General features: G+C 36.4%; 1 long non-coding RNA gene across 1 annotated transcript; it reads left to right on the top strand.

Moving 5' to 3' along the window:
- Positions 1–36,692: 36,692 nt before the first annotated feature.
- Positions 36,693–121,766, top strand: LOC307187983. Its single transcript, XR_013828775.1, has 3 exons — positions 36,693–36,924; positions 81,666–81,800; positions 120,161–121,766. It is a non-coding gene; the product is annotated as an uncharacterized lncRNA (long non-coding RNA).
- Positions 121,767–144,179: the final 22,413 nt, after the last annotated feature.

Below are 144,179 nucleotides of genomic sequence, written 5' to 3'. Positions count from 1 at the left end.
TTTCTTGATCCATCCTCACAAACCCTTATTTTATTCCAATTTGGTAAACTCAGTACTAGGCAACTAAAAACAAACAAAAGCTCAGGTTCTTTCCCTCTGCCTAAAAAATAATCCCTTACCCTATGTCTCTGCCATGGCTGTCCCAATTTGCTGAATGACAGTGTAGCTGAGGCATCAGGGATGGGTGCCTCCTGCTAGAATCTCAGGTAGAAGAGGAAACACTGATTTTTGGCTTTCCTCTTTAACCTCTTTAATAGATCTATCCATTCTAAGACATTATCCTATAGTAGAGAGGCCAGCGTATATGTCTCACCACTTTTCTATACCTTTCCCTGCAAGCTGTTCACTTTCTCTTCCCGTCTCATGGCTGAGATGTTATGTCTTATCCTCCTCTTTCCCAAGGAAGTTTCACTCACCTCCTTTTCCTTGCAACTATAATTGCAGAGAAACAAGCCTGAGAACATGATTTCATAGGGACAACATAAAAAGCACCCAAACAATACTTTAAAAATACTTTTTACCATTGCTCTCTCTCAGTAAGAAAACACTGTGTCCCAACAAAGGGGGGATATGCTCATTTGAGCTCCTTCCAGCTGTCTAAGATGACTGGATCTAGCATTCTAACAGAACCCGGTTTTTTTAATCAACCCCTCCAGAGGTGTGTGTAGGCACATTTTTTAGCTCCTGGGTGAAGTTCTTTCCTCTTCAAACTGAGAAGGACCCTGTGGGACCTTCCTGGAGAGAGACCTCCGTGTCCCTCACCTTTTGTTTGTAGAAAAGCTTTTAGGTTCCTAGGCTTTCCCCAAGGTCCAAAGAGCATATTTAATCAGAGAAGTGAGAAAATGCAGAAACAAAGGGAAACAGTCAAGCAAGACAAAATAATAATAGTTTAGCCATAAAACAAAGCCAAGGGCCTTTAGTTCCTCCTCAAGGGCTATAGACAATACCCTGAGCCACATCCTTGAGTTATTTTGCAGATACTAAAACCCCCACCAAGTGGAAGAAGTGAACTGCCTGCTGACCACCAGCAGGCAAACCCCAGATCTGTTGGAACTAGAAGGTTGACGATTGAGATCCCAAAACATCACCCTGTTATGTCACCATCAGCCAATCAGAGAATTGTGCATGGGCTGATGACACACCCTGTGACCCTCTCCCTTACACTGCCTTTAAAAACCCTTTGCTGGGCTTCCCTGGTGGCGCAGTGGTTGAGGGTCCACCTGCCGATGCAGGGGACACAGGTTCGTGCCCCAGTCCGGGGAGATCCCACATGCCGCTGAGCGACTGGGCCCGTGAGCCATGGCTGCTGAGCCTGGTACATAATAGGTGCTCACAAATATTAGCTTCACTGTTGTTATTGAATTGTTACCGAACATCTCTGTGAATACCTTTAATGATGTGGATGAACACATTATTTCAAAAAGCGGCCTTATTTAATTCTGGACCCCTCTATTTTCTATAACATTCTTATAACTATGTAATGTCCTTCTATCTATAATGTCTAGGCCTGGCCGCTGGAAGCTCATAGAATAACTTAGACTGCCTCCTTTCTACATGCCTACATTTTATATTGTTGAAGAGAACTACATAACCCCACGGAGTCCCCTTTTTTCCAAAGTCAATGTGCTTAGGTCCATCGGTCAGTCCACACGTGGTCCATCTGTCTTCTCTCTATTTTGTGTGCTCTACTTATTGGATTTTGTTGTTGTTATAGCTATTATTTATCTTGGATGTTTTCTTTAATGTTTTTATTTTGTGTTCAACTGTTCCTCTCCATCCCTGGCTAACAGAACAGAATCCAATATTTACAACATACGCTAATAAGCATAGGTCAGACTATCAGTAGGCATCATTTCTCATCTTGTTCTATTTATGCTGCCAAACTTCTATTATTGCTTTTGTTGTTACTAAATCATATTTCTGACTTGCAGTGAATTGGCAATCACCTTAAACCTTTATGATTATATATATATTTTTTTCCCACAAGTGATCCTTTTGATTAACATTTCCCCATTCTATATCTCCATCTTGATTTAGTGGATTCAGAAAGCATTATCTACAGATATAATGAAGGTAGTACATTTCATACAATAGTCTATGACTTTTCATCTGAAGAAAGATAAACAGTACGTGAGGGAAAACACGAATCAGCCATGTGCATGTTGTTTAGTAAGTATTACCATGCAGTTGGGTTCATTTTGTTGGCTAGCTTCCCTTCCTGAGTGTTCTGATTCCCTTCATCTCACAGGCAATCAACATTGTGAGCATCTGTCTCTCTACTGGCCTGAAGACAATCCATCCCATGTTTAATCCAATACTGTTGTTAATGAAGAACAAATTTATTAGCCGAAGTGTTGTGCCATTCATTGTTTCAGTCAAATGCATTCCTGAAATGTGATTTTTAAAAATTTCTCAGGAGAGAGGCAGAGGTTGGCTAGTGTGACATTAGGAGGAATGAAAAGATGATTGGAACTAAATGCTTAGACTAAGCTTGGTTTGATGTGGAACCCAGAAAAAGATTATAATTTCAGGGATTATTTATCGAGTTCACTGCAGAGAAATGTGACAGAAAGTAGAGAAAATGTACTTAAAGTTGCATTGATTTATAATTAATTTATCATAAGTTCTTCTTTTCTACTTAGAATTTATTAGAATACTATCCTCTGAGGTACTTTAAAATATTTGTTTACTCTGGTTCAGATTTTTCTATTAGTGCCAGAGTAAATTCAGGTGAAAAAAATCAATTCACTATGCTTGAGAAGGCATTTAATCTGGTATTCTACTTTTAGTACATTTGCAAAATGTAATAATCTGTATTGTTGAAATTATGACTCTTACTCCAAATACTTCAGAAAAATCTTTTAAAACTTGGTCGCTCAAAACTCAACTTATGAACTTTACAGTTACATATTCAGTTGCTGTAATTAAAGATATTATTCTTTTAATATGTTTTGTTCACAAATTATGTTTTTATCTACATAGGTTATATATTCTTTTTATGTGATTAAAGATTCTCGTAGTTTCGTATATTAGACATTGGGCTAAATTTTCTATTTCATATTTCTTGTGCAAGTATTTATAGTTCAATCCCACACCACTTTGTGGTTATTTTAAAGCCTTTTTTCTGAATTATACTGAGTTAGACCATATACTTTGTTGTACAATAACACTTTTCCAAGTAAATTGGAGCACTATAAGGAATTACTCTGGGGTAAACTAGAGCTCTTCTAGGAAATGTTGAATGTTAAGATTACCCTATCTATGATATGCTCACTTTAGAAATGTTAGAAAATGCAGATAAATAATTAAAAATTACTCACTGTCCCTCAATCTTCTTTTCCTGTTTTGCTCTCTCTTGATAACTATTTGCATCTAGTTATGCATATATGCTTATACATACATTGATACATGCTCATATACATAGTTAATATACACGCATATAATATATATTATAGGATTGGAATCATACCATTTAATTTCTTTTAAAAACATTTCAATGGCTCAGTATTATTCTATTATGTGGATGTGTGTGATGTCTATTTAATTCCCCTGTTATAAAATATTTAGGTTGTTTCCAGCTTTTGATTGTTAATATCACTGTGATGATATCCTTGTACATAACTGTTTGTCTATACCAATGGGTTTTTTTATAATAGATTATTAGAAGTAGAATCATTGGATCAAAAAGTATTAATATTGTAATGTTCTTGACATACTTTTCCAAGTTGATTTTTATAAAAAATTATATGAGTTAGCATTATTGTCAGTCTATAGGAAAGCTACTTTACCACACTTTACCAGTACTGGACGTATCATCATTTATCTTTTATCCTTAGTGAAACTGTAATCATTTCTTTGGAAAAGTGGCAAAAAGTTTTAAATTCACTTAAGTTAAAACATCAAACTACACTTAAGGTTTTAATTTCCATGAAATTTGTTCCAGATGGCTCATAAGTGAGCTGGAGAAATTAAAAACAGACCATTTAAATCAAATTTAATCTATTCTTATGGTCCAGTTGAATACAATGCTTAACAACCAAGCACTTACAAACTGGAAAGAAAGTTTGCTTTTCAGATATAGTCTTTAAAGAAAGAAAGCAGTACTCCCATGGTTCTAAGGCAGATTACCCCCACATTTCTGGTGTTTTACTCTGAGAAATAGGACAGGTAGGAAATATGTTGTTACTGTTCCTTCACGGAACATACTTTGACTACTAGTAGCTACTATATTGGGTTGTTTCTTTGAAGGCATAAGTGTTAAGGCATTTAAGGGACAAGTATCATCTCAAAGAACCATGTAAAGGAGCAAGATATACATTGCAAGATTGTGCCTATTTTCAATGTCCCTTCACCACTCTTATGGCGAAACAGTGCTTAAAAGCATGGGTTCCAGGATTAAATTGCGCAATTTTAAAAGTCCTTGCACTACTCTCAATTAGTTGAGAGATTTTAGGCATCTTTCTTACCTCTGTAAGCCTCAGTGTCTCTGTAAGTAAAATAATTGAAGAGAATAGAAAAGAAGGGAAGAGAAAGGAAAGGAAAAGAAAGAAAAGAATAATATAGTAGCATCCTTTTATAAAGATCATAATGCAGTTATCTCTCTTCCTCTTCCTATTCATTAGAAGAAAGCCAGCCCAATAATTTATAACAGAAGTATGTGTGGGAAAGGGGATAGGTAACATTTTTGGCTTATAATTAAGTATGAACTTTTTCTTGGATGAGATGCACTATGTTACTTTTAAAAATAATGTTCATGAATGCTGTAAATAAAATCAACTCAACATTGTGGTCAGAGTATGATATTTAAAAAACACTGTCTAATCATTGTACATTTTTATCCAACGCATAATAAACATCAAAATCTAAACATATTCACTTCATTTTTATGTTAAATTGTCATAATAAAAGTCTTTAGGAAATTCCCCATACACACACTAACACTCTCCTTTGTTCATCTTCCTAAGTGCATGATAACCACAGAACTTTAAAACTATATCTTATTCAAGAACAGAATTGGTCATTTGCCAGAGATGGTTTCCTCAGGCATCGCTTTGTTAGAGATCATAACAGAAAAACGTCTCAGCAAAATAGGTCCTGTCATAAAAATATAAACTTAGGAAGATCTAGTTTTTTATAGAAAAGACTTGTGAAACCAGGTCAAGTTGCTAAAAGCATAAATAGAATCAGCTTATAAAATGTTTTGATGTATTTTAAACACAGGTGATTCACTCTCTTGTAGGTTATTTTGGTTTTTGTAACTTTCATGGGAAATTAGATTTGGAGAAGCCTACTTTTTTATATAAGTGGGTTAGGCCTAGAAGCACAAATCCTCTGAGACTAAGTTTCGGCCAGTGGAGAAAGATGGAGGAAGACAGGGAGAGCAGTATGAAATTTTGAGTATTGAGAACTAGGAATCATTACAAAACGTGAGTCAACTTCATTAACTTTGGACACCCTTATCCCAAGGAGAAATAAAAATACTGAATTTATTTTTAAAATAATAAAGTGGGAATTCAGCAATCATAGAAAACACAATGGGATCAGAGAAGCTGCTAAGTTAGAGTCTGTCTACACAGAAAAAGAATACAGACCTGGAAATCAGACTATTAAAATCAAAAAGAGATAGTAGATACATTAAAATTTTATATTTTGAATTTATTGGTGGTTTGCATTTGACATTAAAACTGTACTTGATATATAATAACAATTAAAGAATTGAGTGATAGAAGTATCAAAAATTGACTGTTCAATGGAAAAAGAGCCTGGATACTAAAACTTCAGATTAATAAAACACAATCATAGAAGGTTCTTTCTTCAATGTTTTCTCTTTATTACTGTTTTTTTCCAGATTTATTGAGATATTATTGAAATATACCATTGTGTAAGTTTAAGGTGTACAACATATTGATTTGATACACATATATAATTGGAAAATGATTACCATCATAGCCTTAGCTTACACTTCCATCATGTCACATAATTACCATTTCCTTTTTGTAGTAAGAACATTTAAGATCTATCCTTTTAGCAAATTTCAAATATATAATATAGTACTGTTAATTATAATCACCATGTTGACATTAAATTCCCCATATTCATCTTATAACTAAAAGTTTGTACTCTTTGACTAACATCTACCCATTTCTCACATCCCTCAGACCCTGGTAACCACCATTCTGGTCTCTGTTTCTATGAGTTCAGCTTTTTTAGATTCCACATATATTGTGATACCGTACAGTACTTATCTTTCTCTGTCTCACTTATTTCACTTAGCATAATGCACCCAAGGTCCAGCTATGCCGTTACAAAGGGCAGGGTTTCTTTCTTTGTTATGGCTGAATAATATTCCAGTGTATATGTTTACCACATCTTCTTTATCCATTCATCTGTTGAAGGACATTTAGGTTGTTTCCATAACTTGGCTATTATGAATAATACTACAATGAACAGAGGAATGCAGATACATCTTTATGATCCTGTTTTTATTCACTTTGCATATATATGCAGAAGTGGGATGCTCAATCAGGTGGTAGATCTAATTTTGATGTTTTTTAAAAACCTCCATACTGTTTTTTATAGTGACAGGATCAATTTACATTCCCATCAACAGTGCACAATGGTTTCCTTTTCTTCACATTCTCAGCAACATTTGTTATCTCTTGTCTTTTTGAGAACAGGTGTGAGGTGATATTTCACTGTGGTTTTTATTTGCATTTCCCTGGTGATTAGTGATGCTGAGCTCCTTTTCATGTAACTGTTGGCCATTTGTATTTCCTTTATGATTGATTTTAATAGGTTTGAATATGATGTATCTAATATTTATTAATTGATTGATTTACTTATTACTTTCTTATTTATTTACTCATTTTGCTATTAATTTTGCATGATGTTTTCTGAGATTCTTGCATCTGTGTTATGATGTCTTCCATCAAATTTGGAAACATTTTGGCCGTTATCTCTTCAAATATTTCTTCTGCCTGTTCTTTCTCTCCTTCAGAGATTCCATGTTAGGACATTTGACATTGTTCCACAGCTTATGGGTGCTGTGTTCTGCTTTTTTCATCCCACTCTTTTTCTCTTTTTCAGTTTGTATAATTTCTTTTGACTGATATTCAGGTTCGTGGACTCTTGCCCCTGCTGTGGAGAGTCTAATGATAAGCCCATTAAAGGCTTTCTTTATCTCTCACTATACATTTCCATTTGATGTTTTCTTATAGTTTCCCTCTTTTTGCTGAAATTACTTATTGATTATGTATGATATTCACATTTTTCAATAGTCTGTAACATATTACTCATCATAATTTCAAATATTCTGATTATTTACCACCTGTGTCATATCTCAGTCTGGTTCTATTGATTACTTAGTCTCTTAACAGAGCATTGTTGGGTTTTTATTTTGTTGTGTTTGTTTGCTTTTGCTTCTTTGTGGGTCTCAAAACTTTTAGTTAAAATCTGGGCATCTTGTGTAGACAGTAGAGATTGAGGTAGATAGTGTTTATGTCAGGAAGTGGTCAAATGTCACTTTCTGCTAGTTATTTAGTGTGAAGTAAGACTAAAGTAAATAGTATCTTCCCAGAAGCAGACATGGCTTGTCTTCTGAAAGGATTTTAGTGTGGAAGAGTTGAATCAATCTAGTCAAGAGTTTAGCTGAGTGTGGATCTTGTTACTTTGGTTATGCTCAATGCATCACATTCTTCAAATTGCTCTAGCTTACTTTGTGTTTATAATTCATGCTGGTGTGCTTCAGAGTTAGGTCTTCCCTTTGCACCTCACCTTGCGGAAAGTTTCTCTCCAGGTTCTTCCCCCTCCCCAGCAGTAGACTGCTGTTGTTTGTTACTTGGTGCTTACTAGCCTGGCTAGCGGAGGGGTGGAGGAGTGAGGTACAGATGAGTCATACTTTGTTGTGCTGGTTCATCCTCAGGCTTAGGCAGGCATGTGTCCCTGGGTTTCAGGGATGGAAACTTCTGAAGGATCCTGTCTCTCCCATTAGGGGATCTCTAATGGTCAGGCCGAGAACATTTTTCTCTCTCTTCCCTGGGGGTAGAAAGTTCTTTTGTGTTCCCTTCCTCTAACTGCATTGGGTCTTCACCTGTGCTTTAAAAGCGAATGGTTTGTGACTCTTGCCTCAGCAACTTAAAAGGGATTTTTTGTTCTGCTGAAGAAATAGGGGAGAAAGATCTGAGCAGGGCTGTGTACTTTCCCCCTTAGAGGCTGCTGTTACCATCCACTAGGCCTACACCAGGAGGAGGCTTTCTCATATTTTCCCCCATCACCAATCTTTCTTGTGAAAGGTTTCCAGTCTATGGAGAAGAGCTTGAAGATGGAATCAAATTCCTTTTGTGTCACAATCTCATGGTAGTCCATGTTCATTAAAATGTTGAGCTAAATTGTTTTTACCTACGTACATGGCGTCCACCACAGAAAAACAAGTGTTTGTATTCAATCTCTCCTGAGAAGCATCTGTCTTTCCTTAGATTTCATATTAGGTGGTTGTTTTCTAACCTTGGTTGTTCTCAAGAGATATTGTGATTTTCCAGGTAACAGATTTTCGTTGTTGCTGCTGATGCTGTACTATTGTACAGGTACCTGGGAGTGGTATTTTTTCTAGATTTCTCCATCATAAGTAGATGCCAACCACCCATCAAAGTTTGGGGGTTGGATTCTTATAATGTATTGATTTTCTGTCTTTAAATGTCTTTGTCTTTCACTTTCTTTTTGAACATTTTCCTAGTTGGAATAATAATTTGTCCCATAAAGACTTTTTACACTGAGGCAGGAGATTTCAATTCAAATGAGGAAATTAACTCTTCTTGATTAACTTAGGGAGATTCGTAACTAACTTTAAAGTGAAATCCCGTATGAAACATGTCCAAATGTGCTAATGGATTAAGTTAGTTTGGTATTTGCTGGATAACTGGGAGTTTATTTATTTTAAACTATTTCAAAGGGTTTTGATGTTTATATTTTTGGTGATGCTGTTTCCTACTTCATTTGGGGAAATGATGGAATTGTGTTTTCTGAGGAAACCTTTTGCATGAGCAGAGATAAGACCTACTTACAGGACTAAGGAATAATAAATGATCTTATAAACAGTATTTTATTTTACTTCACTGAATTTTATTTTCAGGTAAATGCAAAAATGGTGTTTATTTCTTTTATTTATTCTCAAGGATAAGGCCAAAAAAAACCAAACAAAACAAAACCCACCAAATATTTCTTGAAGAGCAACAGAGTGAATTCATGAACTTATTCTTTCAACTAAGTTTTAATTGAGCACATTCTCTGTGCCCAGGACTTTAACAGACACTCAGATACAATGGTGAGCAAAGAAAGGTAATATCCTTAATCTTGTAAGTTTAGATTCCTTCTAATTAACCCTGGAGCCCCATCAAACATTGATTTTAGAGAGATTCATTAATCATGTAATCACACCAAAATATACATCATCACAAATTGTGAGGATTCCTTCTAATGAAAATTATAAATTTTCGTTAAATAGTATAATGGTCACTGGAGTCAGACTATAGAGGGACTGTCAAAAAAACAGGTCTCTGAGAAAATTACATTTAAAGTGATGAGACTCAGCAAGACCAGGGAAAGAATAGCTACCAAAAGCTGTAAGTATTTCCCTGCTCCCACACAAAGCTAGAAGACATTTAAGTTCTAAACAGTAAGAGTGATAAAACCTGGTTTGACATGTAAGGCATTCAGTGGAGCCCTAGAAGGGTCATGCTTTAATAGTCAGGCTAAACTAGCCCTAGAATAAAGGTGACACCAGACATGCCCTAACAAAACCTGGAAATATGTTTTCAAAAGAAAAAAAAAAAAAGTCTGGAAAAGCTCAAGCTGATCTGTGAGAAACTTAACTGCCTAGTTAATAAAACTGTTTAAAGGAAGATACCAAAAAATAGATACCCAATATAGAATGCTCACAATATCCTAAAATAATGAATAAAATAATAAAATAAAAGCATGAAACAACAACTCCTAAGACAATAGACATAAGGCAAAAAAGGTTGGTGATCCTGAGATATGAGAATAAACTTGATGGACCCTTTCCAGTTTTCTGCCTAGAGAAGCTTTCTAGGTCACAATTTAGGGAGGATGGTAAAGCAAAACCTCCCTGAGTTGAGGATATGGAGCTGGGAGTTCAAGGATGATAAAGCAGCTAAAGTTTGCATGGCAGAGTACCAAAGGGGAGAGATATACACAGAAAAAGAACTCTGTGGGCATGCAGAGAGTACCACTTAAGTGTTCAGTTAATTACCTTTTAGTACATGCATCTGAGAAAATTACCTGCATCTGAAAGGATGCAGGGAACAGTGCCCAGTATCAAAACAAGACCAGGAATGGTACCACATTCCAACAACCAGATTGGAAAGCCTCCAAACTCCCCCAAAATTATTAGAGCATTAGAATTGGTCTTGTGTCAGTAAGGAAAAAAATAGACCTGGATTAAATGCATCTCTGATTCCACCTAGCAAAGTTAAAAAGCAAGACCTGAAAGAATCAAATTGTGCCCAAATAACTTATGTGCATCCCAAAATAAATCTCATTATTTTTAAGAATACAATACTATCCATCAAAAAAGGAAAAAAATTACAAAATCTGTTGTTGAATCAAAAATCATCAGCCATGGAAGAAAGCAAAACAGTATAACTCATACTAAGGAAGAAAATATCAATCAATCAAAGCTAAGTATGCAGATAACAGGATTAATAGAGAAAGACATCAAAACCGTTTTTTATTGCATGGGGTCTGTTCTGTGCAATGTACAATAGTTGGCAAAATCCGTGGCCTCTACCATTAAAAGCCAGTACGCCCTCCCCTCATTGCAACAACCAAAAATTTATCCAGCTATTGCCAAAGTCCTCTCAAGGGGTAAAATTGCTCCAGACTTAGAAACATTGGCCTCGGGAAGTATTGTGTAATGTAGAAACAAGTAATTTAGTAAAAAGACATAAATCAACCTATTAGAACTGAAAACTATACTACCTGAGATGAAAAATACACTGGATGAGATTAATGGCATGTTAGATATTGCATAAGATGAGATTATTTGAGTGAAGATATAGCAATAGAAATTAACCAAGAATAAAATCGGGAGAAATAATAGAGCATAGGTGAACTATGGGAAGCTTTCAAGTGACCAAATATACATATAATTGGAGTCTCCAAAGGAGAGAAGACAGGAGGGAGAAAAAATAAATAAATAATGGGCCCCAAATTGTCCAAATATCTTGAAAACTACTAACCTAAAATTCAAGGTGCAATGAAACCTAAGCACAAGAAACACAAAGAAAACTACACTAAGACACATCATAATCAATTTGCTTAAAACTAGTGATTAAAAAAGAAAAACAATAAAAACACAAAAGCATCCAGAGGAAAAAAGACACATTACATACAGAGGAAAGTAGATAAGGATGACAGTAGATTTCTTGTTCAAAATAATGAAATCTAGGAGACAGTGGAGCAAAATCTTTAAAGTTGTAAAATGAACAGAACAAAACTTGTCAACCCAAAATTCTTTATCTGGTGATAATATCTTTCAAAAAGCAAAACAAAATAATTTTTCAGACACACAAGAGTTGAAAGAATTCTTCACAGGAGATTTTCACATAAAATGTTAATGCAAGTTCTTCAAGAAACAGCAAAATAATCCACATAGAAACCTGGCCTCCACAAAGTAGTGAAGAGCACAAGAGATGGTAGGTAAATGCATAGGTAAAATAAAGACTTTCAGAGGAGACTTTCAAGATGGTGGAGGAGTAAAATGTGGAGATCACCTTCCTCCCCACAAATACATCACAAATACATCTACATGTGGAACAACTCCTACAAAACACTTACTAAACGCTGGCAGAAGACCTCTGACTCCCCAAAAGGCAAGAAACTCCCCCACGTACCTGGTTAGGGCAAAAGAAAAAACAGAGACAAAAGAATAGGGACAGGACCTGCACCTCTGGGAGGAAGCTATAAAAGAGGAAAAGTTTTGACACACTAGGTAGGAAGCCCCTTCACTGGCGGAGACAGGGGTGGAGGGGGGAAGCTTTGGAGCCATGGAGGAGAGCGCAGCAACAAGGGTGCACAGGGCAAAGTGGAGAGATTCCTGCACCGAGGATGGGTGCTGACCAGCACACACCAGCCCGAGAGGCTTGTTTGCTCACCTGCCAGGACGGATGGGGGCTGGGAGCTGAGGCTCCAGCTTTGGAGGTCAGATCCTAGGGAAAGGACTGGAGTTGGCTGCGTGAACACAGAGTGAAGTGGGCTAGTCCACCACAGCTAGCAGGGACGGAGTCCGAGAAAATATCTGGACCTGCCTAAGAGGCAAGAGACCATTGTTTCGGGGTGCGCGAGGAGATTCAGAGAGTTTTATGTCAAATGTCAAGAAAGAAAGAAAACTGTACAGGCCTATATCACTGATGAACATGGATGCAAAAACCCTCAACAAAATACTAGCAAACAGAATCCAAGAGCACACTACAAGGATCATATACCATGATCAAAAGGGGCTTATCCCAGAAATGCAAGAATTCTTCAATATACGCAAATCAATCAATGTGATAAACCATATTTACAAACTGAAGGAGAAAAACAATATGATCATCTCAATAGATGCAGAAAAAGCTTTTGACAAAATTCAGCACCCATTTATGATACAAACCCTCCAGAAAGTAGGCATAGAGGGAACTTACCTCAACATAATAAAGGACATAAATGAAAAACCCACAGCCAACATCATTCTACATGGTGAAAAACTGAAACCATTTCCTCTAAGATCAGGAACAAGACAAGGTTGTCCACTCTCACCACTATTATTCAACATAGTTCTGGAAGTTCTAGCCATGGCAATCAGAGAAGAAAAAGAAATAAAAGGAATAAAAATTGGAAAACAAGAAGTAAAATTGTCCTTGTTTTCAAATGACATGATAGTACACATAGAGAATCCTAAAGATGCTACCAGAAACTACTGGAGCTAATCAATGAATTTGTTAAAGTAGCAGGATACAAAATTAATGCACAGAAATCTTTTGCATTCCTATATATGTAATGATGAAAAATATGAAACAGAAATTAAGGAAATACTCCCATGTACCATTGCAACAAAGAAAATAAAATACCTAAGAATAAACCTACCTAAGGAGACAAAAGACCTGTATGCAGAAAAGTATAAGACACTGATGAAGTAATTAAAGATGATACAAACAGATGGAGAGATATACCATGTTCTTGGATTGGAAGAATCAACATTGTGAAAATGACTATACTACCCAAAGCAATCTACAGATTCAATGCAATCCCTATCAAACTACCAATGCCATTTTTCACAGTAATAGAACAAAAAATTTCACAATTTGTATGGAAACAAAAAAAACCCTGAATAGCCAAGCAATCTTGAGATAAAAAAGAAACAGAACTGGAGGAATCAGGCTCCTGGACTTCAGACTATACTACAAAGCTACAGTAATCAAGACAGTATGGTACTGACACCAAAACAAATATAGATCAATGTAACAGGATAGAAAGCTCAAAGATAAAATCACGCATATATGGTCACCTTATTTTTGATAAAGGGGGCAAGCGTATACAATGGAGAAAAGGCAGCCTCTTCAATAAGTGGTGCTGGGAAAACTGGACAGCTACATGTAAAAGAATGAAATTCGAACACTCCCTAACACCATACACAAAAATAAACTCAAAATAGATTAAAGACCTAAATGTAAGGCCAGACACTATCAAACTCTTAGAGGAAAACATAGGCAGAACACTGTATGACATAAATCACAACAAGATCCTGTTTGACCCACCTCCTAGAGAAATGGAAATAAATACAAAAATAAACAAGTGGGACCTAATGAAACTTAAAATCTTTTGCACAGCAAAGGAAACCATAAACAAGACAAAAAGACAACCCTTAGAATGGGAGAAAATATTAGCAAATGAAGTAAACAGAAAAGGATTAATCTCCAAAATTTACAAGCAGCTCATGCAGCTCAGTATCAAAAAAACAAACAACTCAATCCAAAAATGGGCTGAAGACCTAAACAGACATTTCTCCAAAGAAGGTATACAGATTGCCAACAAACACATGAAAGAATGCTCAACATCACTAATCATTAGAGGAATGCAAATCAAAACTACAGTTAGGTATCACCTCACACCAGTCAGAATGGCCATCATGAAAAAATCTACAAACAATAAATGCTGGAGAGGGTGTGGAGAAAAGGGAGTCCTCTTGCACTGTTGGTAGGAATGTAAATTGATATAGCCACTATGGAGAACAGTATGGAGGTTCCTTAAAAAACTAGAAATAGACATACCATATGACCCAGCAAGCCCACTACTGGGCATATACCTTGAGAAAACCATAATTCAAAAAGAGTCATGTACCAAAATGTTCATTGCAGCTCTATTTACAAGAGCCAGGATGTAGAAGCAACCTAAGTGTCCATTGACAGATGAATGGATAAAGAAGATGTGGCACATATATACAATGGAATTTCTCAGCCATAAAAAGAAGTGAAATTGAATTATTTGTAGTGAGGTGGATGTGCCTAGAGTCTGTCATACAGAGTGAAGTAAGTCAGAAAGAGAAAAACAAATACTGTATGCTAACACATATATATGGAATGTAAACAAAAATCGTTCTGAAGAACTTAGGGGCAGGACAGGAATAAAGAGAATGGACTTGAGGACATAGGGACGGGGAAGGGTAAGTTGGGACAAAGTGAGAGAGTGGCATGTACTTATATATACACTACCAAATGTAAAATAGATATCTACTGGGAAGCCACTGCATAGCACGGGGAGATCAGCTCGGTGCTTTGTGACCACCTACGGGGGTGGGTTAGGGAGGGTGGAAGGGAGATGAAAGAAGGAGGAGATATGGTGATATATGTGTATGTATAACTGATTCACTTTGTTATAAAGCAGAAACTAACACACCATTGTAAAGCAATTACACTCCAATAAAGACGTTAAAAAAGAAGAGACTTTCTTTTTTTTAGTTAAATTTCTTTAAAAGATAATTAACTGTTTTTGGAGAAACTAATAATATATCATGGGGTTTATAACATTATGAGGAGGTAAAATGTCTGACTATAATATCACAATGCCTGAGAGAGAAAAATGTAAAGTATACTGTCTTAAGGGACTGATTTTATTCATGAAGTAATGTAATATCACTTGAAGGTAGACTGTTGCAAGTTAAGCATGTATATTGTAAACCTTAAAGTAACCACTAAAATAACACAACAAAGAGTTATAGCTAATCAGCTTACAAAGCAGTTAAAACAGGATCATAAAAATGCAATCCAAAAGAAGGCAGAAATAGAGGGAAGAAAGGTATATGGGATGGACAGAAATTAAATAGCAAGATGGTGGATTTAAACCAACCCATGCCATTAATCACATTAAATATAAGTGGTTTTAAACACTCCAATTAAAAGCCAGAGGTTTTTAGGTTGGATAAAAAATAAGATCCAAACCTGGGCTTCCCTGGTGGTGTAGTGGTTAAGAATCTGCCTTCCAGTTCAGAAGACACGGGTTCGAGCCCTGGTCTGGGAAGGTCCCACATGCTGTGGAGCAACTAAGCCCGTGTGCCACAACTACTGAGCCTGCACTGTAGAACACGTGAGCTACAACTACTGAAGCCTGTGTGCCTAGAGCCCATGCTCTGCAACAAGAGAAGCCACCACAGTGAGAAGCCCGCACACCACAATGAAGAGTAGCGCCTGCTCGCCGCAACTAGAGAAAAGCCCACATGCAGCAACGAAGACCCAATGCAGCCAAAAATAAATAAATTAATTAATTTAAAAAAAGAGTTCCAACTCTCTACTGCTTAAAATAAACCCATTTTACATATAAAGAATATAATAGATTACAGGTGAAAAAATGGATAAAGACATAGGATGCTAACATTAATAAAAAGAAAGAAAGCAAATATCAGATAAATAGATTTCAGAGCAAAAATACAGCAAAACTAAGACACTTTATGGTAAACAAATAATGAGAGAATTTATTGTAGCACACTTGTATTACAAGAAATGTACAAGGAAGTCTTTGGGCTGAAAGAAATGATACCAGCTAGAAACCTGGATCTTTTATTTTTTATTTATTTATTTATTTTAATTAATTAATTAATTTATTTATATTTGGCTGTGTTGGGTGTTCGTTTCCGTGCGAGGGCTTTCTCTAGTTGCAGCAAGCAGGGGCCACTCTTCATTGTGGTGCGCGGGCCTCTCACTATCGCAGCCTCTCTTGTTGCGGAGCACAGGCTCCAGACGCGCAGGCTCAGTAGTTGTGGCTCACGGGGCTAATTGCTCTGCAGCATGTGGGATCTTCCCAGACCAGGGCTTGAACCTGTGTCCCCGGCATTGGCAGGCAGATTCTCAACCACTGCGCCACCAGGGAAGCCCTGGATGTTTTAAAAGATAATTCTTTAAAGGGAACATAAAAACAATGTATTGCAAGTTTATAAAATATGTCGAAATCAAATGTGTGATAGAAATATCATAAAGAATGATACATATACTGGAATAATGTTATTTGAAGCTAGACTGATAAGTTAAAGATACATATTGGAAGCTTGAGGACAACAGCTAAGAGATAGGAAGAGTTATAATTAACATGACCACAGAGTGAACAAAGTGAAATAATAAAAAAAAAAACTTAAGTAATCTTAAAGAAAACAGGAAATCAGAAACAAAATGGAATATATAGGAAGATCATAGATGTAATTAACCAAAATAGGTCTGTAATTATTTTTAATGCAAGCAGTTAAAGCACTTCAGTTAAAGGACAGAAGATGTTGGTTTGGATAAGAATGCAAGATTCAACTATATGCAACTTACCAGAAACCCACTTTAAATATAAAGATAGAGGTTAAAAGCAAAGGATAGGAAAAATTAAACAGAACAAACTTTACTGATAAGATAAAGGGAATACTTTAATAACAGATAAAATAGACTGCAGGACAAGGAATGTTTCCAGAGATAAAATGAGATATTTCATAATAATAAAAGGTACAATTTATCAAAAAAAAAATCTTAAATTGTATATACCCTATAAAAGAGCTCCAAGCTACATGAAGAAAAAACTGACAGAACTAAAATTAGAAAGTGACATATCCACAATTATAGGTGGAGATTTCAATACTCCTCTCCCAGTTATTGATAGAACAAGTAGACCAAAAATCAATAAGCATATAGGAGACTTTAACAACACTATAATCTAACCTGACCTAAAGACCATTTACAGAATACTCTACCCAACAACAACAGAATGCACATTCTTTTCAATTGCACATGGAACATTTACTGAGACAGAACTTAGGCTGGGCTACACAAGTCTCAATAAATCACCTAACCTAGTCTCATAGCGTTGTGGTCGGAAAAGATACTTGATACAATTTCAGTTTTCTTAAATTTACCAAGGCTAGATTTGTGACCCAATATATGATCTATCCTGGAGAATGGTCCATAAGCACTTGAGAAGAAAGTATTCTGTTGTTTTTGGATGGAATGTCCTATAAATATCAATTAAGTCCATCTTGTTTAATGTATCATTTAAAGCTTGTGTTTCCTTATTAATTTTCATTTTCGATGATCTGTCCATTGGTGAAAGTGGGGTGTTAAAGTCCCCTACTATGATAGTGTTATTGTCGATTTCGCCTTTTATGGCTGTTAGCACTTGCCTTATGTATTGAGGTGCTCCTATGTTGGGTGCATAAATATTTACAATTGTTATATCTTCTTCTTGGATTGATTCCTTGATCATTATGTAGTGTCCTTCTTTGTCTCTTGTAATAGTCTTTATTTTAAAGTCTGTTTTGTCGGTTATGAGAATTGCTACTCCAGCTTTCTTTTGATAGGGGCAGGACAGGAATAAAGAGGCAGACAAAGAGAATGGACTTGAGGACATGGGAGGGGGAAGGGCAAGCTGGGACAAAGTGATACCAAATGTAAAATAGATAGCTAGTGGAAGCAGCCGCATAGCACAGAGAGATCAGCTTGGTGCTTTGTGACCACCTAGAGGGGTGGGATAGGGAGAGTGGGAGGGAGATGCAAGAGGGAGGGGATATGGGGACATATGTATATATATAGCTGATTCACTTTGTTATAAAGCAGAAACTAACACACCATTGTAAAGCAATTATACTCCAATAAAGACTTTAAAAAAAAAAAAGCACAATAGATGATTTTTACAAAAAAAAAAAAATCACCTAACGTTCATATGAAATACATACTGTTTTTTTTTTTGTTTGTGTGTGGTATGCGGGCCTCTCACTGTTGTGGCCTATCCCGTTGCAGAGCACAGGCTCTGGACGCGCAGGCTCAGCGGCCATGGCTCACAGGCCTAGCCGCGCCGCGGCATGTGGGATCCTCCCGGACCGGGGCACGAACCCGTGTCCCCTGCATCGGCAGGCGGACTCTCAACCACTGCGCCACCACGGAAGCCCACATACTGTTTTTAACTTTTATTTTATAGGTGAAGAAACAGAGGGAAATGAAAGTTAAATAAGTCAGTTGTTAAGACTCCAAAATGGTATTTGAACATGATAATATTTCCGAGCTCATGAGCTTTAAGTTATTTAAAATATTTCTCCAGGCCACCATCTTTACTTTCTGTGAGGATCATGAAGTAGATAGATTCATAGGGAATAATTACAAAACAATTGCAAAACTCTGATAATCTGCGTGGGTTTGTAAGACTCTAAGGCATATTTGCCAGATATTGTCTTGATTTATGCCTCTTGTCCTAGCATAATTTTTAATAGTGCCCATTTCACTCACAAAAGTGTTTAGGTTTAGATTATAAATAATGTGGTCTCAAATCTAATAGGCTTTTTTATTTACTAAATTCAAGGCAGACTTTTAGAAATTACCATACTCTGGCCAGTCACATGGAGAAAAAGCAATAAAAGAGAAATGAGCATTGGAAGAGCCTGATCTGCTAAGGTCAACCCTGGGAAATTGGCATCCCTGCTACTTAGGAAAAGGAAGAAGATGTTCGTTTTCCTTTCTTGATGGAATGAATTATGGACAATTACCCTTTAAACTATGCTGATAGAAAGCCAAAGTGGGGTGGGGGTGGGAATTGATGGAGAGGAATGTATTCTACTCATCTGAATGAACTTTTAACAGAGCCAACCATTGCCATCAACTCTGACCCTTTCAAACCTGATTCCTGATTCCAGAGACATCCCCTAATCGAGCTGCAGTCCCAATGTTCGTATCACTGGCATCATCATAAGGACTTTAGCTTTTCCTTTTATTTGTGAATAGCCATCTATTATAACAAAATGCACATTGCAGTGTAAGGCAGCAGCCTCCAATGTAAACACAACACAAGATGGTTGAATGTCAAAAAAATGATCAGATTTGAATTTAATTTTTGTAAGATTAATGCTCTAAAATTTAAATTTCCTACTCTTGGAAGGGAATAAAAAAGTAAAAATTCCAAAGGATTGGAACCAGAAAATGAAACATTTAATATACATGGTGAAACATTAAAATTCCAAGTCAGTCATTCTGGAGGAGTAAATTGGTGCTGCAGTAAAATATAGCTGTATTATTCTTGAAACTTAAAGAAGTTTTGAGGAAAACCTCAAATCAAGTTCCACTTGGTTTGTGAAATTATACTCTAGATGACTTGACATTATCTTGTATAATGTAGCTTTTTTTACATTACATTATTTTCCATTCTTTAACAGAAAAAAATTCCACATAAATAAATCTGTTATTTTGCCATTAAATTATATTTACAGTTTATAAAGGTGATTATTTGAATATTTTTTTACACACAGCATCAAACTGTAACATACTTGTTAAATCTTAAAATATTTTTTAGAATTAAAATATTCTTAAGACTCTATTCAACAGAGTTTTGTTTCTTTTGCTGGAAGGGCCTATGTCCAATAAGAAATGTGATCATCACAGCAAGACATCTATTGACATCAAAAAACAGCTCCACATTCAAAAAACACAGAATTTTCTCTTACTGCTAGGCCTAATGTATTTTTATGGTATTTTTATCTTAAGTATTTTTCCATAATTCTGGTCATTTATTTGTGAATTTCTAATGTATATGGATTAATGACAGAAAAGATACATACTTATAAATATCTTCCATTTTTCTTTATTCTCCTGCCAGCTAAGGGGAAAGGATTTGTCCTGGCTACACTTATTTATTTCATAATTTCCCAGTTATTATCAAGAAATTGTATTATACCTTAAGAATGTGCTCCTGATGAGAAAGACTGCTTTAAAATTCAAGTTACTGTTATTCATTTTTGTCTCCTGGATTATGTTTCTTTGAATGCAGCTCCATGGGAGCCTGAGACATGGCCTCGGATGACTTTATACAGGTGATAACATAAATAATTCTGCTATTAAAAACAAACAGAAAAAAATTCACTTTATTGTAACCACCACCAACATAAGCATTTTGAGAGCCACTGTCATTTCTCTCTGCAGGAAATTTCATCCAGTGTTAAAGTTAGAAGATCAAGTTAGAATTCATTACCTGTACACATGTGGTATCTCACAGATAAATTCCAGCTGCTAGCCACGACAGCAAGTCTAGATTTAATGTTTGACTTTCTGGTTGACAGGATGAGTAATCTGAGCCTGAGTTGACAGCAGTGACCCTCAACTAGAACAAATTGATGTATTGGCAGATTATTCTTAAAGTTAGTCTGAACTTCTCAATACTTTTTAGTCAAGGAAAATAGGCTACTTTGGAGGAGTATTAAATGAAACAAACCATCAGAATAAGATCTCTTCACAAATACTTATTTTTGCACAGGATTTCTTTGACCCTTCAGTAATAGAAATGGCAAGCCTGAACTATGTTTTAATCTATGCTGTTATAGAAATGAGAAGGGGATGGGAGAAATAAAAAAGGTGAAAAGAAGTAGAACTTACGTAATTAACTGTTGTAAGTCCATTGTTTGTACATCTTTGCTGGTACGAGAACAAACATGTGAGAGTATGTTGGATGTGGTAATAATCACAAAGATAAAAATTACATTGACAGATTGGGGTTCCATGGTAATTCTTAGAATAATATCCATATCTATACTTCCTAGAATGGATGTCAAAGGTTTTTTCTAATTTCCAGAGCAGCAAACTCCACCTGGGATATCAAATTCAAGCTGTTTCTTTCCAGCTATTACACTGAGAATAGCCTTTACAATTTTTCACTCAGAATTCATAGTCATTTGGCTAGGCAGTGTTGTCATTTGGGTAAAACCCTAACTGTAGAATAGGGATGTGTAAATATAAGCATATATATTTTATTTGAAAGTTCACATCTAATGTGCCTTTCATGAATAGCAGTTGCATCTTTGTATTTCCACATTAAAAGGAATGAAAAGTTAACTAACTCATATGCTTCTTTTGTCATCATATGTGTCTTCCATTTTAATACTGTTACATATGTTTGTAATACGATGTAATTACCATGGAATACACTGGTAAACTAAAAAATTATTATGTATTATAATATGGAAAAAGGAGAGAAGCGTTGTTTTTCTTTCCCCTGAAAGCCTTTGACAAAACAAGGGAATAGCAGTAATGCAATTTTTAAATTAGTATAGAGAAACAATAGCACCCCAAAATAATTGTACAATAGAAACCTGTGAAGACAGTGTTTGCTTTGTTATATTATTTTTATTATTGTTACTTATATACTTGAAGTTGACTGAGAAATTTAAATAAGAAAGTAATTGAAAGTAATTGAAGTAAAACAGTAATCCAATGTTTTATTCAAAAAACCTTTTCAGTGGATGTTTTAGGTTGAGTGCCTACTCAACCTTTCACTTTCTACATCCAAATTACTGTACAGTGAGAATCTATTTTCAATGTAATGGCTGAAGCATTGCATGAAAGCCATCAAAAGAAGGCAGCTTAGTTTGCTGTACTATATTTATAAAGGCAGGAAAGTGGAGCAATACATTATAAAAGATTTTCAAGAACATGAGTTCAAAATAAAAGCACTTTCTGCTTTTATTTCAATATGAATATATATATTATTTTAATTTAATTTAATTTATATAATATTAAGATATATTTTAATATATCTTCCAAGAACCCATACAAAGAACCAAGGCGGCAACTCAGGTTTCAAACAAAAGAAAGTTATCTTTTTGTTTTTATTTTTTATATGTTTTAAGATTACAAGATTATTTTCTTTTATACAGGTGATAGCAACAAATAGCATTCTGGTACATGACCATTCAATTGACTGGCTAGGTTTAATTTCCATGAGGTTTTTTGCTGACTGATTTCTGCAACATTTGAACACTGGATCATCAATCTCATTAACTTAGATGCTCAAAAGTACTTATTAGTTACTTACTGCTATGTAAAAAATTGCCCTAAAACTTAGTGGGTTTGAATAACACATTTTTTTTTAAAAATCTCATCCTTTCTGTAAATCAAGAATCTGAACATGGCTTAACTGAGTCTTCAGCTTAAGAGTCTCTCAAAAGGCTGCTTCGTCAAGGTGTTAGCCAGGACTGCAGTCTCTCAAAAAAACTTGAATGGGGAAGATTCAGTTCCTCAAAGGTCTGAGGACCTCTGCTCCTTGCTGGTGGCTGGGCAGGGGCCACCCTCAGTTCCTTGCCATGTGGACCTCGCCAGCTTGATTCATCAGAGCAAGGCTGCAGGAAGAATAGGAGTTCCGGTAAGACAGAAGTTACAGTCTTTTATAACCCATTCTCAGAATGTACATTTTTGCTCTATTCTAGTCACTAGAAGCAATGAGTAGGTCCTGCCAACCCTTAGGAAGAAGTGATTTCACAGTGGTGTGAATAACAGAAGACAGGGATCTTTGGGAGATATTTTAAAAAGTTACCTGTCACAATATCAGACCATTTTATAGATTAGTTGCCATTTTCAAAGATGACACAAATGAATTTTTTTAAGTTAATTTTATGGTCACTAGTACAGTGTTTTTTAAAGGAATAACTTTGGATGTTTTCTTATAATATGGGAGGTCGATCCATGATTATGTGTTTTACCCTGAATGGTGTGCGTGTGTGTATACATATATATATAGTAGAAAATTGTTCATATTACCAATATACCTGTAATCATTTTTGCAGAATGTCAACATAGTTTTTCAAGATTTCAGAATCTCCAAAGATTTTCTACTTTCTAATTTTTTTAGTTATAGTCTAGATTTTCATCCTTGAAATTTAGGGCATTCAAGTGGTTATTTTTTAATAAAAAGATTTTCTATACTTCCAATATTTTATTTCCCTAACATCCATTCATTCACATACTTTACACACACAGTTAGGCACATTCAATTGAATGTGCCTCTTGTTCAGAAAGTCCTTTTCAGACTATTTTATTCTATATAAGTATCTAATGAAAGCACATCTCAAATTATTACTTATGGCCGTAATTGGCTTTGATTCCTCTTTAGGGCTTGCCCAAGGCAGATAACTAAGCACAGGAATATAAACTTTTGGATTTGCATCTTATTTCTTCCTTCATTAATTTCATTAACTTTCAAACTGATGAATTCTTAGAATTAAAATGTCATTTACATTTAATACCCCAAATCACTTTCTTTGCATTTAAACCTTTTAATTGTATTTTTGAGCCCTGGTTCTAAATTGTGTTTGTCAAAGTCTTAATTAGATTTATGTCGTAGGAATACAGGAGTTAGCTGAACAGTAACGGAATTGAATGAGGTTTTCTTTATAAGGAATTGGAAAATGGCCTAAAATATTTGGTATGCCATGGAGACTTTCTATACTGTGTAACTAAAGATATCTGTCTAAGCCAGGTGACTGGTGTATATAGGTAACTATTGATTTATACAGGAAGATCAAATCTGGACACCTGAAGAAGAGACCTTTCTTTTTTCCATACAAGTACAGACTGTGTAGGATTTGTCTAGAGTCATATTTAATAAAAGAATATTTTATTTTGCTGTTTACTTACAACAGTGACAAATGGTGGCCAGAGGGGAAAGCAAAGTATGTAATCAATCTTAACACCTTTGTTGTTTTTCTGAGAGAACAATACCCCCCCCAAAAAAAACCCTCCACAAAACAAAACTAAAAAAAGACAAAACAAAAATATAACTTTGAAAGAAAAAGAGAAAATATGTGTCTTGTGTCTGCTATTACTTATGATGATGATGGTGATGATAATGACAACAGTAATAATAAAAAACAGGGTACAACATGGTGACTATAACTAATAACTGGATTGCATATTTGAAAGTTGCTAAGAGAGCAGATCTTAAAAATTCTCATCACAGGGAAACAAATTGTAACTATGTTAAAAACTGTAACTGTGTTAAAAAAAAATCTGCAATTGCAGATCTTTAAAGGGACACTGAAAGTTAGGCGTTAATATCACAATGTCACAGATGGGATATCTGAGGTTCACAGAAGATAAAAATTGAAGAAGTTGACACTTCTAAAAAATGGCAGAACAATAGTCAAATCCAGCTCCATCTTTCTTTAAAGTCTAGGTCCTTTCCATTAATTCATACTGCCCATCATAAAGACATTCAGTGATGGTGGTAGTCACATACAGTTCAACTCATTATTTTCTATAGTTGTAATCACATAAAAAGTCTAATTTCTATAATTCCTTCCTGAGAAGTTCTTAGAATTTACATTTTCCCTTTAATTTTTTTTGATATTTTAAAAACACAAATGTAACTCTACTACTATGTGGACATATTCAAAGAAACAAATATATTGTGAACAAAATTCAGCAAATTTTGTCTCTACAAAAAAGATAAATCCTATAGTGGATAGTAAACTGCAGCTCCTAGTACCTGACTAAAGTTCCAAGGCTCAACAAAATTCATAAAAGTATATGTGGACTCATATAGACTAAGATCACACATTCCAATTCTGACACTTTTACTGGCATTATGATTTTAATAAATGCTAATTCAGTTCTTGCTAAGAGAAGACATTGAGCACGAGATTTGAAATTAAACATGGGACAAATCTTAGCTTCATCAACAGCCACATGATTTATATTTAACATCTTAGTCTGTTTTTATAGAGAGAGATGACTAGAATGGACTTCATGGTGTTATTGTGCACAGCAAATGAACAATGTGCTCTATGAATGGACATATATTATTGCTATTATTATCATCCTCGATATTGATGTCTAAAAGAGCACCAACTTTGGTTTTGAATATGGTTTTGAATATGACTGGATATGATTGCTTCTTGATGGCTTTTATTCATCTACTCAATTATGTTCATTGATATCAGATCCTTTGCCTGGTTCTTTGCCAGTCATTGAGATGCAAGGGGAATAAAATACACACTCTCCCCTCAGCCCCATTCCTAGGTCATGCCTACTCCCAAACTACCTGCTGGCTTGAAATATAGTTGAGGCATAAGAAGAGGCCAGAATATCCAAGGACTGGTAGAGTAAAAGGCTGTTTACTTCTTCTGACAGTTTAAAAACATTAAACGGGGGATGGAATGATCCTATTTAAAGATCACTCTGGCCACTATAAATGGGGTGTGGAAGAGAGTACCTGTGGACACAGACATCAGCTGGGACTCCAAGGAGGAGATTACAGTAGGTTTGGTAAACTCTTCGGGGTTGGAGATGGAGAGATAGGGATGAACTTGAGATCCAGAACAGAGGCAACATTGACGTGTCCTGATAGATTTGATATGTGAGGACCAGTAGAGGGAGGAAAACAAGGATGAGTTTATACTGATTCAGGGAAGAGGGACTAAGGTTAGATTAGCTGATCAAGAGATCAGCTTTGGAAATGCTGAATTTGAGATGTTTATGATACATCCAAGCACAGATGTCAGTTAGGTGGTTGGCTAGAGAAAAATGGAATTCCTAGGACAGGTTTACACGGAGATATAAATTTTGGAATTTTTATCAGGCAGACTAGCTAAAAGGGAGAAAATAAAGGGATATTTTACCAAGCTGTGAGACTATCCAACCCATGAGGTCAGAGAAAGAAGAGGGTAATGTATAAAAACTACCTAGCAGAGTGCCTCGTGCATATTTAAATGTAAATAAGAGTTATCTGAGTAATAACTAATTAAAAATGGTATTTGTGCTCACTTCAGATATCCATATAAGATGAATATATATTATGCTAAAAAGTAAAGCAGCTAAATGTCTCTCAAATATTTTAACCATTTGTAGCTACCCAGTGAGTTTCAGTTATGTTTGTAGAGTGCTGTATGATTCCATTGATCTACTAATTAAATTTTGACTTATGTTAATTTTTCCATCTTTTCTGTTTCAGAGACATTGGTAAGTTGTACTTCATGCTTTTATAACCTGAACTACAGTAGAGTTTTCTGAGCCAAAAACCTTTCTTTTTGATTTAGCTGAGCAAGAAGGGAGGCAGAGAACACTGCAATGATGATAAGAAATATATGGGGTGACCTTCTGTTTCCTTCCTCCTCTTGCCTTCTGATTTCGGGTGCTCTGAATGCTTTCATTTGGAATGTAAATCTGCTTTTCAACAAAGGCAGCTTTGATTAAGTTCTGTAAATTCTTGTATGAAATTACAGCCAACTCTCAAGGTCTTCAGTAAATTTGCACATGATTTCGTTTCCCAGCTGTCTTCGGTCTTATTAAAAGCAAGGTCCTTATGAATCCTGCATTTTTCTGGATGGGACACTCTTTTTGTGTCATTTGCTCTTCATTTTTGTATCTACATTTTAAGTTTAGGTGCTTTTCCCCCGATTCTTTTTTTTAAGGTAAGAACTATTTAGAAGAAGAATATTTACTTTGCTTAGTCTATGATGGAAGAAAAGTAACTGGTGTTCAGAATTGTATTCTTACCCATAATTTCGAGATCTATTCATCATTGTTCTATTTGTTTAAATATATTTCTGTCACATTTTAAATTGTATGACTGACAGGGAAACTTGGACATAACAAAATTTTCTGATGCTGAATATAGATGACATGGAGCACTTGCTCAGAGGTCTCAGTACACAGATGCCTAAGCTATTATCTTGGGCCAAATTCTCATTTATTTTGCCAAAAGCACATATCAATTAAGTGGAGTCAGAACTTTCTGCAGTATTACATTCACATTCTGGCTCACTGAATGCATCAACATTAACATTTTTGAGTTTGTGTTTTCCCTTTGAAATATTCAGGCATCCTGTCAGTCATTTTTGTTTTTTTTTTTAATGTATCCTAAAAAAACTTTTCCATACATCCCTGACTTAGTTTTAGTCCACACTTTAATTAACTCAAAATTTGAAAATAAAAACCTTAAGTTATACTGATATAATGTTAGTTTTAGAGAAAGCAAAGAACGTTAGAAAAAAAGTCTCCTTAGCTAGGCCACACTGGGCTAGCTTTGTGCTTTGGCTTTGCACAAAAGCGAAACTTGGTGAACTTGGGCAAGAATTTTTAAATTATTCTTATTGTTGTTTTTTAGTTATTAGTCTGTTAATCATTAATAATAGAATATTAAACTCTGTCTATAGAAAATAATTAGTTGAATATATTAGATGGAATAAGTGAAAAGAAATAAATTTGCTTCATTAACACAGAGTAAACAATTTATGATAGTTTTTGTATTATTACAGAATTTTGGAAGCTGAGACAGTTTTTGTGACTCAGTTTTCTAGAATGGACTATGTTTCCCAGGTCCCTTGTATCTAGAATGCCAAGAATGACTATGTTCAACTAAGCATATGTACACATATGAAAATGAAACTGAGCCTCCAAAAACCTAGTTTCCCTGCCCAGTTTATGATTAACCTCTCTTTCCAAAACTTTATTCCCTTTCTTGTCCAGCCCCTGTTTCCCTCAGGATTGAGGAGTATCAAAGAAACTGAGCAGGACCCTGTGGCCCTTCCTGCTATGTCCCCTGTTTCTTGTTTGTAGAATAAAGAATTTACTCTCCTAGGCTTTCCCTGAGTTCCAAAGAGCAGACTCAAGCAGTTACTAATTAGAGAAGGGAGGGAATGTGGAAACAAAGGAAAAGCAGTCAAGCGAGAGAAGTAATGTTAGCTTAAACAATATTCCTTCCATGATAAAACAGAATCATAGGACTTCTATTTCCACCTCAAGAGATATATATAACAATATGACGCATACCTTTGAGTTGTTTTGCAGAAGCTAAGATGCCAACACAGTGGAGAATGTTCACTACATGCTGACCATAGCACAGCACATAGACCCCAGACTGGTTGGAACCAGAAGGTTGATGATTAAGATCTCTAAAACATTACACTATTACCTCACCACCAACCGATGAAGAATGTCCATGAGCTGATCATGTACTCTGTGACCCTCACCGCTAATGTTGCCTTTAAAAACCCTTGTCTGAAAGTCATCAGGGAGTTCAGGTCATGTAAGCACTAGCTGCCTGTTCTCCTTGCTTGGTGCCCTGCAATAAATGCTGTATTTTCCTTCACTACAACCCAATGTCAGTAGATTGACTTTGCTGTGAGTCAGGAGAGTGGACCTAGTTTGGCTCAGTAACAGTCAAAAGGGCAAAGTTTTCTAGAATATTGATCTGCTTTTGATAACAGATTGTACAGTTTCTTTACCTTTTAAGTAACCATTAAAACTTTCTGTGTTTGCCTTTGAAATCCTTTAAGTGGATAAGTATTATTTCACAGTGAACTATGATCCTATTTGACCAGGTGTTTTGAAACTTTTTTGATAGTTTTGGCAAACTCTCCAAGGATCAAATTCTAATTGAAGTTCTTTTGACCTTTATCGAGCTTTGGGATGTTTCAGAGGGCCCCTGAGGCATCTTAAAAAGAGAGATTAAACTAATTAGGATTATTAGGTATGTTGGGTTGTGTGGGAAGCATTGTCAAGTGAGTGGACATAAACCTTCTTAGGTTATACTGTATGGGTAAATGTCATTAATATAGATATTCTAGAAGTTATATGAAATTTCTAAAATTTCAATATGTCCTGGTATAATGTTATCAGGCATAATTCTAGTTATTATCTTACAATATTGTATATCACAGCAGCAACCAAGTTTCTTTGCCAATTGCATTGTAATCAAGTATTTAACCATGTCTTTTAAAGACAGTCATTTATAGACAGTTGTACTCTGATACTTTTGCAAAAAATATTTCATCTTCAAGATTTATAGAAAGGACTTTAAGTACAGATTTTCTGATAACTTTCAGATTATACCGTTGAACTGGGTAGGAAATTAATCCTAATTGAAAACCTGATGACTTCATAAAACTGTTAGTAGAATCCTAATGGAAAACATGATGACTTCATAAAACCGTTAATGAAAAGGATTATTTACATAGAACTGAGTGAACTAATAAATATGGTTATAATTTGTATGGAGTTTTTTGTCTGAAATGTTGCTGGATTTTAATCTGTGTTTTCCAGATATAAGGAGGCTTTTCCCTTTATGCCAATTATGATGTGGTAATTTGATAAATTATACGTTTTTAAACAGAATTGAAAGTTATCTTTTCTCTCTAACTGATCCCTCCAGAAATTGGAAACTCTTAGGTTCCCAACAGCCTTATCAGGTGAGTAAGGAAGTCCACCACCTGATTGGTGCAGGAATCCCAGAGATATTTTTAGAGACCTTAAGAGAGGAATTCACCAAAATCTATAGGTATCACAGACAGAATCTGATGAAAAGTCTTTGGTGTGGCTTTCCTGGCCTTGAGAGACCTTTTATAAATTTAGTCTGAGATTCCTTATGAAAAGTTTCAGCACAGCTAATTTAAAAGAGCCTATACAATCAATTACATGTATGTAAATAATCAGGCCAAGCTTACTGAAACCAGACTTATGTTACAAACAAATTAGTATTAATTTGGCTATGTTTGATAGAAATGAGGGTAATTTTAAAGATAAAAATATTATGTTTCAGTGGATAGTAAATTCTAGTTTTGTTAATTGAGGTCTGTATTTACTGCCTAAGACTCACTTCCAGATAGCTCCTTGTTGCTATGTTACATTATTGTAAGGCTTAACTGAGTTATTAAAGGACACTTGACTTTTGTTTTGGAAGCCTATCACTGTAACCTATCTTTTGATGAAGATCAGATGTCCCATGGCCTGCAACCAGGAGATTATGCATACTGGAAAAGGCATCATTTAAAGGATGAAAACCTAGCTGAAAGACCCTTATCAGATACTCTTAACTAGCTCATATGCAGTGAAACTGAAGGGAATTTATTCTTGAATTTATATTTCCCACTTAAGAAGGGCCTCTGCGTTGGACTGGTCTAGAGAAAGAACCACTGATCCCAAACAACACCCACAGCAGGACGAGAAGAAGACAATAGCAGTGTAGACGACTGATCCAAGAATCTGGAGCAGGACTGTAAGACTCATCCCACTAATTCAATTGCACTGTTTATCAAATGTTTGTCTCCCTATCAAAATTGAAAGTTATTGCTTTACTTCTAACCATACTATTGCCCCTAATGTTTAGGATGGAAAGAAAATTCTATAGTGAAGTTGTCACAGAGTATAACTCTTCATGACACGTATCACTGCTTGCTTAACTATACTGCTAAAAGCATGTGTGCAATGTTTGTGTGACAATTCAGTATAATTGATAAAATGTATAGCCTATATGTTTCCCCATTACTAAACCTCTGAGCTTGTTCACTATGTCTGAATAGTTTTCCCTCAGTGTGGCTAACTAGGCAAATACATATACATACATATGTATGTGTGTATATACACACACACACACACACACACACATACATATATATACATATATATATATATATAGAGAGAGAGAGAGAGAGAGAGAGAGAGAGAGAGAAAGCTAACATCAAGCAGTCATCCTGGCATCAAGAGACAAGTGTTTTGATCATCAATGCATTCTATCAAAAGATTTGTAAATAAAAGGGGAAATGATAGAAGAAATTTTCACTTATTAAGATATGGGGAAGTCATTCTAGCTCATACATGATTTAAATTAAACCAGAAAAGCCTGTTTTGTGGCCTATTCAACATGCACTGTACATTTGCTTTAACCATTAAGGAAAAGAATACATTTTAAAATCAAATTGGTGTAACTGTGGTTCAGGCATCCGAAATAGAGCTGGGTATTCACTGTGGACATGATTTTACACATGTTCCTGTATTACTGAGAACTTGCATTTTCTGAACTGTATCAGATTCAAGGACACTACCAGGCATTCTCAAAACAATATCTGCTAGAGGCTGCCAACTGCAACCTTATATTCTCAAGATCTCCTCTTGTAACTATTAAATCTACCTCTTACTTTAGGAACGTAGTAGCAAATGAGACAGCTCAAGCTATAGCCTTCCAACAGAAGGCACTATATTCTTCAGCCAGAGTAGTACTAGAAAATAAAATTGCTCTAGGTTAGAATTTAGCAGAAAAAGGAAACATGTGTTTAGAGGCCAACAGCTCCTGTTATATATATATTAATACCACATTAGAAGGTAAGACCTACTTAGATAAAATTAGGCAACTGGCTACCTGGCTACAATAAGGCTCCCCATAAGTACCAGGTCCAGACAGGTTTTCAGACTTATTCTCCTTAATTCCTTAGGGAAATAGATCTATTTTCCAAAGTTTAAGTTCAGGTTATCACTCCCACTACTACTTCTAATTGGGTACCTGATTATAAAGTGTACCATAAGCCGTTGCACCAAAACTGTGGATGGGACTGAGATCCTAATCATGCAAGACTTGGATCCAAGACCTAGAATTTGGGAATATTTGCAACTTGGTGAGCAACACTCCCATTCCCTAAATTGACGTAGGACGACACTCCTTTCAGCAGGAAATAGAGCAGTCATCATCTTGTTCCCTCAAGGATTTGGGGAAATTTAAAACATGAGTGGGGACTGAAACCAAGCCCCAATAAAACCAAGTTCCCCTGCTGAGTTTATGATTAACCTCTGTATTCAAAACTCTATTTCCTTTCTTGTCCCCTCTGACCTCAATCCAGTGCTAACTGAACGCTAATCAACCAGAGTCAGATGACTAAAATTGCTGTTGTTAATAACATCATTACTGTACTAAGATTGCTGTTGTCTACAACACTGTTAATGTACTAAAACTGCTACTGTAGATATCATCATTAAGGTACAAACTCAGGTTGTTCCTCCAGAGCAAGATAAGCTAACAGAGCCCTGAGACATGGACCACCTGACTAGAGAATGGTAAACCAGAGACATCCTGACTCCCAAAACTATGATTAAGAAATGTCACAAGACTATTAATTAACAAAGATTCTTTGTTCTTCCCCTTTAAAAAACTCTTAACCCAAAGACCAGGTTAGAGTAGATCTGAAGCTTGTCTCCCACTCCCTTTCTTGGTACCCCCTGCAATAAACCCTTACTTTGCTGCAAATGCCCGCTGTTAGAGTCTGGCTTTCTGTTCCACAGGTCTCTGTTAGAAACCCGGCTGCATAGCAGGAGGTGCGCAGCAGGCCAGCGAGCAAGGCTTCATCTGCCACTCCCCATCACTCCCCACGGCTCACATTACCACCTGAGCCATCCATGCCCCCCAACCCGCCCATGGAAATTTGTCTTCCAGGAAACCGGTCCCTGGTGCCAAAAAGGTTGGGGACCGCTGGAAAGGAGCAAACAGTGGGGTAGATATCAGGAAATAGATATTTCAGAATATCCTTGTTACAGGTGGAAAAATATTTGGTTACACTGTCACCTAATATACCTTTGAAAGCAAACGACATACTAAGGGGAATTGAAAAAAAAGTCTAAATGTTGAGGTAGTTGGTTTCTCTCTGTTAATATCTTCAGAACTACAGACCCCAGACAATCAAACTCTTATTTTCTTTTCCTATATGGATATCTGATTAACCCAGCACCATTTATTACAGAGACCACCATTTCCCTAACATACTGCCCTGTCACGTTGTGTTACATCAAGGGCCTGCATATGTGTGGGTCCACTCTGTGTTTTCTTTTCCATTGTTTTATATGTGTGCATGATGCAAATACCACATCTTAATTAGGGTAGCTTTATAAGTCTTTTTATGTGGTATTGTTTGTTGTCCTTTAAGATTGATATATTATTATTGGGCCAATCCCTTCTCATATAAACATTAGATTCAAATTTTTAATTTCTAGAAATTTTTTTTTTTCTTTTTTGGAGGCAAAAATTTTGTCTGGGATTGCCCTGACTCTGTAGTTTAGTTTGGAAGAACCGACATATTTAAAATATTGATTCTTCCAAACTGAGAAAATAGAATTGCTCCAAGATTCTTGAAATATGTTAAAATATTTCTCAGCAATATTTTGTAGTTTTCTCTGTATAGGTCCCTGCTCACCTTTCATTACATTTATTCCAAGGTATTTGAGGGTTCTTGATGCAAGCTTTAGTTACATCATTTCTCAAATTTCTTTTCTAATTGTTCCTAGTACATAGAAATATAGTTGAATTTATATATTGTATCCAATAATTGTTAAAGTTATTTTCCAATTCTAATAGTTTGTCTTTAGGTGCTTGTAGATTTTCTAAGCATACCATCATGCCTTTGGTAAATAACAACACATATTTCTTCCTTTTCATACCTAATAATTTGTATATATTTTTGTGGCCTTATTACTGTCTAGGACCACTGGTAAAGTACTGAAAAGTGTATTGATAGTGAACAATTTTATTTGTACACTTAAGGGGAAATTATAGAGGAGGAAAGATCATTTTCCCTCTACCCTTCTATGTTCTTGGTTGAGATCCCCCTTTAATAAAAGACAGATTAACAGGAGGAAAACAAACAGATGCTTAATAAAATGTATACCTCCTATATGCATTGGAGATACCCAGGAAAACAGAGTAACTCTTCAAAATGACCTAAACCACTACCTTAAATACCATCTTCAACTACAGAAAGAAGATGTTGGGGTGGGGGGGATGCCAGGTATGAGACACTATCAGGTAATGCACAGTAAACAAGGGTAATGTGCTTATGCAGAATTAAGTCTTTGTCTTCTTCATTGATAAGAGTTTCTAGAGATATAGTCATTCTTTTCTTCCTGATACCCTTAAAAATGGAGATTTCCCTTATAAATGTAAATTTCTCTTGTAAAAGGGAAACTTAGTCTTGATTTCCAGAGCATTTTCTGTGTCTGCTTTTTCTTAAAATAATCAATTCAAGATCATTCTCATGCCAAAGAGGCATATTGTAGGGTGGAATATTCTGCTGTGCTTCAAAGCCACACAGGGATTTCAGATTCCGTGAAGGTGAGCCGTTAAATGGTAACATGTATAGTCTTTAATAAGCATGAGCGTTAAATAAGTGCCAACTGTTACATGTGATTTAATATGCATTGAGACATATCCAGATCAAAATTTCCAGCCCTAGCAAAAGACGTTTAGTCAATTTCCAAACACCAGAAACCCAAATCAGGAGAAGAAATATGTGAATAGAAGACATGCAGGCTGGAGGTTCTGGATAAAGATTTTTAAGAAGCTTTTGAAATGAGAAGTGAAGGCCGCATTGGGATATAGGAAGCCTGTCAAAGATACAAAAAAATAAAAAGAAATTTAAAAACCATTGCTCTGGACTATTTGTCACCTTCATGGTGTCTCAAGATGTGCAAGTTAAATAAAGAGGCCTGAATTATTTTAAACTGTTTTATTTTCACGTGCTGTGCCATTTTAACTGCAGCAGTGCCCTAGGTATGAACTGCACGGGTCAGGGCAGTAGAAGTATTTGTACACATTAGCTTTATAATTTTCCTACAAATCGGGGAAATTTTGCCCTGTGATGTAAATACTAGGTTTTCACAAGGTACTTCTGCTTGCAGCTGTAGGGGAGAAAATATTTTTTTCTTCCACCCTTCTAGGTCCTTTGGCTGGTCTAACAGTTAAATTGACAAAGACAGATTAACAGAGGAAAAACAAATTTAATTCTATACATTAAAAAAAAAAATTCAACTGAGTAAATTTGAAGATCTAATTCACTTTATCCAATAATTCATGAATTGGGCAGCATCCCATCTAGCAAACAGAAAGGAACTCTGAGGAGATGTACAAAATGGAAGGCTTTTATAAGCAGAAAAAAAGGGAGGAACAAAAAAAGAAGAGCAAATTACTTCATCTTTCTTTGAGGGAAAGAAGGGGTCTATCAGGCAGATTATGTCACTAGTGCTGACTAGGTAATTCCAGACTGACTGGTGAAAGATTACATCCCTGGGAGAGGCTGAAACTGCAATTAAGTCTCAGTGTGCTGACTTGGAGCTTAGCACAAGTGACTCCGTTTTGGGCCTCTTGATTTGGCTTTTGTTTTTTTAACAATTCTCCCCTTTTGATCATGACTCTAAGCTTAACTGAGAGGTGTGATCAAATTTTAAGTCCCGAGGGCTGCTCTCAGCTCTAACTCTGCAGTTCTCACGGTTTTTATTGACCTTTCGTGTGACATTTATGGGTCATAACATTTTTTGCTGACTCCTTATGTTGTTCACAGGTCACGACTTCAGGTTCACCATTTTTTAGTTGGCCATTAACTTCATTTCTTCTTTGATGTTCTAGTCTTAGGGAGATCATTTGTTTGGTGATTAGTGGCAGCAAACATGCACTTAAAGCTTTTGAGAGAATACAACACACCAGGGAGATTACTATGATTATTCTAAGTAGAAAAATTCCCAGTGTCTGAAGTATACTTCAGAGCCATGGTCCTGAAGGCCCAAAACAATCAAAATCAAATAAAGATCAAAGAAAGACCCCACTGAAGGTGTCAATTTTTATGCCAAGTGGGCTTGCTCAATGATCTTATGTAACTGAGTTTCAACTTCCTCAGAAGTGTTAACCCAGGTGCAGCAGGTGGTGTTGGCCAGAGCACAAGCACTTCCTCGCTCAGCTAAAAGATACTGAAGGGCTATCCTATAATCAAAAACAACTTTGGCCAGAGAATCTAAGGATTTTTGTAGTGCAACTATTGCCTTAGCAGCGGATTCTGCAATATTTTCAAGAGTTAAGGAGAGGTTCCTGATCACAGCCTCACTTAAATTTACTTTTTTTTTTCCCTTCATTTAACCAGACTGCTTTCCAGCTCACACCCAGTAGAGACAGCCCCAGTGGAGGGAACTGAGGGCTGAGGGCTGGTGTGGACACAGGGAGGCAAGGAAGGGGGGTAGAGGGGAGGGGGCGTGAAGCACCCAGAACCACAGCGACATGCTTTCCAGAAGAAGCACTGAGGACATGGCAAGCAGGGGACACTGATATCAGGGTTAGGGACCCTCATCTCTGATACCAAGACCAGAGCCTCCTGGGTGGTGGTGTTTCCCCGGCCCGGGGCAGAGCCTACCTGACACCTCCCTCAGCACTAGAGCCCAGGAGAATAAGCCAGGTCACCGGAAAGGGCAGGGAGGAACCCAAGCTATTTTTTTCAAAGTATGGGCCTGCCCCAGTCCTGTTGGGTGGTGGGGACGAGAAGGGGAAGAGTGACGGGGGCCAAGCTCAGGGCAGGACTACTTTAGTTACGCTCCGGAGGCTCCGTATGAAACAGCTCCAGGCAGGAAGCCTGCCTTCTCCCAGAATGGGGAGGAAGTCAGGTCGCAAGTTTGCGAGGCCAGGAGCTCAAAGGGCAGCTGCAGCCAGTAGAGAAGTTACCCAGCACTTGCGGCTCCTTGCCCCAAAGCACACGCCCTCGCCTGCGGGTCACTCTTCTCCAAAGCACTAAGGGGCGGTTTAGGGGCGGAGCTAAGGGCGGAACTAAGGCGCAGCGCAGGGAATCCTGGGACTCTGCGCCACGGCGCCTCGGGGAAGCGTCGCGCTTCTCTCTCCAGGCCCCGACTGGTCTCTGCTGCATCCTCCCGCACCTCGTCTTAGTGCCGGCCCACTGCCACTGATGTCTGGCTGGGACCTGTGCTAGCTGCCGTTTCAGCTCTGCCCGTCGACCTGTATTTACTTCACCCCAGGGAAGTTGGGTTCTGCCAGAGGAAGCAAATCCTGAATCATGAATGCCTTCTGGTAAGTCTTTTCCAACTCACCCCTGTAAATTAAGGGGACTTGACCAATGGGGTGTCTCAGTTTGTTTGTGAACAGTTAGGGGCGCAGTAAGGTAACCTAAGCGGCATTTCCCAGTTATGCGTCAGTCCTCTAGGCATCCCTAGGCCCAAGGAGAATGATAACCACCACAGAAAAAAATAAATCCTGTTGGGGCCCAAAGCATCGCCTCTAGGGAGCATTGTTAATGAACTCTAGCGTCATGGTCATGGACAGATTGAAGTTTTGATGACAAATCCAGCAGTCTGAAACTTTACCCCCTTAGCAATGGACTGGGAGATATGGAGATGAAATTATCTTTCCAGGCCAATGCCAAAGACAAGAAAAGAAAAAGAAGAAAAGAGGGTTTTAGGTTTAAAGTATGAAGTCTTGATCCCGTATCTTGGGAGGAAGCAGTCTACATTGATGTCAGCTGTTTCTCATTCTTGTCAATTTGATTTGGAGGTCTTCAGCGTCTGATCAGGAATAGGTGCCAGGTGGAGCGTTTTTCAGCTGTGAGATGTGTGTCCAAGGTTCAGATCCCTGAAATTTGGCTGCCATGGACTTAGTATAGTCCCTTCCAAGGAGGTTCAAGCAGAGTCCTTGTTCTTAATGATTCCAAATCGTTAAGTGTGGGAGAAAGTTGGAAACATTTGTTTGGAGAGTCATGGTCAGATATTTGAGGAAACTGAATTCAAAATCTAGTCCAGTTTACAGGTATATAATAAAACGTCAAAGACAACAGCATTAGAATCTAATATTTACAAAGGTGGAAATATAATTTTTTTCTACAGTTATCCCCATTTTTTCCCACAGATAATCACAGTAAGACTAATTTATTTGAATTAAATTTGGCCTGATTATTTTCATAATTTTAGCAAGAACTTATGCAAATAACTATATTGCCATGAAAATATACTCAAGAATTTCTGAATTCTAGAGGGGTCAGATAGGAAGAAAAAATAAATGTTTCATCTTTGTTTACAAAGGTATGCTTTACCAAGTTGCTGTAAGCCATAGTAAGAGAAAAGAAAAAAAGTTGCTTTAAATCTGGAAAAAACAAAACATCAAGGAACCAGCAATGTTTCAAGCAAAAAAAATATATATATATATATATATCATAAAATAATTAGTTATCCTTCTAAGTTCATTCAGTTCTTTGTAAGTAATACTTGTTCTGCTTGAATCTAGTTCAATTTTATTGTCTTGTAGTTATCAGAAATCTGTACTTGTCAAAATCTTTTCCACGAATTTCCTTGAAGACAAAGCACTTTTATAGGGACAGTTTTGCAAAAGCATCTGAGTAAGACAGTGATTCTCTGTAAATGACAAAGAAATATGCCCATTGTTAAAGATTTGATGAGAATTCATTTAATAAGGACATGTAGTTATTTCTGTGATATACATTTTAAGATAATAACTGAAATTATGAATGATAATGTTATGCCAGGACATACTAGATTTCCAAGAAGTTTCGAGACCCTTATACCTAAACAAATAAAATGTAAAATATTAGTATTACTTTTTATTTGACAATGCTTCCCATGCAATTTAACATATCAAATAAGCCTAATTAGTTTAGTAACTCCCTTTTTATAAGAAGAGAGAACAAATCTTTTGAGATGTACCAGGGACCCTCTGAAAAATCTGAGTTGGTTCAGGGTCAGAAATACTTCATTTGGAATTTGCTTTTGGGAAAATTTGTCAAAAATATTAAAAGGTTTACATAATGGAAAACAATATTTTTAAAAAGTGTTTGTATATATACAGCTGAATCATGTTGCTGCACAGCAGAAATTAACACAACATTGTAAATCAACTATACTTCAATAAAAAAAATTTAAAAAAGGAAAAAATATTAAAAGGTTTAAAACCCTTGTTCAAATAGTATCATAGTTCACTGTAAAACAATACTTAGTTATCCATTTAACCATAATGACAATTAAAGTCTTCAAGGGCAAATAGAGAAAGTTAAGTTGTACAAAAATAAAAAGGAAAGAAAGAAATTTAGCTATTTTAATAGGGAAGACTCAATTTTATTAAGTAATCAAAGACCATAAGTAATCAAAGACCGTAAGTAATCAAAGATAAAAACAACAAACACAGGAAATTGTTTTGATAAAACACAGAATTTTCACTTTCTAGACAGATCATTTAAAAGGTAAAAAACAAACAAAAAATACTTTTGTTTACAATTTCTTATTAAGAACTGATCAAAATTCCAATAAAACTTGTTCTTCCAACAGAGAAAACCAAATTCAAATATTGCACCAGTTTACTTTTGATATTAAAACTTGTGATTATCAACTTTTTAAAAATAAATTTATTTTAATCTTAGCCAGCTTGATGAAACATAAATTTTTTCCCTGAGATTTCCTTTCCACAAACCTCTACAATTTTGTCCTGATTTTCCTTTTCTCCCATTCTGAAATAATCAGTTTTACTTTATGACAAAATTACTTTCTTTTTCTTCATCAAAAATTTATCTCCATTCCTCATACCTTTTTATTACTGAAAACACACATCCTACTTTTCTTGCATATACGGATGCTTCCCTTATTATTTCTAGTAACTTTATATATATTTATATTTAATTATATATTTATGTAAAGTATTTGTTTACATTTTACATATTTTTATATTTTTGATATATTTAACCCTAAAAACCTTAATTTTTACTGAAAATAAAGATGTAAAAAATTGTGAACTGTCTATTATATTAGCATCCTATGGCTTGACAAATTAATACTTCTTATAATTTTTGGAAGCATATGCTTTCCATAGTAAATTTTTCAGAGTGGCACAAAACCTGTACTAATAGACCCAAATATCTGTAGTTCCTCTATTAAAGGAAACCAAAAGTGAATAAACCTGTCTTCAGTAATTAGTATTTCAGCCTTTTATCTTATTTAGAAATTACTTGGATACTTAATGACTACCCGTCATTTAATTTAACAGCAAAACTAAAATTTCAGGTTACCAAAAGAATTTGGGGAAACTATTTTAAAAATTACCTAAAAGCTTTTATCCCACTTACATCTATTTAATATACTTGTTCTCAATAATTATATATAGATTACTTATGAAAATTTTATTATACAAAGTTATTTTTCTTGCCGACGTGTTTTGTAACAGAGATGACAAACTTACTTTACTAGTAAACGCAGGTAGAAAAGAGTTGCACATCTGTATTAATTTTAATGTTGGTAACTCTAATAAAGACATTTATTTTAACTAAACCAACAAACTTAAAGTAGCTTTTATTTACTAAAGATTATCTCAGATCACATGGACTTGAAAAACATTTGGATTAGATCTTATTCTATTTCTAAACATTTTATGAATATATAATTCACATGTGTTTAATTTTCTTTAGGCCAACTAAGTAGAGCCCTTTTACAAATTAATTTTAGTAATACCGTATGAAGGTAGAAAATACCACACATCTATTCTATATATATATATATTTAGAGAGAGAGAGAGAGAGAGAGACACACACACACACACATAAACATATAGACAGATGCAAACAGAACCTTACAGCTTCCAATTTAAAATTACTGCCAGGAATCAAGCACAATAATACAGAACTCACTAGTTTTAAAAGAAGTTGGGTCTAAGTTGTTTTTCTGGCAGGTGGAATAAATTAAGGTTACCTGCTCATATGGCTAAAGTTTTTATTAATATTGGTGGCTCAGAGACACAGGGAAAAAAAAATGCAAGTTCTTCCAGGAAGGACTTTGAATTGTTTCTGCAGCCACATACCTGGTTTTCCAGAAATTTGTAAGATAAGGATAGTTGCCTTTAATTCCTCAAGAAATTGGGTTGTAACTTAAATGACATCATAGGTTGATCCACCCATAAAGTCTTTTACAAAGGTTTCAAAAGGTCCCCCAGTATATAATTTTATTTTAGCTTAGGGGAGAAGGTCTAAAAAATTTCCTGTCAGTCTCTGAATATCAGCTTTCAATTTTGCCAAATTTCTGATCATAAAGTTATGAAATTTGTTCAAATATCTTGTCAGGTTTCAGCCACGACAAACAGTAAATATTTCTGGCATGATTAAACAACACACTGGACTAAAGAGGCATCCCCAAACAGGGTGTAAAAGAGGTTTTACCTCTCTCTACCAGGTTTATAGACAGAGATCCTGTAGTGCTGACTCTAAGAATTCTCACCCTTCACTGGCTTCTGTCAGTTTTTCCAGCATTCCATCTGCAGGTTCTGAGTGGGATTTAAAGTAGAGTATATCTTTGGTATCTGTCAGAATTTGGCAAGGTTTTTCATTAGTTTTAATTTTTCTTTCACCTTGTCTGATTAAGAAAATAATGTAGCAGTTTTCTAGAAAATCCCTCAGAGTCCCATCAACTCTGAGAAGGGCCCTTAAGGGGGCCCTCCTTCAAGAGTAGGTATGGGGGTGTCTTGAAGGCCACTAACATGGTGGAGTTCTGTTTATGGCTGTATAATCTCCTAAGAATGGAAAGACAATTCAGACAGAGAAAATGAAAATGTAAAGGAGGGTGGAGAGCAGTAGGAGATGTGTCAGTCTTTTATCTTTTGTTTTAGGTACCTCTTCTGTCTTTAATTTTTATTAGCCTTTTGCAGCAGATTCTTTTGTGAAGCTGTTTTGGAATCTTGAAGCCTTTTGGGGTCTACTGCATGACAATTAAAGTTGATATCTCATTGTGTTTGCTTAATTTGGGAGCCCTCACTTCTATGTACACTTCTTAAATGCTCTTATCTAATTGGAGCATTCCTCATAATGATCATAATTTCCCTGAGAATTGGCGGCGGTTTGGTAGGACCCTTAGCTGCAAATGGAGTGCAACCCATATTTCTGTCTGGTCATATTTTGGGGCCCCCAGTCTGATGGTTACCAAGCCAAGTTCTCAGGACACAAAATTCTAGGTTGTCTTTAGTAAGATTTCAGCCATTTTTATAAATATTTGTAGCTTCTGGGACCATAGTTCTTAAGCAGATGTGCTGGAAGGTGACACACTTAACTCTTTGGATTTTAAAGATCCCGTTTCATTTATTTATTTATTTACTTATTTATTTAGCTAAGCCTTTCGGTCTCTCAGAGCCAAACTAATATCTAAATGGGATGTACAGCTGGGTTGGAAATTGTATGATGTGTTACAGCATACTTCATTGCCCCAAAATTTTCTTGAGGTTTGTGGGTGACCTACTGTTAATCTAACATGTTCTGTGACCAATTTGTCCTAATACAGGAGTCTTTGAGTTAGGTGGCAAGCACTATAACAGCTTTTTTTGTTGGTTTCTTTGTTTTCTTACGGTACGCAGGCTTCTCACCGCTGCGGCCTCTCCCGTTGTGGAGCAACAGGCTGCCGACGCGCAGGCCCAGCGGCCACAGCCCACGGGCGCAGCCGCTCCGCGGCACGTGGGATCTTCCCGGACCGGGGCACGAACCCGCGTCCCCCGCATCGGCAGGTGGACCCCCAAACACTGTGCCACCAGGGAAGCCCTATAACAGCTTTTAAATGCTTGATAAGTTCTCACCAATTTTACCACTTTTTTTTTTTTTTTTGGTTTTCTGAGATTCCCATTAACGATAACCTTTATTTACATAAAACACACTAGACCCAATTCAGCTTAAGTCAGACTTAGTCAGACTCCAGACCTAGTCCAGTCCTAGTCCAGTCCTGGACCCAGTTCAGTTCCAGGCCCATTCTGGTTGTTAAGCTGAACTCAGTTTGATTCCGGCTGGTAACCACCACCACTTTCCAACCTGGAATTTGGAAACTGGGGAAAGGACTGAACCAGCAGACCCCAGAGAATGAGATCTGTGGACTGATTCCAAACAAATGGGAACTGCAGCTGCCACCAACAGATCCCAACTTGGAAACTGGGGGCAGAACCAAGGGCTTCTAACCAAATGGAAAACTTTTCCAAATGGGAAAGCCAATTAGATTGGGAGCTCAACAAAAAGAGTGGAGCTCAGAACCAAGAGGAATTTACTCATGGCCTTTGGAAACAGAGACAGGCCTGTGTTTCTCATTGTCTCCAAAGGCAACAGAAGTTCCTTTTGGATTCCATTTTGGCCATCAAATCTGTTAAAAAAAAAATTCAACTAATGAATTTGAAGATCTAGTTGGCTTTGTTCAATAATTCATGAATTGGGCAGCATCCCAACTAGCAAATAGAAAGGAGCTCCAAGGAACTGTACAGAATGGAAGATTTTTATGGGCAGAAAGGGAGACAGACAAAAAAGAGTGGATTACCTCATCTTTGGGGGGAAGATGTAAGGTGTTTATCAGGTGGATTACCTCACTAGTAATGACCAGGTAATTCCAGACTGACTGGCTAACGGTTACATTCCTGGGAGATGGAGAAACTCTAGTTAAGTCTTGGTTTACTTATGTGACTCCATTTTCAGCCTGTTGTTTCTTTTTTTCACAATACATCCAGAAGCTCCACAAAGATCTGAGGCCTAAAGGCAGTCAGGCAGTTGAAGCTTATATGCTGTATTTAGCTAAGAAATGGGATATGGGCCTGGAGCTTCAAAGGGGAGGAGGGCAGCTCACAGGAAGATGAGCAGATTTTGGTAACCAGATGTATGCCCCACCAAGCAGTAAGTCTTTCAGATAAAAAAGTTATTTCTGGTAATAGCTCTCTTTCTGGGCCAGGCCCCCTATCTAAACTATTTCAGGCAGTTAAGAGAGAGGTAAAAGTTGTTCCTGAGTCTGTCAGGTCTTGAAGGCCTTCAGCTCAAAATAATTCACGTGCAAAAGTGGCACATTTTGAGGTGGCATGTTCTGCTTCCCTTCACTGCTTACCTTAGCAGTATACTTATTCCTGTTCACGTTCCTAATTTTCTCACATCCCTTCTTATGAACACATAAAATTAGCCCTTACATACTCAGGTTTGATCTATAGAATATTTTGCAGCAAATACATAATGGACAGGTATTTCCATTCTGGAACTTACGTTCATAATGTTGTTTATAATGTTTCTAAAATGGAGATTTTTTATTCTTTCGCTACTGCAGTAACTGAGGAAGTCGGGCTTCTCTGATAGCTACTGGTTACTAAGGGAGTCTGATTCATTTTCATCAATATCTAATGGGACCATGTAAAGTTATCTGTGCAAAATGAAAATAAAAAGCAAAAGGAAAAAGTCCAACTTTGTTATTGCCTGTTAATAGTTATTGGAGGAACAGAAATGGTCCCGTAAACAAAGAAATAATGTATAATTTAAGCTACATTTCTAAATAACTGATCATCAAGCAGCAGCCTGGCATTATGGAAGCTAATTCACCACTGCTGCCCAGCAAATCTTTTATCTCAAAGAGAACTCAACAGAGATCAGATTGTTTTGGTTTGGTTCCTCCAAGAAGCAGACTCTGAGTCAAGAATATGGATATAAGTTTTTCATTTGGATGTAATCCAAGAAAACATGGAGAGGTGGAATAAAGATGAGCTTAAATTCTTTAACACTTTTTCTGTTGAGAATGAGGTCTATTTATTCACTGACATATGCATGTTTTAATGTATACTGGATACTTTGATCAAGGAATAGACTAGAAATGTATGACATAAGTGTTGCTGCATAATTACTGAGACTAAATCAAGAATCCTACTGCTTTTGCCTTAGAATTTTGGAGCAATTTCTCTGGGTACCCTGGGTCACCATAGAAAAGGTCAAATGTATACTGAGACTTCCCTGTTGGAGAGGTCCCATGTTAATTCCACAGCACATATTTCCTGTTCTATCTTCATGATCCTATGGTCAGAGAATGCTTTTAAGCAGATAGTTTGGGGAGACCGTTAGTGTGAGAGGGAACTACCTGTAGGGGGCCTTTAGGGTAAGAACATGGTTATGGTACCAAACATGTGGATTTAGTTCCCAAATGTTTGATTAAAAGAACCCTTTGAGTGACTTTACTTATAGTTTCTGTGATTCATTCATGATTCAGGATTTTAAAGCCTCTTATTATCCTGAACTTTGTACTGGGTCAGAACCAGAAGAAAAACTGTTATTGGCCACAGATATGAACTTGGCCTTTGTCACGAGTGAGAAAAAGGAAAATAAAAGGCATGGAAGGCTTACGTAAAATACATATGTGACCTCCTGTTGTGTCATAAACAGACAAGACATTGGGAGTATACCAAAAGAGCAAGATTACAAAGAATTCTTCCTGTTGGGCAGAAAGAAGGGCCTGAGGTTAATCTGTCTCAGATACCTGATTCTCTTGTGTCTACCTTTATGCTTAAAGCTGAAACTTTTTTTTGTTTTTTCTTGGTAAATAAGGACAAAGTTCTTCCTGCAGAGAGGGTAAATGTGTGCTAGAGGAGGTGCAGATGTCTAAGGAGGAAACAGTGCTGGTGGGTAGAATGGCCCAGAGTTATTACAGGGTTATCAAGGATTAACAAAAGGGTTACAAACCTTGTACTGATCTTAAGTTCTTTTAATTTTTAATTGTACTAATATAACCTATTGAAAGCAACACAAGTCACTATATTGCTGTCTCCCACCATGACAAACGGAGGAAAGCCGCATCCCCAGCAGGAGGACATAATCCATGGTCTCCAGGGTTTAGAGGTAGTCAGTCCATGCTAATTTAGGAAGAAGAGAGTCTCTTCAGCAGCCTGAGTCCCAGAAAGCTTGGATAGTTCTTCCCCATGAAGAGAGAGGCCGATTTTCCATTAGCAGGTGCCAGTGAGAACAACAGTGACAGCTTTGCTAGATAGTACCTTAATTGTGTCAAGACTCCACTAAGAAACAAAACAAAACAAGACCAGTAATTTTCCTTTGGTCCAGTTGAATGGAGTTAAAGTTGTGATTTGTTGACTCCAGATGTGCCCAGCTGTTTGACTCTTCACTTCATTACAACAAATAAACCCACTAATTCAACATTCAAACCAACATTTACATCATTATAACAAAATGATGAACCTTCTAGGAATGTGTTCGACTGTCTGGTGACTGTCTCTGAGGTTTCTCATGACATGATACATGAAAAAACTAAGAAAACCAGGCTCAAGAAAGGTTTTCCTGGGAATTATTCTCACTGAAATATATTATAAACCTAATGGTAAATGTGTCTTTTAATGCAGATACCTGAAATGCTACAGTGCTTCATACATATTAAAGCAGTTAAGAACTACAGCAATGGCTTCCTTGTGACTATGTCTAATCACAAGGTATTTCTTACCTTGATTCTACCTCCTTTTTACTTTGCACTTCAGAGTGTTCGGCTAACCCTGGAATATTGCCATTTAACAACTTAGCTATTGCACAGTACAGATAAGGTGTTGGTGACTTAAAGTATTGGTTGATCCTATTTCTTTCCAGTAACTTCAGTCAATGATGTTGAATCATGTAGTATACTTGTTATTGCTTTTGCTGTCTTGATAAATCCTGAAGATTAAGTTTCTTTCATTTTCTTCTCAACAGACCATTTGGTCCTTTCTGTTATCGCTTAGTTTTGTCTGATTTAATGGCAGTTTTGTTGATCACTTGTCTGCAGTTTCTGTTACTACCGCTGTTCTTTTCATTTAATTATTTAAATGATTACACCATTTTCCCTTAAAATAGAGGTTCATTTGTAAAGTCCTGTCAGCCTCTCACACCTTTAATGATGTTTATTACAGCAAGAAGCAAGATTTATTTCAGATTTGTCTCTCTTTCTCTCTCTCTCTCTCCATTTCTGTCTCTCTTTCTGTCCTGTAAAAATCTTTGAGAATGAGCACTGAAACAATAGTGTGATGAAAAATGTCAGTTGAAAACTTGTGGTTCTATCTTTTGTTGCTGGTAACTTTAGAAACTTAATAACTGAGAATTAATCACTGAAGGCATGACTTAGAATCTGGACGATGAGGTGAAAAATAGAAACTAGAGGCTAAATTAAAATATTCTAAAACCAAATGCTTTTTTAAAATCCAGACGAAAAAATATATGGTTGCATCATTTCTAATTTATTTGACATATTATGAGACTCAGGCTTATACTTTTCTCATACAATTGCATAATACTGAGAGTCTTCATGTAGGCATAAGTACAGGAAAAGCTTTATGAGACAAAACTTATTAGATACTGTGTTTGGAAAACTCTCGTACCATTTCTGATCAAAGAAAAGAAGTTATGGGGGAGTGTGTTACGGAGAATTAGCTTCTGTCTGTCCCATAGATACTATATTCCTACAACATTGGGGAATGTAGAAACATAGATATGCCTCATAATTGAAATGCCTGTTGGTGTATATCTATTTCAAGCCTCAGTCTGCACCACATATTCTTTCTATGTGGTGGAAGCAGCTCTGTGACCGCCAAAGATTCATGGCCTTTTTCCATAGTATGGAGTAGGTGCTGGCAGAAAGCTCTTCAGCCAAGCATGTATTTTTCAGTCCTCTTATCTCTAAGCAGATACATGATTAACTCTGGCTAATGAAATGGGAGCAAAAATGAGTATCATCTCTTCAGCAAGAGAGTTATGTATACTATGTGGCTTTCTCATGCTTTACCCCAAAACGGTGTGAAACTTGTTGGCCCCATGTGGAAGACTTCAGCATTATGAATGCAGAGGGTCTGAATCCTTGAGTCTGCTTGGAGGAAAGCTGTCTAACAAAGCACATCTGTTTAGGTTGGTACATTTTTTTCTGTAAAATCCCACTTTGTAAGTATTTTAGGTTTTGTGTGTCCCAGTCTCTGTCTCTTAATAGGTTGTGGGACAGATAGGTCTGTGGTCATGGTTTGCAAATCCCTGTATTAAGCTATTGAAATTTAAAGGCTTTTGTAACAGCAGTTAGCATATTCAGATTAATGTACTATGTAACAGGGGTTAGCAAACTTCATCCCCAAGCCAAATCTAGGCTGTAGATGGTTTGTATAAATAAAGTTTTATTTGGACACAGCCATACTCATTCACTTCCACTGTCTCTGTGACTGCTTTTGCACTACAAAGGCAGAATTGAGTAGTTGAAGCAGAGACTATACTGCCAGCAAAGACTAAAATATTTGCTATCTGTACCTTCTCAGAAGAAGCTTGCTGATCTTTTTCACAACTTTGGTAATAGTTTCCCTGTCTATAAAAGTACTTCTTCATTAATATGGCAGTCACAACTCTCAAGGCAGCTAATTTTATAACCTGACAAATTTCTCCCACACATTAAGCCCAAATCTCTTTTAATGTAACATCTATCCTTTGATCCTAGTTCTTGCCCTGTAACCTCACAGCATAAAATGTTTCCTTTTCAATAAAGTAGACTCTCAAACATTAGAGTACTTTTGAAAAGAGGAAAATGAGTTACAGGGAGATATAGCACTCATTCAGCTCAAAGAGGAATGGTTTGCTCTCCTTTCCTTATAATTTTTCAACTTATTTGTTAGAACCTAAAAAAGAAATACCTAGTTCAAATTGACCTCAAAAGTGAGTTCTTCACGTATAAATCTCAAATTCTGAAAAAAAAATAATAATGTTCAGTTTTATGCTTCTGTGGGAGACGTTGGTTATATTTCCTTTTGCTTTAATGACATTAAGGATGAGATTGTATAATGTGTAACGATTAGCATTTAATAGTGAGACTGTGGGGTCAGAATGACCTAAAGTCTAAATATGACTTTGTCACTTGTAAACTGTGTAACTCCAGGCAATTTTCTTAAGTCCATTATGTTTCACTTTTCTTGTCTGTGTAATGGGAAAATTATTACTTAGAAATACTAGCTCTTAGGTGTGTTTTGAGGATTAAAAGAGACAATAAATCTGTAATGTTCTGTGCTATCCCAAACACATCAGGAGAATTAAGAAATTGTTATTTATTATGGTGCTAATGCATGCTTTCATTTTTCATCTATATGCACTAGGAATAGCATCTTTTTTTTTTTAACATCTTTATTGGGGTATAATTGCTTTACAATGGTGTGTTAGTTTCCGCTTTATAACAAAGTGAATCAGTTATACATATACATATGTTCCCATATCTCTTCCCTCTTGCATCTCCCTCCCTCCCACCCTCCCTATCCCACCCCTCCAGGCGGTCACAAAGCACTGAGCTGATCTCCCTGTGCTATGCGGCTGCTTCCCACTAGCTATCTACCTTACGTTTGGTAGTGTATATATATCCATGCCTCTCTCGCTTTGTCACAGCTTACCCTTCCCCCTCCCCATATCCTCAGGTCCATTCTCTAGTAGGTCTGTGTTTTTATTCCTGTCTTACCCCTAGGTTCTTCATGACATTTTCTTTTCTTAAATTCCATATATATGTGTTAGCATACGGTATTTGTCTTTCTCTTTCTGACTTACTTCACTCTGTATGACAGACTCTAGGTCTATCCACCTCATTACAAATAGCTCAATTTTGTTTCTTTTTATGGCTGAGTAATATTCCATTGTATATATGTGCCACATCTTCTTTATCCATTCATCCGATGATGGACACTTAGGTTGTTTCCATCTCCGGGCTATTGTAAATAGAGCTGCAATGAACATTTTGGTACATGACTCTTTTTGAATTATGGTTTTCTCAGGGTATATGCCCAGTAGTGGGATTGCTGGGTCATATGGTAGTTCTATTTGTAGTTTTTTAAGGAACCTCCATACTGTTCTCCATAGTGGCTGTACCAATTCACATTCCCACCAGCAGTGCAAGAGTGTTCCCTTTTTTCCACACCCTCTCCAGCATTTATTGTTTCTAGATTTTTTGATGATGGCCATTCTGACTGGTGTGAGATGATATCTCATTGTAGTTTTGATTTGCGTTTCTCTAATGATTAATGATGTTGAGCATTCTTTCATGTGTTTGTTGGTAGTCTGTATATCTTCTTTGGAGAAATGTCTATTTAGGTCTTCTGCCCATTTTTGGATTGGGTTGTTTGTTTTTTTGTTATTGAGCTGCATGAGCTGCTTGTAAATTTTGGAAATTAATCCTTTGTCGGTTGCTTCATTTGCAAATATTTTCTCCCATTCTGAGGTTTGTCTTTTGGTCTTGTTTATGGTTTCCTTTGCTGTGCAAAAGCTTTGAAGTTTCATTAGGTCGCATTTGTTTATTTTTTTTTTAGGAATAGCATCTTGTTGCCATGTTGCCTACGTGTTGTCATGCAAGTATCACGGTGTGTGTGGATTTTGAAAGTTTGTATTGAATTCAGTTAACAATTAACTTATGTTAAGACCATCCTAACTCTTGTGCAATTCTTTAATGTTTCTTTACAAATTCTACAGTATGATCATATATTCATTTGTGCATATGTATTCCTAAACATTATTTTGGTGTGACTGTTATACAATTTTCACTTGTTTTGGGGACATGGTATAGTTCTTATACAGACCATCTCCCATTTGCTGCCTTCATTATTTATTAGGCTAAAATGAGAGTCATAGATTCTTAGAGTGAATGCGAATTTAATCTAATGATACTCCGTTTAAGGCATAAATAGCTGCAACAAGATTAATTTAGTATTCAACAAATATTCAGAGTGTCTGATCTGCTCCTCACAGAGTTATCATCATGTTCTCTTGGAACATTCATTCTAGTGGAGAAGAAAGACAATCAACAGGTTAACAATAAATAAGAGAGGACAATGTGGTAATGAGATCAGGGTTACTTTTCCAAGAATAATCAAAGGAGATACCCCTTATCACTAAGGCTCTGTTCAGTTGCTACCTTCTCAGAGAGAAGATGCAAGGGAAGAGCACACCAGGCTAAGAGAACACTGAGTAAAAACTCCTTGAGTCAGAAACAGGAGTGTGGGAAAAAATAGTGTCAAGTGGCAAGTCGTCATCTTGGCATGGCTTAAAAGTATATATCCCAACTGGCCTCATCAATAGAAAGTTCTTACTGTAAGAAAATATGTCTTCTTTTGCTGCTTTCCAGTTTTATCTAGTTTACCTTTGGAACTGTGCAGTAGAGCCTAATTCTTCTAATATTTGTCTTCTTTAGCTTTAAACTTCCTCAGTATTTTTCAACATTGCAAGATAGTGTAATAGGAAGTGTCCTGGCTTTGTTGTTAGATAAACACCAGCTCTGATATATATTAGCTATGTGGTCTCGACATAATCTTTCTTAGCCTCAGTTTTCTGTCTTGTAAAGTAAGGATAATCACACCTAGCTTCCAGGAATATTGTGAGGGTTAAGTGAGAAAACTGTATAAAGTACAAAGATAGCACCAGGCACATAGCATGTGTTAAATGAAAGGTAGATCAGAAAATAACAGTTATTGCATTCTCTTTACCCTTGACTTATGGTAGCTCTCCTGTTTGTCGGTGTTCCTCTGAAAATGGCAGTGCCCAGAATTTAGTACAGGACAGGGTGCACTGAGGTCATTAATTAAGGACTATTGCATTCTTTGTGCTTTACACTTTATAATTGAAGCCTAGGATGCCTTAGTATTTTTGGCAAGTATATGGTACTTATATTGACCTTACTGTAAACTAAAATCTGTGTCTTGTTTGCATATGTCTGTCTTTTCTATCCTTTTTTGAACTGGAACTTAGATGAGAGGCAGTGTACCACAGAGGATAAAATACTGGCTTTGTGGTCCTATCTGGCTTTTGTTCTTTTTTCCAAGAGAATAATTTGTATTTTTACTGAAATAAGAGGTGGGGATACATATTAACCCACTAGAAAGTGATTTTAGTGATGAGATTTTTGCTTGAATAATTTGCCTAACATACACCCAAAGACACATCCACTTTTGAGTGTCACTCAGCTTCTTAAATTTGAAACCAATGCTATTCAGTAAATGTCTTTTTTTAATATACATTTGTTTATTTTTTAATTTATTTTTGGCTGCTTTGGGTCTTTGTTGACACGTGTGGGCTTTCTCTAGTTGCGGCGAGCCAGTGGCTTCTCTTGTTGCGGAGCACAGGCTCCAGGCACACGGACTTCAGTAGTTGCATCACACGGGCTAAGTAGTTGGGGCTCATGGGCTTAGTTGCTCCGGGGCATGTGGGATCTTCCTAGACCAGGGCTCGAACCTGTGTTCCCCTGCACTGGCAGACGGATTCTTAACCACTGCGCCACCACGGAAGCTCAATAAATGTCTTTTGCCGAAGCATAACGAGAGAATTTTTGGCTAAGGAAAAGTCCATGGTTCTTCCCAAAGCACAGCCCATCTCTCTTTGAATGCTGGCTTTTTAATCTGTCTGAACTGGAGCAAGTTGTTAAAAAATTCTGAGCATTTTTTTTTTCATTTATTGAGTGGATATTAACTACCCTGAGTGTTTTTATAAAGATTAAAAAGGATAATATATTTAAAGAGTTAGTATAAGGCCTAGGATATAATAATAGATTAATAAATAGTAGCTATTATTAACAATCTATTAAACTGAATTTTGTTAGTCTAATCATTACTCTAGTTAAGTAAGTTTCTTTTTTTAGATTCTTATTCTGTAATCTATATATGTTCTTTTCCATTTTTGAGTCACGCATCAATTTTATTAATGTTCTACTACATTTATGACTATGTGATTAATGCACCTTTGAAAAGGACAAAGCTAAGTGTAGCATCCCAGGATAATCCACAAGATATCTCTCTATATGTTTAGTTCATATGGGTATAAACAATCAACCAATACCAAAGATACATTTGTTCTTTTGAGCTAAATTAGCTGTTGACTCATGTGTAGTTCAGTTTTCTTTGGGTTGACGTGATTATATAACAGATATCTTGGGTAGATAGCAATACAAAAATTAACTTCATTATCCTTAATTTGTGAAGTATGTTAACAATCAAATTTCTATTTTTAATGACTGCCAAAATTTTGTTTTAAGATTAATTTGGGCAAATCACACTCATTTATTAGAAGCAAAAAAGAATACATATGAACGGTCATTTTACTGCAATCACTGTAGTCTCACCATTTGCAATAATTTCTGTTTATTCCTGACAATGGACAGAGAAGTCCTTTATTCCAACAAATTAGAGTAGAAGGACATATTTAACAAAGCATTTTTCATTCTGCAATATTAAATTACATGGGCATATTTTTTAAAGTTTTTGATTTGTTAACTTCCCTGAGTGTATCAAACTATACTATTAAATTTTGAGTAATTCATGTTAGTACTTAGAATTTCAATAATGAATCTTTTGATAAGCGGTGCATTCTGGGCTTCTGGATCAGGTAAATGAGATGGGCAACCCATTACAATCGCACTGTAAGAAGTGTCATCACTTTTATAAATGTTTATGAAAAGAGTCGATTGAAGTGAAGTGATTCTAATTTAAATAGTGTAAATGTCCTTCAGAAACAGTAATCTCTAGAGCTTCCCTGGTGGCACAGTGGTTTAGAGTCCGCCTGCCGATGCAGGGGACACGGGTTTGTTCCCCGGTCCGGGAGGATCCCACATGCCACGGAGCGGCTGGGCCCGTGAGCCATGGCCGCTGAGCCTGCACGTCCGGAGCCTGTGCTCCGCAACGGGAGAGGCCACAACAGTGAGAGGCCCCCGCGTACCACCAAAAAAAAAAAAAAAAAAAAAGTAATCTCTGTATTTTACCCCGTACCTCTACCTTTTCAAGACTTTACAGCTTGGAGAATTATGTTCTTAGAAAAAAAAATTGAGAGGGAATTTAGTATATCATTGATTTGTAAATAGAAAAAAAATATTTTGTTCATAATTTTTCTTCCTTATAGAGATTCATAGGGACAGTAAATGTAAATTGGTCTTGAAATTAATTTTATAGAGGACCTTGTTAAATAACAATATCCATTCTTACTTCAGTTTTAAATTACAGGATGCCATAGGATTAGTGATTAAGTTTCGTTTTGTTTTGTTTTGTTTTGCGGTACGCGGGCCTCTCACTGCCGCGGCCCCTCCCGTTGTGGAGCACAGGCTCCGGGGACACGAAGGCCCAGCGCCCCGGCTCACGGGCCCAGCCGCTCCGTGGCACGTGGGGTCCTCCTGGACCGGGACACGAACCCATGTCCCCTGCATCGGCAGGTGGACTCTCAACCACTGCGCCACCAGGGAAGCCCCTATGTGATTAAGTTTTAAAGGGGAAAATTTCTTTGAAGAAATTGTTAATTTTAAAATCTACATGGTTTAATTTTTTATCTTGTTTTTATCTTAACATTTACAATCATATCATCATTATGTAAACTATAAAATCTTTATTTTCCTCTTTAAAATAAAGTCTCAAAGCAATGAAGAGTACTGAAGACTTAAATTGGGAAACTGTGGAAAAATTTATGTAAATTTTTTTAAAAGAAAATTTTAATTTATTAATCATCTTTTTTTAATTTAAAACTAGGTTGGAAGTCATTTGATAAATGGTTTATAATTATTTCTAAGGATGTTAATAGCTTTACTGAACAAGCAAATTTATTACTATGGCTTATTGCTATTGATATTCTGATCTAATCATACAATGTACACATATATGGCTTGGAAGAAGATAAATCTTTTTCTTTAAGAAGAAGCTGCAGTTTTCCATCAAGGGCTAATTTTGGTGGCGATATATCTTATTGAACGGTTTTTAACAAAATGTATTAGAGGAAATGAAATCACAGTGTATTTAAAAGGAGGCTAACAAGAATGCACATAGGCTTTATTGATCTGAAATTATATTGGTTTCATTTTACTTATCTGAGTTAAATAGATTTCAATTTTGATTTTAATTCATTGAGGGCCTTAAAATTTATTTAAGAGAACTGTTGGAAGGCTGTGGGCTATGGGTAAAATATGGTGTAGAGTAATATTTGGTAGTTGTAGTAAATGGGCTCCCTTGAACCTGTTAGATTAAGAGCTGAGTCTGGTTCACTGTTATAACCCCACTCACACAAAGAGCTGGACTTGCTTAGGTATTCCATAAGGATTTTCTGAACAAATATATGAATGGATGAATGCTAGCAAATACATTCAGGAAAATATTGACAGTAAAGGTAACCTTAAATTTTCTGAGAGCAGTCTAAAAATATACACAAATATTTACATATACACACACATTTTTAAAAAGTTAAGGATCAGTTTTGTGAAGTGCCAGTGAGAGATGACAGAGGAGGCTCCTGAACTCTTCCTGCAGTGGGTACACCAAATCTATAGCTACACATGGGGCAGTTCCTCTGAAAGAAATCCAGAAACTAGCTGAGCAATACCTATCCATAGGTCAATGAGAAAATACATCAAAACAGGTAGGAAAGTCTGAGACACACTCCCACCATAAACCCCATCCTTGGCATAGTGACATACATTTGAGAAGTAACTTACAAGTCTCAGCTTCTCCCTGAGGCACAAAGGGTTTGAACCCAACATCTAGCACCCCAACCTTTAAGATTTCCACCTGAGGGATGGGCCTACAAAACACCTAGCTCTGAAAGCTAGTAGAGCTTGCATCTATGAGACCCATAAGACTATAGCAAACAAAGAAATGGTTCTTAACAGGTTTGTAAAGACTTGCAGTGGCTCTTCCCCCATGGCTCAGCATTGAGGGAGCAAACAGAAACACGCTTCTTACAGTCTTTCCCTGAAGGAGGCCTATTTGCATACTTTAAAAGATGCTACCTGATCGTCAGGCTTCTGACGTAGCCCACATCTAAGAGCTGACTGCAATCCTCCCGGGATACCAAAGAGGTTGGCGGATGGCATCTCCACGTTCTCCCTTTAGCCCATCCTTCCCTGGAAGGGGGTTGTGCACGTCTGGTTCCCAACTTTTGCAGCTGCTGCCCAGTGGATGCACTCCTTAATTGCCTGGCTCTGGTGTCCAGTAGGGCTTGCTTCTGCAGTTCCCATAGCTCTATAACAACACCACCAAAAACAGTTCTTAACAAAATACCCCTCCCTCAGGGCACAGCCCAGCCCAGTCTTTCCCTGTAGGAGGCCTATTAAATACTTTAAAACTGGCTGCCGGAATGTCAGCCTCCAGTCAGCCTGCATGTGAGTGCTGACTGAGAGCCTTCCCTTCAGGACACAGACAGGTCTTGGCACAACCTCAAGCACTGGGGGCCATTAAAAACAAAACAGGCTGCTTGGACAATCACGAAGATTTGAGAGAAAACCGAGAGCTAGGGCAGGGTTGGACAATAAGGTTCATCTCCTATACAAGACCACTCCATCAGGAACTGGATAGTTGCCTGTTTTATCAATATGCAGAAACCAACACAGAAATTCAAGGAAAATGAAGAAACAGAGGAATATGTTCCAAACAAAAGAACACAATAAAACTTTAGAAACAGAGCTTAATGAAAAAGGAGAGAGTTGATTCACCTTATGAAGAATTCAAAATAATGGTCATAAAAATGTTCACTGAGGTCAGGAGAACAATTCATAAAGTGAGAATTTCAACAAAGACACAGAAATAATAAAGAACCAAGCAGAAAACAGAGTTGAAGAATACAATAATTTCAAAATTCAATAGAGGGATTCAATAGCAAACTAGAATAAGCAAAAGAAAAAAACAGCAAACTCAAAGATGTCAACTGAAAAAAAATAAAACACAGAACCTAAAAGTTGAGTGTTATGTTTTATTTGGGGACATTACTGAGGACTGTAGCCCAGAAGACAGCCTCTCAGAGAGCACTGAGGAACTCTTCCATAGAGGTAAGGGAGGAGCCAGGATATATATTTTTTTTTGCTGGAGAAAAACATGTAGTTGAATATTAAAAGATTACTGCTAATTGCAAAAAACAGACATCTCAAGTTAATGACTTTAGTGCTTTGCTATATACAGGAAGATGCAAGAGTCTTGGATCATTGACATTATTCCTTTGATATACATCTTATCTAGGCCCAGTAACCTGTTTTTCCCCATCCTGAATTCCGCTCAGCACCATCAGGATCACTTCAGTGGCTGATTGGTTGATGGCAGGCAACTGATCTTTATTTACTGACATGGCAGGCAACATTTTTTTGTCCAGAAAGATAAGGCAGTAGAATTCATCCAATCTCAGAAGAGGAAAAAAAAAATAAAAATTGAAAAAGAGTGAAAATGGCTTAAGGGATTCATGAGACAACATCTAGGTAGACTAGTATTTATTTAATAGGAGTTCCAGAAGAAGAAAGAAAGGGGCAGAGAGCTTATTATTACATCCAAAATAATAAAATACCTAGGAATAAATTTAACCAAGAAAGTGAAATATCTGTACACCGAGAACTGACAAAAGAAATTGAAGAATATGCAAAAAATAGAAAGATATTCTGTACTCATAGATGGAAGATTAATATTGTTAAGATGGCCGTACTACCCAAAACAAATCTACAGATTCGGTGCAGTACTTACGAAAATCCCAATAGCATTTTTCACAGAAATAGAAAAAAATCCTAAAATTTGTATAGAACCATGAAAGACTCCAAATAGCTAGAGCAATCCTGGGAAAGAAGAATAAAGCCAGAGGATCACACTTCCTGTTTTTAAACTATAGTACAAAGCTCTAGTAATCTAAACAATATGGTATTGTCATAAAAACAGACACATAAATCATTGGAACAGAATAGAGAGCCCAGAAAAATCCACACATATATGGTCAACTAATTTTTAATATATAAGCCAAGGGAAAAATGGGAAAACAATCTCTTTAATAAACATGTTGGGAAAACTGGATAACCACATGCGAACAAATAAAACTGGACCTATATCTTATGCTATACACAAAAACAAACTAAAAATGGATTAGATACTAGAATGTATGATCTAAAACCATAAAACTCATAGAAGAAATCACAATAGATAGGCTCCTTGACATAGGTCTTGGCCATGATTTCTTTCTTTTTTTTTTTATTTGACACCAAACGCAAGTTAAATGAGTGGGACTACATTAAACAAAAAGCTTCTGCACAACAAAGGAATATGCAAAGGCAACCTACAGAGTGGGAGAAAATATTTTCAAACACATATGCTATGAAAGGTTAATAGCTAAGATATACAAAGAACTCATACGATTCAATGGCAAAAAACCCTCTTATAACCCTTTTAAGAAATGGGCAAAGGGCCTGAATAGATATAAATCCAAAGAAGACATACAGATGACCAACAAGTGCATGAAAGGTTGCTCAGCTACATTAATCATCACAGAAATGCAAATCAAAACCCCTGTCATCTCACACCTGTTAAAATGGCTATTCTCAAAAAGACCAAAGATAAGGAGTGTTGGTGAGGATGTAGAGGAAAGGAAACCCTTGTATACTGTTGATGGAAATGTAAATTAGTAGAATCATTACTGAAAACAGTATAAAGGTTTCTCAAAAAACTAAAAATAGAATTACCATATGATCCAGGCATCCCACTTCTGGGTATATATTGGAAACAAACAAAATCACTGTCTCTGAGATACCTGCACACCCGTGTTTACTGCAGTACTATTTACAAAAGCTAACGCATGGAAGCAACCATTGAAGGGTGAATGGATAAAGAAAATGTGAGATATATATATATATGTATCAGCCATACAAAATAAGGAAATCCTACCATTTGTGACAACATAGATGGAGCTGGACGGCATTATGCTAAGTGAAATAAGTCAGACAGAAAAAGACAAATACTATATGATCTCAATTATATGTGAACTGTGAAAAAACAAAAAAAAAACTCATACAGAGAACAGGTTTGTGGTTGTTTGAGACGGGAGTTGGGAGTTGAGGGAAATGGATGAAAGTGATCAAAAGGTACAGACTTCCAATTGTAAGATAAATTCTAGGATGTAATGCAGAGCATAATGACTACAGTTAACAAAATGATATTGTATACAGTCACACCTCCGAGATTTGTAGGTTCAGTTCTTGACCACTGCAATAAAGTATTTGCTATAATAAATTTAGTCACAGGAACTTTTAGGTTTCCCAGTGCATATAAAAGTTACATTTACACTATACCGTAGTCTATGTGTGCAGCAGCATTATGTCTAAAAAAAGTACATACCTTAATTTAAAAATACTTTATTGCTAAAACATGCTAATGATCATCTGATAGTGCAGAGTTGCTACACACCTTCAATTTGCAAAAAACACAGGATCTGTGAAGCACAATAAAGGGAAACTCGATAAAATGGGGTATGCCTTGGGCTTCCCTGGTGGCAGTGGTTAAGAATCAGCCTGCCAATGCAGGGGACATAGGTTCGAGCCCTGGTCCAGGAAGATCGCACGTTCCGCAGAGCAACTAAGCCTGTGCTCCACAACTACTGAGCCTGTGCTCCACAACTACTGAGCCTGTGCTCCACAACTACTGAGCCTGCTCTCTAGAGCCCGTGAGCCACAGCTACTGAAGCCCACATGCCTAAAGACCGTGCTCCTCAACGAGAAGCCAACGCAGTGAGAAACCCACACACTGCAACAAAGAGTAGCCCCCGCTCGCCGAAACTAGAGAGAGCCCGTGCGCAGCAACCAAAACCCAATGCAGCCAAATAAATAAATAAAATTTATAAAAAACAAAAAAAACGGGGTGTGCCTGTACTTGAAAGTTGCTAATGGAGTAAGTCTTACAAATTCTTACCACCAAAAAAAAACCCCAAAAAACAACAAAAAAGCTGTAACTCTTTGAGGTGATGGATGTTTACTAAACTTACTGTGGTAATAATTTCACAATATGTACATTTATCAAAGCATTATATTGTACAGTCTTATTGTCAATTGTATCTCAGCAAAACTGGAAAATAATTGATTTTCATTGACACTAAAAATATCTCAAAAAAGGGATTAAGTTTGAAGGGGAAGATTCAGTGGGACTATAGCAAAGTCAGAGATAGTACTGACTCACAAGAATTTATACCATGACGTCCTATACAGCTGTCCATTTCTCTAAGCCTCCCTACAGCCAGTGAAATGAGAGAAGTTGTTACCTGATTCACAGTCTTTGGAGCAAACTCTCTGTTCAGGGAAAACTACATTTTTCCTGAAACTTAGACCTGAGAGGAATTTCTCCATGGCTCCTTAAATAGAATTCTCTGACCTGAAACATGCTCATTCTGCACAGAATAAGACATTTTGAGGGGTTATTTCCCGTGGTGAATGTAACATAGGCAATATGGCAAACATCATTTACTTGAAATTTGGTCCATATGAACTATGAATTATGCTCTTTGATAAGTTAAATTGTCCAGAGCAGCATATTTTTCACGTGGTGTTCTGCAGATTCCAACAGATCCTTGCAAGTGTCTTAGAGGCTTCCTTCAGAGAGATGAGGCATGGGGCTAATTGAAGTGGAAGCAATACAGGCACAAACTGGTTGGGTTCTGTGTACAATTTAAGAACTGCTTTTACTTCTATAAAAAATGTTTGAAAAACCACTTGTCTACAGAAATTTTGGACTATATAACTTTCAGAGAATCATTCCTAATTTTTTGCAAAAATCAGTTTTTTTGATATAAATAAGGAGTAGGAAATTTAAAGTTGTGGTTTATGGTAAGATCAGAAGTTTTAGTGACAATTAAGAACAGAGCCATATGTTTTATCAATGAGTTTGATAGTAAAGTTATTGTCTTAGAAAATCAATGATTATAACTGAAATGCATTCCAAATTGGAGGGATGACATTTTTCATAACTGAAGTTATATGCTGAGACCAGAAAGGCAGAAACTAACACACCATTGTAAAACAATTATACTCCAATAAAGATGTTAAAAAAAAAGAACCTATAAATGTTTAAAAACGGAGACCAGTGACCTATCATTTATTAATATTTGATAAGCAAAAGCTACTTTGTAGCCTGAGAAATTGAAAGAACAATAATATGCTTTTGAAGTATTTATTAATGTAGTGTTCTTTTGAACTGAAACTGTAGATAAAAATGTCAGTGTGAAAGACAAAAAACCCAAAACCAAAAAGGAGTTCGATGGTTAAACAGTAAAGGTTTGTAAAATACAAATATGTATTTGTATCTACATATGTATATATGTGTATATGCATGCGTACATATGCATAGACATACACATAAAATATTTCATTCTAAAAGTTGTATATATTTATTCTCCAAATTTAAAAACATAAAGAAGGTAATAAAAATAATCTACAGATTCCACCAATGAGAGATATTTACTCTAACCTGCACTATTACAATCCTGATTTTCCATATATGATATATTTTATAGAATTGAGATTATATCTTTCTAATAACTATCTTTAAAACAATGTTATAAAGATTTTCTTTTCCATTAAACATTTATGAACATAATTTTAATGACCGTATAATATACTATTCCATAGCTATAACATTATTCATTGAACCATTCCCTTGTTTTGTGGAATTAAGCTTCCTCCATTTGTTTTTAATATAAATGTATTTATTTATTTATTTATTTTTGGCTGTGTTGGGTCTTTGTTGCTGCATGTGGGCTTTCTCTAGTTGCCCGAAGCAGGGGCTACTCTTTGTTGCGGTGCATGGGCTTCTCATTGAGGTGGCTTCTCTTGTTGCAGACCACAGGCTCTAGGCACACGGGCTTCAGTAGTTGTGGCACACAGGGCTCAGTAGTTGTGGTGCATGGGCTTAGTTGCTCCGCGGCATGTGGGATCTTCCCGGACCAGGGCTCGAACCCATGTCCCCTGCACTGGCAGGTGGATTCTTAACCACGGTGCCACCAGGGAAGTCCTAAGCTTCCTCCATTTTTAAATGTTTATAAAAATGCCATTTAAAAAACGTTTAAAGTATTTGTAGGCATTCTTATGTTCCTGATTGTTTTCTTGGAATGCCTTTCTAAAAATAAAAATCACAAACATATATAACTCAATATCTTGACTTAATTTCTGAGAAAGTGTAGACATTTATAACACACATGCTATGTTTTAGGATTTACATCTTACCACATATTCACCATCAGGTAAGATTGAACATACTTTGTATCATTCAGTTCTGTCTTCTGTGAACTGCCTACTCATTTACCCATTTATCTATTTGAGTCTTAATGTTTATCTCACTATGAGTTCCTGGTTATTTTAAATAGTAAACTCTACATTTTTATGATCTGTTTGGATAAAAAGAATATTTGAAAAAACAAACAAAGCAGTAAAAAATATGGGCAGAAGACCTAAACAGACATTTCTCCAAAGACATACACACAGTAAAAACCAAAGATGGCCAATAGGCACATGAAAAGATGCTCAATATTGCTAATTATTAGAGAAGTGCAAATCAAAACTACAATGAGGTACCACCTCACATTGGTCAGAATGACCATCATTAAAAATCTACAAATTAAAAATTCTGGACAGGGTGTGGAGAAAAGGGAACCCTCCTACACTGTTGGTGGGAACGTAAATTGGTGCAGCCACTAAGGAAAACAGTATGGAGGTTCCTTAAAAAACTAAGAATAGAATTGCCATATGATCCAGCAATCCTACTCCTGGGCACATATCCGAGAAAACTCTAATTCAAAAAAGATACATGCACCCCCGTGTTCACAGCAGCACTATTTACAATAGCCAAGACATGGAAGCAACCTAAATGTTCATCGACAGATGAATGGATAAAGAAATATATAATGGAATATTACTCAGCCATAAAGAGAATGAAATAATGCCATTTACAGCAACATGGATGGACCTAGAGATTATCATACTAAGTGAAACAAGTCAGAGAGAAAGACAAATACCACACAATATGTGGAATCTAAAATATGACACAAATGAAATTATTTACAAAACAGAAACAGACTCACAGACATAGAAAACAAACTTACAGTTACCAAAGGGGAAACGGGGTGGGGAAGGGATAAATTAGGAGTTTGGGATTAGCAGATACAAACTATTATATATAAAATAAATAACAAGATCCTACTATGTAGCACTGAAAAAAAGAAAAAAAAAGAATATTTTGAGCTATTTCCCTGTCACCTTCCAGTTTCAGTAACAAAAGTATAAAAGAGTGATAAATACGTTTAACATGGTCACAATTTTTTTTTTTACATCTTTATTAGAGTTTAATTGCTTTACAATGGTGTGTTAGTTTCTGCTTTACAACAAAGTGAATCAGTTATACATATACATATGTTCCCATATCTCTTCCCTCTTGCGTCTCCCTCCCTCCCACCCTCCCTATCCCACCCCTCCAGGCTGTCGCAAAGCACCGAGCTGATCTCCCTGTGCTATGCGGCTGCTTCCCACTAGCTATCTACCTTACATTTGGTAGTGTATATATATCCATGCCTCTCTCTCGCTTTGTCACAGCTTACCCTTCCCCCTCCCCATATCCTCAAGTCCATTCTCTAGTAGGTCTGTGTCTTTATTCCTGTCTTACCCCTAGGTTCTTCATGACATTTTTTTTTCTTAAATTCCATATATATGTGTTAGCATACGGTATTTGTCTTTCTCTTTCTGACTTACTTCACTCTGTATGACAGACTCTAGGTCTATCCATCTCACTACAAATAACTCAGTATCCTTTCTTTTTATGGCTGAGTAATATTCCATTGTATATATGTGCCACATCTTCTTTATCCATTCATCCGATGATGGACACTTAGGTTGTTTCCATCTCCGGGCTATTGTAAATAGAGCTGCAATGAACATTTTGGTACATGACTCTTTTTGAATTATGGTTTTCTCAGGGTATATGCCCAGTAGTGGGATTGCTGGGTCATATAACATGGTCACAATTTTTGTGGATTGTACTAATCTCTACAGAATATTTGCATTCAAAATTTTAAAAATCTACTAGCTCTGACCTCTGTCCTTGTCTCTTCTCACTTCAAGAAATAATCTTGGAATAAAATGCAGCATGAATTGTGACTTTCCCTAGATGAGATCCAATTTATTCTGTTATAGTAATTGGTTCAGTGGAATAAAACAGAAGCATAATTAAAATCATGGCTATAACCAGAAAGTCTGTATCCGTAGAAGAAAGCATCTGAGTTGTTACCCACTAAGTTGTTACCCACTAATTTTGCTAAGATGAAAATGGATTCATTATCTTTACTAGAATTTTGTAACTTGTATGTGAACTATCTGTGGCTGTGTCAGTATACATATATATGTTTTCAGGGACATGGAAGTGGGAGAAATTACTTTTGCTTTTCATTTCTTAGTTTTATAATAATCCTATATATGTCATACACGCCTTGAGACCAGAACTTTTTTTCCACAGTTCCATAGCACATCCATTGAACCTAGCGGATGAACACAGAGTGTTCCAAGCAAGGGGCTCGTACTGATTAGTAAAGCTCTAGCCATAAATAAGAGGCCTTAGCTGTAAGTAGCAGTTTCCAGAGAGGGAGGTAGTGAGTTCTACCAACCCTGTATCATCAGTAAGAGTACTCCCTAAAACATGGTAGTTGGGGGGAAGATGGGAGTCATATTACTTTATATTCTCTGAGATTTCCAACGTGTATTTTTAGAGCATCTTTCTCTCTAGAACTAGTGCGACTTATAATATTGCTTCAAAACTTCAATTTATTTTGATATTGTCCAAACCACCTTCATTTCTTTCAAGTGGAACTGCCCCTTTGAAAGAATAGCTTACAAAAGAAAAGGATTAATTACACCAACAATTCAAAAACAGCTACCTTCTAAATCAGTGAATCTCTTTGTCTTGATTATTTTGATAAGGCTCTCTTCATTTACATAACTTTTCCCTTCCTGCAGTCAGTTCAGTTACCTTATTTTCTTGTTTTATAACTCTGCTAACAGGTACATCATTTTTAATCCATGAAACCAGCTCCCCTATTCAGTTTTGTTTGTTTTTATCTCCATCTCCCTTTGCCTTAAATGCCATTTGGAAATCAGGTATTTTTAATGAAATTGTTGCTTTCTTATCAGTTGTGACACTTTCAGATTCTTACTCAAAAGAGCTGAGGCCACTGAGACCTCTGTAATAGTGCTGCAATTTTAAAAATTGATTTAATTTTGACTTTCAAAAATTAATAGCTATGCTGAAGTTGGGGCTATAGTCTTATATTTGTAATTTTAGTTTACCTGAAAAAAGAAATAGTGTTGACAGCCTGATAAATGCATACTATGTTGGTAAAAGAAAAGATATTCTAATTTCTAAGACCAAACTAGCTCTGTGTGATATAGATAAACCAGCTTCTCATTTCAAGATCAGTCATAACCTGGGCTGCCAGAGACTGACTGAGGAGATAATTTAATAAATGAGTGCCAGAGGGAGTTCAATGAACTTTATATGAAAGGACCTGAGAATGGAATTTCCTAGGGTGAGTCCATCCCATGTCACTAGGGCAAGGACAAGCCCCAGGAGTGGATTATGAGAACCATGAAGTGTCTTTCTAGGAGAGGCTATACACATGTGCTGGGGAATGAAACTCCACCATTAACCACACAGAGTTTTATGCCCATTGGCACTTTCCTCCCTTAACTCCTGTATTTGAAGAAATAACTTTCTATTTGATGACTACCCACAGCAGATATTTAAAAATGTATTATTCAACAAGTGCATTTAATTTGCACCCTAATGTTCTCCAAAGTCAAAATTATTGGTTTTCTTTCCCATTTTTTAGAATGTTTGGTTTGACATTATGTACCCCAAGGAATGTATATCACTGAATTGTATCACAGAGACAAGTGTAATACAAATGTTTTCCTTTTTCAAATTCTACTTTACTGAAGAAACAAAGAAAAAAACCTGTATAAAACATACATAAATTATATTTTCACAAGGGAACCTCCCAGTTAAACTGGTGACAGGGCATAGCTAAACACAGAATTATGCAAGAAAGTAGGGTCTGAAAAATGTTGGTTTTTCTCAACACATTTGTAATAGGCACATCTGTCAATCAGAATGAACCTAAGAGAAGAAGGACTATGTAGTGTTTAATCATATATATAGCAGTTAAGTTAATCATATGCTAACAGAATACACTATGAAATTTTTTCTTGCTATACGTTTTATGGAAGAACCATCTTTCTCTGATCCCCTAGAGAAAAGTTATCTCAATATAGCAGTAAATATACGTTTTTATTTTTTCAAAGAGAGAAAAAAATATTTTTGTCTTCATGACTGTTTCCAATTTTGCATCCATTTCTAAATGTAAACAATTCTAAAAATGACAGTCAACTTGTTTTTCAATCTTTCTTTTCCCAAACTGCTGTGAGACTGTTGTGCCATGAATAAAAGAAGACAGCAAGGGCTTTATCTGTAAGGTAGAAGTTCTAAAGACAAGGAAGTCTGTCTATTAGCTCCCAGGTTTGCATAACTTAGGTTGTTCCAGTAAGGCATATTTCATTTTCTTTCTTTCTTCCAAACTTTATGTTTCAACTGTCTCCAAAACTTTTTACTCCCATGGATTGCTGGAAGAATGCACATGTGTAAGGGGAGGGGCTGGGGGCTGTATGAGTATAGCCCTTCCATCTGTGAGAATCATATTATGCTCTCATGGAATATATATATGTGTCTGATAATGATATATTATAATTAAACAAGTGATCTTTCATTATTCCAGTTTCAGTTTTGAGAAAGTGTTGTGTCAGAAATATCTTTGTTTCTCATACACAAGCACATTTTTTTTTTTTTTTTTTTTTTGCGGTACGCGGGCCTCTCACTGTTGTGGCCTCTCCCGTTGCGGAGCACAGGCTCTGGACGCGCAGGCTCAGCAGCCATGGCTCACGGGCCCAGCCGCTCCGCGGCATGTGGGATCCTCCCGGGCCGGGGCACGAACCCGTTTCCCCGGAATCGGCAGGCGGACTCTCAACCACTGCGCCACCAGGGAAGCCCAAACATGTTTTTTTTTTGGTTTTTGTTTTTTAACGTCTTTATTGGAGTATAATTGCTTTACAATGTTGTGTTAGTTTCTGCTATATAACAAAGTGAATCAGCTATATGTATACATATATCCCCATATCCCCTCCTTCTTGCATCTCCCTCCCACCCTCCCTATCTTACCCCTCTAGGTGGTCACAAAGCACCAAGCTGATCTCCCTGCGCTGTGCGGCTGCTTCCCACTAGCTATCTATTTTACATTTGGTAGTGTATATATGTCCATGCAAACAAGGTTTTGATTTCAACTCTGACACTTACTTGCTGGGTAGCCTTGGGCAATCACTTATGATCTGTGAGCTTTAGTTTCTCCACCTGTAAAATGGGAATAATACCCATCTTGCAGGATTGCCTTGAGGACTGTAGAAAATCTGTACTTAGCATAATGTATAATACCAAAGGATTGCTTTATAAAGGGCAGTTTTTGTCATTATTTGTGGCGTTTTTAAATGAAGACCTTTAATGTATCAAAGTCATCTATTATCTGGGTCACCTTCTCCACCCAAACTTTTCTCCCCTTGTTAGCAGGCAGCATAGTGATTAAGCATGTAGGCTCTGACTAACATGGTCTGGGTTCAAATCTTGGTTCTACCACTTACTGTTATGTGACCTTGAAGAAATTCTTTTATTTTTTTATTGAAGTAGAGTTGATTTACAATGTCATGTTAGTTTCAGGTATACAGCAGAGTCATTCAGAGATATCTGAATATATATATATATATATATATATATATATATATATATATATATATATATATATATTCTGTTTCAGATTCTTTTCCCTTATTGGTTATTACAAAATATTGAGTATAGTTCCCTGTGCTATACTATAGGTCCTTGTTGGTTATCTACTTTATACAGAGTAGTGTGTATGTGTTAGTCCCAAACTTTGGTGACCATAAGGCTATGTCTGGGGTCTATTTCTGTTTTGTAAATAAGTTCATTTGTATCTTTTTTTGGATTCCACGTATAAGGGATATCATATGATATTTGTCTTTCTCTGTCTGACTTACTTCACTTAGGATGAGAATTTCTAGTTTCATCCATGTTGCTGAAATGGCATTATTTCATTCTTCCTTATGGCTGAGTAATATTCCATTGTATATATATACCACATCTTCATTATCCATTCGTTTGTCAATGCGCATTTAGGTTACTTTCATGTCTTGGCTATTGTAAATACTGCTACAGTGAACAATGGGGTGCATGTATCTTTTTGAATTAGAGTTTTCATTTCTCCAGGATATATGCCCAGGAGTGGAATTGCAAGATCATATGGTAACTCTATTTTTAGTTTTTTAAGGAACCTCCATACTGTTCTCCGTAGTAGCTATACCAATTTACATTCCCACCAACAGTGTAGGAGGGTTCCTTTTTCTCCACACCCTCTCCAGCCTTTATTATTTGTAGACTTTTTGATGATAGCTGAAGAAATTCTTAAGCCCTTTTGTGCTCACCTGTAAAATGAGAATGTCCTAGTTCTTACCTTGTATGTCTCAACCTTGTATGATGGTTGTAGCAATTAATGAGATGAAATGAATTAATAATCAATAAAAGCACTTTCTAAAAATACACCCCTGCTAGAATATACTCAGTAGGAGATCAGGTGCCTTGTCTGTCTTGTTTACCCCTGTATCTCCACTCTTTGAATGGTGCCTGGGATTTAATGGGCATTCAATGTGTGGTGATTTGACAGATGAAGGGACAGTGTCTCTCACACACAATACATGGTCATTATCTGTCTTACCGTTCTTCACATATGCCTTCCTCTAGATCTGTGTGTTCTCTTCTCTATTATCTGAACACTCAGTTCCCGCCTTCTGCTCTTACCTAGGAGCAGCCCCTCAGTTGAAATGTTTTTCTCTTTTTTTCTGTCTATCCAAAGTTACCTAGTTCTCTGAGATCCGTACCTTCTTAAAGAAGTCAACCTTATAAAGTTTCTGATCTTACAGTTTGTCTCTTGGATTTTGACTTTTCACTGTGGTCACTTTAGATTTTGTGTATATTATCAACTCCCCTTGCCTTAATTTCACACCGAAAAGTATGTGTGTTGGGGGAGATGAAGGGAAAGGATTGTATTACCTTTGTATCAATCATAATGTATTACTTGGTTCTCATATTAGTTTTCTATTGCTGCTGTACCAACTTAACACAAATTTAGTGGCTTAAAACAAAATGAAGTTTTTATTTTACAGTTTTGGAGTTCAGAAGTGTGAAATGGATCTTACTGGGCTAAAATCAAGGTACCAGTAGAAATACGTTCCTTTCTGGGGGCTCTAAGAAAAAATAAATTTTCTTGCCTTTCAAAGCTTTTAGAGGCTGCCTGCATTCCGTGGCTCATGGCCCCTTCCATCTTCAAACCTAGCAGTAGCCAGTTGGGTCTTTCTCATATCACATCATTCTGAGACTGACTCTTCTGCCTCTCTCTTCCATATTTTAGGACACGTGTGATTACTTTGGGCTCACCTTGATAATCCTGGATAGTCTCTGTAATAGAAGGTCAACTGAGTAGCAACCCTAATTATATCTGCTACCATATTTTAATGTCTTTTCAATGTAACCTAATCTATACACAAGTTCTGAGACAGAGGACATGGATATTTTTTGCAGCCCATCATTCTGCCTACCACATTTCTCTATTTTTAAGATTCTTCTTTATAGTCAGCTAAGACAACCTGACTGAGAGCTTAGCTCTGCCACATTCCTGGCACTAGTTCATTCACTAATTGGGAATAATTTGGGCTACGAAATTCTAGTACTTAAAAAACTCAGTCAAATGTCTCGCCATAGAGATCTTAACTTGTTTGACCAAGATCTCACCTTGTAGCCAATTTCTTGCATGGATTTTACTATTTTAATTCTCCCAGTCTTTTTTTTTTTTTTTAACATCTTTATTGGAGTATAATTGCTTTACAATGGTGTGCTAGTTTCTGCTTTATAACAAAGTGAATCAGTTATACATATACATATGTTCCCATATCTCTTCCCTCTTGCATCTCCCTCCCTCCCACCCTCCCTATCCCACCCCTCTAGGTGGTCACAAACCATCTAGCTGATCTCCCCGTGCTATGCGGCTATTTCCCACTAGCTATCTATTTTACGTTTCGTAGTGTATATATGTCCATGCCACTCTCTCACTTTGTCACAGCTTCCCATATCCTTAAGTCCATTCTCTAGTAGGTCTCTGTCTTTATTCCCGTCTTGCCCCTAGGTTCTTCATGACTTCTTTTTTTTTTTTCTTAGATTCCATATATATGTGTTAGCATACAGTATTTGTTTTTCTCTTTCTGACTTACTTCACTCTGTATGACAGACTCTAGGTCTATCCATCTCACTACAAATAACTCAGTATCCTTTCTTTTTATGGCTGAGTAATATTCCATTGTATATATGTGCCACATCTTCTTTATCCATTCATCTGTTGATGGACACTTAGGGTGCTTCCATGTCCTGGCTATTGTAAGTAGAGCAGCAATGAACATTTTGGTACATGACTCTTTTTGAATTATGGTTTTCTCAGGATATATGCCCAGTAGTGGGATTGCTGGGTCATATGGTAGTTCTATTTGTAGTTTTTGAAGGAATCTCCATAGTGTTCTCCATAGTGGCTGTATCAATTTACATTACCACCAAAAGTGCAAGAGTGTTCCCTTTTCTCCACACCCTCTCCAGCATTTATTGTTTCTAGATTTTTTGATGATGGCCATTCTGACCGGTGTGAGATGATATCTCATTGTAGTTTTGATTTGCATTTCTCTAATGATTAGTGATGTTGAGCATCCTTTCATGTGTTTATTGCCAATCTGTATACCTTCTTTGGAGAAATGTCTATTTAGGTCTTCTGTGCATTTTTGGATTGGGTTGTTTGCTTTTTTGATACTGAGCTGCATGAGCTGCTTGTCAATTTTGGAGATTAGTCCTTTGTCGGTTGCTTCATTTGCAAATATTTTCTCCCATTCTGAGGGTTGTCTTTTGGTGTTGTTTATGGTTTCCTTTTCTGTACAAAAGCTTTGAAGTTTCATAAGGTCCCATTTGTTTATTTTGTTTTTATTTCCATTTCTCTAGGAGGTGGGTGAAAAAGGATCTTGCTGTGATTTATGTCATAGAGTGTTCTGCCTATGTTTTCCTCTAAGAGTTTGATAGTGTCTGACCTTACATTTAGGTCTTTATTCCATTTTGAGTTTATTCTTGTGTATGGGGTTAGGGAGTGTTCTAATTTCATACGTTTACATGTACCTGTCCAGTTTTCCCAGCACCACTTATTGAAGAGGTTGTCTTTTCTCCACTGTATATTCTTGCCTCCTTTATCAAAGATAAGGTGACCATATGTACGTGGGTTTATCTCTGGGCTTTCTATACTTTTCCATTGATCTATATTTCTGTTTTTGTGCCAGTACCATACTGTCTTGATTACTGTAGCTTTGTAGTATAGTCTGAAGTCAGGGAGCCTGATTCCTCCAGCTTCTTTTTCTTTCTCAAGATTGGTTTGGCTATTCGGGGTCTTTTGTGTTTCCATACAAATTGAAATTTTTTGTTCTAGTTCTGTGAAAAATGCCAGTGGTAGTTTGATAGGGATTGCATTGAATTTGTGGATTGCTTTGGGTATTAGAGTGATTTTCACAATGTTGATTCTTCCAATCCAAGAACATGGTATATCTCTCCATCTATTTGTATCATCTTTAATTTCTTTCATCAGTGTCTTATAATTTTCTGCATACAGGTGTTTTGTCTCGTTAGGTAGGTTTTTTCCTATTCTTTTTCTTGCAATGGTAAATTGGAATATAATCTTTAAAAATTGTGAATCACTATGTTGTATACCTGAAACTTATAAATCAGCTATACCCTCAATTTAAAAAAAAAGGGGAATTGGCAAATCGATGTATGGTATATCCATAGGAAGGAATATAAACCATAGTTAAAGTAACAAATATACTTCTTCATATACTAACACAAAATGACCCTGAAACATATTATTAACTGTAAAAAAGGAACTTTTAAAAATGTTAAGTACAAAAGTATCCATTTATTAAAACACAACCTAAATTTGTTCAGCTGTATATACAGCAACATATGCTCTGCTCAAAACACTCATGAAACTGTTACTGTTTAAAGAAAGAAACAACTTAGGATCTCAGTAACTTTGCTGATTTGGGCCTTATGATAGAATTTGATCAATGATGGCTATTAGTTCATATCTGGAGGCCAAATAAATTTTGGCCATCACATTACTTTGTTTGTTTGCTTTTTAAATTGAGCAATTATTAAATAAAACATGAGAGTCACATAAAAAAAAAAAAACCCAGAATTACCATCCTCTCTTAAAAATTAGATTTGGCAGCAGTAGATTGAAATTCTGCAAGGCAGGCTGTACCTTCAAGCCCACCACAATATTTATTGATCCTTTTACTCATTTCTATTATCTCTGGCACCTGTACGTTTGTGAGTTCTATGTCTTTGACTGTTTTCATTATCACTATATTTAATATCTAAAAGCCTTGACTTAGTACACTTCCTTGGATGCTAATGTACTGCTAGAACTGATGGCACCTCTGGAAAATGATGAAGTAAACTTTTTCTAGTACTCCCTAATGGGTGTTTTTCTTTTATATATATTAATGACTCCAGCTTCCATCCCAGAGTGCCAGGCACATCAGGGAGTGTCAATGAAAGAATAAATGAATGAAAAAATAGTGAAATCGGTGGCTGTGGAATAGAATAAAGGCAGCTGGTTAGATCTTTGGTCTCACTAGCTAAATGTTATCATTGAACTGAACATCTATAGCTGTGGTTGCATACTCTAGAGCAGTTGGAGTCTTAGGAGATAACCTAATGTGATTAAAGTTTCTTACCTCTCAGTGTGGCAACAGAAGTCTCCTTTGAGTAGCTACTTAGAGAATCATGAGTTCCTGGCTCTTGATGTAAATCAGAACCAATTTGGTAGAAAAACCATAAAAGTGAAATCTACTAGTTAGGTAATCCTGTGTTAAACCTAAATGAGTAGGTCAAAATCCAAGCCCATCATTCCAGTTTTCAAAGATGAGATGAAGAGTTTCTGTTACTTTCTCTCATTCTGGGAAGTCTTTAGGTTTAACTTCAGAAGTAAATGAATTTGAAATAAAGCTGTAGGCTAACATTCCACTGTCTCAGCTGACTCTACAAATCAGTTGAGTACCCTGACAATGGGGGGTGTTTCCCTTCAATTAGATCTAATTGAAAACCCATGTGTCTCTTAATTTGCCTTCGACATTTCCTGTATGTAAGGTATTATTAACTTGGGAAGTGAATATACAGAAAATCAGGACCCATTCATTAAAATTTAAACTTTTATCAGATTCCATTTCTGAATACAGAGAAAGCAACTTAATTAAGTATGTAATTTATGTTTTAACATTTTCATTTGATCTGTCACTTTTTCTTTGAGCTAAATGGCCCCAGCATACACACAGGGAGACCAGCAAGAAAGTGAAGTCTTACTTTTTAATTAGAGAAAATGTGTTAAATGGATATAAAGTAATTTGAATACAGCAGAGACCTCTTAAATCTCTATCAATAAATCTGGAACTGCAGCAGGTCTATCTCTGCAGATAGATTTAGTTAAAGTTGGGTTTGAATTACGACAGTGAAATGAATATGTAACTAATGCAATCAAGTGTCAGTAATTCATGAGAAAGTAATTCCTTAATGTTCATGACTCAATAATTTAAGATTTTTTAAACTTGATAATAGGACCAATGAGGTCTTCTTAGGTGAAAAAATAAGGAAATTCAGTACCTGCTCCAAGTATTGTTATTTCTTGAGTTCATCTAATTTTCCTGCTATTTATTTTGTGGGGAAAAAAAGAGTTGTTTTGGTAATGGTCTGTTTCTATTTGGTGTTTCTGTAGATTCCACACAAAAATTATTTCCTACATAATTAATGATCAGTTTGGTTCTGATTACGTATTAAACATTTAAGTAAAATTTTCAGTCATTCAACTAGTTGGGTCATCATTTATAACACAGATTTATTACATGTGGGGATTTATTTTGAGAAGCAATGATAAGTGTAAAAGGATATAGTCAGGGTTTTATAAATATCCGTTTTGGCTTTGTCTATTTTATAGGCAACATTTTTTTCTAGAGACATTTATTTGAAAATGCTAACCAATCTATATTACCTATGCTACAAAGGGGAAAAATAATTTGGTAAGATATAAAAGGGTAAAAGTGTGTTTTATTTCAACTTGACATTTCACTATATACTCTCTTTGCTAGAAAATGTAAAGAAAGACGAGTAAAATACGTGTGTTTTCATCTCTTTTTACATACTTTTCAGTCACCACTGTTTTTATTTCTCCTTAATCCAGTGTTCCATGTGTTATTAGAGTTCTGTCCAACACTATAAAAGTGTCGTTATTTACATCACTTTTCATATTAGATGTTCAAGAGTCCTTTGAAAAAATTTTAAATGATTTGTATCTGCTAGAGTCTCTTACCTACATGTTTATTTCAGCTACTTAGAAAATTCTAACAGTTTTTCCCTCACTCAGAAATAGTGTTGGCGGGCTTCCCTGGTGGCGCAGTGGTTGGGAGTCCACCTGCCGATGCAGGGGACACGGATTCGTGCCCCAGTCCGGGAAGATCCACATGCCACAGAGTGGCTGGGCCCGTGAGCCATGGCCGCTGAGCCTGTGCATCCAGAGCCTGTGCTCCGCAACGGGAGAGGCCACAACAGTCAGAGGCCTGCATACCGCAAAAAAAAAAAAAAAAAGAAATAATGTTGGCTTTTATCCTTTAAATTGTTATTTAAGTTACATGAAACATGCTGAATTTAGCAATGTGCTTAGAGGGAGAAGAGAAGGTTGTTTAACTTAATCCAAGCTAAATTCCAAGTGCAAAGCACTCCAAGACAATACTGGATTACCCAAGGTAAATAAAAGGTATCGAGTTACCCAGGAGAGTAGCCCTTACAGAAGTTTTAATGTCATTAGTGTTACACCTTGTCTTTATCTAGTCTGGGTTGAAGACCAACAGTAGTTTTCACAAATAGTACAGAAGCCGAAGCTGTCCTCTGTGCACTCTTTCTGTATCCCTAGTACTGTACCATTTCTCACAGTGTGGTCTGTGGCTAACTTGTTTTAGACTGTCTCACCTAGAATTCTTGTTTAAAATGCTTGTTATCAGGTATCCTTCAAGACCCAGTAAATCACTCATCCATGTCCAAGATCAGACCTGGGAACTTTCATTTTAACAAGCTTCTAAGGTGGTTTTTAGACACCCCAAATTTTAGAAACACTTCACACAATCTTCTCTGATAGCTAAAATCTTCTCAGCAAATTTTTAAGCTGTGAGTCAGGATGTAAGCCAGAGGAGTTGGAAATAAATCCTCGGATATGTCAATATCTTTAATTTTGAGATTTGAGTAATGAGGGAGTAATGAAGTAATGATGATGTCAGTGTCACTGAAAAGTTTTTTTTTTTTTTGCGGTACGCGGACCTCTCACCGTTGTGGCCTCTCCCGCTGTGGAGCACAGGCTCCGGAAGCTCAGGCTCAGCGGCCATGGCTCACGGGCCCAGCCGCTCCGCGGCATGTGGGATCCTTCTGGACCAGGGCACAAACCCGTGTCCCCTGCATCGGCAGGTGGACTCTCAACCACTGCACCACCAGGGAAGCCCCTGAAAAGTTTTGATAACGCTCTGCATCCTGAAGAATGACAATACTACACCAATTCTATGTGTCTGAATAAAAAAGTGTCTATGGGTAAAATATGAAGGTACTTAAGTTTTTGACTATATCTCTAGGTTCACCATGTGCTACTACTACTCAAAGGATCCATTGCATCATTTATACTTGTAAATTGCGGACTCATTTACTTTTTCAGGTTAAAAATTAAGTCAGTGCGTTTTCTTTACATTTTGATATTTTGATTTCTGTACTTTATCACTAATTATGAAATATGAGGATTTGATATTTTTTATTAAAATAAATTTAAGGATCAGCATAGAGCTGAACAAAAATTCTCACTCTGTTGTTTATCCCTAAATTAAAATTGATTTAGCAGTATTCTGGTATACAAATTGTATGGGAATGAGCCATCAGAATAGAAATTTTAGGATCTTTCTCCGATTTTTTTTTTACTAATTCCAGTCTTCCTTGGGGTCAGTGCGCTGTACATAGCTTGGATGGGGCTGCTCAAAGGTAGGTTCTGGGAACTGATGAGAGCAGATTAGTCAGTTCTTATCATTACTACTTCATTCCTGAAATCTGCCTTGTTCTGGTAGACGTACTAGGAGAAACAGTTTATCATTCCCTCCTACAGTCAGAGTCTGGTGGCCTTTAATCTTCCAAATCCCAGAGTACCTGAGACCCAGCCCAAAATATCTGCAGGCCATGAAGATATAAAAAAGGAAATTACTCTATCCAGGTCTTTAATCGATTCGTCTATATGACTGTCAGCGGGTTTGTGCACAAGGCCTCAGACAAGAATATTGCTTTCAGCAAACTTAACAAATTAAGTGAGATTGAGATTCAACTTTACAAATATGATTCCAATTTATAGCTATTTGGAGAAAGTATTTTATTCTTAATGCCTCAAAGCCACAAAATATCATAATGAGAATGTTTATTGCTAAATGTGTCAGATTATCATGTGTGTTTGCAGTAAAACATCCTTAATTAAGAAACAGCTTATCAGATGTCAAATCCCAGTGCCACAATTTATTACCTATCTGACTTTTGTAAAGGATTGATGAGGATCAGAATATGCCACCCCAAAATATCCTTCATTGGTGTAAGGATTATTTTGAGCTGAAGGCAGTTGAGGAGCAGCAGGTGAAGGAAGAACTAAAAGGAGAGCATAAGCTTCCCTTTTGTAAAGGAAATTAACATTTATAACGGAAATTTCCATTTGTAAAGATGTCTCTGGCTCCTCTAACAGGGAGGGGGAGGACTCTTAATAACTCTTAACAATGGAGAAGGCACTGATTTAAATCTGCATTACCATCCTTACTAAATAACCCTTGTTTAACATTTTTTTGATAAATTTTCTGGTCTCCTTCCTGTAATTTACCTCCCCTTCTCCAGAAACCCCAAACCCTTTTTGTCTTTGTCTACCCTAAGATGGTATATACGTTAGGGGAACCACTGACCTAACATGCCCACCCTTGCCAGGCATGATAGTTATCTTACAACAGGAAATCCTGGTGAGGAACACGGAACTAACAAGCTACCACCAACTGGAAGAATTAGGGAAGAGTCAAAAGGAGAGAGGAGGTGCCAACCTCTGTGTCCTACCAACCTCCCAGAATCCATCTCTCTGGAACCCGTCTTGGCTGAGTGATGCATGCACCACCAGGAATGACCCTGAGTCAGAATGACTGGCCAGGGACAACCCGGAAACTAACCCCATTACCATAAAACCTGAGACTGCAAGCCACGTGGCAGAGCAGTTCTCCTGGCTTCCCTTGCCCTATTGCTGTCTGCCCAGGCGCCCCTTCACAGTAGAGTCTCTTGCTTTGTCAGCACGTGTGTCTCCTCAGACAGTTCATTTCCGAGTGTTAGACAATGCCCACTCTCGGGCCCTGGAAAGGGTCCCCTTCCTGCAACATATATACCCCTCAAATTCTGACTTTCTCCTTGAATCACACTTCCTTGTGAATTCCTGTGTGTATGCATGCGCTTAAATCTGTTTTTTTCTCTTGTTATCTGTTTTTATCACTTTGATGTCCCAGCCATTGAAATTAGAAAGGTAGAGGAAGAGTTTTCTTTCCTCCCTTATAGTACATTAACATTTCTAAAACTTAGCTTATTAGAATAAAATTTTTATCTATCTCTTAGGGCATGTGTAAGAATTAAGATTGTTACCAAACCAAACTCACGTCAGCTCTCCTGATGTGCAGCAAAGCCAATCTACTGACACCAGGTTGTAGTAAAGGAAAGTACAGCATTTATTGCAGGGTGCCAAGCAAGGAGAACAGGCAGCTCATACTCAAAAGACCCAACTCCCTGATGGCTTTCAGGCAAGGGGACATTTCAGGCAACTTTAGGGCTGAGGGTCCATGATCAGCTCATGGACATTCTTCATTGGTTTGTGATGAGGTAATAGGGTGATGTTTTGGAAACCTTAATCATCAACCTTCTGGTTCCAACCAGTCTGGGGTTTATGTGCTGTGCTGTGGTCAGCATGTAGTCAACATTCTCCACTGGGTGGGCATCTTAGCTTCTGCAAAACAACTCAAAGGTATATGTCAGATTGTTATGTATATCTCTGAGGGGGAATTAGGAGTTCTGTGACTCTGCCTTATCACTGAACTGTTTAAGCTATTATTACTTTTCTTGCTTAACTATTTTTCTTTTGTGTCTGCATTTCTTCACTTCTCTAATTAGTAACTGCTTGAGTCTGCTCTTTGGAACTCAGGAAAGGCCTAAGAGACTAAAGCCTTTTTTCTACAAACAAGAAACAGGGGACACGGAGGGGCTTTTGTACCTGGGACAGGGTCCTGCTCAGTTTCAATTCCCCCTTTTCTTTGATACTCCTCAGTCCTGCAGGGAACAGGGACTGGACAAGAAAGGGAATAAAGTTTTGGACAGAGAGGTTAATCATAAACTAGGTAGGGGAACTCAGCTTTAAGGGGATTTGGTTTCAAAATTGAAATACATCCAAAACTTTTAACAGTACCTAATTGATAAATTAAAGCTTAATATAAAATGGCTATTATTGTTATCATCATTATTAGAGTAATGCAGTGATAACACTTCTCTACCGCAAAATCAGGCTAGGTTGGCGCTTTCATTGGTCTTTTGTTGTAGCTGTCTACACTAAGTGTTAAAAAATATTGGACTGTATGTCTTCTTTATATGTTAGAGTTTAAACTAAGAAATAATTCATCATAGGTAGAATGCTATAAAGTAGTACATGTTAATTTAAAAATTAATCTTATTTATATTTTAATTGAAAGAAACGAATTATGTAGCATCTTTTGAGTGTGTTAATATTTTCAGTGCAGTTCAGGTCATTCCATTTTTCTTGTATTCACCTTGATGTGAGGCATGATTAGATTAGTTTCAGAAAGCAGGCCCAGCAAATTCCCATGAATCTAAGTTATTGACTTGGAATTTTATAAAATTATGCGTTTTAAAAGTGTTGACTGAAAAAAAAATTGCACAAGCCGAGCGTTGTGAGTTAAGTTTTATCTGGGGCAACATGAAGACTATAGCCTGGGAGATGGCAGTTCAGATAGCTCTGAGAAACTTCCCCAAAGAGGTAGAGGGGAGGGTCAGTGTTATACATGACTTTAGTGAAGGGGGGGGTGGGTGGTACCTGCAGTCAAGCACACGTTTTGGCAGAGGCTTGCTGCCAGTCACGAGGAGCACATGTCACCATTAATGACTTTAGTGCTTTTCTGGATACGAGGAGATGCAAGAATTGGGCTCATAAAATCTTCTCCTGAAAATATCTAACTATCTGAAGCCCTGTTCTGCCAGTTTTTCCCAGGGCACAGAGTACCTCAATCCTGATCTCTGCCCTGAACTCCTTTCAGGGGGTCTTGAAGGGGTCAGCAGCTGCAGTGGCTCATGATTTATTCCTTGTAGAGGTAGATGGCAAGTGCCAATTTGTAGTTGGCAAAAGCTAAAAGGGACTCTTAGCTCCATCAATATGGATTGTTCCTTGGGTTAATTTGGGACACTGAACATTTCTAAGAGAGTCAAAATATATATTAGCATATTTCAGTTGCTGAAATATCATATTGTAATGAATATATTCAACTTTATTTCCCCAGTGTTTCTCACATTTAACTACAACTCCATTCATCTCCTATATTCATTTATTTATTTTACAAAATACCTATTAACATCTTGAAGAATGCATTAATCTTGGGTAATAATTTCCTTTACAGAGAGAAAACTGAGAATTTGTTAAATTAAGAGAATTATACAAGGGCACAGTAGTTAATAAATCTGAGGGTGTGTGTGTGTGTGTGTGTGTGTGTGTGTGTGTATTTGGTTCTTAAATTCAATTACATAGCAGGTTCTTCTGTTCTTTATTCACCCAAGTAGCTCTGAGAATGTGAGTCATACAAAGATCATTCAGGAATGTTTAACTAGAACACTCTTAGTAGAATACAGTATAGTTATGAACTGTAGGGGAGGAAGAACTTCTTCTCTACCCTTTTAGATTCAGTGGTTGGGGGAGGAAGGGGGCGTTATGAATTAAACTGACCACAGACAGATTAATAGGAGAAAAGGCATATACAGTTATTAATTTTTAATTTTACATGCATGGGGGCATCACAAAAAGAAGTGAATAGTCAAAGGAGCATTGAGATTTGAGAGCTTGTATACCATCTTATTGGGGAACGGGACAGGCAGAGGGCACTTCCGTGAGAAAAAATTAACAGAAGTGTGGGGGAAGGGCACTTACGGAAACAAAAATGAATTTTTTGAAAGATAATGTGACCTTGGAAAATAGATAAGCTCTATGATAGTTTTTTGACATTTGTTTGGGTTTAGTGGTGACTTCTTTCCTTCTTATCTCCAAGGATAGAATTTTTGGAGAAGGGATTTATGACAACTGAATTCTTTGGGGAGGTTCTGCTTTTAGGAAAATAAGAGATTTCAGCAACTCAAATGCCTTCAGCTCAAAATAATTCCTTTGTCAAAGTGGCATATTTTGGGGTGGCATATCCCTGCATATCCCCAGAGCCCATAGTACATGAATAACAAATTGATACAGTATTAAAAAAAATTTATTAATATTAATCAATAACTATTTGTTGATGGTTCGATTAACTTTGGAACAGTATAATAGACATTGCTAAAGAGACCTTTAGAGTTTAGTGCTAAAAAACTGTTATTTTAACTGCACTATAGTCTCTTCTCTCCTGAGGAAAAAAATGCATTAAATTGATGTAGTCAGTTGTAAATCACATTCTGTATCCTTGACCTGGGTTTAAAGTACTCTGTTTTGCACGTGGAGAGCAGGTGCTTCTGTCCTTTGTAGATGTATATGTGCATGCTGTTTGCCTTTACATTTATTGCTGAAGTTGGTGCCAAAAGAATGTTGATCAATTCTAGTCTGTGCTTGGAATTTACTCCTGTAAATTAAACTTGACAAAATAGGGGTTGTTTGAAAACCGACTGTGTGAATTTTCAAAACCTCTTTTATCTGGCAATGTAGAATAGAAAATTGAACACTGTGTGGCCATCAGTACAGCATATTAACTACAGAATATGTTTGTGAAGGGTGGCTTTGTTTGTAACTACTTTGAGTCTGTAGATTTAGGATCTTATCGAATAGCTGATTTTGTAAAAATCCGGAGGAGATCAAATGGTCCAATAAATTTTCTGTGATTTTTTTTTTTTTTTTTAATATTCTGCATTGGGGTCATCCTTGCTTTGGATTAACTAGGCATATAAAACCTCAGTGGGAGCTGTACAGAATTACAGTATACTATTACAGAAAAAGCTTCATTATTTCTTGACTCACTGTGTGCTCTTGGTAAAACCCACCAGATATAGAAAGATGGTATACAGGCCCTCTGATCTGGTTTGTTAAGAGTTTATATTTGACTGTATCCAAAATGGCCGTCAGTATAATTGAAGAAAAGAGACAGATGTAAGGTCATATAGTTTTAATCAATTGCTAAATCTGCCTGGAGGACAAGAAATACATCTGCCAACATATTACTTTGAATAGAAAACCTTAATAAGTGTTTTTAATAATGGTGAAAAAGTTGTAATGTAATAAAAATACATTTCAAGAAAATAATGTGTGTGAATGAGTGCTTGGTCTTACAAAAGGGAAAGTTTCCACCAATTCCTTAGATGGATTACATAGGCTGCTTTCATCTATGTCAGAAAACACATGGCCAGTTGGGGCAGAAGTGTTTCTATAGCTTTCCACTCTCAAGCAAATATGCCTATATCTAGTCCAGATTGCCTCCTGCCCAATTAAAAATAAACGTAAGCAGTGAGCACAGAGGTATTTGCAGTATGACTGAGCTGTAAATACTGTACAGATTAAAAAAAAAAGTTATGCTAAGTGCTGCTTCCTTAGTATGAATTTCACCTGTGTCCGTCTCCCAACTTTTCTCATTCATGTAGCTACAAAGCCCTTTCATCTCATTGGCTTATCTTCCTGCAATTTTCCTTCTACTGCTTTCTTCCAGAATCAACTCCCTGACTGAAAGGAAGCCTACTGTCTGGAGTCAGCTTCTCCTCTTGCTGGCCATAGGACTTAGAAATAACTGAAGACTTGCTTCGTGGATCAAGATGGAGACTATTTATATGGATAAAGGCTAAAGGTACGTGAAGATGTTTTAAGGCTAACTTAATTATATGTATATATACACCTGATAATGACATTAAGATTGCTTACAGACAAGGAGATGTATATTAAAAATGCCTGAATCAAGATTCTTCTTGGTCTCTCTTTGAAATTATATTTTTTTCCATGGATGAAACAAGTTCTGATCAAGGATTTTTACGTCTGATCAATGTTACCAGTGACCGTTTCCAACTAGAAATGTGAATGCTTGGTTCATAATTAATTTTAATAAAGATTAAGGAATTAGAAGATATCAGAGCAGCATGATGCAAAACAGTTTCTCAGTGAGCTCTCCTCATTCCACCTACATCAATATAACCTAAGATCCTTGGAATGAAGCTCAGAAATTTGCTTTTTATGAAACATCAGCTACTTTGTCCACTAACGTCTGTGACTAACCTGTATAAAGAGTCTAATATGGGCTTTAGAAAAATATAGACCTGAATTAAATTCTGGTTTAGCCATCTACCACTTGTAGAATCTTGGGGCTCATGTAACTTAACTGAGTCTTTAATTTATTACTTGTAAAATAGGAATACTTCCAAAATTTCAGGATTGATTGAGAGAATAAAATGAGATATCATATGTGAAATGGCCAAACAACTTCTTAAAATATTTTATATACTCAGAGGTAATTTAAAATAAAACTCACTTGTATACAGTATATCACTTTCAGCATACTGGAATGGGCCATAGAACTGGGCTCTTATGGTTATATGTGTTTGTCAAATTTTCAAAATTAAGATATTTTTGCCCCAATCAGTTAAGTCCACTTCTCTGTCTGCTATAACTTCTACGGTGTTGCTTGGGTCTGTAGGCGTGTTTAAGATTCAATTAAGGGATGTTGAATTGAGAATACTTTTAGTTTGGGTTGAGTGAGATATAGTTATGCGGTGTGCAGCTGTCTAAGAGTAGCCTTGGCTTCCAGGAATATACCTACCTTCCACTGTGAGGACTCCTTCCAATCAAGACCCAGAAGTGTAGGGCTTGGAGTCATTATGCAATCTGATAATATTCAACAGTAGCAGACACAACTGGAACTGTGTGGGAAGTAGAGATGAAATAAGATCTGAAATGTATGGAACCATAAGCTACTATGTAGACATTTTTTCTTATTATCAAATGCATAAAATTGTAAGCAAAGGATTAGGTTCTTAAAGATGCCAACTAAGAGCCTAAGTTCTGTCAGGAATATATAATTTTAATGCACATGTAATTTTAAATACACAATGCATTATTTTTATTTTTGATAGGAAATCATACACAGTAGAATTTATCACAATTCATGAGTTTGTGAGCCAAAATCTATAATATTATTGTAAGCACAGAGTAAGTCTGTATGGGGATTTGATGCATCCCAACTAATGATGATAATAATAATAATAAATTCAATCAGGTACCCTAGAGGAAAGGTTGAACTACATTTATAGCCTCCTCAGAAAAAAGATATTGTAAAATGATTGTCCCATCCAAAGGCAACCAAAGATTTACAGCAAAAAAAAAAAAAAAAAAAAAGTAGAAAAATGAATCTCGGAAGTATGTTAGAGACAAATAATTCTTTTCTGGATTTTGTGCTTGCAATAAATCATAGTTTTTGTATATTTGTTTTTTATTATATTTCTTTATCCACTCAAAATAACCCTCACATTTATATTTACTTTTTATTTATATTTTTTGTTCTTTAATAAGATCCCATACTTATTTAAGCTTCAAGTCTCAGAAAATCTGGATCTACTTCTACGAGTATCCAACATACATGGTGGTAGAAACTATATTTGTTGTTAATAAACATCATATATAAAATTAAAAAAAAAAACTAGTTCAGAATAATGACTTATATTGTCCAACATTAACATGTAACTAAGCTATAAAAGGACCTGACGAGAATTAAAACATCTCTGTATTTTATTTCAGTTAAAAAATTAATAGAGAGTGGCCAGTTTAAGATAGAATTGGGTGGTAACTGACCTGTCTTTGAAGTTGTAACAACAGGGTCAAAGCAAAGATGACAAAGTAATCACTCACTTAGGATTAACTAGTTATAGGTCAGTGAGTCCACACAAGTGGATACAAATGATAAACTACAACATGGGGAGATGGAGAATAGGAATAAAATAAAAGGGGGACTCAGTTGAGAAGACAGTGTTATCTCCCATTTTAACATTTCCAAATATTACCAAGATTATATCCACAATGAAAACCAGAATTTTCAGAATAAGCCTCACTAAGTTTGTTTTGTTTTTGCCATTGATTTCTTTTTCTCAAGTATCTTTCCCATTGTTCTAAGCTGTTAAACAAAAGTTAGAAATATTTGTTGCATAAGTGGACTTAGAGGTCATTAGATCTTGTGGGAAAAATGCAAGTTCTTAAAAACTACTGAAGTTAGAAGCCAAGGAAATGTTATTGAAAGCTGGCATCAAAGAGCAAAATTGTCTTGGAGATATAACTCAGATCATTGTGGAACCATTAGATACAATTACCTTAGACTCATTGTGACTCTTCTGAGGAGTGATTTTTGAGGAAGACACTGAATCGTGCAGCAATTGGAGTGGGTAACAAAGTGTAATGAGAAGTGAAAGTATGAGCTGCTAGATACCTACTATTAAGAAGTGAATTCTAAAACAACAATACAAATTATGTCACCTTGTTAAAAGCGAATGTGTAAGTGGAGTTAAAACCATTTATTCCTCATTTACGGTTTTCATTCATTTCTAAAGGCCAGATATTTGCATAAATAAAGCTCTTAGCACTTAACATTACTTTGACTCTGATCATTACTTTGACTCTGATCATTACCTGAACTGAATTTTAAGTCTGTCTTATTAATATTTGAGGCTTTTTAAAAAGATACACTTCAATTTTACTTAATTGCAGTAAAACTTTTTCTCAATATTTAGTGGTGGTTATAGTTTTCTGCCATTTGTAAGAAGTTGTAATAGCTTTCTAGTAGAAATAAACAGGAGAAAGTTTGAAACTAAATGTACTACTTTTTTCAAAAGCTCAGAATTGGGTAGCAAAGCTTTGAAGTTTCTAGGTATACAAACTTCATGTACAAAAGAGACTTTAGCACCCTAGGGTAGGAAAATTAATTGCACCTTATAAAGTTTTTCTAGGCCTAAATCGTGGGAGTAAAAATAACACACTGGGGAAATCTAAATATATTCAGATGAGTATGTTAATGGACAACAGGCATTTCAGTTATAAATAATTAGATTTCTAATTGCATTAAAATTCTGGTGATTATTATAGTAAAAAATAATAAAAATAATTATCATGCCACCCATCACTAGGACTGGACCTTTATCACTGCTGTTTAGTCACATTAAAGCTGTATTTTATTTATACATTTAGTTAGGATTTACAGAAAACCCATAATATGCAAAATGCTGTCCTTATAAACTATGATGAAGATGTGAAATATAATTTACAGTCACTACTCCAAGGAGTTTTCAGTATAAGAAGACATGAGGCAATCAATTTAAGTTTTACATGACACAGTGAGGAAATAACACAGAGTTAGAAAGAGATGTGAGATGAAAAAGAATAGTCAAAATTAGGTTTCAGGGAAAACATCTAAAATTGGAAAATTGACTTCTACTTTACAGAAAGGAAATTTCCTTTGTAGAGTCAGGGCTTCAACAAAAAACCTTAATAAATAAGGAAATTAAAAAGAATTTCTGAGCACTCCTCAATCTCCAGTATTCGCACAAACACTTTCCCAGTGTCAACCCAACCTCTGGTCTTTCTCATCTGGGAAATTCTTTGTTTTGTGCTTTTCTTTGGCTAAGAAAATAGGAATGTCTTCAGAAACCTTGAGCCTTTTGTTGTTAGCTTCTTTGGGAGATGGTGGTAAATGCTTTGATTTAAATAATGTCCTCAACAACCTCATAGACTCTCTCCAGTTACAGTGCCACTCTTAGAGCTCTAAGGTTTCTGGTTCTCCTGAGGCTCAGTGAGAATTATCTAGTACCACAGTACCTATGAATTATATGCTAAGCATACATAGTCTTCTTCTCTTAGCCCTTCAGAGAAATAAAAGCAATGCTAGGAAGTTTATACTTTGTTCCTATCTCAAGATCGATTAATAGTTTTCTCAACATAATACCTAAATGTGTGACATTTGATAAAAATAATTAACAAAAATACTTTATATTTGTATGTCTATTACATATTCTATTACCTATTTCATGTACATATATTTATAAAAATGTAATCATACCATACATGGTTTTATAAACTACTTTTGTACTCAGTGACATCTTTATGAAATATCTGCTTCATTATTTTTAAGAGCATCTTATATACCATTATTTAAATAAGGCAATATTATAATAACCATTCTGCTTTTTAAGAACATGTATTTTATTCAACCAGCATTCACTATGTGCTGGCTTTATTCTGTGCACTTTATAAGTATTATAAATATTAATATTAATTATCATCACAACTACATGATGTAGGGCCTCTAATTTTTGGTTTTAACAAATAAATTTTCAATTATTTCCCCTAGACTTGTATCTTTGTACAATCTTCAGGAAAGATTCTTGGGTGTGGAATTTCTAGATTAAATAGTGATTTTAACATTGATAGTTACTGCCGAACTGCCCTATGAAAATCTTGTATCAATTAATTCTGTGATAAGAAGTGTATGAAAGTGTACATTTTCTGGCTCTTGTCAACATGTACATCCTTTCTCTTTGAGTTCACTTAAGAATCAGCCAGTGTTAGTCAGGTCCTCCTGAACAGCCAGTTAGCTCTGTGAGTGACTCTTAACATAGAGGAGAAGTTAAATATCAACAACATGATAACAGTGTTGGAGGTTGCTCCACACAAATAGATGGTCTGGATCATTACCACACTTAGAATGTGTAACCCTCATTTTTAAGAGCCCCTTCTTAGTGCAAGGACAAATTTCCATCATGTTGAGGAGAATTTAGAGTACAAGTCATCAGCTTATCTACTAAGCATTAATTGTCTTACTGATGTTCTGTATCTTGATTTGTGCCTCAATTCTAGGAATTGGTATCCTGATTTGTCCTTTTATCTGTGGATAGTCTAAGAGTTCTAGCATTAATAAACTGTCCTTCTGAGGCAAGGACTGTGCCCTGTACATGTTAGTCTTCCCAGAACCTTCTTCAGAAACCCAGACCCCTGATATGAGCACTACTAACTCCTACCTGTTAACTAGTGTTCAAGCTTCTCAAACTACCTGTGGTCAATCTCTCATTGCCACATCCTGTCATCCTGCCAGCTACCTACCTATACTTTTGACTCAAAAGGTCTATCTGCTTGTACAGGTGTCTGTCGCCTGCTGTGGTGCCTTCCTGTCTTCCCATCTTGCAGCTTTTTGGTTTACCTGTCTGGAACCCACCCATGGCTTGCAGCTAGTTCTGTCACAGAGCACCTGCCCATCTTGTGTGGACTTCCTCTATCTGGTGCCTAGCTAGGGCTGATTTGACTCATTTTGTTGCTGACAAGCAAAAGCTATTTAAAATGTCATTACAAAACCAAGTGCTAAATTGTATTCGATGGGCTTTAAGTTTAGTGCTGTAACTGGAGGATCTAACCTATGGCAGAGTCAAACATCTGGAATAGCATCTGTAGGTAAAGGGTGAACAGCTGGCATGAAATCGTACCCCAAACCCAGAGACATTTGAAAAAATGAACCTGGATTTATCTTCTTCTAATACTGTTTCCCAGACAAGTGAGTAGGGATAATGGAGAACATCATCAGCAGTTTTTAGTGAAACCCTTGATTGATGAGTTACACTGGGAACATGTTACTTGGTGCACATTCTTATGTGGCATATAGAAGGTGAATAAACACAGATGGAGAGGATGTGCACTCTGTGTTGAAGGGGGGCTCACTTGTCTAAAACTCATGTCTTACAACTAAGCATGTCCTCTGCAGTGGAAGAGCATGGAAGGAAGCTACACTAAGATGTGAGATCTCCCATTCAGCTGCTCTTTGGCTGAATGTTATTTCCTGCTTTGTATTCTGTAAAGCTAAATGAACAGATGCACACCCAGTAAGATGGGAACTTCCTGGGTACTGTAACCTTTTTGTCAATTTCAAACATATGACTAATTGATAACAACTCATTGGTCATGTTGTCTGGCACATCAAATCAGGAAGTTTTCTTTTTTGTTTTTGTCTTTTATTGTGATAAAATTTACCATTTTAATTGTTTTTAAGCATACAATTCAGTAGCATTAAGTATATTCACATTATTGTGAAATCATAAACATCACCCGTTTTCAGAACTATTCATCATCCCAAACTGAAACTCTATGTCCATAAACTACAATTCTTCATTTTCCCCTCCCCCCAGCTCCTAGTAAGTGCTATTCTACTTTCTGCCTCTATAAATTTGACTACCTAGGTACCTCATATAAGTGGAAGCATACAATTATGTCCTTTTGTGTCAGGCACATTTCACTTAGCATCATGTTTTCAAGATTCATCCATGTTGTAACATGTATCGGTACTTCATTCCTTTTTATGGCTGAATAATATTCCACCATATGATTAAGTACATTTTGTTTATCCATTCATCTATTAATGAACATTTGGGTTGTTTCCACATTTTGGCTCTTGTGAATAATGCTGTTATAAAAATTGCTTACAAATATCTAGTCAAGTCCCTGTTTCAAATTCTTTTGTGTATATACCCAGAAGTAGAATTGCTGGATCATAGGGTAATACCTGCTGTAATATTTTGAGAAATTGCCGTACTGTTTTCCACAGCAGCTGCACCATTTTACATTCCCACTAGCAATGCACAGGATTCAAATTTCTACATATCCTCATTGTTATTTTCTCTCTTTCTCTATCCATCTCATTCTCTCCTTTCTTTCTTTTATAGTAGCCATCCTAATGGGTCTGAAGTGATACCTCATTGTGGTTATTTGCATATCCCTAATGACTAGTAATGTTGTCTTCTTCGGAGAAATGTCTATTCATGTTCTTTGCCAATTTTTTCAACTGGGTGGTTTACTTGTTTTTCTGTTGTTATTTTTGCTAAATTGTAGAAGTTATTTGCATATTCTGGCTGTTAACCTTTTTCAGATATGCGATTTGCAAATATTTTCTCTCATTCTAAGGGTTGCCTTTTCTCCCTCTTGATAGTGTTCTTTGATGCAGAAAAGTTTTTAATTTTGATTAAGTCCAATTTTTCTAATTTTGTTGTTGTTGTTGCCTGTGCTTTTTGTGTCATATCTAAGAAATCATTGCCAAATCCAATGTCATGAAGCCTCCTATATTTTTCTTCTAAGTGATTTAGCACTTATGTTTACATCTTTGATCCACTGATTTAATTTTGGTATATGACATAAGGTAATGATCCAATGTCAGACTTTTGCATGTGGATATCCATATTACCCAACACTATTTGTGGAAAAGATTACACTTTCTGCATTGAACAGTCTTGGCATCCTGTCAAAGATCATCTGACCATGTATGCAAGGATTTATTTCTGGGCTCTCTATTCTATTCCATTGGTCTGTGTGTCTGTTTTTTGTCTTTATGTCAATACCACATTGTTTTGATTATCATAACATTATAGTAACTTTTGAAACCAGGAAATATAAATCCTCAAACTTTGTTCTTTTCCAAGATTATTTTGTCTATTCAGGGTCTCTTGAAATTCCATAAGAATTTTAGCTTGGATTTTTATATTTCTTCAAAAAATGCCATTGCAATTCAATTAAATTTGAATTGATACAAACTTCAATTACATTCAAAAACTCTAGTCTTACACAGCCCTGCCCTTCTCCACATTATGGTATTGATGTCATAATACTGGCTCTTTGCTAGGGAAGTCCTCTACAGATTAACTGGGCATGCTGTGAGCCTATGGATCAGCTCAAGGTGAAAGCCTAGGGTATTCTCAGGACTTTTGTGAGCATGCACACGTTTCCCATGGTTCTATAAACTTAGTTCAACCAACTTCTGATGATTTTGATGGCTCTATTGCAAAAGGAAGGCTTGGAGTTTTCCAATCTGTCATTTTGCTGACATTAACTCCAAGAAATTATTTTTAAATAAAGAACTCCTTTGGAAAAAAATTAGTCTTAATGATGGAGCCAGCATATAAGTATACAGTATAAGCATAGGTTTAAAGTATCAAATTAATAACTATGATGAGCTGTCATAGGGAACATGGGTCTAGATCTATAATGCTTGGGTTCAAACTATGGATCCCCAATCATCATCTCTTTGTTCTCGGAAATTTGCTTAACTTTTTTCATGTCTCAGTTAGTTTCTTATCTGAAAAATTGAGATAATGATAATATATACTAGAGGATTAAAAGTGTTAATACAAGCTTTTACAATAATGCTAGTCATTTATTTAGCTATCAATGAAAGGTTAAATATTATTGTTACTATATATAAAGTCTGTGCATATCAATGTTATAAAGAATATTTCTTTGTGTAATTGATCTCTTCAACAGAGTTTTTGTCCTTAATTTTATTTTATTTTTTAAAATTTATTTTTACCAAGTATAGTTGATTTACAATGTTGAGTTAGTTTCTGCTGTACAGCAAAGTGATTCAGTTATACACACACATATATATATATATTCTTTTCATACAGTAGGACCTTGTTGTTTATCCATTCTATATATAATAGTTTGCATCTGCTAATCTCAAACTTCCAATCCATCCCTCCCCCCACCACTTGGCAACCACAGTCTTGAACAGTTTTTTAAATACTTGTAAAATTCAAGTATTACAGTGACATCTGTGTGTCATATACTAATGAATCATGTACATGTTGCTTGAATATTTAGATGTTACTTTTTCAATATTTTATTACTATATAATCTCAAAAAATAAAATGTATAATTAATCCATAATGAAAACATACCTTAAAATGTTCAATTATGCCTTATATTTGTCTGTTCTTTACAACCAGCACTCTGATATACTGACAACAGAAATAATAATAATGTCTACTGTTAATTGATGCTATTTATATACCAGGTGTCATCCTATCACTTGGTTTACAAGCATTTTACTTGCAGATACGTGTGAGGCATGTACAGTTAACATTTTCCCTTTATATTTGAACGACCTATAATTAACAAATAATTTTATCAGACTCATATCTCCATCAATGAAAGATTATTTTATAGCCATATGAGTTGGCGAAGCTAACAATCTATAGAGAGAATATTGTACAACTCATTCTGTGAAAATAAGATTAATGACTGAGAGGATGTTTATTTTACCATTTTCTTCCTTCATAGTTTTGTCTCATTTATTTAACCTATAAATCAGAGTATAACTCAATACCTAAAGTATCATTACAAATGAGAGTTTGTCAGACACGTGAACAATATACAAAAGATTCACTGCATCTTATCATTATAATTTTTACTATGTATATGCCTGTAGTGTTCTTAAAAGAAGAAAAGTCATTCTTTTTATATGTATAAAACATTGCTTATCAAATTTTAAGGGTTTTGTAAGATTTATTCCTTAGCAAAATATACTGTCATTTTTCTTTTTAATGGCAATGAACACGTCTGCCTCCCACTTTATAAAATTGGCAAATAGGTACAAACTGACAGGGAGTTACCTTATCGTCATTGTTCCAGTGATGTAGACCTCACAGGCAATATTTTGGATGCCAATGACAAATCTAAGGATAGGGATAGAAATAGTGGTGATGATAATGATTTCCTGAAGGGTGAGAAAACCACCTGGGAAAAGTCTACTTCAGTCTTTCATTATAAAATTCAATTTTGCAGAAATACAGCCTTAGAGTTGAAAGCAAGTCCTATGTCCTTCACTTTACCTTTAGTCTAAAAAAGCAAGTGAGCAAAACCCCAGCTAACATTAGGGGACTTTATTTCTTTATTTTTTGAAAGCAAGTGCCTGTTTATTCTTAGGATAAATGCTCATTTACTCCTGTACTCTGCCTAATATCTCTAACACAGTGTAAGTATTGCACTTTATAGTGGAAAATTAAGTGAGATTTAAATAGTCATCAAGTGAAATTTAAATCATTTGAATATGCTGTGTTAAAGATGGCAGAAAAATGTGTATTACAGAAGAAGATCTACATCAACTGTTTGAAGATGTTAGAGATGGTTTTTACTTTGTAAAATATTTAGACTATTTGAAGGGTTAAACTTAAATTCCCTTCAAAATTCACATATCTAGAAAGAATTACTTTCTCAGTACGAGTATCTTTGCAAGAATTAGCAAACATTTTCTGTAAAGGGCCAGAGAAAAAATATTTTAGGATTTGCTGGCCATCTGGTCTCTGTTGCAACTATTCAACTCTGTTGTTGTAGCATGAAAACAGCCATAGAAAATAAATGAATGAGTTGTGTTCCAATATAACCAGTTTACAACGGGTGGAGTACTAGGTTTGTTCCTTAGGTTGCAGTTTGCCAAACCTGTTCTATAAAATAATTATTGAATCTTTGGTATATCTGGGTGATTGGAACATGTTTAAATTCAATGACAGTGAGAAATGTCTGGGAAATTTTCATTAAGGTGAAAACCTTGAAGGAGTGGTGGGCATTTCAGTGGTACAGTTTATTATTTCTTCCACTGTATTTTATTTATTGTAATACCAGCTATCTGGAAGGACCTCTAAAATATCCATTACATAGCTTATCCTAATTCTAGAATAATTTTGCTTAAATTGCAATCAGACATTAATTCGGGAGCTCTCACTTTGCTACTGGTTCCCTAGTTCATCACAGAGCCTTCAGGGGACCTAATAGAAAAATGGTGTGATTTTCCTATGAGTAATGTCACAGTGAGAATGATAAATTCATTACTGTCATTGGAAGATAAAGATTGGTGGAGAGCTGTGTTCGCAGCTCTCTAAATTTGATTAAAAACCAATGCGCTCGTATCTAATAAACATACCTTTTCAATTCCTCCGTGTAATTTAGAGATAGCAGCATGAAAATACCCATCAGTGTGCTGTTGCACAGTCTGGGGGAATGTAAAGACCTCAAGATGTATTCCAAGGCTTTCTTGACTAATGTCTCCAACATGACTTGTTAATCTCTGCAATGATCAAGTCGCTATTAAAGATAAAACTGTGATAACCTTTTCAAAAATTAGAAGAGCATGACTACAAGTGAAGTGACAGTGGCTTCCTGGAGAGGCATCCTTATAGGTGAAGCATCGCCCTATCCAGGCAGGAGTAATGTATGCATTATTTATACAGTGTGTTGGTGGTCTGCATGAAAGATGAAATCCCTGTCTGGGAAGTGCCTTTCTCAGCAGGAGTATTTTAGTTAAAGTGCACAGCAGAACCTGATGCATTTCCATAAGCTGAGTAGAAGTGGAGAAAATTGGTGTAATATAATTTATTCTTCTCTCTGGGCTTGAGTCTATGTAAAAACAAGACTAATGAATAATATAGGTGAAAATAAATGGGATGTTCTTGTATGCCATTTTTTGAAGATTACTATAGAGGAGTAACAAACAAGCACTTAAATGATTAGTTTCTTTCTCTGCACCTTCTTCTAGACTTACCTTACTTAGTGCATATTATTCTGCTCCAAAAAAAAGAAGCTGCTTTTTTCTCAAACCCGACTACTTCTGCTTTCTACCTTGTTGTAAACTTTCTTGGAGGCAATAAATCTCCATCCTTAATACCTGATTGAATGGGTGAAAGGCAAGGAGAAAATTAAGAACAAATTAATTAGTTAAAGTACATTAGCATTAAAAAAATATTGCTACAGTGCTTCAGGTAGCATCTCAGGACCTCATAATCCTAAATTAATCTGTTTGATATTGTGTAGCCGTACTAAAATTCTCACATTTCTCTGAACCCAATTAATTTTTTTTTTCATAATTGCGTGCCCTTGAAAATACTGTTCTCAGTGCCTAGAATAAATTTTACCCTTTCCCACATGACAACTCAGGATCTTCCCAGTGCAGCTGTATGTGGTTCATAGTGTACACCTGTGCATGGGTATATGATGAATCTGGCAGCATACTCTGAATCATACTTAAAGAATTAGTTCATTGTTACTTCTTCTCTGAAGCCTTCTGTAGCTTCAAGTTTGGTGAATGCCTTTCCTGTGTTTCCACAGCTGTTTGTATATATCTCATTCTACTTTTAACTTCAGCATTTCAAATTATAATTAATGATTTTTATGTCTATCTCATTACAGTGGAAACAGGAAATTATATAAACCTAATCAAATCATCATTAAGTCTACCTAGATGGAAAATGTAACTGAAGGAAAAGACAGAGGCCTTAGTTAGCAGTTCTTAATAAAGTGTCTTGAGGGAGACAGTCTGCAGTAAATTAAAGATAGCACAGACTTTATTATTTTTCTCATTTAGAGTAGTTGGATTCCTCCATTGAATTTGGCTGGTTTTATGACTTGATTCACCAAAAGAATGCAGTGCAAGTGACTTTCTGGGACTCTTGATGCCAGATCACAAGAAGACATGAAGCTTCTGCCTGGGCCTCTTGAAATGTTTACTTCCCAAGTTGTTCCCTTTGGAATACTTACACTTAGAATTTAGTGACCATGTTGTGAGGAAGCCCAAGCAGTTCCTGGAGTGACCCTACATGGCGAAGAATCAAAGCCTCCAGCTGATAGTCTGACTATCAATCAACAGCAGTACCATTTTGCCCTCTATGGGGGGAGAAGTCTTGGAAGTAGATCAAATAGCCTCAGTCAAGTTGCCCTGGCTACTGCCACAAAGAACACTGATAAGCACTGCCCAGCTTGTGGACAACTGAGAAAAAGACATAATCGTTGTTCTAAGCTTCTAATTTTGGAATATTTTGTAATGCAGCAATAGATAACCAGAACAGTAATGACACAGATGTTTGAAAAAACAAGCCTGCCCCTAGTCATAAATATTCTTGCATATATGAGGAAAAAGTAAATACTTATATGATCCTTGTCTCAAACATATTTAATTGATTTTTCTTTGAATGGACCTTACTCTTCGAACATACAAAAAGTGAAGCAATTAGAAATATATTTATATATATATATATATATATATATATATTTATATATACATACATATACTACATCATAAAATGGTGAAAATTAGGGAGGTCCCTGAGATATCTACAACTTAATGGAAAAAGAAAAATGAAGTTCACATAATTAGGTAATTTACTCTAGGTCACAAAAATAGTGACAGAAATGATCAAGATTTGACCTTGATTCTAGGTCTGAGCTGTTGAAACTTAAATACAAGTAGAAAAAAAAAGAAGGAAAAGATATATAGCATGTGGTCAGAGTTCTAGTTTCCCAAAACTCTGGAGTAGACATAATACATCAGTTAAAGGACTTTTAAGCTTAGAAGTTCTCCTCTATCAGCATCAGCCTATTATTATATCAAGACTGTGTTCAGTGACAGATGGTTGGGTCACTCAGTTACTAGGGGGATATAAATATTTCAAGACTGATTATATATGGGCCTTCAAATTAGAGGATAAAAATATTTTTGTAACATAGCTTCCCTTCCATTAAGTACCTCCTCTTATACACCCATAAGCAAATGTATTCATCTAGGATATCTAGGACTATTTATCTTTCAGAGGAGTCTCACAAAATGAAAACAAAACCACCATCACTCGCTATAATAGGTGATATTTTCAAATGTGTTTCTAGAATAAGACACTCATTTGTTGGCACGTCGCAGGTGCCTACAAGTATTCTAGCCCAATTTTATAGAACCTTGAAAATCAGTTGAGAAAATTGAGTGCAGTGAGGATGTGAGAATTGATGGCAAAAGACTGGAGATTAGAATCCCTTTCCCCATCGTGGGAGCTACAACATACTGAGGTAACCTGTCAGTGCGTGGCTGTGTGTGTATGTGTGAGGGGGTATGGAATACAGAGAGGCTACTTCTGGTTCATGGTTAAATTTGTAGACTAAGAATCATACCAAACACATGTGTTTAGAGCTACCTCTGATCTTAATTTGAAAAGCTTATTTTCTATTATTATTGTGAAATCCCAGAGTTCCACTTCTTGTTTTTGTACCTTACTTAAGTTCCCACCTCCTTCCTAGGACATCTACTCTCAGAAAATTCACATCCTTGGTAGTGCTTTCTTCTACCTCAAAGTGCTGACCTCTCTTTAGTCTGAAACCACAATTAAGCTGTTATCAAAGACAGAAAGAACCATCATCTTAAATAAAAGTCTGCTTTCAGTCTTGGAATAAACATTCTTGAGGGATGAAAAAGCCTTGCTTGAAGTGGGAGAAAAGAAAAACAGAAAGACAAATACTTCAAACTACTTTTATTATAAATTACCCTTATAGTCTTGGATGTAAGTTAAGGAAAGTGATGAGCTCAAAAATGTCTGCCGTATATCTGTGATGCATGTCTGTTTGAATGGCTGAACCTCTCCTAAGATGAAGAGTAGTGGCTATAAGTGAGATTTGGCACAAAAGATCAGTTTCATTTTGTATATGTTCAATTTGAGATGACAACTACCTAAAGGGAGATGCCAGGTTGGCAGTTGGACGATTGTGTCTGGATCTCTGAAGAGAAATCTGGACTAGAGAAAAGCATATAGGAGGGTTGTATAATGGTGATGGCGATGCCAATGAAAGTTGTGGGAGTAGATGAGATTATGCGGAGAGGTGGTATACAGTGAAGACTGATTTAAAGGCTTTATAAAGGAGGGTGACATGATAAAAAATGATTGACAGTAAGAGTGCAGAGAGTTAGAAGAAAAATGCAAAGAGTGTGATATCAGAGAAGCTAAGAAGGATAGTATTTCAAGGAGAAAATGGTCACCAGCATCAATTATTCCTTACAAATCAAGTAAGATGAGAGCTTCAATCCCTTTTCAGCCATTCTACTTTCCAGTCATACAAATTTTTAGATTCTTAAACATGCCATGATCTCCCTCACCTCTGGGCTTTCACACCTGCTGCTCAGTCTGCTTGGAGTACACTTCCTGTCCTTATTGTTGGGTTACTCATTAGTCAGCCTTTAAGGTTTTGACTTAAAAGTTCTCCGAAAAACCTTTCTGATCTCCCACAAGGTAGGTCAGGAATTTAACCTGTGAGCTCACATTACACCTTGTGCTTTATTATTATTACTTTTTTTTTTCTTAACTGTTATTCCTTCCCATTGAACAGCAGTCTCCATGATGGTTGGAATCATGATTATGTTGTGTATTGTATAACCCCAGGAGAGTAATGGGGCATACAGTAAATATTTATTCAATATATGCTGAATTAATAAATGAATGAAAGAAAAGATTTTTTATTCAAAAATTTTCCATCCTGGCTTTTTTTTTAGGCTTTCCTGATTCCTTTCTGAATGCTCCTCCTTTTCTTTTGAGGCACCTATAATCCTGCCCTTATATGTTGTTCTCAGGGTTCCGTTCTTGCCCATCTTCTCTTGTTAATCTATTACTGTGCACACATTCATGCTTTATTTACTGTATTGTGATCAGTATCATATATTGATCTTTGACCCCAACCCCTCCAATGATCCTACCTATATGTCCACTTTTTTATTAAATACTTCTAGTTCAATATTAAACTGGCCCCTAGGTTCAGTATAGCCAGTTACATAAGAATAAACTCTCTGTAATCCATTCCTCTACCAGTATCCTGAGACACTGGCATCAACATTCTCCTGATCATCTAAGGAAAATATCTGGGATTCATCATAGACTACTGTGACTCTTTGCCCACCATTATCTGTTCAGCCACTAATTTTCTTAGTATTTTGGAAATCTTTATTCTGTTTCTCATTTTTTTAGATCAAATGCTTATTGTTTTTCAAGTAGTTTTCTGAAGAGCCTACTTAATTTCTTTATCCACAAACTCATTGCCCTTTCATTTATTCTATATATTGTCATCTTTTTAACTGGACTGTTTCAAGCTCACCTGCTTCAAACTCTTTGGTGAGATCCCTTTTCATAAATCTCCCAAACAAGGCAGAAGAGGCCCTTCCTGACATGATTCCTGCCTCCTTCTTGACATTCATATCTTATTACACCCTATATCATCACAAAATTGTAGTTCCCTGAACATGCATGCTTTCTTTATACCATCATGACCATGAACATCTATTTTCTCTCCATGGGAGAGTCCTTGCTATGACTCTTGTCAAATCTTAAACAAACAAACAAACAAAAAGTTACTTAAAACAATCAACTATCAATCTTTTTGTGAAACATGCCATTCCCACACCCAGACATTAATCCATTTCTGAGATATTCTTCTACTATAAGCATGTTTGTTGCTACATGTTATCATCAAATTCTAATAGTTTCTTTGCCTTTGTCTTTTACTTACTATATTGTAATTTTTTTTAGTTCAAGATACTAGAACTAACTTTCTCTTTTCAAGGACTGGTACAATGTACATGCTACGTAAAATTTTATGAGATGAAATGAAAGAGCTTCTTGAAACAGAATTGTTATGAATGTAAAACCCAGTTCTCATCCTGTTAGAATTCAGTTTTTTCTGCAATTAGTCTTGTCACTAAAGCAACCAAGCTACTGTAATACCGCATTCAAAATTAATCAGTGTTAAATTTAGATTAAGTAATGTCATTATTTCTAATAAGATATTGGCATATAACTGGAAAGTATTTGTGTTTATGGTGGTAGTGTTACTAGTTGAATTGATTATCTTGTTAGGGAAATATTTGAGGCATCATGTTTTTGCTAAACTAAGTCAAAATTTAGTAGCCTAGAACTTTTATTACATGTAAAATGTTGAAAAATAAGAGGGTGATACTAAAACTATCAACTAGAAAATTACTTTAGTACAGCAGCATATCATTTTTTCATGAATAAACTATAAAATCAAGTGTGAAAAAATTTTTATAAATCCCTATGGCAATGGAGAATAGAATTAAAATTCAAGTAAAATTAAATTCTAGAAGATTAATGTTGCCTGTTATATTTGATGACAATAAACATAATACAATTTTGTTAACTTATTGCTTTAAAATGCAAGTTGATAACCAACTGTGGTACCATTTTAGCACAGGTAACTACTTGTTTGAGTGTCCCAACAGGTAACCTGAAGTGCAGTAATGGAGAGGCACTTAACTCTAATTTTTTTTATAGTATCTTAAATAAAATTAAAATTTCTTTAGGGACCGTAGTATATTCAGTGGCAACATGAAGAATGTTGTCACTTCTTTACCTACACACCTATCTACCTATCTTTCTTTTTATCTTTAATTAAATATCATTTTCTACTGGGGGTATTAAGAATATATAGGTGAGTCCGCAATTACACTATAAGATCTCTTATATGTAGGAGATACTTTTGAAGATATATTTAGTTCATAAATATTGCTCATTAAGTGGGGGGAGGGCACTAAATTTAGTGAAGAGCTGTCCCTTATCTACTTGTTGAAATCAGATAACTTTACCTTCCATTAACTTCACGATTGTGAAACTCTGGTGTGTTGGTAAGTTAACACTTTAGTCGATCTTCAGCGTATTGGTTCCCAAAACACTGTCCCCAGATCTATATCAGCATCACCTTGGAACTTGTCAGAAATGCAAATTCATGGCCCATCTCCAGAACTACTGAATCCATAATCCTGGAGTGGGGCCCAGCAATTGATATTTTAATAAGCCTTCTCATTGATTCTGAGGTACACTATAATTGGAAAAACTCTGCCTTAAAGTACATAGGTTCATGGAATTTTGGAGTCCAAAGGAAACTTAATAACTCACTCTCTCATTTCCTAGATGATGCCAATAATGATTAAATGACTTGCTCAGGGCAGCTCCATAGCTAACTGCATTGTTAAACTCCTGGTTCTGTGCAAACTTATCCAAGCATAGAAGGATCCTTAAAACTGGACACACAAACACTCACATGTGCATGCATAAAGTAGATCTAGTATTTACTTTTTAAAGGAGTTTCTAAAATTTTTATCGGCCTCTCAAATGAATTAGACTCATACTTCATAAGCAGTCGTCAATGTCATTTCCTGTTTTAAGAGGTAGACTTAATAAGGCTTAATATTCCATCAATGGATATGCCATATACCTACAAAGAGCTTGGTCAGTATGAATCAAATTTATTAAATAATTTATATGTGGGAAACATTTAAGGAAGAGATAGCAAAAAATCTTTTCTGACATAAATCATTCCCAAAAGATATTTTAAAATAAAAAATTTACATTGCAACCCATATATAATTGATTAAACTTACCTATTTAAAGCAGAAACATTAAAAATTTGATTCTTTTTAAAGGCTTGACTGCAATTGCAATAGGTATTTTAATGTTTATATATAATAACCTTTTTCGTAGTGCAGTCAAATATAAAAGTACTTTCCTAATTTGTGTATTTGCATGAACAGACATGCTCTTCTTCATAAATTAAATTGTTCACAGTGTGAAAGCTTTGTTTCTCTAAAGAAAAGGTAGAAGAAATGAATGGAGATAGATCCCCTATAAAGTGTTGCAATTGTGCCAAAAGGAAATTGCATTTTCCCAAGAAGTTCTTGATGATGGAGAAAAAACAAGACACCAGCTAAATAAATCAAAGCCCCATTTCAATGAGCCCATCTGAACAAAACTGCATGCCCTAGATTCATTACTTTGGAAGATAAGTCAAATCCACAGGGTTTCCCAAGGGGTTCAAATTTGATTTTCAGTCTTATTCTGATTATTAATATGTTTGGTCAACAAGGTAGTTAAAATATCTGCTTGAAAAAGAGCCATAAATATATATGCTATACTTAATTAGGCCTATCACCACCTCCTTACCCCCGCTCCCCCGATCCCAATAAACAAATCAAGATGAACAAAATATACTGTGTTTTTACTTAACTTGCCCATTTTATATCAAGTCACATGCAGGCAGATAGTCACAGAGAATAAGTCTGATAGTTCCATAGAATTAGTTTAAATACTGCTGGAACTCCCAGTAGTAAAATAATAATACAACTTCCCTGGGGCCTAAGGTAAGGTGTTTTCAAAGATTAGGTTACCAGCATAAATCTGACTGTGAGAATGTTTTTCCTTGAGCACGGTTAGGACCTGTCACAATATCCTAGGATCCAGTGGCATCCCTTTAGTAAACCAAGATAGGAAAACTGTCTAAAAGTTTCCAGGAAATTGGAACCACTGTTTTCTACATCTAGCAATGCACAGGACTATAGGTATAATAATGATTTTAGTTCAAGTATGCAAGTTGAAAGTCAGTCACGTCCCACTTGTAGATCAAATCTTCATGATAATAATATACTGGTCTGATCTTGGATTAGAATTTGTTATTTTTGAGATTTATGGGACATATAATATTATAGTCTCTCATGCAGTGTAGACAAACCCAACTTTGAGATAGATCTATCTCAAAGATAGTCTGTCTAGTACCTGAGAGCTGCAGATGTTTGAGCAATAAAATAGCATTTGTTAACTATTTACAGCTGAACTCTTGGAATTTATATCATGTATTAGATAGGAAACATGTGGGGAAAAAATCCAGAGATAGCTCTCTCTTCAGAAAGCATGTAGTAATTTAAACTTTCTGCCTGTATATGGTCCTGTAAAATTTATACAGGAAGAAATTAAATGTATAAAATGATTTATAGGTGGATTAAGAAAGCTTGCAAGTTTGGGGTTTCATACATCTTCATGAAAACAGTTATAAATCTCTGTAACCTAAATTGCTTATCCTAGCTCTACAGAAGCAGCATAAACAGAGCAAGCAATTATCTGTAATAAACTTTTTCTTTAATATTGTGGCAGTCCCATTTTCTTAACACACTTGTCATAATACATCTTGTGCTCACCTAGAGTCAAAAACTGCGTCCTAGTGGCTCCTGCTTTTTGCAGTTGGGCAGACGCTGTAGCTACTGTGGGTAAGTCAACATGGTAGTAACATTGAGAGCAAATTATTAAGAGGAATGAAATTTTAGCTCTACCTTTTGAGAGCTAACACATTTTTTATAAGCCAAACATTAAAGTTTTTACTGCCTGTATGGACAGTTTCAAAATAATATGTTCTGTTTATAGTTTTCAGAATATTTATAAAATAAGTTCCAAGTTCTATAAAGTACTACACGCAATTTGAGATATTTAATGAATTGAACAATATCATAAACATGAACCGCTGATGTAAGTGTTCAATCTGTGTCACTAAGAATTAATAATAATTCATAATTTAGAATTTGCAATTTAAATTTAAATACATTAAATCATTAAAATGACACTAACTTTAATGCTGAAGTTTCATTGACCATCATGCAACAGAAGTTGGAAAGTGGAGGGCTAAGCTAACCACAAACATTTATTTCAAGGAATGTTTTAGTGATTTTTAAGAAAATTTAAGGACATGTGCAGGGTATCTCTTCAAAACTCTTTGTCTCTGTTCTTTACAATTCTGTATTATCATTTTTTAAATGTTAGTACTTTATGCAGATTTACTTAGAGTTGTACTGATTTCCTGGGAGGAAGTAGGAAGCAGATGAGATATAGATCTTGGAAAACAGCTTGAAAATGAATAGAATGAGGTAGAATTGTATTCCCGTTGAGATACTTGTTTCATTTCTTTAAGTTTAAAAAATAAACTAGTCCTGGTTTTTTTTTTCCTTTTACTACAGGCTTCCCTTTAAATCTGAGTCAAGGAGTACTTCTCTCTTGCATAAAATTACAAACTCACTTGCTTACAAGGACCAGGCAGGTAAAACACTTGAGTGTCAAGGGCCAGACCAGACACTGGTCTGATCCAGTCAGAGAAAGCAGCAAACAAGAGAATAAAAGAGTTGCCCACATGAGTAAGCTGATTTTCATGACCAACTGGATAATGACATTTGGTAATGGAGAGCCAGATTTTCCAGTATTCCAGAGAATTTAAAAATCCAAATTTAAGTAGTATCTTATGGTTATTAAATGCTGGCTTAATTAAATTAAAAAAGTATGCTGGCCTAAGAAAGAATTATCTACCTCTATTTTTCAGTCTCTAAGCTAGTCTCAATTTCTTCAGGGAATAAAAGTGAAATATTTATGGCATTGTACATTATCATGATAGTCTAATGGCATTTCTTTTAGATCACTATTCATTAGTGCATTTACACTCATATTGGCCCTGAATCTGAATGTTCTTTAACAACAATAAGCACTTACTGTGCATGTGACATAATTCTTGGTGTTGTAGATGAGAAAAAAGAAAGAGAAGACTTAGTGTCTGACGTTCAGGTAGGGAACTTTAAAACATAAATGTGAGCCATGAATCAGTTCCTGTGTTTTATGATTATAAATTATACGTGAAAAGTACCAGTATGTGCAATGACTTTGAGATGTCTTTTTTCTTATTTCTTTATTGATATATTATCAAAACACAAAATATTCTGTAATCACACAATAATATTTACTATATACCTGCTTTATGTGCTAGCAGCAGTATATCTATATTTAATAAAACATTTCTGCTTCCATAATTCACAGAATAATATAGAGGAAAAGTACAGAATTTGGGGTAAATGATTTCTGTTACTGTCTCAGATTGGTGTGTGACCTTGAGCCAGTCTATTCATTTCAGAGCTTAGTTATCTAAGCTATTAGGTGAAGATCAGGATCATTCTTTCCTAATATGAGACAGTAGAGATGAATATTTTTTGTCAAATGTACAAAACTATGAAAATGCTGATTACTATCTCTAATCAATCTTCTAACAAAAACTGTAGAGAAAACAAAAAATGAAATGGATGCGGCCATAGACTTTAAAAAGATCTCAGTCTCATTGGAGAAGCACCCCAAATATTTCTGTTCATTTTTTGATTTTTAAGTATAATTAACTCTGTTCATTTTTTGATTTTTAAGTATAATTAACTCTGTAATCTGTCATACATCATTATTTGGGGCAACTTTCTTTTCTCAATCTATCCATAATTCTTAGAGTGACTTTCTCAATATTGATTAAATTGTTTTGTGGGGCCTTCACATTTTCTAAGGTATTTTCTAAATGTATTTACTGTAAGTGACCATTTTTCACATTGAAGAGAAGAAAAAACAATTTTAATTGACTCGAATATAGTAATCGTCAGGCCTTTCTCTAATATCTTTTTGTGACGAAGTTAAGTGCTTATTTTACTGCTTTTATAGGACCATTTTTTTCCACTTTGTGCAGTGTATGTGTTCAGATATATGAAACCTGTTTTTAAAAGTGACATTGTACATAGGGCTACGGCTCATTCAGATTCAGCAAGATGTCAACTCAAAATCATAACAATTTATACATCATTGGAGATGGTGTTACTGATTGCATATGGAGTTTAATAGGCCTTCACTCTTAGTCCTGAAATCACAGACATTCATCTTCTCATGTTTACAACAACAACTACAACAACAAAAATTAAATAAAGGTGTTTAGAAGCATTTTTCATTCACCCAAAAGTACAACAGAATAGAAATGGTGCGTGACAAACTTTAGGTCAACAAGAATTAAAATTGATATGTGATAAATCATTGCAGAATGGAACCTTCAACAGAAAACAGTGAAGAATTTACTATCAGCTCTTGTCTTTGTATATGTAATTAGAGGAGGAACTGATACAAGGAGTGGATCTGGTAATTGTCAAAGTCAGTAGCTACATGACGTGAGAATATCTGGAGATGATGGATTGTGATTGCCTTTTCACTTGTAATTCAGATATGTTGGCATCAGTTAGAGAGCAACAAGAAACATTTTGAAAATATATTCTTCAGGCTAGAATTTCCTAGGTGAATCAAATCAATATTAGCAAATTGTTCAATCAAGATGCCTCTCTAGTAGGTGAATGGAAATTACTAGGTGAAATCATATGGTAAATTTTAGCTACTCCCATCTGAAGAAAGCAGCGTGGCGTGATTGAAAGGGAATAGCCTTTAAAATCACACTTTCCTGGTTTGGGTTCCCAAAGCTGACCTTTACCAGCTATAAAACCGTGGATAAATAATCTCTCTGATCCTAAGTTCCTCAGTTCTAAAAGGGGAAAAATACATACATCAATAGGCTGTTTAGGATTAACAAATTAAATTTGAAAAAAATACTGTCATTTTAATTGTAGTACAGGCTATAGGGCAGTTGTTATTATTATTATCATTTCCAATAGAGGTCATAATTAGAACTAGTTCCAGTATGCTCTGCATCCCAGTTTATCACAATTACCAGAAGAAGCTCAGCCTTTTCCGGTCACACTTTATCTTCATGGCTCTGTCTGTATGTCTCCTAAGTTGACTCAGACTACCACGAATGAGACCCTGGCAGTAGATGTTCCACTATGCCCTATGGAACCCATGGCCTGTCACTGGCAATATTTCCTGTATCCTCAGTATAATTGAAGTCTGACTTCACACTGACAGCTTTCAGGTCCCACACCTCCACCTTCCCCTTTTGCACCACATCTGACAAGATGATGGGAAAGCCCAGGTGCTCCATCCCTTGGCACCGGCATGGAAGTTCAAGCCATGCAAAGCCCAGGGCAGGCATGGGAGTTGTCACCTAACAGCAACCTTTTCCCACAGCATATACTAATGCCACCACCACTCTCTTCACTTAAGCTGTTAAGGATCTTGGGTGCCTGTTCACCTCTCTCCAGAAAGTCCCATTGTACGAGCAGTAAACGTTTTCATAAACTCTTGGTGCATGTATGGCATAGTCTGGGCATCCAAACAAATTTTAGATGTATGTGTTGGAAGAGGAGTTGCACCCATTCTCCAGGAGGCGTCCACACAATACTCAATCTCTTCCTTATCATTTGTTTATGTTTTTGCTCTAATTGAAACCTGGCAACTTCAAGAATCCTGATCCCATTCATCCCTCTCAACTGGTGGCTATTCTTTGCCTCACACATGCCACTGGAGGTGGAGTTTTGTCTTGGATAATTCTCATTTCCTCTTCTAGACCATTGTTTCTTAGCCTCCCTAAAACAAACAAACGAACAACAAAAATACACCTCCAGATCCTGTGGACCAAAGACTTATGACTTCACTATAACTTTGCTGTCATTTTTAAGGCACATTCCAAAGATAATTTATCTTGAATAGGTCCCCACCTCCTCCACTATCTTCAGACTCAAGCCACCTACATTTGACTTGGACTTTTGCAATAGCTCTCTGAGAATTGTACTGTGGTGGTCTGAATAATGGCTCCGTGGATATTCATGTCCTAATTCCTGGAACATGTGAATGTTACCTCATATACCAAAAGGGACTTTACAGCTGTTATTTAATTAAGGGTCTTGAGATGGAGAGAGTATCTTGGATTATGCAAGTGGAACCTAAATGGAATCTCAAGGGTCCTTATAGGCAAGAAGCAAGAAGGTCAAAGAAGGAAGTAGGAGACAATGAAAGCAACATTTTGGATAGATGGGAGGAAAGGGGGCCACAAGCTAAGGAGTGCAAGTGACCACAAGAAGATAGAAAAGGCAAGGAAAAAGATTTTTCCCCTTGATATTAGGCTGGGAAACTAATTTTGAACGTCTGGTCTCTCAAACTGTAAGATAGTTAATTTTTGATGTTTTCAGGTGCCAGGTTTGGCAATTTTTATAGCGGCAATAGAAAACTAATTCATTTGCCTTTTGCTGCTCTTGCGTCCTTACAATCTGCTGCTGATAAGGTATATAGTGTGTTTCTTTTAAAACACAAATGAGGTCATTTCATTTTCCTGCTCAAAATGCTCCAGTGACTTCCCATTTCAGAGTAAAACCTAAAGTCCACACCGTGCCCTAAAGGCCTCAATGATTCGGTCCTGACTACCTCTGTTTCATTACCTTCCCCTCTTTCATTCCACTTCAGCCACACTGGAATCCAGTCTCTTCCTTGGACACATCAGTCGTGCGCCTGCCTCATTATCCCCTCACCTCATTACTATCTCAGCTCAAGATAGATGTTTCTTCCTTAGAGGGCACCTTCCTGACCACTGTACCCAAACAGTGGCCTCCGCCACTCTCTAACCTTTGCCAAGCTTTCCTTTGTATTCTTCTATTTTTTAACTTAGGTTGCTATTATATCACCTATTAATTTGCTTATTTTCTTTCTTTTCTTCTAGAATGTAAATTCCAGGAAGAGACCAGGGGCTTTATTTTTTTAACAGCTCTATCTCCAGCACTTAGAATAGTGTCTGCCTAATAATAGGCAGTCAATACATATTTGTTGTATCAATTATTTAAACTCTTATAGTAACGATATTACTGTCTATATTTTTACATACCTAACAAGCCCCTTATGATGTTCTTAGCACTGCTTATATGCCTTACAAATTGAAATGCATTTAGTCTTCATGTCAACCCTACAAAGTAGGTACCTCTATTACGTAAATTTTATAGATAAGGGAACTGAGGGACAGAGAGGTTAAAAAATTTGCCCCTCCGGCGCGTGAGCTCCGCAGTAGGAGAGGCCGCAACAGTGAGAGGCCCGCGTACCGGAAAAAAAAAAAAAAAAAAAAAAAAATTTGCCCGGAGTCACAAAGCTTGTAAGTCATCGACCTCCAGAGTTCATGTGTTTAACCAGCAGGCTGTGCTGTCTCTCTAGTAGTTGTATCAAGCAAACATACATTGTACTAGCCAATTGTATTTTTTTTTTCTAAATAATAATGTACTTTTTTCTATTTAAATGTTTCTTTCAGTTTTCTTTTTTTAAAACCTCTTTTATTCGAGTATTTACAGATTCATAGAAAGTCATAAAGATAGTACAAAAGAGTCCTAGCCCACTTTCCCCCAGTGGTTATATCTGACATAATTAGAATACAGTATCAAGTCCAGGAATGTGACATTGGTGCAATATGTGTATAAAGTTCTATGTCATTTCATCACCTGGAGATTCCTGTAACCAGCAAACCAATCAAGATAAAAAATAATCACAATCAATACAAATATCCCTTGTGCTACTGCTTTATAATACCCATCCCCTTCCCACCACTGCCAATCCCTGGCTACCACGAATCTGTTTTCCATTTCTATAATTTTGTTATTTCAATACTATTATATAAATAGAATCATGCATTACGTGACCTTTTGAGTTTGACTTTATTTTCTTTAGCTTAATGCCCTTGAAATTCATGTAAGCTGCCTTGTGCATCAATGGTTCATTCCTTTTTAGTGCTGAGTTGTATTCCATTTTTCAAATACAATTTATGATCTTTTTCTCAATATAAAATAATAAAAGTCTAAGAGAGCAACACATTAAATGCATGTTTTGAAAGGTAGAAGCAGATTCTGCTGGAAAAAAAATCTGTTTTTAAAACAGTCAAAATTAACAGAATTCTAATAGACATTACATAGACATGTTAACTTCAAAATATGACAGTTAACAATTTAGAAATTTAAGATTAATTTTAAATAAAGTTAATGTTCAGAAATGCATGCATATTTAAAAATAAAATTATGTTCCATCACCTGTCACGAGACTATAAATTTGCAGTTGTGCTATTCAGGAGATCACTGGGTGCTGGCTAGAATGAGCACATGCACACAACTGCCCAGATGAGCCTAGGTATGTTATATAGCAGAGCATGGACAGTCACCTTCTGCATATGGAAGATGACCTCAGCCCAGATTACTTTTCCTGGCGAGGAGGGCAGGGGTTGGAAGCCTAGGCAGTGTAGGCAAGGCAGGGAGCTTCTAGAGTGCTGGGTGCTGGGGAAGGTGCAGATTGGACAATCAGTGTGTTCAGATTAGCTTGAGATTGTTTGTTGCTAGACTGGTCTTTGTGTCTGTGTCAGTTCCTATGTCCAGAGATGTCAGGTTTGGGTGTAATCAGTCTCTCCACTCTGTTGTTTTGCTCAGAAAATTTGCATGCCTAGATTAAATATATCTGCCGTGAGATGGTCTGTCGAGAGCATGAATTTTCATCATCTGAATAACATCATTGTGGTCCAGGATGAAGCCTTGCTTCCCTTTCTAGGAGCTTGACTCCATGACAGCCATAGCCAGGAACAGGATGACGGATCACACCCTGCTCTCGTTGGAGCTCAGGCTCCCATTGCCTCAATTCTGTCTCATCAGCCTGGCTGTAAGTTCCCCAGAGTCAGCTCGAGCCGTAGAGCCTTGTTTTTCTCCATAGCTGCCCAAGCTGTAGCATTGAGGAGCCACTACTATTAGAAGCTTAACAGATACAATTACTTAATAAGTCTGAGTCTCAGTTTCCTCATTTGTAAAAAGAGAGCAAATATTCTAACACGTGGTAATTGGAGTGTGGTCAATATTAAATAACCTCTGACATGTGAAACGTATAATCCATTGTCTTGCATGATAAAAGCATACAAAATAGTGTTTAAAATATATTCTGTATATTCTGAATACAGAATGCTTAGCTATGTGTCCCTTAGATTCAGCTGGACATATTTTTTTAACATGACCTATAAACAGTTGCATTTTTGCTGGCATAATAATCACATAAAAACCATACCAAGAGGCACCCTGGAGAAAGTAGGAAAACCACACCCAGCCCAATTTGGGGGAATACATACTAATTTTTTGTGTGTAGAAGTTATCATGATTATTATTATTACTTATGGCATTACATTGTTAGGATGAGAAAGAGTTTTTACCACGGAGTTCTAAATCTTATTTAGATTCTTAGTAGCATTCTGAATTAAATGTTATCTCAACCTATACATTTGAACTAACATAATTCTTAAGCTATAACAGTAATTGGGAAAAGAACAAAGTAAATCCATAGCAGCAGCCAAAAGAGTAAGACAGGCCCATGAGCATATTTCAGCACACTAAAAAAGGCAGGAAGTTGACGGAAGCCTGATAATAAGTGAAAAAAGAACAGAATCATGTTAATGAGATGCTAGCCAAAATAATGTGGGAGGGAGCTCCAATGAATGAACTGTAGAAAGACTTCAGTCTTGGTGTCCACAGTGCTGGGTGATTAGTTGAGAAAGGGGCTGGACAGACGGAAGTTCATTGGAAAGCTGCCTATGAAATAGCTGCTCTAGGGCTTTCCTCTCCTACTCCTCATCATCCCTCTCCCAGCCCCTAGTTATTCCACTAACAGCTACCAACATCCTGGTGTTTTCTCCTGAGCAAAAACCAGAAGACATTACACTAAACATATTTTGCAGACTGTGGAGAACTAAGGCTCCCACTGTTAACATAGACATCAAAGAATAAAACTCTTTATTCTACAATTTTGAGAGTAAATAATCTAATGGCTAGTTCTCTCTCTCTGCTGAATTCATGCTGGTTATCAAACCGTGCCGACGCATATGGCATTTCCCCATCTTCTTAGTAAGAGGAGAGATTTAACAAGAGCACAAATCCTGACACTCCATGTTAGGGCTGGTTATGGGAGAATACTAGCATTAATAACACTATTCCTATTCTTACATGGATATCAGAGGGTCACCAGCAGAATGAGAAATACCTGTATAAGCCAACCAAAGAAAGAAAACACAATTGACAGGGAAGGAAGGAGACATTTGGTAGTAAATAGAAGACAACTAAAAAAAAAATCCTAATTACTACCATCAAAGGGAAGAATGCTATGAAAACCAACAAAGACGCAATGGAGATGAACAAAACATTCAGAACCCAGTTTTTAAAAATACCAGTAAAATAGTAAAAACTCTAAAAAGTTTGATCAAGAGAAACATAGGCATGGCAAAAAAATTTTAAATACACATATGCACATAAATATACATACGCTTTGGAAATGAAAAAGAGTGGGTCCATCTCATAAAAACTAGCAAATGAAAGGAATGAGAAAATGTAAGTGTGCTAATATTTTCATCTTACATAATAGAATGCCAAGTGATAATGTGGAAAGTAAATGGAACATGAAGTAATAATAGAGGTTTGATTGTACAAGACCTCAGACAAACTATATAAATGAGGAAGAAGAGGAAAGAAAAAGGAGGTGAGACATAAGTTAAACTATCACCTTACATAGCAGGAGGGTTTTATCTAAATTAGGAAATAGTAGTTTAAGCTTACACTTTTAAATTACTGAAATAACCATCAAAGATTAAAATGGAAGAGTAGGGTTGGCGTCGGTGGGAAGAAGATGATGAAAGAACAACTGTTTATTACAAGTCCTCTTGTACTATTTTTTTCACCCTGACATTTAAATATTTTAAAAACTAAAGTAAAAATGCTATTTAATCAGATAGATTTAAAACAATAAAGTCAGTTAAACTGGTTACATTTAACGTGGTTTGACAAAGTGCCTACTAATCTGACAATTATCAGACTGATTTTGTCATTAAAGAAGCAAAATAATCACATTCATAGACTGTGTAGCCATAGCTCAAAGCTGTGTCTTTATTGTACATTGTGTAGTCTAATGAATATTTGCTGGTGTTTAGAGGATACTATTTGTTGCATTTCACTTAAAACATGTTATTAAAATAGAAATGCTTGTTTATTGTAGAAACTAAAAGGAAAAAAGAACAATAAAAGTTGCTTCTAATCCAATGGCTGGTCCTTTTAAATTACTATCGCGCTGTAATACAATTATTTTCCTGAGGAAGAATTCTCAGGAGGGAATTTGACATTTTATAGTACTCTGTGCATAAGCTCACATATTATTTAAAATAAAATTTATAATTTAGATGTATAAGTCATTCCAGCTCTTAAGTTTTCAGTTATTGAATAACTTAGCCTTTTTTTTTTTTTGCTATGCAGTTTCAGAAGAGAAATATTAACTACAGCAATAGTTACACAGGAGACCTAATAAGAAAAGAAGGGAAATATTTTTTTTAAATGATAAATGCATGTTATTTCCATTTGACATATATGGCTTTATTTGTTCATTTAAAAGTATAATTTCATTTTTTTCCTTGAATTTACAAAATAAACATTAGGGAAAAATTGAAATTTAGTCTGATTCTTTGGCATTCTACTGTTAGATCATATGCCAGTTTAATAGGCCTGTGAACAATTAACAGATACATCACTGGAAATGAAAACAAAGCAATCATCATCGCAATGATATAATTTTTCCTAATTTTTCAGTGTCGATTGAGTTAGTATTTGCAATAGACCTCTTTGTCATCCTAATACTCTTCTATGAAGACTTACTGTTTTTGACCATATCACTTGATTTCCAGATCATCTGGATTTTTAAATCCATGAAATTCCATAAATCATGAATTGTAAGACAAGCACACTGCTGAATGCTGAAGATACAAATGTACAAAAACAGAGTATTTTTCCTCAATTAAAAGAAAAGCATAAATATAAATTAATGTAGAAGTGTCTAAATAAAATTCATATATGTTCTTAGGAGAGAGGGTTTACTGAAACCTGGTTCCCTACGAAAGCTTCTTATAAGATGTTGGGAAGCAGAATGAAAAGTAGATTAGGAGAACATGCTTGGAAGAGAGAAGAGTAAGCGGCACAAGGTAGTGAGAAGGCAGATGTAACTTCTTTATATTTGTGCCTCGCAGAATTTTATGGAAATATGAATCCCGTGGGCATCTGGTTAACCTGCGGGCTTGAGTCCACCAGTGTGTGGGCGATCTGAGATTCTGTGTATGAAACAAGCTCCCATGTGAGGCCTGTGCTGCTGGTCTAGGACCACGATTGGTTTAGTCAGGCCGATTCCACAGAGATTCAAAGCAAATGGTTTGAACTGTGTGCGTATTCACTGAAGCAATGGAGAAGGTCACGTGTAGGAAAATGATTCAGGGAAAAAGCTCTTCCTCTCTCTGGGCTCTCCAACTTCTCAGTTGTTTGCACTTACCTTCCCTAACTGACTTCCAGGGAGCAGGTTCTGCTTAAGTCCTTAAGTCCTCCTTATACACTGATGCTTGCCTTTGCCCTACCACTCACGTTTCAAAAAGTGATTCTGCCAGTTTCCAGGAAACTGTGGCTTGTTTATTTTATAAGCATTTGCTTGTTTCACCTCTTTGTACTAAAATAGGCATCACTGTCCTCCTCAGCTAGTTTCAGTGCTGTTGTTTTAACTGAGCAGAACACTTCAACTTGATGGTTAATACAGCTTTTACTCTGGCTACTTCCAACCAGTCTATATGTATTGCCTGTAACCCAGACCTGAAAATATGTGATCCAATATAGGTGGTCAATTAGTTACATGTTAAACACATTTGATGGGGTATTTCTTGATATGGTGATCTAACCATTGACTTTACCAGTTATGTCTTAGTGCGTAAGCAAATGATTACCTTTGAAATATTTAAAATGTAGGTTTTATTGCTCTGCATTCAGAATGTAGATTTTCTTGCTCTGCATTCAAAAATTTATATTCAGTACCTCTGGTGTAAGACTGAAGAAACTGCATTTTTAATTAGCACCTAGATGAGTCTGATTTTGTGTGAACCTCTCCTAGGGAGTTACCATTCTCTTGCAACACCAGGACAGTTGATGAGCATGAATAGAGATATCTGACAACCTCTCTGCAGATAGTGATTCTTGAAAATGGGATGTTATCAATTTGAACCAATTGGACGGACTATAATTGAGATTGCATTAATGATCTGACCATAAACCTAATGAGTTATTTTGTTATTAACAAAGAAAGAAAGGAAGAAATTGACCTTCAAATTGGGTTCATTTTGGACTGTAAGGTAGAATGTCATTCAGCTAAATGCTCATTATACCTGATCCTTAGATGAAAGGTAGTTTTTCCCCAAAAGATATGAAAAAATGTTATGTTAATTTCACATGTTCAGCAATGGATAATGCTAAGATGTCAAAAATGTCTCTGGATTAGGAAACTAACTAATGTGTACACTAGAAATATTGCAAATAAGAGATAATTGCCATTGGGAATTTGCATGAACCTGAAACTTAAATAGTGCTTGTGCTAAAGCTGGTCTCTAAAAATAGAAATTTGAGAACAGAGAATAGGGCCTCCATGAGGTATTATACTAAAGTAAACTAATCAGTCATTAATTTTAGAAATATGGATCAAAGATAAATCCTTTATTAGAGCAATATTGAATATGGCAACTTTACGTCACTGTGTATCAATCACCAATTCCTCTGTAAGGGGCCATTACCCAACTTAATGACCATTTACCCAATTTAAAACTATAATTAAGAATTTTCAAGTATAGTCAATCTATGACTACATTTTTATACATTATAATGTCTAGTGATAAATTTCAAGTTTTTAAAAATATTAAACTTTCATTAAATGAGAAATTATTGTCCTTACTCTGAGTATAGTGTAGAACGAGATGAGTAACTAGTATAAGATTTAAACAAAAAATAACATTTTTCTCCCTCCAAGTCTACTTTAGAGCTATGTTTTTCTTGTATTGAGTCCTGCAGATCAATAATATACAAATTCCAAAGTGATTGTGAAATGTATTTCATATTCTAGTTAGTTAATGGTCCAATGAGAAATTTAATGATGGGGTTCTTCTTCATTTATTTATTTTCAGAATTTTAGAAAGAAACTATTTTTAAGATAATAAAAAAATGTTCCTATGGAGAATATGACATAAAGTATAACAAATGACATTTAACCACTTTTTATAATACTGGGAATGCTTAATAACTACAGAAGTCAAAATTTCCCCTTTGAATTTAAATAAAATTACCAGAATGTTCCATTTGGTTATAATGTAGACTTAAGAAAATTACTGTCACTCTGAGGTACTGGAACTTTGCAGTAAAGTGATCACCAGGGAAAGAATTGCTCAGTGGGTTTCAAGGAGCTGCAAGTCAGTAAAGCAGGGCAATAAGACAATTGGAAATAAGAATGGCAGTAGCTAAATGCACTGCCATTAATGTGCCCAGCATATAATAGAATATTTAGTAACATCTATAGATGAGCTCTTCTCTGTATATAATTTTTCATCTAATTTCCCAACAACCCTATTATTATCCCCATTTTACAGATTAGAAAACTAGAGTCCAAAAATATTACATAACTTTCCCAGTTCAACTGCTAATCTGTGATAGAAGCAGGTGTTGACTTCAGATCCATCTGATATGAAAAGTTTATGCTCCTAATCACTATTAGGGAATAGAGAAAATTTGTGAAGTCTGACTACTTTTGAACATCCCTAAATCTTTCATAAAAACATGTAAAATAGGTAGTCAAAATACCACTCTTCAATATTCATGATCAGGCAGTATTTCTTATGTATTGGATTAGATGACTGTTTATTTGGTGGTGGGTGAGGTGGGTTTTTGTTGGTTTTTATCCCAAATAGATTAGATAGACAGATATTTAACTAGTAGAATCACACACTGTATAGCAAGACATTCACATTCTGGGAGGCACATGGAAACTGAGGCAAATTACAGGAATCATAAATTTACATATGCCGTCCATTGCTTGCTCTGAGGTTGAATGCTTTTTAAGGGCTTTATCAGAAGAACTCATCGGCACTAAGTAACTACTTTCCTTGTCTTGCCTATACTCTCCAAGTCCTTTCGTTCCATTGGCATACATTTTATGCACCTATGAAACACTTCTACTGAACTCTTTATTGGAAGCACGATACAAAGCACTATGAATAAGAACATAAGAGAAAGATTTCCTCCTGAGGCAGGGATCTAATGTAGCCAGCATTTGTTTGTAAAAAGCTCAACAATACATTAACCACCATCTACAGTCTGAGTACTGTAGGTACTGGTGATGTAGGTAGACCGTCCCTACTTTAAGGGGAACTTAGTGCAAGTGACAGCCGGATAAAAAGATAATTTTAAGTTCAACATAATAAAGGCTATAATAGGAATCCATGCAGGGTACCAAGACAGCACAAAAGAAAATCTCTTAATCCAGGTAGAGGGAGAAGTATGACCACCCAGAGTAGAGTCTCAACATGAAAAGTAATATTTCAGAGGAGAAAGGGTCAGAGGCACGTGCTTTCTGTCTGGACAAGGACCAGTCCTGAAATTCAGGTACCTGGAGATTATACTGACTGCCCTTTAGTAGGATGGTATGTAGGTTGAAGCTGTGGATAGTATGGATGTATAGAAGTTAGTTTTATATTTTGATTTAAAATAGGTTAAAAATACTGATAAGCCAAACATAATTTTAAAGTATATAATGATATAAAAATGTGCTATTATCTTCTGAAGCTTCTGGATTGGTAAACACATTGACGTGCTGAGAGGGTGATGCACCCAAGGCAGGGCATGCCTCCCCCCATCCCTAAACATTTTTCTGTACATCTCTTTCATTTGACTGTTCTTAATTTTTGTCCTTTATAATAAACAAATAAAGGTAAGCCAAAAAAAAAAAAAAACAAAAAACCCCAACTCCCTATGTTACTTATCATGTGAAAGTACTGCTTATTGAATTTATTTTGATCAGAAAATATTGGTATCGGTATAGACTCAAGCTATTTGCAGAAGCAGCTATAATCCTGTCTGATGACTTTTTTCTTCATTTAACTGGCCACATGTGTCATTGCCTGACTCATAGCAAGGTATTGTGACACTTGAGAATGATTTAGAGTTTTAACTATTTCAGAGGAGATCATCTCTCCAAACACGGAGGAGATCTTTTCTCTCCAGAAAAGAATGCCATCATTATATTAATGAAATTCCCATTAGAGGGTTCTTGGGATGATAAAGTGGCAACAGGGATTAGCATTTCCAGGAGAAGCATTACACTTTCATGACAACCATTCTCCCCTGTGTTTCAAAAGAATGGAAGGTGGTCACCAAACAAGGAATTGTTAAGACAGGAGCCAGGCTTTCAATTTGGCTGATTGGACATGGTAATTTTCTGCATTTTATTGGATGAGATATTTTAAAATAAAGTTCTCTGACTATAATAACAAACTACCTTTTACTTACGTCATTGGTCTTCTATTTCATGGTTCACTTTTTACTGTATTGTGTGGATGGTAAGCTCTCTCCCAGAACGTTACATGGTATGCTGAGAGAATTCACCGCTGAATAATTTATTCTCAGGGCGTGTAGTATTAGCCCAGACAAGAGGAGTAAAAAAGAAAAACATAGTGATAGAAGTGCTTCTATTTATTAAGGTACCAGTAAGAGGAAAGTCTTACCAAAGAAAAGTAGAATTTCCAGAAGTTGTGCTATAAGAACAAAAGTCTAGTTTATGCTAAACCACAGAATTTCCTCAGCAGGTCACTGACTGGGGAAACAAATGGAAATATAGATTTCTTCTTGGCAGTAAGTGCATAATTAATCAAGTTACGTGGCTGTCTTTTCTCCACTTAAATGGTACCAAACTGGCAATTGTTTATTTTTTCTATTTAAAGGTTAAGTTCAATCGATGTTTTGGCTTGCTTTATTATTTCTTGCCTCCCTCTTCTATTCCTTCCAACCAAATGTTCTTTTTGATGGACTTAATATTTTATTCTGTAGCTGAAATGGCACTATTTTTCTGCCAAAAATTTAGTTAGTAGGCGCCATTGTGGACTTAAGGAGCATTCTAACTCCAAAACTAATAAAGAATTCAGTCAGTAATCAGTTTCGTTCCTCCCAGAAGTGCCAGTTTCCATCTCCACTGAGGCCAAGATCTTACAGAATAAATGGTCTCTTCTTTCAATGTCTTTACAGAGTTAGGAGGCAGCCCTCCCTTATCTAGACCAGTATTACCAACTAAAAACATAATGCAAGCCACATAGGAAATTTAAAATTTTTTAGTTGTCACAGTGAAAAAAAGACATAGGTGGCATAATTTTAATAAGATATTTTATTTAATCCAGTATTATCACTGCAACAAATAATCAACATAAAAATTATTGAGATATTTTGTGGTCTGTTTTTGTTTTTAACTAAGTCTTCAAAATTCAGTGTGTATTGTATACTTCCTGTACATCTCAATTCATACTAGCCACATTTTAGGGGCTCAGTAGCCACCTGTAGCTAGTGGCTACCACAGTGTACAACACAGGTTCAGAGGATGGTAGTATTTTCAGAGAAGGGTGTTCACGTGCATTTAACAAACGCATATAATCCTATGTCTTCAAATTGTCTTCCACAAAATTAATAGAACTTAATAAAACAGCAAATAAATCAGAAATATTATATTTACATGCCATTATTTATAGGGATATGTACCAAAAGGTGGTATCACTTATTTCATTAAGAGAAAAAGAAATTAAACAAAAAATGAAATCCAAAGTGTTATTAATTTAAAAAATATATTATTTAAAATATATTTCGTATAAAGCAACAAAGGGAATAGAGCTAGTTATGATTTGTCAACTTCCTCTCTCAGAATATAATTACAGATGATTTCTAAATAACACGTTTTTAGCTTAAAGTTTACAAGGCCATGTGCACTTCTATTAAAAAATATCCTCCCTAACCTTAAATCTATATTTTCTGCCTTTCTTGACTCTGACCCTTCTGCCACTACTACCTGTATTATCTCTCTTTCGCAAGCAGCAGTGTGGGCCCAGAAGATGAAGAAGACAAATTTGTAATTAAATCTTCTGTGAAATGGAGAGCCATGTCTATGACAGAGAGAGGGGGAGGAATGTTTGTACAGGGTTGTTCACGGTAGTCAAAATAGATATTTTTTTTTGCATTAGAATTCTCTGATAATTACTTTTTAAATGCTTGTAATTGTTTTAGAGCTGCGCTGCCACTCACTCATGGAGAGTCTTTAGTAACTGCACAGAGAGCATGAAGCATCAGAGAGCTACCAGAACTAGTTAAAGAGATGCTTTTATAACATAAATCCAAAAGCTTTCTCTTCAAAACTCTGAAACAACTAATCTTTCACTCCCACTGACCACTCAAGTCAGTGGGGGGAAAGTCAGTTAAATTGATTCTTTGGCTGAAGGGAGTAAATGTTCATGGGCATAATTGTGGCTTCAGCTGGAAAGTGATTGACCATATTCATAGTACAGATGCTGTAAGTAAAGTGGAAAAAAGAAGTAATTAGATGGATGGTTCAGATTTGTAAATGCATTTATCTGACTATTTGGGTAACTGCGTTAGTGTTCCCACTTAGTTATGCGTATGAAGACCCAGCCTCCTATAGAGAGGTTTGGGTAGGGGCAAGGGGGTGGAGGAAGTAGCCAGGTAGCCATGAACTTCAGTGAAACAGGAACCAAAAGTCAACAAAAGAGCAGAAATGAAAACACATCAGCACAGAGAATGAAAAGCAAACAGAATGGACCAGAATAGCTTAAATTGAAGCAAAGGTCAATAGGATTGAGGTGATTGGTAGAAAAATAACACACCTGTTTCTCCAAATTTTCTCCCCCTCCTCTTTTTCATATTACTTCCTTTTCTATCTAAATTGTCCATGAGGACACATAAGGCAAACAATTCATATACAACCTTCAAAGCAACAATTTATACTAGAGTGATTAATGTTTACCAAGGTCTTAGTTTTATTTTGATAAAGCTCTGTCAAAAACAATTTTAGAGAGTAATTCAGTAAATCTCACATGTATTCTATTAATAATTAGCATATTAGGTAGTAAAAAATTACATCTATCTATCTTATCTACCTATTTGCCTACCTACCTACCTTTCTCCTCAAATGTATGTATTAGATGATAAAGCAGCCACTTCAGAGATGCTTTATTTAAGAGAAAAGAAAGTCTACTTTAAATAAACTGATTCTCAGTTTTGATTGCTTTTTCAAAATATTTCTCTTGGGGACCAAGCACCTAATACCACCTGTCAACCCTTAATTTTCTTCATACAGATTCTACTCTTTCATTAATATATGGCTTAAATATAAACAAACATAGTTTATTGTTAATTTCATAATCTTAGATGAATTTTGGTTGCAAATCTCATTCTACCACTAACTAATTGTATGACCTTGGGTAGATCTTTCTTCAGTCTTTCTATGCCTCAGCTGCTTTATTTGTAAAATGGGGAAAATATCCACAATATAGAGTTGGCGTGAGGACTTAATGATACTCAATAAAGGACAGATACAGATGCCTGACTATTTACTACTTTTCAGTGCTCACAGGAAATTCATTATACACTCTGTTCAGTGCTGTGGTTATTTATCACATGTTCCATCCTCCCTACACATTAGCTTCCATAGGACGGAGACTGCGTCTCAATGGTCTGTTTGTGCTGTCTGCCTTGTCCCGTAGTACAATTCCATACAACATTGCATAAATGTTCCCTCTGCCTAGAATTGCCTCCCCTTACTTTGCATGTTAAAAACTCCTTTTCCTCATTCAAAAATCACCTTTAGCCCCTCTTCTATGAAAGTCTTTTGATTCCCTCAGCAACAGAAGCACTCCTTGCCCCGTGCCTCTATTGTCCCTTGTCTATATCCCCTTTGTATCCATCAGCCCATATGTTTTATGGGTCCAGTTGTCCCATGGGGAATGCACTGAGTCTTTTAAAGCTTTTAAAAAACATTTTAATATAATTAATTATAAAATTAAAAGCTAATACTTACATAGTGCTTCTAAGTACTAGGTAATATTCTAACTTCTTAACATATATTAAATTATTTACCCCTAAGGCAACTCTGTGATATAAATATTACTGTTCCTGTTTTACAGCTGAGAAACCTGAGGATCAGAAAGATTAAGTAGCCTTCCTAAGACCACACTTTGGGTAAGTGATGGAGCTCATTCCATGGTTTGGATCAAGAGCCCGTGTTTCTTACTTCTTTAATGTGTTTCTGTCTTTTATTACCTGATGCATAGAATGTTTTATAGGTTTTGGTTGAAAGAATGAACTAAAACAAGGAGTCACGGGTGCACAGGCACAATCAGCTAAAGAAAATTCTGCCCTGATATAGTGAGAAAGTCCAATAAAATACGCTCAGTGTGTGGTTGAAGTAGGCTTTAAAACATTCTCAGTATGTGGTCGAGACAGGGGTTAGAGACTCACATTTTTTTATCGTGCCGTGCCAAACTTGTGATGGCATATTTAGGAAGCAATCATTATTTCTCTGCTGCTTACCAATATTGGATCAGACAAATGGATAGCTCAAGAATGTCAAGTTAACGGAAGCCAGGAACCAACAGTTGTACATATAGGGGAACTCTGGCTTGTTGTTTTCATAATATTTGCTCTGAATTGCCAATGATTTCTGGTGTGTGTGTGTGTGCACGCGTGCACACGTTTTACTACACAGAAGTTCTTCTGTTTTGCCTCTTAGAGACCGAAAAGAAGAATAATTTTGTCGGAAACTTAATTAATGTGTATTGTTGCCCTAAAGGATTTTACGGTGTAACTAGGGAGAGGAGACTAAATCATATGAATCAAAAAAGAAATGAAGTCTTCAGCTAACATAATGCTGGAGTCTGGTTACAAACACAAAAGGAGATCAGAGGAGAGAGGAGTCTTCACGGAGGAGAGACTCTTAAACTGTTTCATAAGGACATGTCATGTTGGGTCAGGGAGAGAGGAAGCAAGGGAGGAAATAAGTGGCATGGCTGCTTGACAGGTTTCAGAAACGAAGCAAAAGTACTCACGAAGGGAGAATTCTGTATTTGAGGGCTGTGTTTGACAGTTAGTCAGAAGCCAGACTGTTTTCAGGACATATTTCACAGATATTTTGCAGAGAGAGTTGCAAAAAGGTTGTCTTTCACCACTGACAGTAATTATAATAACAGTTCTTTGTACGGCCAGTGTTTTGAACCCGAGTCACTACATACTTTTTCATACATTCACTACATTTTATTTCCACCACTTCGAAACACTACCACATTTTCTTCTCTTAAGCTAAGATTTTTCTAAAGCAGATATTAAATGAGCACGGATGGTGCATGCAGGTTCCTTAGGGCTTGTTAACTAGATGGCAGTTCCTAAATCTTCTCACAATCCAGCCAGCCAAGGGAGAGGAGGAAACAGTTGATCAGTAGTGACGTAGCTTTACAGAGGGCTAAATAAGAAAAAATAGACTTAAATTGTACTAAGACATTTATGTTAGACATACAAAGGAATTTCTTGATGGCCAGGAAAATTAGATACTAAAATAGGATATCAGTGCAGCTAGTGAAATCGCTTTTCTGGAAAAATCATCGAACACTGAATAGACCATATACTCCAAAGCGTTCGTTCACTGACTTGCCTGGCTCGGATGGCAGACCTCTTAGAATCCAAGCTTCTGTGGTATGACTTGATTCTGTACTTTGTCTGAGAGAATGCACTCCCTTTTACTTATCACAAGTTCTCATATATTCTAATTTTTGAGTAGCAAGATCCATGGCTGATTGCTTTTTTTAACAAAGCTAATTCTCATATAAATATAAATGTAGATATAGACATAATGAAAAACATGTGTGTGTATATATGCACACACATACATTTTTGAAGGTACAAAGAAAGTATTGCTAACATAATAAATATGAATTCCTTTAAATCATTTATCATAAAGCATAATGTCTGACACTTTGACCCTTGATTCATGTTTGAATTGATTGAATATGTTTTTAACACCCACCAAGCTCTCAGACTGGGAGAAGGCTGGTTGATAAATGAAATATGACACAGATCTTGCTTTAAAGAATGTTTTAGATCCACACAGTGTTGAAATATGTGTAGGTCAGAATGGTTAAATGTAAGTGATTATCAGTTGGCTAAACCTCATACACCCTAATGGAGGGGAATTGAGACAAATACACCCAGAACAGTTAAATCATGGTAGAAGAGAACACATGAGTAAATGTTTTGTTGAGTATTAGAGACAAGAGTGCTCAGAAGTTCAAAGAAAACAGAGATCAGTGGAGACTGCAGCAGTCTGGGTAATAAATGTTCATTGATCTGAATTGACTTGAATTGTTTGTCCAGTTCTGTTGAGACAAATCTTGCTTTCCACTTTGGGGCCCTATCTCTCCCTGCTTAAGGGTCTAGATACCAAAGTGAGTAATAACCTGGCACTTGATTCACTGAATCATTCAACAGAGTATTTCCATGGCAGACACTGGTGCTAAGTACCTGGGGGAGTATGAAAAACAAATGAGGTCTGACCTCTGCCCTTGAAGAGCTTCCAATTTTGTTGATTAAATATGACTGAATACATGGAACAAAGTTAAGAAGCATATAAACACTATTGAGCGGTGTGATTCAGAGAGTCACACTAGAGTTGAATGGGGAGAGAAATCATTGTGGACTAATGTGATCAGTGAAGGCTTCCCAGAAGTTTGATTTATCTAGGTATCAAAGAATGGACATACATTTAATTGATAGAGTAAGGGCAGCAGTGCACTTGATAACTGACCACAAATCTGACAATAACTCTTTTCTGGAAATAAGCTGAATGTTTTCAAACTCTATTTCTGAAAAACGGTTGCATTTTTTTCCTATGCACAGTTCCATTCAGTATTCATTCATCCAGCTATGTTGAATAAAATTAGTCTAAGTTCAGTCACACTTTTTAGTGAACTTAATTTTTTTTTTAACAGTGCCGTTTGACCATAAAAGTTCAGTTTCCAGAGAATTTGTCTTTGATGGTATCTTAAGAAGCAATTGTATAGGATTCTGAATAAAGGTTTGTAGTCAGTAATGAAAGGGAAGAAGTATATTAGGGACTACCAAAAACCATTTATGAAGCAGCAAAAGAAAATTGGACAACTGATTAGATCAGGGGTCCTGAATCTACTGGTATCTATTCAGGGCTCAAGGCTGATTCTAAGAACCTGGGTAAGTTGTTAACAACTGTTATTTCTAAAGGATTCCATAATTGCCTGTGTGTCACTGAGCTTAGTCAGAACATCAGTGAGACTTAAATATTCTATTACACGATGGAACAAAACCCCAATTAAAAAACATACATCAGGGCTTTCCTGGTGGCACAGTGGTTGATAGTCCGCCTGCCGATGCAGGGGACACGGGTTCGTGCCCCGGTCCGGGAAGATCCCACATGCCACGGAGCGGCTGGGCCCGTGAGCCATGGCCGCTGAGCCTGCACATCCGGAGCCTGTGCTCCGCAGCGGGAGAGGCCACAACAGCGAGAGGCCTGCGTACCGCAAAAACAAACAAACAAAAAAACAACAACCAACAACAAAAAAAACCATTAAGTCAAGTAAGAAATTCAAAGATCAGAAAGTTGGTGAGAGATGAGACCATATTTTCTATTGAGGCAAGTCAGGAATCCTATTCAATGCTGGTCATGTTGCCCAAGTGAGTCTTAGTAACTGGTTCCCCCAGAGAGTTCCACTTACCTTGGTTTTAAGCATAATCCTTTAAGCCAGTTATATTTCAGTAACTAAGTTTGTATATCATGATTGCTTTCAATTTCATTTTTCAATTTACCTCTTTTTCTGTACTTTTTCCATCTTCTTTCCACACACGCAAATTTCTTTATAAACACTTGTTATGTGCAAGCTACTCTCTTAGGAAATACTTAGAGACAGGGCCCAAATAACGAATTTATACTTGCATCTATAATCATGGAAATCATTTTTTATTAAATCCTAGTACAAAACAGTCATCCCAAGATGTGCACATATGTCTACTGGATATAAAGTACACATGTTTCTATTGGATATAAGGTGCCCACGTGTGTCTGTTAGATACTCTTGCTTATTTTACATTAGTGCATACAGCTCCATTAGTGTTTCTAAGACAGGATAAAGTTAGCTTCCTGCTTATTACAAAGCAGATGTAATTTAGAAATACAGACGTTTATTAAAGAGGAAGAATATTAAGTTTCTCCCAATTTTTAAGGGTGAAAGAAAGAAATATGCTCTAAAAATGGTCTAAGTCCAACATTATTAATATATTCCCATACTGTATAATTAAAGAGCCTCGGGACTAGATGTCAAAGCACAGACTCAAAGCCAGAGTGCCTGGGGTTGTATCTGTCACCTCCACTTATTAGCTTGCCTTGTGACAGTTATTAATCCTTTATGAGATTTTGTCTTTTTATCCATAAAGTGGGCTTAACAGGTATACTACCCATTTTATATGGTTATTAAATGAAGGTACTATTAGATAGTGCCTGGAGTATAGTAAATACTCAAAAGTTATTATCAATGTCATTCAAAGCATTGTTACTGTTCTTAGCAACTCCTCCTACTTCCTCAGTGTTTTCAGTGTCCAGTCAGAGTGGGAGGCTTGAGGATGAGGTTTTGTAAGGTGAAAAAATGATAGAGATTAAAGAATTTTTTGAGATGGTTGGCTACCAATGAATAAAAAGGACTTGTGTTTCAGTAGAGTTTGTATCCCTCAGCATCACTTGGGACTGAGCCTAAAAAGGAACAGGTGATTAATAATAAACTTCAGTTCCATAGTGCTCGGAACTCTCTTTCCTAAGGAATTTGTTCATTTTTCCACATGAAAAAGTTATGAAGAAATAATGAAATACACAGCATTTGCTTAATACTTAGTTATGATGTAATTTTAAATATATTATTTCCTTTGCCTCTCCTCTGCAATATTAAATGAGGTATGAAAGGGAGAATACCTAGCATCGTGGTAGTTACTAAGTTCACTCTCAGTATAATGATAGTTTCCTGCCTTCCTTTCTAGATGAAAGTCAGAACCCAGAGATAACACAGAAGGTACTTCATAAAGAGCCCTGTGTGTGGAAGAAGGATGTCATGTCCCAGTCTGGGGCCTTGTAGACATTTAGGCTTTCAGAGGAATACCATAAGCTTATTTTTTTAATTAAAAAAATCAAAGTTTAAATTTTCTTCTATAAATACTCCAGTATGGTTTTTTCTACAAGCAATCCCACACTGAATTAGAAGTCAGTACCATGTGTATACAGCTATCATATTATTTTTCCATTTTACAACTGAATCAACTGTGGCCCAGAGACTTAGAGGGACCCCAATAGAGATAAAAGCTATTGTCATGAGTTATTTGTATATTAAAACTATTCTGGTTAATTTTTTTTCTTAAAGATTTAATTTTTATTTATTTTTGGCTGCATTGGGTCTTCATTGCTGTTTCTCTAGTTGTGGCGAGCGGGGGCTACTCTTCATTGTGGTGCACTTCTCCTTGTGGTGGCTTCTCTTGTTGCGGAGCATGGGCTCCAGGCATGAGGGCTTCAGTAGTTGTGGTGCATGGGTTTATTAGTTGTGGCTCTCGAGCTCTAGAGCGCAGGCCCAGTAGTTGTGGCGCATGGGCTTAGTTGCTCCACGGCATGTGGGATCTACCCGGACCAGGGATGGAACCCATGTCCCCAGCATTGGCAGACAGATTCCTATCTACTGCGCCACCAGGGAAGTCCCTCTCATTAATTTTGGATATATAAAAATAATTAACTATTTTTCAAAATATACTGTGTATCTATATGTGTGAAATCCCTGTACCATGGGGATATAAGCAAGGATTGGATATCTCAGAATGCAGTAACTCAACATAATTCTCAATACCTCCATCTGCAAGGAAAAGCAATACTTTTTTTTTTTTAACATCTTTATTGGAGTGTAATTGCTTTACAATGGTGTGTTAGTTTCTGCTGTATAACAAAGTGAATCAGCTATACATATATGCCCATATCTCCTCCCTCTTGCATCTCCCTCCCATCCCTCTAGGTGGTCACAAAGCACCAAGCGGATCTCTCTGTGCCATGCGGGTGCTTCCCACTAGCTATCGGTTTTACATTTGGTAGTGTTTATATGTCCATGCCACTCTGTCACTTCTTCCCAGCTTACCCTTCACCCTCCCCGTGTCCTCAAGTCCATTCTCTGCATCTGCGTCTTTATTCCTGTCCTGCCCCTAGGTTCTTCAGAACCTTCATGAACCTAGTCATGTGGTACATGACTCTTTTTGAATTATGGTTTTCTCAGGGTATATGCCCAGTAGGGGGATTGCTGGGTTGTATGATAGTTCTATTTTTAGTTTTTTAAGGAATCTCCATACTGTTCTCAATAGTGGCTGTATCAATTTACATTCCCGCCAACAGTGCAAGAGGGTTCCCTTTTCTCCACACCCTCTCCAGCATTTATTGTTTGTAGATTTTTTCATGATGGCCATTCTGACTGGTGTGAGGTGATACCTCATTGTAGTTTTGATTTGCATTTCTCTAATAATTAGTGATGTTGAGCATCCTTTCATGTGTTTGTTGGCAATCTGTATATCTTCTTTGGAAAAATGTCTGTTTAGGTCTTCTGCCCATTTTTGGATTGGGTTGTTTGTTTTTTTGATATTGAGCTGCATGAACTGCTTATATATTTGGGAGATTAATCCTCTGTCAGCTGCTTCGTTTGCAAATATTTTCTCCCATCCTGAGGGTTGTCTTTTCGTCTTGGTTATGGTTTCCTTTGCTGCGCAAAAGCTTTTAAGTTTCATTAGGTCCCATTTGTTTATTTTGTTTTTATTTCCAGTTCTCTAGGAGGTGGGTCAAAGAGGATCTTGCTGTGATTTATGTCATGAAGTGTTCTGCCTATGTTTTCCTCTAAGAGTTTTATAGTGTCTGGCTTCACATTTAGGTCTTTAATCCATTTTGGGTTTATTTTTGTGCATGGTGTTAGGGAGTGTTCTAATTTCATCTTTTACAAGTAGCTGTCCAGTTTTCCCTGCACCACTTATTGAAGAGGCTGTCTTTTCTCCATTGTATATTCTTGCCTCCTTTATGAAAAATAAGGTAACCATATGTGTGTGGGTTTATCTCTTGGTTTTCTATCCTGTTCCATTAATCTATATTTCTGTTTTTGTGCCAGTACCATACTGTCTTGATTTCTATAGCTTTGTAGTATAGTCTGAAGTCCAGGAGCCTGATTCCTCCATCTCCGTTTTTCTTTCTCAAGATTGCTTTGGCTATTTGGGGTCTTTTGTGTTTCCATACAAATTGTGAAATTTTTTGTTCTAGTTCTGTGAAAAATGCCAGTGGTAGTTTGATAGGGATTGCATTGAATCTGTAGATTGCTTTGGGTAGTAGAGTCATTTTCACAATGTTGATTCTTCCAATCCAAGAACATGGTATATCTCTCCATCTATTTGTATCATCTTTAATTTCTTTCATCGGTGTCTTATAGTTTTCTGTATACAGGTGTTTTGTCTCCTTAGGTAGGTTTATTCCTAGGTATTTTATTCTTTTTGTTGCAGTGGTGAATGGGATTGTTTCCTTAATTTCTCCTTCTGATCTTTCATTACTAGTGTATAGGAATGCAAGAGATTTCTGTGCATTAATTTTGTATCCTGCTACCTTACCAGATTCATTGATTAGCTCTATTAGTTTTCTGGTGGCATCTTTAGGATTCTCTATGTATAGTATCACATCATCTGCAAACAGTGACAGCTTTACTTCTTCTTTTCTGATTTGGATTTCTTTTAGTTCTTTTTCTTCTCTGATTGCTGTGGCTAAAACTTCCAAAACTCTGCAGAATAATACTGGTGAAAGTGGGCAACCTTGTCTTATTCCTGATCTTAGAGAAAATGGTTTCAGTTTCTCATCATTGAGAAAGATGTTTGCTCTGAGTTTGTCCTATATGGCCTTTATTATGTTGAGTTAAATTCCCTCTACGCCTCCTTTCTGGAGAGCTTTTATCATAAATGGGTGTTGAATTTTGTCAAAAGCTTTTTCTGAATCTGTTGAGCTTATCGTATGGTTTTTATCCTTCAATTTGATAATATGGTTTATCACATTGACTGATTTGCATATATTGAAGAATCCTTGCATTCCAGGGATAGACCCCACTTGATCATGATGTATGATTATTTTAATGTGCTCTTGGTTTCTGTTTGCTAGTATTTTGTTGAGGATTTTTGCATCTGTGTTCATCAGTGATATTGGCCTGTAATTTTCTTTTTTAGTAACATCTTTGTCTGGTTTTGGTATCAGGGTGATGGTGGGTCGTAGAATGAGTTTGGGAGTGTTCCTCCCTCTGCTATATTTTGGATAAGTTTGAGAAGGATAGGTGTTAGCTCTTCTCTAAATGTTTGATAGAATTCGCTTGTGAATCCATCTGGTCCCTGGGCTTTTGTTTGTTGGAAGATTTTTAATTACAGTCTCTATTTCAGTGCTTGTGCTTGGTCTGTTTATATTTTCTATTTCTTCCTGTTTCAATCTTGGAAGGTTGTGCTTCTCTAAGAATTTGTCCATTTCTTCCAGGTTGTCCATTTTATTGGCATATAGTTGTTTGTATCTAATAGTTGCTTGTAGTAATCTCTCATGATCTTTTGTATTTCTGCAATGTCAGTTGTTACTTCTCCTTTTTCATTTCTAATTCTATTGATTTGAGTCTTCTCCTTTATTTTCTTGATGAGTCTGGCTAATGGTTTATCAATTTTGTTTATCTTCTCAAAGAACCAGCTTTTAGTTTTATGATCTTTGCTATTGTTTCCTTCATTTCTTTTCCATTTATTTTTGATCTGATCTTTATGATTTCTTTCCTTCTGCTAACTTTGGGGTTATTTTGTTCTTTTTTCTCTCATTGCTTTAGGTGTAAGGTTAGGTTATTTATTTGAGATTTTTCGTGTTTCTTGAGGTAGGATTGTATTGCTATAAACGTCCCTGTTAAAACTGCTTTTGCTGCGTCCCATAGGTTTTGGGTCATCGTGTTTTCATTGTCATTTGTTTCTAGGTATTTTTTGATTTCCTCTTTGATTTCTTCAGTGATCTCTTGGTTATTTAGTAATGTATTGTTTAGCCTCCATGTGTTTGTATTTCTTACAGATTTTTTCCTGTAGTTGATATCTAGTCTCTTAGCATTGTGGTTGGAAAAGATACTTGATACGATTTCAATATTCTTAAATTTACCAAGGCTTGATTTGTGACCCAAGATATGAGCTATCCTGGAGAATGTTCCATGAGCACTTGAGTAGAAAGTGTATTCTATTGTTTTTGGATGGAATGTCCTATAAATATCAGTTAAGTCCATCTTGTTTAATGTATCATTTAAAGCTTTTGTTTCCTTATTTATTTTCATTTTGGATGATATGCCCGTTGGTGAAAGTAGGGTGTTAATATCCCCTACTATGATTGTGTTAATGTTGATTTCCCCTTTCATGGCTGTTAGCATTTGCCTCATGTATCAAGGTGCTCCTATGTTGGATGCATAAATATTTACAATTGTTACATCATCTTCTTTGATTGATCCCTTTATCATTATGTAGTGTCCTTCATTGTCTTTTGTAATCGTCTTTATTTTAAAGCCTATATTGTCTGATACGAGAATTGCTACTACAGCTTTCTTTTGATTTCCATTTGCATGGACTATCTTTTACCATCCCTTCACTTTCAGTCTGTGTGTGTCCCAAGGTCTGAAGCGGGTCTCTTGTAGACAGCATAAATACGGGTCTTGTTTTTGTATCCATTCAGCCAGTCTATGTCTTTTGGTTGCAGCATTTAGTACATTTACATTTAAGGTAATTATTCATATGTGTGTTCCTATTACCATTTTCTTAATTGTTTTGGGTTTGTTATTGTGGGTCTTTTCCTTCTCTTGTGTTTCCTGCCTAGAGAAGTTCCTTAGCAGTTGTTGTAAAGCTGGTTTGGTGGGGCTGAATTCTCTTAGCTTTTGCTTGTCTGTAAAGGTTTTAATTTCTCTGTTGAATCTGAATGAGATCCTTGCTGGGTAGAGTAATCTTGGTTGTAGGTTTTTCCCTTTCATTACTTTAAATATGTCTTGCCACTCTCTTCTGGCTTGCAGAGTTTCTGCTGCAAGATCAGCTGTTAACCTTATGGGGATTCTCTTGTATGTTATTTGTTGTTTCTCCCTTGCTGCTTTTAATTTTTTTTTCTTTGTATTTAAGTTTTGATAGTTTGATTAATATGTGTCTTGGCATGTTTCTCCTTGGATTTATCCTGTATGGGACTCTCTGTACCTCCTTTACTTGATTGACTGTTCCCTTTCCCATATTAGTGAAATTTCCAACTATAATCCTTCAAATATTTCCTCAGTCACTTTCTTTTTCTCTTCTTCTTCTGGGAGCCTTATAATTCAAATGTTGGTGCGTAATTGTTGTTCCAGAGGTCTCTGAGACTGTCCTCAATTCTTTTCATTCTTTTTTATTTATTCTGCTCTGTCTTAGTTATTTCCACTATTTTATCCTCCAGGTCACGTATCCGTTCTTCTGCCTCAGTTATTCTGCTATTGATTCCTTCTAGAGAATTTTTAATTTCATTTTTTGTGTTGTTCATCATTGCTTGTTTGCTCTTTAGTTCTTCTAGGTCCTTGTTAAATGTTTCTTATATTTTCTCCATTCTATTTCCAAGATTTTGGATCATCTTTACTATCATTACTCTGAATTCTTTTTCAGGTTGACTGCCTATTTCCTCTTCATTTGTTTGGTCTTGTGGGTTTTTATCTTCGTCCTTCATCTGCTGTGTGTTTCTGTGTCTTCTTATTTTGCTTAACTTACTGTGTTTGGGGTCTCCTTTTCACAGGCTGCACGTTCGTAGTTCCCATTGTTTTTGGTGTTGGCCCCTGTGGCTAAGCTTGGTTCAGTGGGTTGTATAGGTTTCCTGGTGGAGGGGACTTGTTCCTTTGTTTTGGTGGATGAAGCTGGATCTTGTCTTTCTGGTGAGCTGGACCGTATCCGGTGGTGTGTTTTGGAGTGTCTGTGACCTTATTATGATTTTAGGCAGCCTCTCTGCTACTGGGTGGGGTTGTGTTCCTGTCTTGATATTTGTTTGGCATAGGGTGTCCAGCACTGTAGCTTGCTGGTTGTTGAGTGGAGCTGGGTCTTAGAGTTGAGATGGAGATCTCTGAGAGAGCTTTCACCGTTTGATAGTACATGGAGCCACGAGGTCTCTGGTGGACCAATGTCCTGAACTTGTCTCTACTGCCTCAGAGGCACAGGCCTGACACCTGGCCGGAGCACCAAGACCCTGTCAGCCACATGGTTCAGAAGAAAAGGGAGAAAAAAGGAAAGAAAGCAAGAAAAATAAAATAAAATTTTTAAAATGAAAAATAAAATATTAAAAGTTAAAAAAAGGAAAGAAGGAAGGAAAGAAGAGAGCAACGAAAACAAATCCACCAATGATTTCAAGCGCTAAAAACTATACTAAAAAAAAAAAAAGGACAGACAGAACCCTGGGACAAATGGTAAAAGCAAAGCTATAGAGACCAAATCACACAAAGAAGCATACACATACACACTCACATAAAGAGAAAAAGGAAAAAATATATATATATCTATATATTAAGAAAAAAGGACGAGAACAATCAAATCAGTAAACAAATCTACAATGATAATAAACTCTAAATACTAAGGTAAGCATAAAACCAGAAACAAATCAGATGCAGAAAACGAACCCAAAGTCCACCACCTCAATTTTGGGGTGATTCATTGTCTATTCAGGTTTTCCACCAATGCAGGTACAGCAAGTTGATTGTGGAGATTTAATCCGCTGCTTCTGAGGCTGCTGGGAGAGATTTCCCTTTCTCTTATTTGTTCGCAGAGATTTCTCTTTCTCTTATTTGTTCTCTTATTTGTTCCCTTTCTCTTATTTGTTCGCAGAACTCCCAGGGTTCAGCTTTGGATTTGGCCCCGCCTCTGCGTGTAGGTCACCTGAGGGCAGCTGTTCTTTGCCCATATAGGAAGGGGTAAAGGAGCCGCTGATTCGGGGGCTCTGGGTCACTCAGGCCGGGGGGAGGGAGGGGTACAGAATGTGGGGTGAGCCTGTGGCCGCAGAGGCCAGCATGACTTTGCAACAGCCTGAGGTGCGCCGTGTGTTCTCCCCAGGAAGTTGTCCCTGGATCACGGGACCCTGGCAGCGGCGGGCTGCACAGGCTCCCGGGAGGGGAGGTGTGGATAGTGACCTGTGCTCGCACACAGGCTTCTTGGTGGCTGTAGCAGCAGCCTTAGCGTCTCATGCCCATCCTTGGGGTCCGAGCTGATAGCCGTGGCTCGTGCCTGTCTCTGGAGCTCGTTTAGGTGGTGCTCTGAATCCCCTCTCCTCACGCACCCCGAAACAATGGTCTCTTGCCTCTTAGGCAGCTCCAGACCTTTTCCCAGACTCCCTCCCGGCTAACTGTGGTGCACTAGCCCCCTTCAGGATGTATTCATGCAGCCAACCCGAGTCCTCTCCCTAGGATCTGACATCTGAAGCCCAAGCCTCAGCTCCCAAACTCTGCCCGCCCTGGCGGGTGAGCAGACAAGCCTCTCGGGCTGGTGAGTGCTGGTCGGCTCCGATCCTCTGTGCGGGAATCTGTCTGCTATGCCCTCTACACCCCTGTTGCTGCGCTCTCCTCCATGGCTTCGAAGCTTCCCCCCTGCCCACCCCTCGTCTCTGCCAGTGAAGGGGCCTCTAGTGTGTGGAAAGTTTTCCTCCTTCACAGCTCCCCCCCAGAGGTGCAGGTCCCATCCCTATTCTTTTGTCTGTTTTTTCTTTTTTTGTTTGCCCTACCCAGGTTCGTGGGGAGTTTCTTGCCTTTTGGGAGGTCTGAGGTCTTCTGCCAGCGTTCAGTAGGTGTTCTGTAGGAGGTGTTCCACATGTAGATGTATTTCTATGTATTTGTGGGGAGGAAGGTGATCTCCACGTCTTACACCTCTGCCATCTTGAAGGTCTCACCAGCAGTACTTTCTACGAATGTATTCTGAATGGTTATCAGCAACAAACACAAACATTTATTGAGTACTGAGTATATTAGAAAAATTAGTTTTGATTAACTGTCATCTTTTTAATGTGTTTACTATTCCAAAACATGGATTATATCTCCAGATAGACCTGCTATCATAAGATGTATTACACTTGTGCCTTCTTTTCTCAGAATGTAATCTAATTCTTGATTCTTGAAGTGTGTTCGTACATTCATTCATTCAATTCACATTCTTTGATTGTTCACCCTATACTAGGCACAGTGTCCTTTTTTAAAATGTTTGGGTATTCAGGTCAGAACCTTTAAAACCCTATTTCAGTGAAGTTATTTCACAGAATAAATTTTTTCACTGCTATTTTCTAGAGAGTGTTTTCCAGTAATTTCAGTGCTTATCAAGTTAGTGCTTAAACTTACATATCAGCACACCAGTATCTCATAGCAGGTAATGACACACTGACCTTTTTCTGCTAAGATTTCCTGAGGCTCCTTGCTGAAATAAACTGTTAGCTTTGGATATACCTTTCCTTTAGGCAAAACGAAACCTAAAAACAGGTCTAAGTCTTTGGAGGCATGAAAGAGAAAATAACTTTAAAATAGAGGTCAAAGAATGGACGAATTATCATAAATACCTAACAGAGTCTCAAAAGATGAAGCCAACCTGTGATTCTTTAAGACCTGACCCCTGGTTGGATAGATTTTTGAGGCTTGGGGTATATCTAAAGCAGTTATAAAAAAGTTGAGGGGCCATTTTCCAAACAATATCTCTCACAAGATTTTATTGCAGAGTTGAAATTTCGAATTGCAGGGGAAAATCATGCTATTACTATGCTGAGCAATTGCTCAAATCCTGTTCATACACAAAAAGAGGAAATGTGGTATTAATTATATGTCCTGTTCATTCTGCAAAGATTTATGACTAAGCAGTTGTTCTCAAAAGTTAGCATGCATCAGTATCAGAGGACTTGTTAAACATAGATTTTTGAGTCCATTTCCAAGATTATCTGATTCAGTAGGTCTGGGCAGACAGAGAATTTGACTTTCTAACAAGTTTGCAGGTGATGGTGATACTGCTGGTTCAGGGATGACACTTTCAAAACCACCAGATTAAAGTGACGAATAGATTTCATTAGAAATTGGTTTCAGCTGTAAGGTAGAAATCAGTTTTGAAAGGTTGGAAAGATCATTTGTTCTGAAGCCAGAAAAAACCTCCACTAGATTTCTAGTTTCCTGTTTCAATGACCTTGACCTCAAAAAGCTACAATTACATCACTGCAAATTAAGATTATAACATCTAACATCAGGGGCTATTGTTGTGAGGATTACTAAAACATTGTATACAAAGTACCTGATACATACCAAGTGCTTAATACGTTGTAGTTAGGATTATACTATTGGTGGTTGCGATGATACTATTTTTATAAAATACATATGCATTTATCAGTTGTCAGAATAAGTGGATCTAGTAAATTTATCAAGAATAACTGTGCTCTTTGCTACAGTGGCTGGGCAGAACACTGTTCCCATATTGGCTGGTACCTGGCCTTTCCACCCCAGATTGTTGCTTCTGATATTTTTGCAGTCCCTCAACACCTTCAGTCTAGAGGGTCATCCCAGTCAAAATGAAATCTTGTCTTTTCTTGCTTTTACCAAAAGTTGAGGCCTGAGGTTCATTGCATTATTAATAACCAACCTTTCCTTTCACCCCCGTCTTTGTGCAAAGCCCAAGCAACCTATATCTTCAGTCATCACACAGACATTTATTCCCATATGGCACCAGACATATTCTACCAAGACCCGTCTCCTATTCTCACCTCTTCTCCGCAAGCCCTTATTACTATGTCCTATGGGATTCAGGGTCTGTGATCAACAGACTTCTCTACATCCTTACATTCTTCTCCAAAGATCTATTTTCTAACTAATGGGACCATCTCCTGAGGTCCTAGCTTCCCCTTTTTGTTCCCTCCCATACTCAGTTGCATGAGCCTCAAAGCTCTAAGCCTAAGGGGTTGTATGCTCCCAGTTTTTATGTGCAAAAAAATTCTCCTTCTCCCATTTTCACAAATTCTAGTTTCTTTGGAACATGTCATCAGATTTTACTAGTGTTATTATTCCTTGTTTTTGTTATATCTGTGTCCTCTCCCTCATTCACCAGATAAATGTCTTCTCTTCCACACGAGCCTGCCATTATTCTTAGGGATTTCAACATAGAAGCAAATGATCTAACAAGTAGAAGATGGCTTGACCTCTATAGAAGTAAGAATTATTTCCTCCATAAGGATTATTTCCTCCACCCCAATCCAGTCACTTCCTCACACAATTGCAGTCTGGGTCCTGTCATCAGCAATAGCACCACATGAAGAAAGTTGGTTGTTTTTTTTTTTTCATTTCCCCAAATATTGACCATCCTCTGATCATCCCTTCTCTTCTGTCCATTTCATGCACTCTCACTCTTATGTGGGACTGAAGTTCTCTTATAAAAAATACTGATGCTTTCTGAAGATAAAGTCTGTTCCATCTTCTTTGTTAATGTTGTCTGGAGCATCTGTGGCAGGGATTTGCAGAGAGAAAAGATTCAGTTAACATGCAGACCTGACTTTACACATGCAGACCTGACTTTACACAACTCTTAGTATTTGATGGAAGAGGATTCAAAGCCAGAAAACTTGTTTATCTTTTCAACTACAGAAATCAGGAAATTAGATAGTATTTTTTCCTGGCTATATGTCTCTGTAAGAGGAAGTTAGCTAATTTCAGAATTTCTAGGAGAAAACAAGCAAGGTAAATATCATCAACTAATTCTTCCTCTCTGCTCCTCCGTCCTACCCGCCCCCCCAACAGTGATAGGCCCTGGTTGAATTGGAACACAAATATCCATCACATAGATAACCAATAAAGCAAGTGAAAAGTAAATATTTTAGTTTTTCTGAATCAACTTGCTTTTTTAGACAAAACCCACAAGACTTGAATGATGGATGTGATGGAAATCTTTTCCCGTTTTAACTCAGCAATTAGCTCTATAAATCATATAATTCCTTAATTTCAGTGACTGAATTGAACCAATTCCACACATGGAAATGAGTTTAAGGGCTCATGGAGGAAGATGATTCTCCTCTTACTGCTTATGCAAAGTACAGGACCAGAGCCATGTGCCAGAATAAGTGTTCACAAAAATTTCCCAGAGGGAATTACAATGACCTTTCCTTTGTTTGAACCATGAAGTTCAACCCACCCCATGTGGTGAATGGTCAAAGAAGAGATGAACTCCTTCTGAGGTTGATGTGGATGGGGGCTCTCGGGCAGTTCCAAAAGAGTGGTTAAAGACTGTACCATGACCTCCCTTATTATCACCTAACCCCTTTCTACATTTTGGATAGAAAACAAACAAGAACAGAAGATGAAAACTATAGAAAACTACCTTGAAATGACAGATATGGGCTGCTAATGTTTTAGAGCTGTCTAGTTGCCTCAGGAAAGATTATTGGAAAAGATTTTTTTTTTTTTTTTAAAGCTGCTTCTCCTTTATGTAATACAGAGGGGGTAGGTCAGGGAGAGTTAAAAGAGACCTCAAAGAAATACCTAGGAAGACAGATGCTTGATGATCAGATTCTATTTGTTGGATAATAGATTTTCTAGGTGTATGCTAGGATTATAAGGTAGAACTCCCTACTGATAACTATCAAAGGCTTCATTGGATTGAGAGAAACAATATTTATGAAGAATTGCTTGAACGTATTACAGTCCATCCATTCCCTTGGATCCTCTAAAATAGCCCATCCTTGAATTTGGCAGAGACCAACAGACAACTCTTCACCTAGAATACAAGACGTTGCTTCTGCACCCGCCCTCTCACCTCCACCACCAGCTCCACACTGCCTGGGTGATCAGCCATTTGCTGGGTCATGCTTTGGTACACTACCCTTGGTCTGTGTTGAAAAAACTTGATAAAATGCAAGCCAGGGAAACAGAGAATAATCTGCTGTGAGGACACTGTTCACAGGACTCATTATGAATACCCTTGGGAAACAAAAACCTTTTATCTCAGTATCAAGAAAAGATTTTGCTTGTGTTGATTCACTTGTTTGTTTTTATATTTTGGATGTGATGGAGCATGCAATGGATTGTTTTCCCCCTTTTTCACTGCCTGCTAAAAAGCTTAGAATTAACTTTTATGCCTAACTATAACATAGTGTAATTGCCTTATTTATTTTAAACTTTATTTTTTTGTTGTCAATAATCTGCTTCTGGTACAAATGAGAATAAAATATATTAAATATTTAAGATAAGATAAACTGCTTATGTTGATAAGGGAAGTGATCCAGGGTGCTGTGCAATTAGGTGATGCAGTCCACCATTTCCTTACCATGCAGCTTTCCCCCTGTACTGGTGTACCACAGTGCCACAGGAGGTGGTCTAGCATAAAATAGTTAAGAAATGTGCCTGGAATTGGACAAGACTTTAATTTCCAGATTCTTGGGGGTTTAATCACGTTATTTTAGATTTATGCCCTAATCTCTCTGAGTCAAAGTTTCTCTTTCTATAAAGTGCAGATTATAATTATGCCTACTTTATGATTGAGGATTTGATGCAGTGGGATGTTTAACAAAAATACTTAGTATCACCTTCATTTATAAATATACTTAACACAGTGACATACACACATGATATACATATAAATTATGAGATGATATAGGATAATATATTATAATGATATAATAATTATTTAATAAATGATAGCTTTACTACATTGCTTTTCTTCTTTACTGTTGTTGCTTTTTCGTGCATGAGCTCTAGGTGGCATTATATGAACTGAATTCATTTCCAGCTCCTTTAGATGGACACCCCCACTGCCACAAAGGAGACTTCATTGAGGGACAATTTTATACACAATGCAATAGAAGTTTTATGGGAAAACATGGGTTATAAGATCAGATAAGTTTGCAAAACACTGTACAAAGCAAAGTAAAAACTAGTCTATTTATTTAAGTAATTTTCAGTGTCTTCATTATGTTAGTATATACATGAATTCTTCAAACCAGGGACATAGAATGCAGCCTTTAACGAACTTATTTTATTGCATTAAAAAAAAAATCTCTCCAGAATCATTCAGGGGACTGGATTTCTGGAGAATCAATTTTGGTAAATGCTACACCATGCTAAAATTCCTTTTCTAGTGACCTATTAAGGTGCTTGAAATTCTCACTTCTTTGTGATAAATCATTCCTTGAAGAAGAACTGAAAAATCACACCTACTTACATCAAAACTTTTAGGCCTCAAAGTATAATTACCTGAGAAGTTTACAAGCTCTCATGTAGGATAAAAAAAGGACTCAGACAGATGGAAACACAGCATATTATCCAGCAGTATGGGTCATGGTCAAGAGAGCAAACCCAGATGGAGGAACCACGGAAGTTGGGGCATAGCATGAGGGCACCATGAGAAGGAGGTGGTGGAAAGGGGAGGAGATATGGAAGAAAAGTAGTAGATAGGAGAGCCTTGGACAGACTTTATGAGCTGCATAATGACAGGTCATGGACAGATGTGAAAACTACCTACTACATATTAGGTGGTAATGGAAGGGTTAAATATCTATCCCTGATAGTTTAAGAACTCCTTTTCCACAAAAGGGCATATAGAGTTAGCTTTTTTTGGTTTTTTTTAAACATCTTTATTGGAGTATAATTGCTTCACAATGTTGTGTTAGTTTCTGCTATATAACAAAGTGAATCAGCTATATGTATACATATAGCCCCATATCCCCTCCCTCTTGCGTCTCCCTCCCACCCTCCCTATCCCACCCCTCTAGGTGGTCACAAAGCACCGAGCTGATGTCCCTGTGCTATGCAGCTGCTTCCCACTAGCTATCTATGTTACATTTGGTAGTGTATATATGTCCATGCCACTCTCTCACTTCGTCCCAGCTTACCCTTCCCACTCCCTGTGTCCTCAAGTCCATTCTCTACGTCTGCGTCTTTATTCCTGTCCTACACCTAGGTTCTTCAGAACCTTTTTTTTTTTTTTTTTAGATTCCATATATATGTGTTAGCATACGGTATTTGTTTTTCTCTTTCTGACTTACTTCACTCTGTATGACAGACTGTAGGTCCATCCACTTCACTACAAATAACTCAATTTTGTTTCTTTTTATGGCTGAGTGATATTCCATTGTACATATGTTCCACATCTCCTTTATCCATTCATCTGTCGATGGACACTTAGGGTGCTTCCATGTCCTGCCTATTGTAAATAGAGCTGCAGTGAACATTGTGGTACATGACTCTTTTTGAATTATGGTTTTCTCAGGGTATATGCCCAGTAGTGGCATTGCTGGGTCGTATGGTAGTTCTATTTGTAGTTTTTTAAGGAACCTCTACACTATTCTCCATAGTGGCTGTATCAATTTACATTCCCACCAGCAGTGCAAGAGGGTTCCCTTTTCTCCACACCCTCTCCAGCATTTATTGTTTGTAGATTTTTTGATGATGACCATTCTGACTGGTATCTTTTACTCTCTCCACTTGTCAGCTAACATCTGTAGTTAAAACTAACTCTAACTGTTTTGATTGGTTAGAGTTAGAACGGTTACGGTTAGTTTTAACTACAGATGTTAGTTGACAAGTGGAGAGAGTAAAAGATCCCAGTATGTAAGCTAATGTTTCTCATCCCATGCTGCACATCCACAGCACCCAGGGCACTCTGTAGAAGAACCAAGGCCTGGCTGCAGTCCAAACCAATTAAATCAGGATCTGCAAGGCTGAGGCCAAGACACTAGTAATTTTTAAGCTTCCTCAGAGATTCTAATGTGCACACATGGTTAGAACCACTTCCTTAGAGAAGAGACCATCGGAGAAATAGTGGGGAGTAGAGAAGGATACTTTCTTCAAACTGGCACTTAGGGATGAAGTGGTTTCCTTTCTACCAAAAAAACTGTCCACAATTTATAAATCCCAATGCAAAGATAGAGAAAATTATGAAATTCTTTGAATGTACTTCACAAGCCTTTATCTGCTATACCTTTCCTTTATTCTCTTACCAAATTGCCAAAGGGCAGTTACTCTGTGGATATGAACCATCTCCAGTCCCACGCTCCACACTTTAGAATCCTGTTTACCCTGCGACTAGTTGATGGAGTGAAGATGAAATTTCTCCCCAGAGTTCTGTCATCATATTTGCATGAGTCATCTTTTTTGGAAAATCCAGCTGATTATCAAATAGCATCAGTTTTATTTTAAGATTTTGGTGGATTGTATCTTTCTCTCTTTAGATAATCTTCAGGTTTCAGCTGAGAGCACCTGGAAGAAATGATGGATTTAGGGATAGTATTTAAGTGATGGTGACTTGAGGTAGGAGGCACATCAAGGGGGAAAAGGAAATCTGTCAAGTATAGGGCCTTTCTTCAAAGTGTACCTAAGGCTCTCATAATGGCTGATTCAATGATAGTGATGTATTTTAATGAGATTTACATGACTGAGTTTCTTTGCCACCTGGAATATTGATCCTTGTTTGTAACTTCGTCTTCCTCCAATGAACTTTCTCCAGTGAAATGATTGCTTTGCTTCTTAAACAATCCAAGGGGAAAGGAAAAAAAATCCAATAACTGAAGGAAATTTGATAGCCTGTACCATGATAATAGTCCTATACCTATCATCTAGATGAATTTTGATGTGCTGGGGAAGAAAGGAAAAAAAATTTTTTTTTAGCCGATTGTAGTTGAGTCTTTTTTTGCCAATGAGTGAAAAATAGCAAAGAGACATACCTATACTCAAAGTTTTACCTAAGAGAACATTTTTTTTCATTTAAAAGAGTCATGAAAACTTTAGAGAGGCAGAGTATAATTATCACAATATGTATCCATCCATGTCACTGAAATTTTATACCATGCCTTTTTATTCTTCTCTTGGCTGATTCCTACCGTGGCAAGTATTTCTCCTTGGGAAATAGTGGGAAAATGGAAAGAATGTCAGTATAAATACTGTATTAGTTAAAATTAAAAACATTTATAGTTGGTATTAGCCTTAAGTGACAGTCAAGTGCAGAATGGCTCCTTTGGTAATTTCTAAACAGCCATAATAACACAGAAGCTCCAGTGATTTGTTTTTCCCCATTAGAATTATCTCCACATCTTCATCATTTATAGATATGACCTCCCAAGACTAGGAGGCACAAAGTGGCATGTTCTTCTATATTAACAAGATATGTCCAACCAAACTAATTTATTGGGATTTGTTCAGACAAATTAAACCAGTATTTCTCTCTGCGTTCCTCATTTTTATTTTCTATCTTAGCAGAAGCATCCATTTTATCAAACAGTATAAATCCACCATTTAACTAGCTGTGATTGTAAGTAATAAACTTTTTTCTGTTTCTGTTAACTTTTTTCTTCTTTCTGTTAAAAGGACAGATGTAAAAGGAGAGAGAAGCATATTGATCTAAGTATTCTCATCTTTCATTTTAAAGCATAAAATTGTATACATTTATTCAGAACTATTTATTAAGAGCGTATAATGTACTTGCTGCTACTTTAAGTCCTGGTTCCAGAGCAGTGAAGAAAGTTGAACAGAAACCCCTTCCCTCATGAAACTTACATTCTGGTACTATTTTTTTTTAATGGGAGATAAAGTTAAAGGAGTTGAAGAAAACAGGTCTCAAGAGAATTGTTAAAAGTATGATGTTTAAGGTGTGATGCCACATCATAGACAATAATAGTATTGTTAATAGTAGTTGGCTCGAACTATGGGCCACGAATTACTCATTAAATAGAGCTTTTTATTTAATGATCACAGCTTCTTATGAATGTGGTACTTTTGAATTCTCATTTTGCAGTTAGGAAAACTGAGAAAGTTTCAGCAGCTTGCCCATAGGCATGTAATTAAGAGGGACCCCAACTCATAGAGACTGAACTTCAGATCTGTGCTCTTTACTCCTTCAGTTTGTGGCTCCCTTGTGTACAAGGATCCGAACCAAGGTACAAAACTAAGTATTTTCATATGAACCTAGTATTTTACCTGCAGTGCCAGGTTTTAGTTATTTTAAATATTAACCAAAAAATTAATTATTAAAAATCATATAACAGAAAAGGATATGGACAATTAAAGGGCCCATATCTTCAACTCTTGAGTGTCAAAGAATTGTCCAAATCATTGTCATTATTTTAGAATCCAATAATATAACACAGAGCACAAACTTTTTACACAGCTTAGTACCGTATGAGATAAGCTTACTGTGTTTTTCCATTATTTTTCTACTTACAATCCAAATATTAATTGAGACTCTGATCTAAAATTGATTAGTATTTATATTGCCAATCTGTACCTTTCAAATAAGATTGTTTCATGACCTTCATTGTATTCTCTCTTCTTGCCTTTGACTTACAGAATGAAGTGAGGGGAAAATTGTAGAATGATTATGATTCATGTAATAAATGACCTCTGCTGGGCAGCCCTGGTGTTAGCCAACTCTAGTATTTATCTCAAATTAAGCCCCATTCCTTTCCTCCTAGTGGGAATTCCAAACATTTTCCATGCTTCTTTAGCCCCCAATCTAACGTCTATCGTTGCTGTTCTCCCCAAATAGCATTCATTGAAGTCATTTAACACGGATTCCTTCAATCACACATTTATTTTGAAAATGTTTCTGTATTTTTCAACATGTCATCTTGCATCCTTTTTTCTTTGACACCACATTCTAACGTTTTTCAGCTATTTCTCCCCCAATTCCTTGAATTATTCTTTTTTATCTTTTTCTTTTTTTTTTTTCCTGATATTTAAACAGATACTGGTGGAGTTATTTTTTTAAAGTAAGGAAAGGGCTCTGGGAGTTTTGCCTTCTTGAACACTTTTCTTCAAAACCTTCTTGGAATCTTTCATACTAACCACATGTTCCTGAATCACCCCCGTGGAACCCTCAAGTACTAAGGAACATAGTTTGAATACCACTGCATCAGACCACACTCAGATGTACTCTAACAGGCTTGCACTAACTCTTCAGGGGGGATCACAGTATGCAATGGATTATAAAGGGCACAGTGACAAACCCTGGGTTGAGCAGGAAGCCAATCCAATTACCCAGGAGAGATCACCCTAAAACAGTCCCATCAACAGAAGTAATCTATTTGGGTTACCCAGTCATTCAGTTTTGTTACCCTGTGCCATTTGCTTTTTTTTTTTTTTTTTTTTTTTGCAGTACGCGGGCCTCTCACTGTTGTGGCCTCTCCCATTGCGGAGCACAGGCTCCTTGACGCGCAGGCTCAGCGGCCATGGCTCACGGTCCCAGCCGCTCCGCGCCATGTGGGATCTTCCCAGACCGGGCAAGAACCCGCTTCCCCTGCATCGGCAAGCGGACTCTCAACCACTGCGCCACCAGGGAAGCCCCATTTGCTTTTTTGAACTAAAATTCTGCATGGTTCTTCTCTATTAGATTCCTTCAAAACCAAGTTGAAGTTCCCCTAAAAGTAGCTGATCCGAAAATGTAGGATCCACAAAGTAGGGAGAGGAACCTGTTGATTTATGCTTGCTTCTTGCAGTTTATTCTGAATTTTCTAAAAATTTGATTGCTATGTTTCCCTGCATTTGCAGGGATCATTTCAGTTAACCAAGTGGATTTTCATCTACCAGTTAAACTGATCCTGTGAGGCTGGTAAAACAGGAGGAAATCAAGGTGAAGTCAGTAAAAGTTGCAGGAAGAACTTAAAACCATTGCTCTCTGTGTTTATTCAGCTCAGTGGTTTTGTCTCTACAAGAAAGAATTGTTTTATTGGCATTTGCCCGCCTCCACAATGATGTTTCTCTTGCTTGTCTCACTTTTCTGGAATACAGTAATACATCATTGATGATTTCAAAATGACACTGAATCACGAGAAAAGATAAAATATGTCATTCTTATAGTCTCAAAAAAGGGAAAGTTATATGATATGTATTTTAGAAAGTAGCTAAAAATTTAGCTTTTCAGGAAAAAAGCTCTGTTCCTTGAAATTCACATCTATGAATGTATTGACTAATAGCATGTAAATGAATTGTATATTTTTTATATTGATAAGTAATGAGTTGTCATTTATTACTTGCCTATTATTCATGAAGCTAGACAGTAACCACCAAGCCTGACAATAACTCCAGAATTAAGTATTAATATTTCTGA

This window comes from Stenella coeruleoalba (genome assembly GCF_951394435.1).
Source record: "Stenella coeruleoalba genome assembly, chromosome: 6".
Classification (NCBI taxonomy): Eukaryota; Metazoa; Chordata; class Mammalia; order Artiodactyla; family Delphinidae; genus Stenella; species Stenella coeruleoalba.
The sequence above is the reverse complement of the archived record's forward strand: the minus strand, read 5'-3'. Positions and strand labels throughout refer to the sequence as shown.